The 144,179-nt window shown below is 37.4% G+C and overlaps 5 protein-coding genes and 2 long non-coding RNA genes across 23 annotated transcripts in view; 3 read left to right on the plus strand and 4 right to left on the minus strand.

Moving 5' to 3' along the window:
- Window positions 1-5,144: 5,144 nt before the first annotated feature.
- vstm4a (V-set and transmembrane domain containing 4a) lies at window positions 5,145-16,910 on the plus strand. Of its 2 annotated transcripts, XM_048205232.1 has the most exons (8): window positions 5,150-5,425; window positions 6,236-6,631; window positions 13,916-13,969; window positions 14,503-14,610; window positions 14,796-14,829; window positions 14,933-15,057; window positions 15,499-15,557; window positions 16,404-16,910. In XM_048205232.1, exons 1-8 carry the CDS (start codon window positions 5,374-5,376, stop codon window positions 16,563-16,565), a joined length of 990 nt encoding a protein of 329 aa, XP_048061189.1. In that variant the 5' UTR covers window positions 5,150-5,373; the 3' UTR covers window positions 16,566-16,910. The 2 variants fall into 2 exon arrangements, with proteins under 2 accessions (XP_048061191.1, XP_048061189.1); XM_048205234.1 differs by lacking the exon at window positions 13,916-13,969 and having other exon boundaries at window positions 5,145-5,425.
- A 7,110-nt stretch (window positions 16,911-24,020) lies between these two features.
- wdfy4 (WDFY family member 4) lies at window positions 24,021-79,570 on the minus strand. 5 transcript variants are annotated; one of them, XM_048205236.1, is made up of 63 exons: window positions 79,264-79,570; window positions 78,166-78,402; window positions 75,992-76,103; window positions 75,553-75,659; window positions 74,758-74,910; window positions 74,293-74,482; window positions 73,178-73,367; window positions 71,520-71,680; window positions 70,166-70,627; window positions 69,976-70,077; window positions 69,587-69,777; window positions 66,954-67,561; window positions 66,607-66,697; window positions 65,954-66,168; window positions 65,752-65,834; window positions 65,392-65,611; window positions 64,992-65,068; window positions 63,496-63,708; window positions 63,227-63,405; window positions 61,082-61,313; window positions 60,846-60,997; window positions 60,649-60,760; window positions 60,340-60,530; window positions 60,106-60,258; window positions 57,937-58,007; window positions 57,600-57,761; window positions 57,332-57,423; window positions 57,118-57,208; window positions 56,798-57,000; window positions 56,505-56,671; window positions 56,216-56,335; window positions 55,719-55,880; window positions 55,413-55,592; window positions 54,702-54,828; window positions 54,399-54,550; window positions 54,069-54,307; window positions 53,239-53,360; window positions 52,972-53,154; window positions 52,668-52,780; window positions 49,749-49,826; window positions 49,467-49,658; window positions 49,117-49,201; window positions 48,089-48,261; window positions 45,655-45,803; window positions 44,897-45,017; window positions 44,600-44,685; window positions 44,432-44,488; window positions 43,380-43,412; window positions 40,258-40,300; window positions 39,945-40,064; window positions 39,729-39,846; window positions 39,351-39,460; window positions 38,300-38,453; window positions 37,202-37,293; window positions 36,006-36,218; window positions 35,159-35,291; window positions 34,103-34,260; window positions 33,787-33,945; window positions 33,491-33,670; window positions 26,224-26,406; window positions 25,658-25,754; window positions 24,864-24,984; window positions 24,021-24,709 (listed from the first exon to the last, which is right to left on the minus strand). In XM_048205236.1, the coding sequence occupies exons 1-63, from the start codon at window positions 79,282-79,284 to the stop codon at window positions 24,643-24,645; spliced, it is 9,558 nt and encodes a 3,185-aa protein (XP_048061193.1). In that variant the 5' UTR covers window positions 79,285-79,570; the 3' UTR covers window positions 24,021-24,642. The 5 variants fall into 5 exon arrangements, with proteins under 5 accessions (XP_048061193.1, XP_048061195.1, XP_048061192.1 ...); XM_048205238.1 differs by having other exon boundaries at window positions 52,972-53,163; window positions 74,908-75,027; XM_048205235.1 differs by having other exon boundaries at window positions 52,972-53,163; window positions 79,264-79,569.
- A 2,262-nt stretch (window positions 79,571-81,832) lies between these two features.
- On the plus strand, window positions 81,833-89,171 carry si:ch211-223a10.1 (palmitoyltransferase AKR1). 2 transcript variants are annotated; one of them, XM_048205241.1, is made up of 11 exons: window positions 81,833-82,175; window positions 83,109-83,244; window positions 83,329-83,439; window positions 83,551-83,683; window positions 85,135-85,313; window positions 87,246-87,319; window positions 87,406-87,568; window positions 87,671-87,753; window positions 87,844-88,034; window positions 88,312-88,399; window positions 88,511-89,171. In XM_048205241.1, the coding sequence occupies exons 1-11, from the start codon at window positions 82,070-82,072 to the stop codon at window positions 88,768-88,770; spliced, it is 1,524 nt and encodes a 507-aa protein (XP_048061198.1). In that variant the 5' UTR covers window positions 81,833-82,069; the 3' UTR covers window positions 88,771-89,171. The 2 variants fall into 2 exon arrangements, with proteins under 2 accessions (XP_048061198.1, XP_048061197.1); XM_048205240.1 differs by having other exon boundaries at window positions 81,835-82,175; window positions 88,312-89,171.
- Window positions 89,172-92,401: 3,230 nt separating this feature from the next.
- arhgap22 (Rho GTPase activating protein 22) lies at window positions 92,402-127,830 on the plus strand. Of its 4 annotated transcripts, none has more exons than XM_048205242.1 (10): window positions 92,402-92,580; window positions 99,936-100,135; window positions 102,780-102,867; window positions 115,769-115,897; window positions 118,291-118,498; window positions 119,613-119,745; window positions 122,295-122,368; window positions 122,484-122,605; window positions 122,680-123,571; window positions 126,396-127,830. In XM_048205242.1, the coding sequence occupies exons 1-10, from the start codon at window positions 92,535-92,537 to the stop codon at window positions 126,616-126,618; spliced, it is 2,115 nt and encodes a 704-aa protein (XP_048061199.1). In that variant the 5' UTR covers window positions 92,402-92,534; the 3' UTR covers window positions 126,619-127,830. The 4 variants fall into 4 exon arrangements, with proteins under 4 accessions (XP_048061199.1, XP_048061201.1, XP_048061202.1 ...); XM_048205244.1 differs by lacking the exon at window positions 92,402-92,580 and adding an exon at window positions 95,768-95,923; XM_048205245.1 differs by lacking the exons at window positions 92,402-92,580; window positions 99,936-100,135; window positions 102,780-102,867 and adding an exon at window positions 106,342-107,797.
- On the minus strand, window positions 97,037-104,180 carry LOC125277046. Its single transcript, XR_007186798.1, has 4 exons — window positions 104,068-104,180; window positions 99,928-100,161; window positions 98,557-98,633; window positions 97,037-97,175 (listed from the first exon to the last, which is right to left on the minus strand). It is a non-coding gene; the product is annotated as an uncharacterized LOC125277046 (long non-coding RNA).
- Window positions 115,718-117,274, minus strand: LOC125277045. The gene is made up of 3 exons (XR_007186797.1): window positions 117,147-117,274; window positions 116,285-116,321; window positions 115,718-115,920 (listed from the first exon to the last, which is right to left on the minus strand). It is a non-coding gene; the product is annotated as an uncharacterized LOC125277045 (long non-coding RNA).
- A 1,374-nt stretch (window positions 127,831-129,204) lies between the features above and the next one.
- mapk8a (mitogen-activated protein kinase 8a) overlaps window positions 129,205-144,179 on the minus strand; it is an 18,132-nt gene continuing 3,157 nt past the window's right edge. For 2 of the 8 annotated variants that reach the window (XM_048205249.1, XM_048205247.1), the window contains exons 6-12: window positions 140,967-141,132; window positions 139,048-139,119; window positions 138,633-138,815; window positions 138,167-138,291; window positions 134,425-134,488; window positions 133,577-133,654; window positions 131,660-133,060 (exon numbers count right to left, since the gene is read on the minus strand). In XM_048205249.1, the coding sequence (XP_048061206.1) occupies window positions 132,915-133,060; window positions 133,577-133,654; window positions 134,425-134,488; window positions 138,167-138,291; window positions 138,633-138,815; window positions 139,048-139,119; window positions 140,967-141,132 (834 nt within the window). In that variant the 3' untranslated portion in view covers window positions 131,660-132,914. Of the gene's footprint in view, window positions 130,375-131,659; window positions 133,066-133,576; window positions 133,655-134,424; window positions 134,489-138,166; window positions 138,292-138,632; window positions 138,816-139,047; window positions 139,120-140,512; window positions 140,585-140,966; window positions 141,133-144,179 lie in introns of those variants that run through there. The other 6 variants (XR_007186799.1, XM_048205253.1, XM_048205250.1 and 3 more) reach the window with 6 other exon arrangements.

Genomic DNA, 144,179 nt, shown 5'->3' on the forward strand with positions numbered 1-144,179 from the left:
CTGTTTAATTTGCATAGAAACCTACAAATAAGACATTTGTAGGTAGAATTTCATAGTATAAGCACATAAATTGTTTGAGTAGCCCAAAACAGCAACATTGGCTCAACCAGTGGCATGAGTTTGGGGGCGGGACTATCTGTTTTACTAACCAATGACAGAGAGATAATTGATTTTTTTTTTTAAATCTAAACAAAATTCAATGTGGTTTATGCTTAAAGGAGCACGTTTATGATGATGGATGCACTTTTTTGTGCTTCAAACAGGTGGTTTCCGTTCACTGCCATAATAAAGCTTGGGAGCATCAGGGTGATTATTAATATATGTCTGAAAGAAGAAAGTCATATACACCTAGGATGGCTTGAGGGTGATTAAATCATGAGGTAATTTTCATTTGAAAGTTAACTAATTTTTTAATATAAGCAAATGTAAAAATCTGAACAGTTCTTAATATCTACCCATCTTATCTACAGAATTTTGTTTATCAAATAAGCATGCTTTTACTAGAAAACAAGACAAAATGATGCTGTTATATGTGTGTGTATATATATATATATATATATATATATATATATATATATATATATATATATATATATATATATATATATATATATATATATATATATATATATATATATACATACAGTGGGTACGGAAAGTATTCTGACCCCCTTAAATTTTTCCTCATTTTTTTGAACCTTTGAACCTTAAGTGGAGCAGAATTTTTTTTGTAACCTTGGCCAGATCTGTGCCTTGCCACAATTCTGTCTCTGAGCTCTTCAGGCAGTTCCTTTGACCTCATGATTCTCATTTGCTCTGACATGCACTGTGAGCTGCATGGTCTTATATAGACAGGTGTGTGGCTTTCCTAACCAAGTCCAGTCAGTATAATCAAACACAGCTGGACTCAAATGAAGGTGTAGAACCATCTCAAGGATGATCAGAAGAAATGGACAGCACCTGAGTTAAATAAATGAGTGTCACAGCAAAGGGTCTGAATACTTAGGACCATGTGATATTTCAGTTTTTCTTTTTTAATAAATCTGCAAAAATGTCAACAATTCTGTGTTTTTCTGTCAATATGGGGTGCTGAACTTAAATGATTTTAACAAATGGCTGCAATATAACAAAGAGTGAAAAATTTAAGGGGGTCTGAATACTTTCCGTACCCACTGTGTGTACATATATATATATATATATATATATATATATATATATATATATATATATATATATATATATATATATATATATATATATATATATATATATATATTTCAGTGTAAAAACCTCTACTCTATCATGGGTAGGATTTAGGGGGGCTCAGTGGGATACTGCACTCTTGTAAAAGTTCTGATTATATTACATATGTATGTCTGGCCTTGAGGGATCAGGTAGGTGCTGAACCCCATAACAGGTTGGAATGGTCTCTTCCAAGCACTCTCTCTCTCTGTGAATCACCCCACATGACATTTATGGGATTGTACTGTGATTACAGACTTTCTGCTTGTCAAATATTTCTAAATGCTTTATCAGGTAACAGATAACAGTGTTGTTTTAATACACTCTTAGTTTATATTTGCACAGCTGCAAATGCAGAGTTGTTGTTGTCTAGATATTTAGACCACTGCTTGCACACTCTCTCTCTTTATTTTAGACAAACAATAACACCTATTTCATTTTTATGTGGATTGTCAGTATAGGCACATAAACGCTGTTTGTTGGAGTAGCCCAACACAGCAACATTGGCTCAACCAATGGTGTGAGTTTGTTGGCGAGGCTATCTGTTTATAAACAAACCTATAAACATCTAACCAACGGAATCCCGGTGTTTAATCAATTTGTCATTATATGAAGTCCACGTTATACAAACAAAATGAATTGTGATAGAGTTGTTGAATCTTAATTGAAATGACAGTTGTTTTTATATAAACTCTGTAGTGTGGCTTCTGTTATTTTCCTATCAAAGGCTAATAATTAACACAGTCAATAATCACAGTCACTGAAAGTACTTAAGCCATCAAATATTAGAATAACGTCACTACTCCCAGGCTCATTTACAAAATCCCGTTGAGAGAAAATAACGCATAGCCCTTCTTATGGCGCCTGTAATGTTCTCGGATATTGATTGTATCAAGGATATTAGCTGGTCTGTGACTTAATCAGCCACCGCCCCCATCTGAATAGAGCTTGAGCTAAATGACTCCCTCCTGAGGGGCCTGCTCTGTCTCTTTTTATTAAAACCCCACAGTCATTTGAATGAAAATGTCAATTGATCTTCCCTTACATGCTTTTACAAGAGAAGGAACTAAATTGTGATGAATTCTGAGTGACAAAACACTTTTATATACAGCCCTATTTATTTGATTTAATTCATATTTTATGGGATTTTTTTTAAATGCTGATCCACTGGGCATACTACAGTATTTCAATGGTTCACAGCTAATAAGCCTTGTTCCAAACTTCCACAGATCATGATTCAAAAGTTTTATTCCCAGAAATTTTCATCACGGTTTACTGATACTGCATCTGAGAAGCTGGTGGGGAACGGCAACAGGCTATAATATGTAAATAATCTAGGACATTAAACAGTCCCATTTCCACGCTAGGTCTTTTTTAGAGTGCCACAACGCTGGTCCTCTGCATATCCAGTGGTATAATTATAAAACCAATTAACTGAGAATAATTTGCCCTAATGGCAGAGCCAATAAACAAACAAACTGAGCGAGTGATTTAATGGAAGGGTGTCTTTGTGTTGCTTTGTTGCCTTGCGAGTGGCCCAAATGAGTTTAACAAGAGCTCCCTCGAGATGCTACATATACCAGAGATATGAGAGAGCATCTCTTTTTGATTTCCCCTGATCCTCGACTACCATTAAAAACTTTAGGAGGCGTCCGTGGAGGTCGATCTAGTACCTTACTGTACACAGCACTGACCATACCAGAGATGTCCATAGTAGAGACCGGACCCGAGGCTCTCGTGTTAGCCGAGATGTTGTTGTGTGTGTTATTCCTTATCTCCCGCTGACTTGTGTATTACATTAACAAGCCACTTACTGATTGACTGAGAGCTTCTCTCCATGAGCCCTTTTAATCTACTCTGATATGAAATGCATGATTTCGCTGCAGGAGTCAGATCTGCGGGTGGGCGATGTCTTAAACTGTAATTGAATAAGTGTAAGAATTACTGTGTCTTACAAGGGTAACATGAAATGAGTGATAACCGTTCACCCCTTTTTGATTGGCGCACACACACTGGTTTATACACATTCAGTGCAATTGGGGCCTTATATGTAAAATGTCATCCAAAATATAAGGTTCCAGGCTGTTAACAAAGTGAACTATTTTGTATCTCTATGAACTATAAAAGCCATATATATATATATATATATATATATATATATATATATATATATATATATATATATATATATATATATATATATATATATATATAAAATCATAAAGTGATTCTCATATTTGCGTAACTGAGTGAAAGGATCTGGCATCTACTGTGTTGTAGCCACATGGAGTCAGTGTAGAGTCCTGATAGGAGGAATGAATGTGGTTTGTAATTATTTTACAATGAATTGAGTTTCTCTTGCATTTTGCTGGCCTGATTAACTGGTTAATTAGAATAAAAAAAACAGGTGTTTTGCAAAGAAAAACCTGATAGATGAGCTTGAAAAAATACTAATTTTAACTACAGATGCAGTGTCACTACTTGTATTGTCTAAGGCTGTTTGGAATACCATCACATCATACTGATACTTCTATACATGTATGCTTAGATTGACTACAGATTTCCAGTATGATGAAATAACCAGATGTGGTATCAGCTGTGATCAGCTATATATATATATATATATACACACACACATATACACACATACATATATATATATATATATATATATATATATATATATATATATATATGTATGTATATATATATATATATGTATGTATATGTGTGTGTGTGTGTGTGTGTGTTAAAACTACTTTTAATATATGTTCCATTTGAACATAGCCAAAGATGGGAAACGTCTGATTTATGTAGAGACCGACTGATTCCAGCATATCAAAGTTTATGAACAACTGGCATTTTCTTGCACATGCTCCTTTGGTTGAGTTCAACATGTTTCATATATTATTGTAGACCATGAAATTCTCGACAGGCTTTGTCTCCAGACAGCATCTTACAACATGCTGTATATATGCTTTAATTTTTTCCTTGATCCAGTAAGAATAATGGAACAATTTTTTTCCCCCAAACAATGCAGAATTAAAGATAAAAGCTGAAGTATTGCAGTGGCAGGACACGTGTTAAGCTGTAGCCCTATACTCTGTTTCTATATATAAGCACATTGTGTAATTCAACTCCTCTTGGCAGCAGTTCTCAGTAGGAGAAACCACTAGCTCAGCACATTACCCTACCCAATAAACCATTATGTTTCAAACCACGAGATGGGTGGACAAGAACTGTGTGCTGAAGACAGAAAACTGCATTACAACTCCAGACCGTGGACATATTTTCAATAGTCAAGGTTTAAAGGAGTTTACACAAACATCTGTCATCATTTACTCATCCTCGTGTCATTCCAAACCTGTACGGCTTTCTTTATTCCATAGAATACAAAGTATGGAATTTGAAAGGCATTTTGGTCAGTTTGTAAATTGTTACACAGATTTTATATATATTATGAATTGTGCATGATTTATATGGACTATAATTTTATGATACTTTAATGATAATTTTGCATCCTTTATAAAGCTTAAAAGCCCAGATCATTGTAACTTCATGGAAGAAATTATTAAATACAATTAAAATATCTCCTTTGTGTTTAACAGATGAAAGTAAGTCATACGAGTTTAGAATCAATTTTTGGTTATTCCCCAAAAATGAACTATTCCTTTAAATTCGTTTTCTGCTTAAATTTTTAAATATAGTATGAATAACAGTAAATGGTGGGTTTTGGACTCTCTGAACAGTGAGACAGGCCACTGTCTTCACTCATTATCTAAGCTGAGTTCGTAAACCCCACTAAAACCTGGCCGCCGCTCCTACTTTCGTATGCTGTAGGTCCAGCTGAAAATTTGTGTTGCTTCCAAAGGTTCTCTCAGGAAATGACATTTCCTACGTACTTTTCACTGGCAGGGGGAGTGATTCCAGGATCGAGAAAGAAAATGAGTGCGGGTGAAAAAAGAAAGACTGGGAAAGAGGGGTGTTTCTAACTGGGAACAGAGCACGCACTGTTTCAGATTACACACACACAGTGAGAGGGAGAAAGAGAAAGAAAAGGAGAAAAAATCCCAAGGACTCCTTTCTTTTCTTGACGTTTAGTTGAGTTTATGGAGCCTACGGGTCTGCAAAATGAAGCTCTCCGCTGTTGCGATAGTTCTCCTGACTAGGGCTTTTTTTGGAGGTAAGAATGCGTTTTTGTTGGCCTTTTAAAATGCAATGACGAAACAATGTCAGTGAGATGATTTTTCAGACAACTGCTTCACGTTTGTCACTCTTGTACAGTAACTGCAGTGTTTATCTGCATAAAACTATTTTGCATGCTTTAATATTTTTAAAAAGTTAACAAAACTTTCAAACTTTTCTTTACTGACCTAATTTTACTCTATATTTGTGTATTTTTCTCCAGTGCATATTGCAAAATATGTTAGACCGCATTGTTTTGAACAGTCTTAGCTAAACAACTAGACATCTTCAGGTCTCAGCATTATTAGTGGGGCTTTTTGTTTATGTCCAAATCTCTCTTGTGATGTGGTTTTTGGATCGAAAACAGAGCCCCGGCTGACCCCGGAGGGACTCGAGTAATTGGGACACAACATAAACACGGCAAAGGCTTTTAACAGCTGGATACAATCTTTTTGTCGTGTTCCCTGCTCTATCCTCTAGTTCAATAAGGCAGACAAATGTTTTCCACCTGTAGTTTCTGTTTGACAGAGCATATTGAGCCCAGATGCATTCAGATATTTTACACCCTTTAGGGGTCATGGATTTGGGCCAGAATAGGAGATATCACCAATGAAGCTCCAAAGAAAACTGAAGAATAAATATAATTTATATTATACAATTTGCGATCTTTTAATTTTTCTTTTTATGATTAAAATATATTTTATTTCTCTTCTGTTTGCACTTTTAAATTAGGAATGATTTTCTTGGATTCTAGTCAATATCACATTCTCTATTTAATATAATAATTTTTTTAAAATTCTTTTCCCAGAGCTGAGTGATGCATTAAATGTGTCCGTCACCCCTGGGCCAGTCAGCATGTGTATGGAAGGAGACAACATCACTTTGTCCTGCTTAGTGTCTCAGAGAAAGAGAAGCAGCAGTGTCCTGGTGCTTCGTTGGCTCTACTTCCCCACACCTGAAGACGAGAACCTCGTGGTCAGGATGGGCATGAAGAAAGCCAAGTATTACGGCAACTACACCAAGCACTTTCCCCAGACAAAGTTCCACCTGTGGGAAGAAATGGACGGACAAATCTACCGTCTGCTGATCCTGAATGTGTCCCTGAAGGACGGGGGCAACTACACCTGTAAAGTGCAGGAAATACGGAAGCACAGAAACAAGTGGAGGGCCTCGTCGAATGGAACAGGGAGCATGGAATTACGAGGTAACTTGAGGATTTTTTTAAGCTGTGTCTTAAATGATGTAAAACACATTATGTACTCAGCCATATAGTATATGAATTCTGAAGACTAATTAATTCTGGAGGCTTGGCTCAAATTAATATATATACATATATATATATATATATTCTCCTTTTACAGTTGACATATCCATGGCACATTTTCTCATTTGGTGCTGTCGTCCAAGCACCTAAAAATTACATATTGCACATATTATACAAATATTGAATCATACACTCTAAAAAATGCTGGGTTAAAAACAACCCAAGTTGGGTTGAAAATGGACAAACCCAGCAATTGGGTTGTTTTAACCCAGCGGTAGGGTTAAATGTTTGCCCAACCTGCTGGGTAGTTTTATTTAACTCAACTATTGTTTAAAAATTACTGTATTGCTTAATTAAAATTAACCCAAAGTATGGAAATGAACATTTATTAATGTTCAATTAATAATTATTAAACAATAAACATTTATTAAATTGATTATTAATACATTTATATTAATAAACTATTAAACTATTACATTTATATTAATAAAATATTAAAGCTTATTAATAAACATTCACCTTTTGTCTATTATTGTTGCCTCTAATTGCATCTGGTTTTTAATTTCCCAACTATTTTGGGTTTATTTTAAGCTAGCCATATAGCAATTTTTAAACAATAGTTGGTTTAAATAAAACAACCCAGCAGGTTGGGCAAACATTTAACCCAGCCGCTGGGTTAAAACAACCCAATCGCTGGGTTTGTCCATTTTCAACCCAACTTGGGTTGTTTTTAACCCAGCATTTTTTAGAGTGTAATTGTAGTGTGTTTTCATTGTGGCTACATTCACCATTTTGATATTTCAGTCAAGCTAACTTTGTGGCTATCTGCTTTTGTTGTATACAAAAACAGAGTACTATGTACTACTAGTACAATCCAGATGTTTGGACACTTCAACATTCCCTTCATCTGAATTGTATTCGTAAGACCCTAAAGTATACTTCAGTTATGACACGAAAACCAAATGTGTAGCCTTTCAAAGTATACTCCATTTGATAGCATGCGTGAACACAGACGGTCGACGCGTGCACACTAGAAAGTTTAATTCTTGTCCATTGTCTGTGCTTTTTCTCTCCAGAAGGTCGATACAAATGTACTTTTTTAAACAAGATTTGCTTTTTTTCTTAACCCCTTCTCACACTGTGGGCGTCAGTTGTTGTTGTGTCTTCTGTAATTTATTGTTGTTGTTAGACCACCTCCTCCATTTCTTTTGAAAAAACTAATTAGTGCAAAAAAAAAAAAAAAAAAAGCATGTGCGAAGTGCGCATACAGATTATGCGCGGTTAGAAAAACTGCACAATGTGAAAGCTTTTTATGGAAGGAAGCAATATGGAGTATTGGAGTTTAAAACTAACCATTTAATTCAGAGTCTATAGTCACTAGTGCCAGTGAACCATGTGGTTGAGTTGGATGTGGTGGAAGAGTGATGTCTTGCCACGGTCAGGGCTAACCACACAACAGCTGTTTCCTCCAGTTCACTAATCCTTCAGTTCATCCAACTCAGGGTCAATTCCAATTCCACAATTAGTGACAAAGTTCATTGTTAGCTATTTGTAAACCTCTTTAACAGAGGGGATGGTCTGTCTTTTCAGAACATCACAAAAGAGAGACTATATCAGATTCACATAGTGACATTACTCCATGTCAGCGGTTCAAAGCCCAAATCCAAATAGTTTTAGAATGGTCCATAAAATTTTCAAATAATCAACAAGAAAATGAGGCGTAAACGTTCCCATTTCTCACGTTGTAGCCTTTTCTTACATGCTATCTTCGGTGTGTTTGTAAGTCTCAGGGTTCCACCTTCCTCATATATACATCATTTCCACTATAAATGTGTTCTGGGCCAACGCAAACAGACCGTGAGGCTGTTAACGAGAGCAACCTGGACATGCTGTGGGGACAGAGCGAAGAAACTTGGCAGAGATGCAACTGAAAACATTTACTCTGGCTGCATTATGAGTTTTCCAATGGTGTTCGGACAGCAAGAGGTCCCCAATGCCTCAGCGTCCGCTGGATTAATCATCTGCCTGATAAACGGCAATTGCCTGATTCTAGCAACAATAAAGAGAACAAAGAAGTATTTCTTTGCACTCGAACGGACAGTTCACTCAAAAATAAACATTTTGTCATTACTGCCATATGACGTTCTTTCTTCCATAGAACACAAAAGGAGCTGTTCTGAAGAATCAACTAGAGCTTTAAACTTTAAAAAACATGTAAACAACACCATCAAATATCATTCATTAACATTATATAAAAGTATTTCATAAGACTTGTGTTATACTGTATATAATTATTCTGAAATCACTTTGTAATCAATAGACTAAAATAAAAATTATTGACTGATAATTTTCACCTTCAAGAGTTTTTGTCACAATTTTGTAAACTGGATCAGTCGAGTCATTTGAAAAGATCCAACTTAAAAGAATGATGCGTTCATGAATCAGACATTGCTTCTCTCATGAATGTGTCAGTGAGAACTAGGGCAGATGTAAAGATTCAATCCGTTTCTTACACAAAGCTATTATAGGTTTCAGAAGACTTGGAATATAGTGCACAAGTCATATTTCTTCTTTTATATTCCACTGAAGAAAGAAAGTCATATGGGTTTGGAACGACATGAGGGTGAGTAAATGATGACACGGATTTCATTTTTGGATCAATCATTTCTTTAAAGTATAGCTCATTGCTTTAGACTGTTAAAAAAGCAAAGTTATTTATTATGCTTCATCATTGGCTATGAATAATCATTGCATCTTTCTTTGTATAGTTTTCTTTGTAAAACTGATGTTTTAGAAGCTACACTCTAAAAAATGCTGGGTTAAAAACAACCCAAGTTGGATTGAAAATGGACAAACCCAGTGATTGGGTTGTTTTAACCCAGCGGTTGGGTTAAATGTTTGCCCAACCTGCTGGGTAGTTTTATTTAAACCAACTATTGTTTATAAATTGCTATATGGCTAGCTTAAAATGAACCCAAAATTAAAAACCAGATGCAATTAGAGGCAACAATAATAGACAAAAGGTGAATGTTTATTAATAAGCTTTAATATTTTATTAATAAAGTTTAATAGTTTATTAATATAAATGTATTAATAAGCAATTTAATAAATGTTTATTGTTTAATAATTATTCATTGAACATTAATAAATGTTCATTTCCAACATACTTTGGGTTAATTTTAATTAAGCAATACAGTAATTTTTAAACAATAGTTGAGTTAAATAAAACTACCCAGCAGGTTGGGCAAACATTTAGCCCTACCGCTGGGTTAAAACAACCCAATTGCTGGGTTTGTCCATTTTCAACCCAACTTGGGTTGTTTTTAACCCAGCATTTTTTAGAGTGTAAATCCAAAATTCTAAAAGTATTAAGTCTGTGAAATTGCTATATATTTAAGCAGTTTATTTTGAGAAGAGAGAAAACATGGTTTATTTTTTTTTAAAACCATTACATATAGCTGATGATTAATTTGAAGAAAAACACCAGCATATATGTCACTGATATAAAGATGTGGGTTTGAGGGATATAAGCAACAGAATATTACTGTAGGGTGTAGACAACCCCACTTTAACCAACTCTGAGACACAAAAATACAAGAAAAAAGCAAGTGAAAGAGTAAACAAACAAGAGGCAATAAGGAAGGAAATGAAGGTCGTAGGTTGATTTAAACTGGGGAATTTGTCTTGTACAACAAAACAATGTCAACTAGCTGAGATAGATACCTCATAAACATAGACCAAAGCAGGACCACAGAGCGGGGTTTACCACTTCAACCATCACTACAGCCACTGGGTCGGCCAGCAAATGACTTAATGCTTTTCCAAAACAAAAGCAGCACTTAAACATACACTGTTCCCCACCCGTTTGACTTCAGATGTAGTGTGCACTTTGTTCTCGAATGTTATTGCACAGTGTTTCTGTAGATCTGAAAATGTGCTGAACCCCTCAGATTAGCAGGGGTTTTATAGAATAGTTTTGACTTGAAAGAAAATGCAGATCAGATGTGTAACTGTATACCTGGTGCGGACGGAGTCACAGCCGTTCTGTTCGTCATTTGAAGCAGAGACAGTGCTAATGAAGTGCATGTGGGCGGAGAAGCACACCAGGGTCCGTTAGGGCCCAGAACATGGAGAGAAGCCGGATAAAAAGTACTTTGATTATCAAGGCTTCTGCAGGTTTTTTTGTTTGGAAGGGTTTCTCTAGTGCTCCTTTGTGCTTTTCAATGCTCTAGTAATTAAGAAAATTAATAAAGAAAATAAAAATGTGTGTAATTTTTAATGTTTAAATACTTTCTCCTTACTTAATATGCAGAGAAATCCATTTGTAGATTGATTTACCCTTCCGTTCCATTTCTTTAGCATTTTAACCTGCCCAACACAGCAACATTGACTCAAGCAATGGTGTTGGTTTGGGGGCAAAACTGTGTTTCTGGCTGACCAATGGCAGATGGAGGGAGTGTTCAGAAAATGTCATGTGGCACACAAATGACAGTTTTAAGATAGCCTATTATTGCGTTTCATCGTTCAATCATCTACATTTTATTGAGCTCATTTTTCGTTTTAAAGCAATTCTCTCCAACAGTGCCCTCAACATCTGTAAGCAATTTCCCCTGACCTGTTTAAAAAAATGCCATGCAGCAAGCATTGAAAGAAGAAAAATTAAAGCAAGAATGAGAGAAAAAAAAAATTATTTTCCAAGTATTCTCAAAAATCTGAATTTAGTTTCCCAGGTAAACAAATATCAACAGTAATTAGTAGTAGACTATGTTATTTAAATATTGATGTAATGCATGCTGTATGTATTAATAGCTGTTTATAAGCTTTCTGTGATAGATTTATTAAAGCCACATTTCTCAGGATCAAAGGTTAAGTATTTTTAGAGGCCGCTAATGCAACTTCCTTTTAAACAAAATGTCCTTGCCTGGTCATATTGAAGCCTCATCAAGCACAACCCTGCAAAAAAAAATCTCTACGGTATACAAGATGTTGGGGAGAATAACCAGGTTGAGACTTGAGCCAAATATGGAACAATATGATAGAAAATTTCATTATTGTCTGAGTTTTTCTTCTGAACTTAGATTGTAAAATTGCAATACAAATGTTAAAGGCGCCATAGAATCAAAAATTGAATTTACCTTGGCATAGTTGAATAACAAGAGTTCAGTACATATGACATACATTGAGTTTCAAACTCCATTGTTTCCTCCTTCTTATATAAATCTCATTTGTTTAAAAGACCTCCGAAGAACAGGCGAATCTCAACATAACACCGACTGTTACGTACAAGTCGGGATCATTAATATGTACGCCCCCAATATTTGCATATGCCAGCCCATGTTCAAGGCATTACACAAGGGCAGCCAGTATTAACGTCTGGATCTGTGCACAGCCGAATCATCAGACTAGGTAAGCAAGCAAGAACAATAGCGAAAAATGGCAGATGGAGCAATAATAACTGACATGATCCATGATTACATGATAATTTTAGTGATATTTGTAAATTGTCTTTTTAAATGTTTCGTTAGCATGTTTCTAATGTACTGTTAAATGTGGTTAAAGTTACCATCTTTATTACTGTATTTACGGAGACGAGCCATCGCTACAGTCTGTATAATGCATAAACACAACTTCATTCTTTATAAATCTCTCCAACAGTGTGTAATGTTAGCTTTAGCCATGGAGCACTATCAAACTCATTCAGAATCAAATTTAAACATCCAAATAAATACTATACTCACATGATCCGAAGCATGCATGAAGCATGCATGACGAACATCTTGTAAAGCAGGGAACGCGAGATTTAAAGGGGCCGCAGCCTGAATCGGTGCATAGTTAATGATGCCTCAAAATAGGCAGTTAAAAAAATTAATAAAAAAAAATCTATGGGGTATTTTGAGCTGAAACTTCACAGACACATTCAGGGGACAACTTAGACTTATATGACATCTTGTGAAAGAACGTTCTAGGGACTGGGAGAAGAATACAGTAAAATTCAGTGTTACCTTCCAATGTGTATCTGGTCAAAATTTATAATGAAAAAATGCTAATAGCTTTTGATTAATTTTGCTTATTTAAATGAAACTGGTCTTGAAAGATTTCTTGAGTCATACAGAGAACAATGATACCAATCATTGTTTAAAAAAAAAAAAAAAAAAAAAAAACTTCTTATACCTATCCTTTTACTTCCTCTAATCCCTCTCTATTGTAACTTATGATACTCTGAGCACTGCCTAAAACTTGTATTGTGAGCACTTCTTCTCTATTTGCCTCATCATGACGACTCGCTTGTTGTATTCCTCACTTGTAAGTCGCTTTGGATAAAAGCGTCTGCCAAATGAATAAATGTAAATGTAAATTATAACACATTCGGTCGAACTTACTGTCTGGAGTGTCCGCCATTTTGAATTTCTTTGAAAACCTACTTTTTCACACTCCTCCTAGACCACTGGTTCAATTTTCACCAAAATCAGCTCAGATCATCTACAGACCATGCCGGCAAAAAGATATTGTTGATTGAACCGTTCGCAAATAACTCATCAACAAATTCCATGGCGTGGTCAAGTCAAGTCACCTTTATGTATATAGCACTTTTTACAATGCAGATTGTTTCAAAGCAGCTTCACAGTGATAGGAAAATAATGCAACAAAGTTTGTTTTGGCTGTACAGCGGCTCTAGAATAAAATAGTGTCATTGCCCAGCTTAAGTAAGTTCAGTACTGATTCATAATTATGTAGAAATCATTTGTTATTATTTTAATTAATTTATCTATTCACCTAGTTCAGTTTGCATACAATGGTATCAATGCAGGCAGATCAGTAATATTTTTGAATATTAAGTGTTCCCGCAAGCCATCAGGTGACAGAATGGAGAAAAATCCTTGGGAAAATCCAGGCTTATCTTGACGTGGTGCCAAGATGATTCTGAGGCTGTAACTCTTCAACGCTTTTTCATATTGACAGTAAACTTTATATGTGTCATTGTCTTCACACTGACCACACAACATCAATTTAGTAACAATGCCATGTGACCTATGACAAAAGTGATAAGCAATTTAATCATATTAGAAGTTATTATATTATACTAAAATAATCTAAAAATGTCTTTAATTATTCATTGTTGCAGTTGCTCTGATGCTCACAGCCAACTCATTGTGCCTTTTTGTGGTTGGCTAATTGCTGCTTGCAGCTGTATTTTTACTTATGTCTCTCTCTTAATGTTTTCAGTGCATCATATACCAAGCACAGAAAAAGCTGATGTCATATGGCGCATGTTTGAAGGTATGCTGTTACCTAAATAATAAAATAGAACAACTTGTTATTTATTGCAGTCTGCAGTATGGTTTCTATCACTGATAAAGGCGCACATTTGTTTGTGCTGGCTTGGATCACAGTTTAGTGTTAGACAGCTTTTGGCTAGTGTTACATCTCCTCCCTTCTGGTGGAGAAAGACCAAACCAGATTCAACCAAGTGTAAACCAAATGCGCTCACAGTGTTTGGTTTATTTTTGTGGCCAGTTTTACCCAAGCTTTTATTGGAATAAATATTCTTCCTTGGTTTATGACACTTTCATTCACAACATTTACACTATATCATTACAAAATGCACTACATTTTAAATACAAAATAAAAAAAATTACATTATTGCAGGTGTAATTTATAGTTTTAATAACATTTGTTTAAAGTAAAAAAAAAAAAAAATGTAATACTGATGTATGATTGTTCGAGAATGTTTTCATTTGTTTTCTGCAGGGTTTTGCGCTCATTGTAATTTAGTGTTTATAGCACATTATTTTGCTCTGATCTTTTTTCAGATTTGTATTTGTGTGCTGTGCTCATCTGCTCTATCGGTCTGGTCTGTATTCTTGTCTTTGCCATGACTATCACATGTCAGCACCTGCAGCACAAACGAAGACTACGAGGTGATGAGCTTTTTACCCTAGAGTCCAAATTATTTACACAATACTTTAACAATAAAATGTCATCAGTGCAAAAAATCTATTTCAAAATTAATTTTTAAATGAAATAATTTTGTATGTCACAGAGTATTTATTTATTTATTCATTTGTTTCTAATGTTTTTTTATGCTTGTTCTGTTTTCATCTAGCCAATTATTACCTAGTGAAGTGCCCAGAAAACAGGTAAACCTCTGTAATATGATTTACCTCTGCTTTACTGTTATGTATGATTGATTGATTCTTAGATTGATTCTAAGGCTAACATTGTTCTGTTTTAAATATCCAGCTCAGGAGAGACAGTAACCAGTGTGTCCAGCTCCTCTCCTGCAATGCACAGAAAAGAGAAACGACACAAACCACAGCTCAGAGACGTCACTGAACCACTACCACCACCACAGATACCAGCTAAAGGTATTCAAACACCAATTCAAAGATGACTGTTTACATATTGTGTTATTAAAAATATTGGGTAACACTCTACAATAAGGTTCAATTCATTAACATTTGTTAATGCATTATGTATCATCAACCAACAATTAACTTTTTTTAATAGCATTTAATAATAAAGGTTAATGTTAATGTATATTATAAATACTCTATTGCATTTACATTTATGCATTTGCCAGATGCTTTTGTCCATTATTAATTCAATATACATTAATTACTGATAATTTAACACTATGTATTACTGTATGTAGAAATTAACATTAACCAAGGTTAATAAATGCTTTAAATATTTTTATGCTAGCTGTTTCATTAACTATTGTTACACTATAGAACCTTATTGTAAAGTGTTTCCATGAAAATATTGTAATTTTGTTCAAATTATGTTTTCTTTGGTTTGTTTTCTAGCACCTGTACCAAGAAAACCACGTAGAACCAAACTTTTAAAGCCACAACCTACAAAAATGGTAGGAATTTTATATAAGAGCATTATTTGCTTTCATGCTAAAATATTAAAAAGATCAAATGATGCTGATATGGTTTCATAATTGTCCTAAATATATTTATATATCTTGCTAAATTACTTTTATAATTTTTTAAAAATGTTTTATAATTAATTTTGAACGTGTAATCTTTTTATTGACAATTTTATAACAACGCATTTTCTTTAGCCCCTCAATTGAATTTTCACAGACTAGAAACATGCAAGAGGGAAATAATGTGGCTTTCTCATAGAGCTTTATGTTCGCCACAGTTATTGCTATACCTACCTCCATTTATGGGTGTTATAATTTTATTTACTATTATTGCTTTCCAAAGCGCGATTATTTATTTAACATGCTTGATTCTTATTAGATTAGTTTCCAGGGAAATCACAGAAATGCAAAAAAGCAGCAAAAAAGAGAAAATGTTTTATGATCCAGCATTGTGTTGTGAAATCCGGTTGTAATCTGGTTGGTCAGTGAGGACAAGCTTTTTGCCAAGGCTCTATAAAGAACAGTCTCGTTTATATGAGTGTAATTGATAGGGTATCAGAGGACATAAGTATGCTTCTGCTCTGTGTACTTGCGTTGTTTGCATTCCCTTTTTAGAAGTACTTGCTTTGACCATCTGAAATTTCTGCTTATCAGATGAAGTGCTTGTTCCTGCTTGAGTTACAACCGTCTACGAACAATCCTAAAATTATACATATAATTTCATGTTGTTCTGACCCCACATTCCCCAGTGAATACTAAACGCCCTCTTTCAGACCTCTGACCACATACTGTAGTCTTCACATATCTGAAACGCCCTGTTCTCTTCTCATCCTCAAGCCAAGGGTGGTAGAGGACAGTCTGACATACGCAGAGCTGGAGCTGGTGAAACCGAAGCCTGAGCTGAAAACAGATTCGACTGGATGTGCACAACTTGAGCCCAAAACAAACTGCACGGGGACTGTATACGCCCAAATACTTTTTGTGGAGAAGCAAGTGTAAATATGTATATTAAAGAGTTTCATACCAAAATTATTTATGAGATTGTTTAAAATATTTTTTACCTTACATACTGATGTTCTGGTATTTCACATATACTAGTATTACTAGTATAAATCTGTAATACAACAGCAGTTTTTATATATTTGGGCACATTTATGTACCTATAGATTTGAGACCTTCCTTTCTTTAGCAAAAAAGAAAGGATTACATTGTGAATTTAACTCCAAACATGCGTAATTTGATTATGCAATTTTGTAAAATATGTAACAAATTAAATTTTTTGCTATGTTGTATGAAATAAAGATTACTCCTCTAAAAGCAGAGGATGATACAGTATGAGCAAAAGAGCACTGATTTATTGTCTCAATTATGTCTGCTTAAACAGGCGGTCACAACATATTGTGTACTAAAGCATATCGAAGAATATTTAACCCTCTGATGTAACCATAATAACATATAAGATCTATAACCTTGTTCGTTGAAGTTTACTTTCCATAACTGAAAATACATGTGAGCTGTAGTAGACACCATGTATTAAAGATGTATTAGATATATAAATTCAACTCGACTCTATAAAAAAAATGCATTTTTACAATATTTTAATGCATAATATTTGTAAATAATAGTTGTTATTAATAAAACATTTTTATATTTATGAAAATTTGGAATTATAATGTAATTTTATATATTTTTAAAATAAATAAATGTTTATTACAAATATAAACATTTTAGATTTAGAAACAATAGGGACTTAAAGTATAGACACAATATGAATATGGATGTGAGTGTAGTGAAGGTTATCTATGCAATGGAGCCTTTGCTTCTTCAAACATTTCAGTAATAAAATCTGTAATTCAGGAGTGCTCATAATCAGAGTTGGGCAAGTTACTTCCAAAATGTAATACATTATATATTACTAGTTACTGTCATTTGAAAGTAATTAGTTACATTACAATATTACTGTCTCTGAATTGTAATGCGTTACACTACTTTTGCGTTACTTTCACCAAAATAACCACAGAAGTATGACGGCATAAAATGCTAAAATGTAGTTTATTGCTGCTCATTATACATCCAGTGGAGGGCGATGTGGTATCGCATAATGACTGTGTAGGCCAGTGATCCTCCAGGGCTCCTCCAGATAGCTTTAAATTAATTTAAATATATTAACATAATTCTTTAATTGTATTATTAATACATTAAATTAAATATTGCAAACACCACCTCTTTGCGTATTGTGCGATTGTTTCGGAGCAGTCCGCCGTTTCTCATCGCGCTGTGTAAAGGGCGTCTCAAAACACCCACGCGCATCAGTAACATAGTATACGCAATCTACGTCTCTCAGTTGGATAAAGAAAACCAGTGTCGCTATTAAAGTTTTGATGAATGACGATTGTAATGAAGGTAAAGACGACTACAGTGACATACAGGAGTTGTACATTAGGCATGCGCAAATCCGTTATTATTATTGATGCACAAACAAACCGTGTATGAGCGCTCGCGGCTCTCGTCCAGCACATTCTTTCTCTTCCGACCCTGAAGCTCTCGGTTTTAGTGTTAATGTCCCTGACAGCAACTTAGTGTGGCCCAGATCCGGCCCACATGTGGATTGCACACGGACCAGATTTCGGTGTTGGTAAAAAATAAAACTAACACCACTTAAAGGTCCCGTTTTACGTGGTTTTTTGAAGCTTTGATTGTGTTTATAGTGTGCAATATAACATGTGTTCATGTTTCGCGTGTAAAAAAACACAGTATTTTTCACATAATTTACTTATCTGTATACCGCTGTTTCCACTGTCATAAAAACGGGCTGATGACTTCCTTGTTCTATGAAGTTCCTCCTTCAGAAATACATAACGAGTTCTGATTGTGCCAGCGGTTCCTGTGTTGTGATTCGACAGCAGTTTAGCGCATCTTGCCCGGAAAGGTCACGCCTCTTACCATAACGTGGAGATGCACGCGCTCAGTGTTATTGTAAACATGTCTTTAATTTTACCCTATCAATTTGAGCCGGAATCAGACCCGGTGATTGGACTGCGGGATGAAAATACCAGCGTTTCGACGACATGGCCACAAACACACTCTACAAACGCAACTCTTGTGTATTCCTGTGGGAGGAGGTTAAGGTGCGTTCACGCGGCCTCGTAATTCCCGTAGTTACGAGATTCTAGCTTGTAAAAAGCGTTCACGTCCTCGTAGAGCTCGTAATTACAGCTTGTAAGCTGGGAGTTTTCTGAAAGCTCCCACATGTACCACGTGGCCGCTGTACCACCTGACCGCTGTAGATTCATTTAGGCGTTGATAGTGGTGCCATGGAAACGCGTAATTCCCAGTAAAAGGACGTGAACAGCTCCGAATATAACGTCACGTGTTGTCATTTCAAGATACCGGTAAATACGAGGTGACGTGAACGCAGCTTTAGTCAAATAACTGTTTTAGTGACGTCATTAAAGAAGGAAGTAGAGGGATGTAGTCCAAACTGGCCGTTCGATGTAGGCGACTTCTGTTAAATAAAATATCTCGCTTGGCATTGAACTTTGAGCTTTAAAATTGTACAGATTTTATTTATACTCTAACAACAACATTACACACTAACTAAAGTTTGAAACATGGGATCACGAAGAACGGGACCTTTAATTTCGGGTTAAAATGCATTGTTGTAACGTGCCTTACTGAGATTTTAACGAGTATAATATTACCCAAATTGTATTATGCATTATATTACTGCGTTACAGCAAAACGTAATATATTACTGTAATATAATTACTTTTGTAATGCGTTTCAACACTGCTTATAATTTATTGTTTTATAACAGCTAAATCTCTATGTACATAATTAGGTTTGGAGAGGTTGAGAGCAAGTGCACAGCAATTATGAAACCACTGATAAAATGCACATCCTGTCCTCTCCTATCATCCATTCTTGAGTTTAGTCTGTCTCTCCATTTCTCCCACACACAGCTAAGAACCAGTGACTGTGATGAACCCTTTAATGGTTACATTTATTAAAATCATACTAATTGTAATCATGCTTAATAATTAGCTTTACAGTGCATTATAATTGGGTTAGGCTACAAGATGGTTCTGCCTAGGTGCTATAATTTATTTGATTTAATTATTCAGAAGAGCCCAAATGGTTTGACATTTAATATCATAAAATCACCGACGTATTAAAATTGAGATGGCTATTGTCTTTTCAGAAGGTCATTTGCTTCTCTTCGTGAGATATACGGTGATTATTTTCCAGTCTATTAAGCGCCTCTACTTAGCACAATTAGCCGCATGCACAAAGGTTAAAGAGAGCGACTCTCCCCCTTTCCTTGTGGTCACAGCGCATATTAATGAGCAGATGCAGCGAGAGGATGGCAGAGGGCCCCTGAAAGTAGAGGGAGTGACAGAGCGAGAGAGATACAGTTTCTCCTGCGCCCTCAGCTCTGGATCACTCAGAAACATTAGCGGCAAGCGTAAACACAGCTATACTCTTCATCAAAGCCTGTCTGTTTCGTCTCATCTAAACTTACGATGACCTTCTGCTGCCCCGTTTTGTTTTTGCTCTGCAGGAGTGCCCGTGCTCCAGCAGTGGAGCGTTTTCTGACCGGGTCTTCTCAGAGAGAGGCCTCTGTGCTGTTTTGTATGGATATGTGCAGATGTTGCAAGCACAAAACCCAGAACAAAGCGAGAATGTCAACTGTTCTCAAGGGAAAGAAATCCACAAACACACAGAGATGCTTAAGTATTAAGCCATCAAAAGCTGGGCAAATTCATCTGCTCTCAATTCTGTTGTGTTTTGAACAACACCCTTGACTAAATATAAAAAGGCAGCAGAAAAAAACTCTTTTTCCAGCTCTGAGCTGCAACTTCAGCAAAAAACAAAAGTCTGTGATTATTTACTCACGCTCATGTCGTTCCAAACCCATATGCTGTTATTTTCGCGGAGAAACTCTAAAGGACAGAATCTGAAGGATTTAACATCGCTCTTTTCCTCACAGTTCATAGTGGGAAGATCTGTAATATTATTTTACATGACGGCTAGTCGTGTAAAAAAACAGTACACAACCGTTGAACGCACTGTACTCTTTCCCTCACATCCTCGTTTTCATTCCTGTCAAAGATTAAATATGGCGGCGCTAAATTAAATAGTACATGATTCTGATTGGTCAATCGCGCCACCTAAAAGTCTGACGTTTCCTAATATTCACTGTTGTCCATAGCAAAGCTTTATCAAAACGATAACTATTTTCATGTCTCTTAGTAAATGGCTGATATATTACTTACATAAAAAATTAAAGGGTTCGTTCACCCAAAAATGAAAATTCTGTCATTTATTACTCACCCTCATGCCGTTTCACACCCGTAAGACGTTTGTTCATCTTCGGAACACAAATTAAGATATTTTAGTTGAAATCCATGAGGCCTGCATAGGGAGCAAGGACATTTCCTCTCTCAAGATCCATAAAGGTACTAAAAACAATTTCAAAACACTGCTTCATGAAGCATTGGAGCATAAATGAATCAGTGTATTGAATCATGATTCAGATCGCCTGTCAAACTGCCAACGGCTGAAATCACGTGACTTTGGCGCTCCGAACTGCGGATTCGATACACTGATTCATTGTGCTCAGATGCTTCCTGAAGCAGTGTTTTGAAAACGACCATCACTAAACAAGCTGTTATTTTGTTTTTTTTGGCGCACCAAAAATATTCTTTATAATATTATTATTGAGCCACTGTACTCACATGAACCGATTTAAATATGTTTTTAGTACCTTTATGGATCTTGAGAGAGGAAATGTCATTGCTCCCTATGAAGGCCTCACTGAGCCATCGGATTTCAACTAAAATATCTTAATTTGTGTTCCGAAGATGAATGAAGGTCTTACGTGTGTGGACCGGCATGAGGGTGAGTAATAAATGACAGACTTTTCATTTTTGGGTGAACTAACCCTTTAAGTACAATGTTCATATTATGTTCATATTGTATCGCAAAACACTTTTGCCGCTGTTGAGTTGGGATATGGTTAAGGTTTGGTGGTATGGGTAGGTTTAAGGGTGGGTTAAGGTGTAGGTGAAAGGTTAACAGTGTAAATATGGATGTACAGTAATTACAGAAATTATTTACAGCTGTAATTACATGCAGGTATTTTTCAAAAATACAAGTATATGTAAAACATGTATGTACACTATAAGTGCATTGTATCAAATGATTAATTTAAATATTAGTACATAGCAGTTAAAGCCACCTAATATAAAGTGGGATACACACACACACACACACACACACACACACACACACACACACAGGCTTGTTTTTGTGAACTGTGGGGACATTCCATAGGCGTAATGGTTTTTATACTGTACAAACCGTATTTTCTATCGCCCTAAACCTAACCATCACAGGAAACTGTGCACAAAAAAAACCTCATTCTGTATGATTTATAAGCCTTTTGAAAAATGGGGACATCACATCACATCCTCACAAGTCACATTCTCCTTGTAATACCTATGTCATACCCATGTCATTATACAAATTTGTGTCCTGATATGTCACAAAAACGCACACACACACACACACACACACACACACATACATATCATCTTACTTACTGCAGTGAATACAGTGGACATTAATATTTCTTTATTTTCCACATTTTGAGAGCATGTAGCCTAGCTACATTACACCAATCTCCTTATACACACCAGAGCACAGTGGAGATATAAGCTTATGGAACGGTTGATCTCAGATTCCCATCCCTGTTTTCTTTATGGCCCGACCCCCATCGCTGGATTATTCATGCTGCTTAATGACGGCTATTAGGAGAAGACAGTCTCCAAAGGTTGGAGGGGAGCAACAATTAGCCCTCTTCCCCAGAGAGGGAAGTGGAGCGTGGCCTGGTGGGAGCTCCCAGTAATCACAGCTCTTTCCCTGCTGTCGAAAACCAGACTCAGACACATTCATGTGCCAAAGAACCCCTTAATACACAGCAAAGTTACACATCTGGACAGCTGAACAGAGGAAGACCAGAAGCTTTTTTTTTTACTGGTCTGTTCAACAGTTAGTCCTGGAAGCCTCAAATGTAGTCTAATATATGTAATATAAAAAATACATGTATAGCATATAATTAATTAATACAAATAAGTATATTAAACAATTATACTTAAAGCATTTCCAGGGTCCACATTGCAATTTTGTTGTAAAAGCATGTGTTGTTTTGCATGCAGTGACCCATATTCTTAAACTTAATGGACATCTGTGTTGATTCTATGAATTTAACTACCACAGTAGCCCTGACAACTACTAAAAACATTACATCAACTGCTGGATGCTGCCAGGGGACCACATGTACAAATGGACAATTCACAGAAAGCTTATATTCGCTAGCATTTCTGTAGAATAAACATACTCGCTCATGATTCATTAAGGATGTCAGAAAATACAGGCTATTATTAATCGGGCTGCATGCAAACAGAAGCGTCATTCAAGGTCACGACTAAATGATGCTATTCAAATCATAAGAATCATTAATATTCCTGCCATCTTTAGCAGATGATTTTACACATTTACACTTCACATGTTGATGACATCTGAGAAATTAATCAGATTAAATATGCATTAGTGGGTTAAATGGATATATTCTGCATTGTAAACCTGATGATAAAATGAACAATTGTTGCATTTGCCACAACAAGGCATAGTTTGGTAATGCTGGAATGAGGTTTGGTATGTTGAGTGTGTCATTGAGGGTGAGTAAAAACAGGAATGTACAGTACAAACATGTTTTCCAAACAACAACAAAGATTTTTCTTTTCAGTCCTTTACCACACTACAAAAACAAAATGTTCCAAAATGAAATTCTCTAAAAATCTTTAAACTGCGTAAGTTGTGGTCAGTGCATTAAAAAAAAAAAAAAAAACTCAACACTTTTGTTCAGCAAAAACATAAAATTTATCAAAAGTGACAGTAAAAAGTTCTACATTGTTACAAAAAAAATATTCAAATTATTTAAACATTTTATCAAATCAAAAAATTAAAAAAATATATCAATTTACAGAAAAATATTAGGCAGCACAACGGTTTCCAACATTGATAAGAAATATCTATCTATCTATCTATCTATCTATCTATCTATCTATCTATCTATCTATCTATCTATCTATCTATCTATCTATCTATCTATCTATCTATCTATCTATCTATCTATCTGTCATTGTTAGCTTATTAAACAGAATGCATTAATGTTAACAAATCTAAGTGTTAGCAGTAATAAAAAAGCATATCTATATTGTTTCCTATAAGCCATAATTTTGTGGTATTTATTTCGGAATTCTCCAACAAATCCGCACCCTCTATGACGGGAATCTGAGGCACATTGCCAATGGAAACTCTGACTCTAATTGGCTGAAGAGGGTTGATTCAGCCTTTTAACAGTAGCCAGACTGAGATAGCAGGACCACATAATGAGTAAAATTTTTTATTTTGATTTAATTACAGTTTGTTAAATTTAACTAATAAAATCATCTTGATTTACATTGGATATTGTATTAAAAAGTTCTCATGGTTCCAACATAAAAAACAGCTAGTAAGCAGAACCCTGCTGCTTTATAAAGCACGCATATCCATTCAGTATGTTCACCAGTGTAATTTAAAAACAAAAATCTGAAATGGCACACAAGCGAATGACTTTGAAACTCCAGCATACCAGTGTTTATAAAATAAACATTACTTTGGCTTTCTGAGAGTCCAGCGAGAGAAAGAGAGCTACTATACAATAAAACCGATCCACCAAATGGGCCCAATTTATTTTTTTAAAATGGCATCATCTTTCATTTCTTAAATAAGCAGTGTTGTGTTTCCGGCCCTGGCCAGCGAGCCTCACCCAGTCCAAGAAAGAATGCGTCACCCCTGTAATTCACCAGACCCAGAGTGGGTCTCCTGAAGTCAGCAGTCCTGCTGGAAGTGGTGAGAGCAAAGTGCATACGTAGGCAGCTCTTAAGCTGGACTCTCCACTGGCATGGGGCTGCATTCAGCTGCAGTTACTGCCGACTTTGAACGCTGACTGACGGATGATTGATTGATCCTAGCTCTCGCAGGACCAGCCGTACACCCTGCCCCAGGCATCACCTACCAGCAGTGTGCCATGCGTTCTGAAATCACATTAAAATGATATCTTCATCATTATAAGAAAAAACACTACTGAGTTTAATCCTGCATTGAATCATTTTAAAAAGGAGAGGATCCATTTGAAACCAGCTTTCAGACCATATTTTGGTCTGAGAGAGGCCGGCCTTTCGTCAATACCTGGATATGCCCAGAGCCGTAATCGCAGGGTTATTTTTGCAGCGGCGACGAGAGACGGCCTGATTGCGGTTTAACTCTCGACAGAGCACCAGGTGTCTTTCCCACTTCCACGAGCTGCTGTCTAAGAAAAGCAAAAGCAAGAGTGAGATATGAGACAGAGATTATTTATGGTCAGCACGTTGCTAAATTGAGAGAAATACATCTAATATAAAGCCTTCACTGTTACAACGAGTTCCCCCAATTTAATTTAAACGTGTTGATACTTACACGCGCTGACGCTGTGCTGTAACCAATGTGTACCAAATTGGATTTGGTTATTATTGCTTTCTAAATTGCATGCCTACATCAGCAAAATTGCTCATCAGTGTTTACAGGCTGTATGTTTAATAACTTTGCCCCATAATTCCTCGCAGCTAGCCCTAATGCGTCGCACAAAACAGTAGATCATTATGAACTTTTCTTGCGGATCGCTCAAAACCGAACCTCCGGCTGAGTGTCTGTGCTATCACACTTAAGAACAGACGTAATCCGATTTATACAGCATTTTTGAAGGATGTCTAGTATTTGGTCTGGCTATTTAATTTCAAACATTACTTGTATATTAGAAAATAACGATTCTCGTGACGTCACAAAGTACATTGTTTTCCAATATTCTGAGCGAGTTCCTCTTATTTCATGCTGGCCATTAAGGAAGCTTGTGGGTTATACCGGTCCTATGACCGGAGGCGAGAGCAAAAGCACATATTCACGCTCTAGTTCAATTCTGCACTTAAGGTGAAGTGTATTAGTGTTACCTGCTTCCTCAGGAGCTGATGACAAAACATGCCCTTGAGACACAGAGCACTCCTCATGTCCAGGTAATTGTACTCTAGTATATTCAGTCTTCCATATCTGCAACAGAACCATACGGTTAATGAAAAAAAGAGGGGAAAAAAATCGAATGCAATTGAAGCTATATTCATAAATCAAATCTGCCGGCCATTGATGTCGCAGGTCCAAGGCTCCAATTGATGCCTAATTTAAGAAGCATTTTGATTTAATAACTGCTCTTACCTCATCTAAAGTGAGCACATGTAACTATTAATGCTTCAGTGGGACTTCTCAGCCAAGCCTGTGAGCCCCATTTCAATATCCCAGTTACCATATTTTAATATTTTTCAGCTATATTACCTGACTATTAAGCAGGAAACGCTACAGGAAAGATTTATTGCTTAAACACAAAGGTGTAGTCTTCGGAGAAGACTTCTCATTTAAACGCTCTCATTATAAAGTTCACTATGCGAACGCTACGCCCCATCATCTTTCAGTCAGAGCCTTAGGAAGAGCATTGAAAAGGCCCGTTCTGAGGATCAGCCCATACCCGGACGATGCCATCGGCGCTGCCGGTTATGATCACGTTGCGAGAGTCCCACTCGTACTTCTGTGTGAAACAGCAGCACAGAATGTTTCCTTCAGACCGAAAGGACGTGTTTACGGATGCCAGCAGCTGGCCTTTCATGGTCCACAGGTACAACTGGGTCTCTGCGCACGATGCAATCTCACCCTGAGAAAGACAGAAAGGCGATTAATAATAAACATCCATCCATCTATACTACCGTTCAAAAGTTTAGGGGTTTTTAAAAGAAATTAATACTTTAATTCAGCAAGGATGCATTAAACTGATCAAAAGTGACAGTAAGGACTTTCACATCATTACAAAACAAATAATTATAATAAATACTGTTCTTTTGAACTTTCTATTAAATCAAAGTATCATGAAAAAATGTATCATGTTTTCCACAAAAATAATAAGCAGCAAAAATAATAAGCAACTGTTTTCAGTAATGTTAATAGTAATAATAAACATTTCTTGAGCACCAAATCAGCATATTAAAATGATTTCTATAAGGATCATGTGACACTGAAGACTGGAGTAATGGTGCTGAAAATTCAGCTTTGTCATCACAGGAATAAATTACATTTTAAAATGTATTTAAAAATAGAAAACAGCTTTAATTTTCACAATATTAGTTTTTACCATAGTTTTGATCAAATAAACTTTTAAACTGTAAAATAAGATTTTTTTTTTTTTTTTTTTTTTACTTTCAAACATGAAAACTTTCAAAGCTTGTCTTGATAAATGTTTTTCTAGTTAAAAATTAGTTACATTAATTTATTTAAAGCTGCAGTCCGTAAGTTTTGCCTCTTTGTCGCCATCTCTGTTTAAAACCTGCAGTTGCAGTTGTTTGCGGAATTATCATCTTTACGTGGGTTGTGCTTCAGCACGGTTCCTCAGCGCGGATGAATCTAATGTTTGCTGTCAGTCACCACATCGGTGTGGATACTAGGGGTGTGACGAGATCTCGTGGCACGAGATCTCGCGAGACTAAACTGTGACGAGATTTCTCGTCGAGGCGAAAAGTAGTCTCGTGATGTTGCCATGACAGAGTGTTAGGATGATTAGGAAAGAATATGCCACCGCTACGTTTACATTATGCCTCCACTGTCGTTTTGCTTTGTATTTAAATAAAAAAAAAACATTTAATTCAGTTGGATAACGGTCGCCGCCGCTCCATATTTACAGAGTACGCGCGACCGTTTAAAAGTGAAAGTAAACGCGCGCGCGCATTCAAACGTGATTTCAATACCCCGCATTTTGAAAGCGGCTCACTGATGAATACAGATATCTCTCAATATGAAAGCTATTTTAGGCTGGGCAGTGTAGTTGTAACCATCTCTCAGCTCTGTATCAAAGAAAAATTTGGTCTTATTTGATCTTTGAATATTGAGAGAGTGCGATTATGGTTGCACTAAAGTGTTACCATAAAAATGAATAACAGTTTTCTCTTCTTATTATTTACTAGTACAAACAATAAGGTTTCATTTGTTAACATTAGTTAATGCACTGTGAACTATCATGAACTAACAATGAATGACTATTTTTATCAACTAACAAAGATTAATAAATACTGTAGCAAATATATTGCTCATTGTTAGTTGATGTGGTTAATACATTAATGTTAATAAATGAGACCTTATTGTAAAGTGTTACCATTTTTATTTATACTGTTTTTATTTCTGTGATCAGATTGTGGAGAGGAGTTCAGTTAGGAGGTCAAAAGCTGTAGAAGCTCATAATTCATGTACAGTAAGATCTGAAGAGACTGAAATCATACAGGAGGGAAGTCAGTCAGTTGAGTTAGTGGCAAAACCTTTTACATTACTTGAGTATTGTTGTCTTTTACTGCATATGATAATTCAGTCTCAGAAAGTAGAACTGAAATGACATTCATTACAAAATGATTAGTTAAAACATTTCAAATACACCTGCAGAATATTTTTTCTAGTCATGTATTTCGCCATCTTGTCTCGTCTCGTGAACTCAATCTCGAGTCTCGTCTCGTCTCGTGAGATACTGGTCTCGTCACACCCCTAGTGGATACTGTACTTCGGAATCTATGTCATCTGAACAAGTAAGTAACATGTCTGCCACTTCTGTTCTGACCAACTGAGAAAAAAAGCATAAATCGCGCTGCCAATGGTGATTAAATCTAACGATCGCTCAGATCATGTCAAACCGTGCTAATTATTATTATTGTTATACTTCGTTCTCAAATTGTTAATATTAACAACATCAGCATTGAGTGACTGTGTACTTAGTGTGTATTAGCATTACCTGTACATTTCAATTTCTGTAGCCACTCCGCAGTCCGAAATCTTTCGCTTTTGACTACAGGTTAATCTCCAGTTGTCACTGATGATGCAATGACGCAAAGTCAAATGGCTGCATGCTCAAATTTCCCGTGGAAACCCACCAGTAACGATTTTATTATAAAACATTATTACAAGCTTATGGTTGGAAATCGTGCTAAGGTAAGGAGATAGTTTTGAACACTGGCTGGTTATGTACTTGGTCAAAAATTGATTTTGGATCATTTTTAACCAAATAAAGTTACGGACTGCAGCTTTAAATTCTGCCTATTTACATCAAATTGCAATTCTGCAACCTATGTGCTACTAGGAATTTAACTGAAATTTAAAAGGCATTTTTAATTCATTTCAGGCATACAACTCTGATATTTACAGTGGCCCAAAAACATATTTGGACATTTAAGCAAACCTTAAAATGTATGAAGAAATAATAGCATATGGTTAAATGACCTTAAATACTTTCAATTTGCTGTAATATTTGAATTATTAGAGCTTTGGAATCATACTGTCACGGCTGGTGATCCGCTGTCTCATTCTGGTGTGTGTGTGTGTGTGTTTCGTCACGTTAATTGTCTCATGTGGGCGTCGCCGCTGATTGTCAATGATCAGTGGCAGCTGTATGTCATCAACCAGCCTATTTATTGCCCTGTCTTTCGTCTCATGTTTGTCAGATCATTGTTGGAATTTCCCCTGTGCTGTTTCCTGTGTTCCTCGTGTTCTTCAGTTGGAGTCGAGTTCATCGTGGTGTTTGTTCCTGTCTCTTGTCTCTCGTTTGGAATTATCACCTGGTGTTCTTCCTTCACTTCGGGCACTCTCCACGGTCTGCACCCACCTGATCCTGACGGCCCATCGAAGTCCCTGCGTCTCCGCTCTCCTGTTGGCTGCTACGTGTTTGGACTTATTTTGTGTGTGAAGTTCAATAAAGAGAAGTTGATTTGCACTTGCATCCGCCTTTATTTCCGTGACAGAACGATCTGACCAACATGGATGCAGCAAGTTCAGCGTCACTAACGGAGTTCATCAATCACAGTATCGCTCGTATGGATCAGCAGCAGGAAAGTATTACATCTACAGGACGCGCTGTGCAAGCACTTGTGACGCAGGTGTCCGAGCTCTCCCAACAACTACAACTACTACATAATCCCACTGCGCCGCCCACGCTGCCCGTTCCCCCCACACCACTGGAACGGGGAGACCAACTGGAGCCACGATTACCTGTCCCTCAGAGTTATGCTGGTGAGCCTAATTTCTGCAGAGCTTTTCTTACAAGATGTTCCATGCATTTCTCCCTACAGCCCCGCACTTTTAAGAGGGAGGAGTCCAAGGTGGCGTTCGTGCTCACCCACAGCATTGTGGGGAACGGCGATGTGGGAGAACCAGGATCCATGCTGCACCTCGTTCCAGGCACCGTGCGGTGGCAGGCAAGGACGCAAGGATGCCAGACGTCTTACAGAACTTAAGCAAGGTGATCGTACAGTGGCTGAATACTCGATTGAGTTTTGCACGTTGGCGACTGAGTGCAGATGGAATGAGGAGGCGCAGTGGGACGTCTTCCTGCATGGGCTGGCCGACCGTGTCCAGAAGGAAATCTACATCTTGGATCTCCCCCAGAGTCTTAACGGACTTATTAACCTCGCTTTGCAAGTGGATGCTCGTCTCAACCGTTTGGAACGATATACTCATCCTAACCAAGGAGCCAGAGGCACGGAGGGTCGATCGACCAGCGGGGGAGACACAGTCGGTCCCGTCGCTGATTCTGAACCCATGCAGGTAGGGAGAGCTCGGCTTTCCCGGGAGGAGAGAGAGAGGCGGAGATCCCGAGGATTATGCCTTTACTGTGGAGGAGCGGGCCATTTTCTACATTCGTGTCCAGTAAAAGATCAAGCCCGATAGTAATAAAGAGGCTACTATCGGGTGGGATCTCCGCCGAGAAGTCCTCACCATCCACTCTCCTTCAGGTAAGACTGAGATGGGCCACCCACACGCACACCAGTCAAGACTTACTGGACTCCGGAGCTGAAGGTAATTTTATGGACATACACTTTGCATGGAAATTTCACCTTCCCATCACTCCACTCACCAGTCAGATTTCAGTCAAAGCTCTCAATGGACAGGAACTTCCTAACATCTCCCTTACCACCAGTCCCATAACCCTTATTACATCAGGCAACCACACTGAAACCATCCCATTCCTTCTCATGGACTCCCCTCTAGCACCCATAGTTCTCGGACACCCCTGGCTCAGTCAACACAACCCCAAGGTAGATTGGCGGCAGCACTCAAATCTCTGAATGGAGCACTCAGTGTCACGAGTCTTGTCTTGTGTCTGTTTGTCCGTCTGTTTGTGTTTCAGGAGAAGGCAGCGGATTTATAAAACGTGCCTGCGGAGTACCTGGATCTGAAGGAAGGAAGTCCCGCGCTGCTTCTCTCCCTCTGCATCGTCCCTATGACTGTGCTATAGATTTACTGCCCAGTAAGTCTCCGCCTAATGGCAAGCTGTACTATCTTTCTGTTCCCGAGAGGGAGGCCATGGAGAAATATATTTCTGATTCTCTAGCAGCGAAGTTCATCCGTCCTTCCTCTTCTCCAGCGGGGGCGGGGTTCTTTTTGGTAGGAAAGAAGGATGGCTCATTGCGACCTTGTATTGATTACCAAGGACTGAACAACATCACGGTAAAGAATACCTATCCTCTGCCGTTGATGTCTTCAGCCTTCGAGAGGTTGCAAGGGGCATCCATTTTCACAAAATTGGATTCATGGAACGCTTATCATTTGGTTCGCATCAGGAAGGGGGATGAATGGAAGACTGCCTTTAACACCCCCAGGGGGCACTTTGAATACTTGGTCATGCCCTTCGGGCTGTCCAACTCCCCGGCGGTCTTCCAGGCACTCGTCAATGACGTGTTGAGAGATATGGTTGATCAGTTCATATATGTCTACCTGGATGACATATAGATTTTTTCCTCTTCTCTCCAGGAACACGTTCAACACGTCAGGCGAGTGCTTCAGAGACTGCTAGAGAATGGGCTTTTTGTCAAGGCAGAGAAATGCGATTTTCATGCACAGTCTGTTTCTTTCCTAGGATACATTGTCTCGTCTGAGGGAGTATGTATGGACCCTGACAAGGTTAAGGCTGTGGTAGATTGGCCAAGTCCAGATTCCCGTAAGGCCCTACAGAGGTTTCTGGGGTTTGCCTATTTTTACCGGCAGTTTATTCGCAATTTCAGCCAACTAGCCGCACCTCTGACCGCCTTGACCTCCCCCAGAACGACGTTCAGGTGGTCCAATGCAGCTGAGGACCGCAAACTTAAGGACCGCTTCGTTTCGGCCCCCATTCTCATAGCCCCTGATCCTTCACGTCAGTTCGTGGTGGAGGTCGATGCGTCAGAGGTGGGGGTAGGCGCAGTGTTGTCTCGGCGTTCATCCGCAGACGATAAGATGCATCCTTTTTTTTGCTAGCACGTTTTTTTTCCCCATCGCTTATCATCCGCCGAACGTAATTATGACATTGGTAACAGAGTTGTTGTCTGGAATCCGAAGTCGTGGCCCCCTCCGCTCACGCCTTCGTCCAGAGGTGCCACCGCACTTGGAGTAGAGCCCGTGAGACTCTTCTTCAGGTGGGGGAGCGCACCAAGGCTAAGACTGATCGCCACCGGTAGAAGCCTCCCATATACGTCGTGGGTCAAAAAGTGTGGCTTTCTACTAAGAACATTCTGCTCCACTCCGTGTCTAATAAGTTAGCTCCTAAATTTATCGGCCCGTTCCGTCACCAAGATCATTAGTCCGGTGGCAGTCCAACTCAAACTTCCTCCGACGTACAGGAGAATTCATCCCGCCTTTCATGTATCTAAAATTAAACCCGTCTTTCATTCACACATTAATCCGACGACCCCGTTTCCCTCACCGCCGCGACTCATAGACGGGGAACCTACATATTCGGTAAATCGTATTCTGGACACGAGACGGAGGGGACACGGATTCCAGTTCTTGGAGGACTGGGAAGGTTACGGTCCGGAGGAGAGAAGTTGGGTACCTTCTAGGGACATCCTGGATCACTCCCTTTTCAATGATTACAATCGACAGGTAGGTTCTTCTGGGAACGCCAGGAGGCGTTCCTAGGAGGGAGGGTACTGTCATGGTTGGTGAGCCGCTGTCTCATTCTGGTGTGTGTGTGTGTGTGTGTGTGTGTGTGTGTGTTTCATCACGTTAATTGTTTCATGTGGGCGTCGCCGCTGATTGTCAATGATCAGCGGCAGCTGTATGTCATCAACCAGCCTGTTTATTGCCCTGTCTTTCGTCTCATGTTTGTCAGATCGTTGTTGGAGTTTCCCCTGTGCTGTTTCCTGTGTTCCTCGTGTTCTTCAGTTGGAGTCAAGTTCATTGTGGCGTTTGTTCCTGTCTCTTGTCTCTCGTTTGGAATTATCACCTGGTGTTCTTCCTTCACTTCGGGCACTCTCCACGTTCTGCACCCACCTGATTCTAACGGCCCATCGAAGTCCCTGCGTCTCCGCTCTCCTGTTGGCTGCTACGTGTTTGGACTTATTTTGTGTGTGAAGCTCAATAAAGAGAAGTTGATTTGCACTTGCATCCGCCTTTATTTCCGTGACACATAGAAGATTAGTAGATCAGTACTCGTCTCTTGTGTTTTTAGTAGCAGTTACATATTTCACCCTGTGTACCAGAGGGTTTAAGTGTTAAAGCAGGTCTGAAGGGAAGGATGTGCCCACCCTTCCTTCACAAATCTGCATGAAGGGAGTTGCAGAAACCACTCTGCGGGTGCAAATGAGCCGGTATAAATGTGTCATCCAGACGCAACACGAGCCGAATGGCCCTAACCAAATTAAATGTGCGGGAGTGAGATGGATGGAGAGAGATTTGGGAGCTGAAAAATGCAGGCTGACCTCAGAGCGTGTATGTTTTTGCTGGAGGGTACTCACGGTCAGGTCATTAATAGCCAGGGCAGACACAGCAGAGGAATGTTCTGGTAACTGTGTGATGTAGCTGAGGTCCTCCAGGTCCCACAGGATGCAGGTCTGGTCAAGAGAGCCGCTAATAATCACGCTATGTGCTTCTGATGCTACCAGACATGTCACTGTGTCTGTGTGACCGTACAAGGTCTAGGATGGAAAACAACAGAACATTTATTTAAAAAATAAATCTTACCACAACACTGCTTTGTGACATCTAAGCATGAACATGGGTCTTAATGAATGGTAACAAGTGTGAATCTGACCTGTTTGAGTCTCATGTGTTTGAGTTTGTCCTTGCTAATGGAGACGTCCCACACACACACTACAGTGCTGGTCCCGGCCGTGATGATGGTGCTGTTGTTGGGACAGGCAGCACACACAGCCTCTCCCCAGTCCGACAGGCTCTCACACACTCCAAAGCTCTGCAGCACAGGCAATAAAGCTATCAAACTTTAACAGCCAAACAGAAGTAACCTTGTTAAATCATAAACAATAATTCAGTTACACAATAGGAAAACATTACAAGCAGAGCCGTCACTTTAATTTATTTATGGATCTAGAGAAACTATAAAAGCAAACCTTTTCGGCTGTGTAGCTCCCAAAAGAGCAGGTCTGGTCATAAGATCCCCAGCAGAAGTATGTGTTCCAGTGTGGAGGGAAGAGAAGTTTGTTTTTTTCCACGACCAATACATCCTTCTCTCTACACACTATTTGACCAACAGGCCCCAGCGAGAGCTCTATGAAGAGAAACAACAGAAAATCAGCTTTATCAACACACTGCAACAATTTTTGGCTAGTTGAGATGAAACGGCAATGTCCTGCAGTGTGACATGCTCTCTCTCTCTCTATCTCTCTGGTTTTTGGGACTCATTGTATATATTTTATATTTAAACAAAAATCTTATTACCATGTTATTTGTCAGCCACCTTTTTACACTGTTATTTTATCGACCTATCTAGAATTTTTATGAATCAGGCATTTGGGACATTTTAATTGAATTAGAACAACTGTCTCAGGTTCAAGGATAAAAGTAAAAAAAAAAAAAAAAAAAAATCCTGTGTGGTCAAGAGGAAGGAGTATTCTACTTTCAAATGACCTACATATGCGAGGACACAGTCAATCTCCTTGCTCGCTGACAGCAGAACAGTAACAGAAACCATAATGAAGCCTGAGATGATTGCAAATTTCTCTCAAGATGCCCTTTGAATCTTTCCTTGTTGGATTTACTGATCAGAATGATATAGTAACGCCTGATGTGAGAACAAGATATTGAGTGAGAGACAATAGAGCGAGAGAGATGGAAACACAGTGAAAGAGAATCATCTAATTTTCTAAGAGAGATCCTTTTGGGATATTCAGATTATTAAATAAGCCTCAGTGGCTGTATCATCAAGAACGGCCTAACAAATAGCAGGAGCTGAAAGGAGCCAAGATGAGCTATGACTGAGAAAATGAGCCTGTGAAAAGTCTAGCCAGCATCTCCTGCCTTGCGGCTCCTATTGCTCCCAGTAGACATGGCCCCATCTTGTAAAAAATAATTGAGGAATGGAATAAAATAACAAGGTGACTATGAATGATTAAATGGGGGGTCTCGACCACAGAGCTGAGAATGTTCATTTTAAGCAGGCAATGTACCTTTTATAGCCTGGGTGGAGGGCTTGAGCTTGTCCAGTTTGAAGAAAAAGGGGGTTATCTGACTGGATACCGATGTCTCTTTCGCAGCAGGACCCTTGTGAGATGTGCGGCTAGGGTGTGGTTTTGTGAAGAGCTGGAAGTATAAAACTTCTTTCAGTATGGCATTTAACATACAGTACCACAAAAAAAAAAAAAAAAAAAAAAAAAAAAAAATCATCTTAGTACAGGAAAGAAACTTTTAACCTTCTGGTTGTGTTCGGGTCAATTTGACCCAGAGATGGTTTTCTTTTTCCCAAAAATGCTAGTTAATGTCATCGCATTGGACTAAAACTTACAGACAAGTTTTGTGTGACTGAAAAATGACTGGCCTACAAAAATTGCTTATAAATCTATTATGCTGCTATATTATTGCCAAATATTAGAGTCAATCTTTTTACCAACTTGTTTTCTTTCAATTAGGAAAGGTTTTGTATTTTTTTTTAGAAACTGATTGATGATAGGATCAATCACAGCATTGATCATGCTGAGGTGCATAAGTGCAGATCAATGAGGCCTGCAAATAATCAGTTGCAAAAAGAAATACAAAACCTGTTTTAACTGAAAGAAAACAAGTTAGAAGATTTAAAAAGACTGAATCCAATATTTGATGATAATGTAGGGATAATGAGGGATTTACAAGCAAATCATTCATTTCTGACTGGGAACACCAGAGTAGGGGAAAGATTTTTCAACACAGCAGAAAGGTTTTAAACATTGAAAATATTGCTATTTTAGCATACAGTATATTAGGCATGCATGACATTTTGGGGGATCTCCTATTTTTCTTTAGTTTGCTCAACTAGCGTACCTGTTTCGGCATTTGGCCAAAGTTGTTGATATAGCCAAGGACGGTACTTTTCATGACAGGATCCTTCATAGTTGCTCTTTCGTGTTTGTCAGTGTAGAAGTACGGGTGAAAGGTGTTGAGGGCCTCCACTGCGGGCGGACCCTGCTGTCTGTAGCCGAAGATCAGATCAATCCAAAGATGCAGGCGTGCACTTACGTAATCGCTCTCAAGAGCCTGCAGAGAGCGTAAACTCGGTCAGTCAGCAGATCTGGATGGGTCTAATACGCTATCAGTGATACCATAATTTTTATTTCTGTAGAAGTGCAGGTGGAAAAGCTTACACGTACCAGGTCAAAGAGATTGCACAATAATGCATTTTAAAAAGATATTATTCCATCCGGGCGACTGATTACAGTTCGAACAATCAGATCTAAAAATTATATTCCAAAAGTTTGTATTCCTATTCCATGTTAATAAGTTATTTTTCCAATATTTTTTTTAAATATAAGTATTTTAGAATTGGCTAAAGTGCCCAAACAACATAAACATATACACACAAGCAAAAAAAAACACTTAAAATAACACGTATAATCAAAGCAGCTCTAAGTCACAAGCACTAAATTGTGGAAGATCCCTATAATACCCTTCATTTGCATATGAAGGAAGGCGAGCAGACAGAATAGCTCATTTTATGCCATCTGGAAATGATACAAATATTGCTCTGTAGATTGGGAACTGATAAAGCCTGGCCCTTATATGCCTGCAGGCATAACGTAGTGAGAAAGAAAGCATTCATTCCAATAACCAGCAGGCTTCAGTAATGGAGTTATAGGAGAGTGCAGATATTGTGCTTGCGCTGAATTGGGCCTGTTATCTTCTAATTACAATGGCGTTAAACAGAGTAATGGGGCTTCCTTGATGAACTCAACAAGTGCTTATTATCTCAAGAAAGGCAAAAAATAAAGCAGCTACAAAAATTATTTAACTATTGCCAAGTTTAGCTGGATATGAATAGTGCAGCAACACTGATACTGTTTTACCCCATGCTTGTTTTCATGAAACTTGGTATGTGCTCTGATTGCACTGACACTCGTTGTCTCATGTATAGTCTAAGAGTAAGTATAGTAGCATTTAAACTAGAATTAAACTATGGTGCTGGTGGTCCACAAAAAAGCCTATTTTGAGTTTGATGGACAGCCTTGACCAGAGAAACTGACCTCTCTGTGTACTCTGATGAACTCCTGTGGGTCTCCCTTGGCCCATGGTGGCAAAACCACATCATCTAATGACGTCCCGTCCTGCATGCACCCTATATTATCAATACACACATTTACAGACTTATGAAATGGCTAATTTACAAATAAGATATCCAAATAGAGCTTCTTTGACCCAAATCATGAAAAAAAACAACATACATTTCCATTCGATTGTTTAGCTAACCTTGGCGAGGGATTACACATATTGCGCAACATTTTACTCATTCCTGCAGATTTTGTGGTCACACCCAAAGTGCATACATAAAGCCTCCTCTCAGTACTAAATTGATTTCTTTTTACTGCTTATTGTGCTTAAACAGTCAAATACACACAAAATAATGTCCAAAAACCAGACTTGGTGATTATTCACGTAAACACAGTCAGTTATGTTTTAAGTGAACGTAAACCATTGAGAAAGAACAGTATAATGTATCCATGCATCAGGTCTTAAAATCCCCTTTCACACAGAGCGCTGATCCCAAAATCAGCGAAAAAGCTGGAAAATTGCCAAAGAATTGCTAGAGTGTCTTCTGTGTGAACGCAAACACATCCCGGGATTGATCCTGAGATCGTTCGCTAGCTTAGTGAAATGACACGAGATGTGCTAGTTTATGATCGAATCAGAAAAATAAAATGGACGAGCGTGGTTCCTCTTGAGAGAAACTGCAGATCATAAGCAAACTTAAGACGCTGCAGTGACCTGATGGCATCTTGATGTCACATGTCTTTACAGGATCTTTATGGGATGTGTGTGAATGCAGAAAATCACTGGCAATGTGAATGAACCAAAATTAAATGATCCGGGGACACATTATCAGTGTATTTTCTGGAATCTCTGTGTGAAAGGGGCTAAAGTGACAGCAGCATAATATACCTGCTGCCAAATTATGAGATAAAATTTAAAATATCTTTATGGCAGTTTTTCCCCATAGTATCAATGTCAAAATTGGGGCCAGTGAAAATCCTGAGTGGCTAGAAACTTTGTAAATCCACTAGCCACAGTGGATGGTGAGCAAAAAAAGTTAATGTCAAGCCCTGGAGAAAACACTGATATATTACCAAAGTCAAACTGGTTGAAGTTGACAAGAAAGTCCGGGAGGTAGAAAAATTCTGGAATGAGCTCTCTGACATCACTCATATTGTCCTTAGATGCAGATTCCCACTCGTTCTGAATGCTGTGGAACATCCGCTCTGGAACGTCAAACGCTCCGCCCTAAAAAAATAAATAAAAATAAAATAAAAACAAATTAAAAAATTTTAAAACTCTAGGAAGGGTGCATTTTTCTAATGTTAGTGGCACAATGAAAAGGATTCAGAGCAAGGACAATTACAAAGGATGAAAACAGACATGCCATTATATGCGTTTGTTTAATGCATAAGGCTGGGAGCTCCACCGCCAGCAAGGCTAGAACACTAAAATGGCCCCATGTGTGTATATGAATAGTCAAGGAACAACTGCTTAGATTTGAGACATTTTCAAGCAATTGATTCAGGCTTTTTATTTTTCAAGGGAGTTTATATGTCCTCATGAAAATCTCTGGAGAAGTTATGCAATTTGCAGGAAAAGCAAATGCCCTCATTGAATGAAAGTAATATACTGTTAGTGGCACAAATCTGATTATAAATATTACTGTACGGAGGAAAGCTGTTCAAGTTAAGCAAATATCATTGCAAAGTGTTATCCTAATGTTTGCATTACGTTACACCGGCTATCAAATATGTATGACATTTTATTTTAATCAATTGGTTCCATGTGTATAAATGAAATATTCTTTAAAAACGAAATGTGGTTTTGCAAGCAAGTGAAGCAAAATAATTTATTTGCATACATATTAAAATCATACCCTAATTCAGTTTTGGAAAGAAAAAATAAAAAGCGCACACAAGCCCAAACAAGGCCAAAAACAATGAAGCTTGTTTCATCAAGTAAGCTCAATTTAGAAAAATTTAATTTTATAGAAGTTCTGTCACACAGACATGTTTTGTGCTTCATTTGATAAAGAAGGGGCCAACACACTTTATTTATTTCGGTTTCTGTAGCACTGTGTGCCCTGTAACAACAGTAGTGTGATGTATTTGAGTCTGGTCACACAGGTTAGAAGAAGTTTACCTGCAGCTGGAGGAAGGTCTGGGAGAAAGGCTCCATCCTCACCAGGTATGAGGCCACTATGATGGCTGAGGAATAGTGTGTGCAGTAATGACACTGAGCCGACAGATCACCTGTAATCATGATAGTCACTAAGTACAGTAACATAAAAGCATTTATTTTATTATTTAATCCAGTCCTGCAGCCCTGCATTCTTTTTTCTAAATAACAGCCCTGCCTTTATGTTTTAAAGCTGCTATTAGTTAACAGAATCAGATTTTTTTTTTTTTTTTTCAGTTTTGTGAAAAAAACAAAAAACGCTCATGGGCCTCCATATCTGCAGGTGAAACTGACAAACTTCATGAAGCTTAAGCTAAAAGCAAAAGGTTTTTAGGTCTTTACCATCATTATTTTCCACTTCAAGGTATCTCTGAATGAACTTCTCTTTTCTCTTCTCAGTTTGAGCTCCCATTGGTTTGGAAAGATCTCTGAATGTGGCAGGACAGGACAGATCCAGAGTCTAACAAGTGATAAATGAGATCATCAAACAAACAAGAATTCAGCATCAAAAAGAGTTGAAATTCAAAAGTTTCAAGTTTGGATGCATGTTCATTTTACCTCTGATTCATAATCAGCAATGATCCATGGAAAAACAGGATATTGCATCAAGTCATTGTATGTACGTCCAGCAAGCGTGTTTAGATGCATAAGATATTCAAAGTTACTTATTTCTCCCCTCTATGAAAGAATAAGATAAATAGTGTCAAAAACAGAAGAAGAAAAAAAAAATATTTTGGGTTAATCAATCACTTTTGCTTATGTATATAAGAGCTTATGTTTCTATTACTGCATTCAATTCATTTGCAGGGTGTAGCATGTATAACACAAATGATGATGGTTAATAATGGTAAAAGTAACTGAAGGTTCCTACCTGCCATTTAATTAGGGCCGTCTTCTCAACCGCTGCTGTCCTTCTGTATGAACACAGCAAAAAAGTATTTGAAGACAAATATTATTTAAATATTTTATTGTGAAGAATATTTTATTTGACCTATTGCAATGGCACCTGACATGTAATGCAAACAGGGCTGTTTACTTCTAATTCTAACAGTTACTGAATCAATGCCTTGAATGAGAACTAGTCATCTGAACAAAGTCTACTAATGTTGCATAGCAACAGGTTAAGGAATAGAAAGAGCTTATGGATTTAAACCAAGGAGGTCCGTCTTTCATCAGACATGGGGCAAAAGAAACATGTACATTCTTGTGGAAATAAGGGTTGAAATTATTTTCAGTCATGCCATTCCCTCCTTTAAAAGGAGCAAATAGTGCCATCTATAGGTTTTTGAAAATAACTGTAAAAGGACAGTAACATATTACCATGGAAGTTTGGTTACCCCTTCACACATATTACTGAATTACAAGATTACGAAGTGTGGCTCCTCTTACAACAAGCAACCCAACAACCAAACATGCAACCAAACATGCAAAATCACCACTGATTTGACATGAACGCATGCTGATGATCGGATTTACACCACTTATCACTATTTATTCCCATATATAAATAGAAAGAAAGAAAGAAAGAAAGAAAGAAAGAAAGAAAGAAAGAAAATACAAAGTTCAATTGTGGCTAATGGGTAAAACTATTAACGTCCTGGACTTCAAAGAACATTCTGGAAATGTAATCTGAGGGAGTGTACACACACAAATGCTGCAGCACTTCTTTCTCCTCTTTCTTTTGTGTGCGCTATGGTCACAGGACAATAAAACTCTTGGCACCCCACGCAAGCGTTGCTTGGTAACAAAAGTTAAACAGGACAAAGCTTCTTTTTGGACTACAGTCTGAAGATCCTCCCCTGATTCTCAAGAAATTCAGTTGTGGACCTCATTTAAAAACTGTGAGTAAGAAAAACTTATTTAAGTCTTCCTTCACACCAGAAAGGGGATGAAATGAATCCTGGGTAACAATAGCTGGTTAAGAAAATGATGGTTTTTACACATTTTTGCATAATCCTTTTACCTTTAATCCTTTTAGTCTTTCTGAAGTTCTTGTGAAGATTGTTTAAGCACAGAAAAAATAATTAAAAGTAGCAAATGTTGTTTAATGACAAAACTACAAAAATATGCTTAAAAAAATGTGCCTAGTGACTGATTTAGTAGGATGAATACAGATACAACTAGTGGCAAAACTAGCAAAGTTAGACAGTGAAGCTTAATTCTGTTAATCACTTGTGTTTATTTTTTTTTTTCTATAACTAAAAATAGGCATTTCATATTAGCAATGTGGATCACATTTTAAAACAACAAAAATGACAAGCGAGAAAGTGTCTGACTGTATTCACTCTTATCTGTTTTAGTTAAATAAGTATTGTTGTATCATTGGCACAACATTCAAAACCACTTCATTTTTTATTGTTAATTTTGGTAGAATTTTGAATACTCTAAAAGACTAAGAGATTTCCAAAAGCATATTCGTCAATTAGAAAGTATATTTTGGTTACAAATGATTTCTGGTTTTAAATCATGTAGTTGTAGCATCTATTATATTCCATATGTCACAAAAATAGCAACACCATCCAATTTTCTCTCCGTTTGGAGGGTTCAGAATCAGCGAATCACAAAACACATGAAGATGGATCACGCCGATGGTCAGCTCTCTGTAATTGCACCTCTCGGATGCAATGGATTCAAAAACAAAAGGTCTAATAGAAACAGGATGAACCGTATTAGCCCATCTACCAATGTGATTAATGAGTCGCCAAAGGGCTTACAATGCAGCCACTCCTCCTTTTTAATGGGAAGATATGAAGGGAGCGAGTTTAAATCTCTTACCGGTGTCATTTATCAAAGTACTGATTTGACTCTCTTCACACAGTCACACGGACTGCTAGCGCCGCCCTGGATCAATCAGATGGAACACAAACAGCTTTTCCCAGAATCTGTTGGGCGCTCACCGTACCCACTGTTATCTGGTATTAGCCTTAATTAGAGAACGACATTATCCTAAAAGATCCCTTTAGGGTGAGTTGGGTGAGTGAGTCTGGGTGTAAATATTACACCCCTCTCATTCCCCAAACGGCCCAACACCTCCGCGCCCCCCGATACTGCCCGTGGGCATACACGATACCTCTTTCCTTATGCAAACAACTAAACTGTCCTGTCATTAAGTCATACATGTTTAAAGCTACGAGGTCCTGAGATAATAATTACATGACTTGAGTTAAGACTTAATCAAATTGATGCTACGGAAGCGTTTAACCATTAATCTGTGTCTGTACAGCTCCATGGCTAAAGGGAAGAGAGCAGGTGGAGCCAAAGGCACGAAGATAACATTGAAAATGGCTAAAAATGCTCTCAGAGTAACTCCAGATGGCAAACTTCGACTTGATCTGAGCAACGTAGGCATCGCCACATTTCCCAAATGCCTCCTAAAGTTACGAAACGTAGAGGAACTTGACATGAGTCGGAACAAATTGAAAACAATCCCAGAATTCATTGGCCAGCTGACCGGACTGCGTTGGTTAGACCTTCACAGCAACCAAATCGAACAACTGCCTGAAAGCATCGGACTCCTGGGATCTCTAGTCCACCTCAACCTCTGTAACAACAACCTGGACTCTGCTGGCTTGACGCCTGAAATTGGAAATCTGAGAAACCTCCAGATTCTGAACTTGGGTATGAATCGTCTAAACACCCTCCCGCCAACCTTGGCTGCCCTGACAAACCTGACAGAGCTGGGACTTTTTGATAACTTGCTCACACAGGTACCTGAATGCATCCAGGTGCTGCCCAACCTGACGAAGTTGAACACCAAACGCAATCCTATGGCCTACACGCAGCGAGACGGCAAAGACTTGGACTCTGTAAAGTCGACGGGAAGTCTGTATTTGTTGAGAGAGGGAGATTTGTGCCATCCTTGTCAAGAGAGGTGCAGAAAGAAAAAGCTGCTTGATAGGTCGCAAAGGAAGATTAATTTTTCAGGGCTGATCTCGCCAAACTCGGTAGCTCGAGGTATTCAAGAAAATTGGCGGCAAAAGACTACTACCTCACCTCCAAGTTTTCACAGAGAACGAGACAGACCTGCTGGAGACACCAATACATCGTCTTTTATTAAAACATTAATACATAATGACTGTTTTAACACTTGAATCTACTCCTGAAATTTTATTAAATAAACTGCAGGTTTTGCAGGGGGTCCAGCAATTATTTTTTTAATCTTAAACTCATTTGTGTGAAGAAGAAAAAAAAAAAAAAATGAAGATATGTTTCAAACTAAACTACAACAAAGTTAACTTCAACCAAAGCTAAAGTTTAGAAGTTAAACTTCAGCTAACTGATTCATTGTGCCTCCCAAATTAAATGGAATTAAAATGTTATGTACAAATATATGAATTTGTATATCATTAATGATTAATTAAATATGTAAATACATTAAATGTCACTAGTATAAATGTTTTTATAGGCCATGTTTAAAAATGCAACGCTAAGTTTTTCACAATATGCTCCATTTCTCTATCCAACAAAGGGTCCTTCGATCTGTAATCTGTATAGTATCATTAAAAAATTATGCATCAAATTACTGTACATTCCTTACTGTTAGAAAAAACTTTTGCTTTGAAGCCAATGGGAAACAATGTTGATATTAAGCCCATTCCCTCTTCATCATGTCAAAAAGTCAGGGGAACTAAACATGATAAAACTAAATTGAGCAGAAATTGAAATGGTGAGTTAAGGAATGGTAATTTGAAACAAAACAACATCTGAAATAACAAATAGGTAGAAAGCTTATGGCACCCTTGCAGACAATTAACAACTATAAAATTGTGACTATTGGCAGCTTATGACTTTGAAAAGTTACTGAGGCTGTTTTAATTGGTAGAAAGTGCTGAAGATGCAGTAATTGTAGTTTCAGTGTAATGCCAGGATATTGTTGAGGGGATTGAGAGTCTTCCTGTCAATATTTAACCGCATACATACGAGAATGTCTTTTCTGGCAACTTTGAAACCACAAAACTCTGTCTGTTTCAATATAAAAGCATCACAGTCTCTCCAACTGAAGTGGCAGCTGTCTGCAAGATCTGGTAGATGCTTTTGACACTCACCTCACATTAAGTACAGTCTCTCCTCTTCCTTTTAATGAGGAGACCACAGAGCACAGCCTGGAAAGAAAGACAAAGACAGAGAGAAGAAAAAAAAAATCAAGATAAATCAATTTAGTCTGTCACCTCACACACAGTTCTTCACCTGCCTAAAGCACTCTCTCGCTTTACCTCTTATATGCATTGACGTGGTCATTGTTGAAGAATACCAGGAACACCGAAGTTCCGTTCTTTAAGAATATTTCCAGAGCATTGTCCTAAAGCGTCATCAAGAAATAATAAATAAAAAAAAAACAACAACAAAAATTAAACATAAATGCTAATAACTACACTGGACAACACTATGACAAACTATGCATAAATAAAAAACATCAAAATGAAAATCAGTAGCATAAAGGTATGGGTTTTGGGCTGTAAAATAAATAATTCAAAAAGTGAAATATGAACTATGGGCTCTGTGAATCTCACCTCAAGCAGAAAGCGCATGAAATTAGCCTCTTTGATGTCATCATATGACCAGCGTTTGCAGTTCGGGCTCACTGAGTTTTTCTCTTTATTCATCATGTTGCAAATATACGAGTCTCTCACACTGTAAGCAGAACAGAAAATGTAAGATACTGTTGTATCTATACACAAAAATAAATAAAGCTGTTCTGTCTCATTAAAATTAATGTTACCTTCTTATTTATCATGTTTTTATAATAAAATAAATTATATACACAAAGATATACAATTATATATGGGGTGCAAAATTCTGATAAAATATTTTAAATACATTTTTAAATAAATATACACTTTTGAACGGTAGCGTGTGTATGCATACAGTCAAACCAAAAATTATTCAGACATTTTTGATATATTTTTACTAGTGGGTGCAGGACACTATAGTTAATTTATGTAAGTGAGAATAGCAAAATAAAGTAAACTGTGACATATTATACCCAAAAATTCTTCAAACAGTGAACTACCAGTAAAATTGATAAAAATTTGTAACCATAAAATGATTCAGACACTTTGACCTGACCATGTTCTGCTTTCGTGATATCTGACATAATTAAGATTAATCTGACACAGTTTCATTCTGAGATCTTGTCATATTACTTGTCACATAACACAACTGTAGTGAATAAACTGTATTAATGACTGAAATGTTCAAGGTGTCTGAATAAATTTTGGTTTGACTGTATATAGTGTATATATACAAATTAGAAAGACAGTAGCTTTACTTGGTCTGATGATGGATTCTACAGCACACATCTCCTGTGGAGGTCAACGTGAAGCCCTCACATATGTAGAGGTCAGCTTTACCAAACAGCAGCACTCCTTCAGTCACCAAGTGACCACTAACGACCACCACGCAGTGTTTGGCTTTGACCTGAAGCATGGACACATTACAGCAGACAGCATGTGTATCAAGTAGCTTACACATCCGAATCCGTATTGTGCATTGAACCGTTTAAAATAAAACTGTAATTTGTTTTACACGCTGCCAAAATCAATGGATGAGTAAACACAATGTCAAGCCAAGTTCTCAACAGTTGTACAAAGTGTCACTGCAGCCTGCCTTTTGAATTGTGCCCTGGGGCTAACGTGTCAAAGAAGCGCCACCCTGGCCTTGATTGATCACTGTTACCACTTCATTATCTAAACAACATGGAGAAAGGACAAAAATTAAAGGGAGAAAAAGGCAAGATGCTGAATGGATGGGGTGTTTGTGAAACAGGGCCAATCTTCCGCAGGCGGAGTTCGCACGAAACCTCTCGATTATGCACGGCTAATTGTATTGTCTCCCTTCATTTCACACCAAGCAGCTGCACCTGGCCTCAGCCCTGAGTCACCGCGACTCTGGGCTCCGGGGATCCGCGTCCCCAAAACATATGGGGTCCAGCCGTACTGCCAGCCGCTCCACAATTAATACAAATCAAATCAGAGCCTCCTCTCCATGCAAGCGCCCCCTCACAAGTGCAGAGAGAGGGCCCCACTGTTTATTACCTGAATTAATCAATGACACAGCAACAATAGCAACACGCTAATTGATTAAGGCCCTGTTTAAATATATGGTCCACCTGGTGGGGTTTTGGTTTCAGATAGAGATTTTAAAAAATCAGCCCTGACCTGAGTCAGTCCTAATTCTGTCTGGTCTTGGGGATTTACAGCAACAACTTATTACAGCCTGCTACAGAATGTTGTTAAAGAGTGCTCGGTGATAGTTCACATTAGAATTTAAACACACACACACAATATATTATATATATTATATTATATATATTTATATATATATATATATATATATATATATATATATATATATATATATATATATATATATATATATTATATATATATATATATATATATATATATATATATATACACATATATACACATATATATAAAAATAATGTCAAATATAGGTGACTCCAATTCTTATTTCACTATAGAAATGGTATCATAAAGTAAAAAAGGTGGACAAATATTGATATTTATAAAAAATGACTGCTTTCAACCCTTCCTTTAGATTTGTATTATTTCCATCCATCACCAAACCACACACAATAATATAGAATATTATTAATCTCCTCCCTATCTATTCCTATCAATAAAGTAAAGGCAAAAATGCAAAAATTAAAATAAAAAAAGTATTATTATTATACAGATAATCAGTATTTATATTAGGGCTGTTCAACGATAACCGTGGTTATCGTGTACAAAATAAGAGTCTGTGTTTACGTAATATATGTGTGTTTGTTTTGTGTATAATTATGCATATATAAATACACATACATGTATACATTTAAGAACTATAAGCGTGTATGTATAAATATATAAATATATTTATATTTTTATATATTTAAATTATATATAAATGTAAATATTTGTATAGAAATATAAGATATTTTTCTTAAATATATACATGTATGTGTGTATATTTATATACACATAATAATTATACACAAAACAAACACACATATGTTACGTAAACAGACTCTTATTTTGTACATGATAACCACGGTTATCGTTGAACAGCCCTAATTTATATAACAACTTTTTTTAATTTTGGCCTTTTGGCACCTTTATTAATAGAAATAGTAAAGAGAGAACAGGAAATGATGGTATAGGAGAAGGATTGGGAAATTAAATGAGCTAGATTCAAACTTGCATCGCCCACATGAGCACCACAGCTAAATGTGTCAGCATGTGCACTAACATCCACACCTTGGCTCCGTATAAAGCAATAATTAACAACTCGTAATATTGCATCTGTGAAGTTATTTCCTGTTTGAGTAATAATGAAAAGCTAAGCCTCTGAGGACATGCTGCCTGTAAATTACAGTCATCACATTGGCTCTGGAATTGAGGCGTAGGCCGTGTCAAGCGTTTGCATTTCTGTATTAATAAGTATGGAGAGGGCAATTCGGCTGACACGCAGCACAGCAGGACACACCACCTACTGAATGAATACAAGACAGCAGACATCACCCCCTACTGTTCCTTATTAATACTTCTGTCAGCCACTCTCTGCCCTGTTAATGCTGAAGAGTGCTGTCAGGCTCAACACACACACACACACTACAGCTGTCCGCACTGAAGCTCAGAATTTTTTTTTTTTCTTTCATACCAAAGGAATGTGGCTCCAGGTGAATATAGGATCACTCTCACCTCTTCAGTGGGTTCCAGCTCCTTCAGTATGAGTTGAGTGTCCATGCACTGATCTGAGATGTCCTCGGACAGAAGTGAGGCATCGTTCAGCACAGGGAAAAAGGTCAAATGCTCACAGTCTAAACCAGGTTCTTCCTCAACCTCCCGGCTTGCCTCACACAGGATCCTGGGTTCTGGGACACACATAAAATATGCACTAAAAGAGATGTGCAGATTCAGCTGTTGCTGTACAATAAAAAACATGTTAAAGGGTTAGTTCACCCAAAATTCATTAAGTACCAAGCTTCATGTCATTCCAAACCCGCAAGACCTTCGTTCATCTTCGGAACACAAATTAAGACTTTTTTAATAAAACCTGAGAGCTTTCTGACCCCGCATAGACTGTAATATTATTACCAATTTCAAGGCCCAGAAAGGTAGTAAAGACATTGTTAAAATAGTCCATGTGACTACAGTGATTCAACTTTAATGTTATGAAGAGACGAGAATACATTTTGTGTGCAAAAAAAAAATGAAAAGAAAGAAAACATAAGGAATTTCTTCTCTCCCCTGTCATTCTACTATGCTAGACGTAGTAAACACGATGCAAAGCTTCCGGGTTCTACGTCAGAATGCCGGCTCAGTATTGGCCGGCTCCTGCGTCATCATCACACGCATGTGTCCTGGTGCTCACATGAACAGTGTCAGAGACTCACACGGCAGAGAAGAAATTGTTGAATAAAGTTGTTATTTTTGGGGGGGGGTTTGTGCACAAAATGTACTCATCGCTTCATAATATTAAGTTTGAACCACTGTAGTCACATGGACAATTTTAATGACATCTTTACTACCTTTCTGGGCCTTGAAAGTGGTAATAATGATAAAGTCTATGGGGGGTCAGAAAGCTCTTGGATTTCATTAAAAATATCTTAATTAACGAAGGTCTTATGGGTTTGGAACAACAAGAAGGTGAGAAATTAATTTTCATTTTTGGGTGAACTAACCCTTTAAAAACATTGATCATAAAAATGACATGAAAAATATGATACCTGAATCAGCTTCAACAACTTCAGCAGCTCCTTTGCCTTCTTCAAGGAAATTCTTCTGAATAAGGCCTGAAGTCAGTGTTGGCATCTATTTAAAATAAACATTTACATAAATATTTATTTAACAGAATAGAACTGAAATTGATAGAGAAGACAAGTCATTTTCCAAGCATAATTATCCAACAGTCATAGGAAAAACACTAATAAAAAATAGTATTATTTAATTATATAAATTAAATTTATAAAAAATAATACCTGCATTTGATCTTTATTTAATTCACTGCTAAGAATGTTATATTTTAAGATTTTTCAATCAGAAATGATTATTCTTAGGCATGACGGCAATAGTTCACCTTTTTGGATCGACGTAGCTGCTTTCTGCGAATTCGGGATCGCGTGCGGTTGCGGCCTTCTGCGGTGTTCTGCACCCAGCCTCGTTTGAGGAAGACTCCTGGACCAGGGCCGAACAGACCCCTTTCTCTGAGCAGGTCTTCCTCTATTCTTAGCCACTGAACAGCCATACGATCATTCTCACTATGAGTCATCTACACAAAACATAAAAGCAAATGAATGTTTTTGTTGGATTCCTGGGGCACAGCATTATAGGCATTAGTGTTAAAAAAAAAAAAAAAAACCTGTGCGTGATTCCTCAACATGCTATCAAATATGGTCTCACAAGTTTTCCAGTGTGCTTCCATGTCCAACACGAACCCCTAATGGAAACAAACACACACATGGAGGTACATTATAACAAGCAGACAGTTATAGGCTATGTATGTAAGCGGTCCTCTGTAGCTATTAGGTTTGCACACAGTTACAATAACATTTCGCAAATTGCATTCATGTGGGAAAAACAAGCTAGTGGCTATTTAACCATACAATAAAGCTGTCTCCAATAGTCCTCAGTGTGCTCTAATTAACTTAAAGTATAATATAAGCGCAGTGTGAGGTGGCTGCTGGCCCTGCGCCATGCTCTGTGTCCTGCTGATTTATTGTACTGATAGGCATTAGCCCTTCAGGAAGCCTGTGTACTTCACCACCGACCTGCTCATATCCAGATTTACTTAAAGGCTCATTAAACCAATCATCACAGTGGTGTCCTCTTGGAGCCGCCCAACAGCCACACTGACTGCAGTTCAGAGACTAGAGGTGAACCGTAAAAGTACTGAATCCAGCACTGTTAGAGCTCAAACCGAGACAAGCATCAATTATGAAGGCACTGGATAAGACTAAAGATGAATAAAAGGTGTGATTGCATGAAAATGTTTTCTAAAAATGATCTCGGATAATTTCAGTTTTGTTGATTTACAGCTTTAAATCACAGTGGACTTAATTTGGCTTTTTGGTGTTTCTGCTAAATTCTGACTTAAAGTGTTGTGCAAACAATACATTGACTAATTTTGTCTGTTATTTTTATGTAAAATGCAGCAAATTAAATCATCTGTGGTAAAATGTTTTAAAATAATAAAACATGAAAACTTCCTAAGGGATGAATACTTTTTTTAGGCACTGAACAAAAACAATTTCTGCAAGTATACAGGAAAACAACATCTCAAAACATTTCACTGGGAATGCAATAAAATATTTATTCAATTTGTAATTTTACTTAGTAACTCGGTTCACTTGTTCCACCTACATGCATACTCATTGCTGCGTGCAAAATTTTAAAAAATCCAACAAAAATTCAGGAAAAATGCAATTTGGTGGACTTAGGAAGAAATATAGTGACAAGTTATAAAACTAGAAAAAAAAGGAAATTGTGCATTTGTGCGTGCCAAATGGATGGCGGGATTAAGAAGTGTTACAAAGGAGTTCACAGGAGTAATTACGGACCCTGTGTTGACAGATAAACACTGAATCATCGCCTAATCGTATTCTTTTATTTAGAGAATCATAAGTAATATATAGCATTAATTACTCCATTTACCCAAACAGCAAACTTATTGGCCTTGTACGAGCGGCACATTAAACAGCATCCCCTCTGCAATTAACATCACTGATTTCCATTTTAATTACTTTCCACAGAAAAAGACTACCTTTGATGATAACATAACATAATGTCAGCTTCATTTTAGGCTGTTGGTGAATGTGTAATAAACTTAACTTGATCATTAGCTATGTTAATTATCTTTCCATTATGAAGATATAATTAGTCTGTAGCATATATCTGAAATGAATCCAGAGGAAAGTTTGCCTTGTGCCGTGCTCTATGGGTAAGTTCCCTGGAGTACAGGCAACTGGATTAAACTGCGTATACCAAATAAACATTTTAAAATGCTGAAATTGATTTATCACCCATTAGACACAAAAATGATGTAATATTAAGAAATAACTAAGGTCAACATCATCAATTAACAAGACATTTTAACCTGTTAAAAACTCTTTTTTTGTTTCCAATTTGCTAGTGAAATAGGAGGGGGGTAAACTGTGCCATTTTTACTTATTGCAAGTTTTCTCCTAGGCAATGAGAAATGAGAGGTAAAACTAATATTCCTAATTATTTTTCACAGTGCTATTAACTGAAATCAGAAGCAAGTGTCTATTGCCAAAAAATATGACTCACTGAAATATGAAAATAAATGAGAGAAAAATTCCAAAGCCTTATCTTGCTGGACATTATTCACGTTTCCATAAAACATCTGGAAAAAGGTTTTTGAACGTAGCAGTGAAATAATTGTCACTGTTTTATAATATTGTTTATAACAGCATATTTAGAGCAAAAATTACTATGACTATTAGTTGAGCAACTAACACAGGTTAATCAATTATGCGAATCTTGATTTTTTTTGTTATGAGCTAAAGTTAACTTTCTATCAAAACTCAAAAGAACTAAAGTATGATCTGAAGTATGTGTGTACCACATAATGTTTTGGTACAGTTACAACGAATTTCCAGGAGAAATTCAGAATCCACAAAACTCACAGCAAATTTTAAGCAGAACGTTCCTGAGGAGGACAATTCATCAAGACAGCTGATAGGCTGTCACAAGCTGATATGATACAGAGTAACACAAAATGAATGTTTTCATCGGATCGGGACTGCCTATAATTACCGCCCCCTGTTTCTGAGGCGGAGACGGAGATAGCAGCAGTTGCAAAGAAACAGCAATTTCATGCCCTTGTGCCTGAGTAATATCTCTGTGCATCCTTTTCCAGATGGCAACGTCTTCAGTGGTGGGAACTAATGATGTGGGCTGCGTTTTCGGGGGGGAAAAACAACAATAACAGCGTCTTTAACCTTCAACAGCAAACGCAATGTTCTAGTGAGTGTTCCCATGGAAAAAATTAACAAATATCAATTACATTGCCCACTGAGGTGTACTCAGCTGTAATAATCCAAATTGATTTAGAGACAAGATTGAGACAATGCCACGGGGTAGGTGGTGGCGTCCGGTTGCGGTGACATTGGGATGGTGTGAGGGCACCATGTGAAGGAATTCTCATTGACTAAACCAATCACTCCCTGTCTGTCCAAAGTGGTTCTGGACATGCATCACGTCAAGGCACTGGAATCCAACAGAAAAATTTGTGTTTAAACAAATTGAATTGTCCTACCTCAGCACTGCCGGCTGAATCCTTCCCAAACCTCTTCTGAACAGATTGCAATGCACTGCTGAGAAGTCCTGCCCTCTTCTGGTGACCGTTATTTGCTTTTTTCTTTTGAGAATCTGAGAGAAAAAATGTCAAATGTAACTGTATGCAGGAGAATCGTTTTCTACTTATGCGACCTACTGTATATAATTCATGTGCTTTCTCCTCTCTTATGTCAGTCAAATACAACCAAAACTAAAGCAAGAGGATCAAAATAAGAAAGCTGACAGTAATCTCAAATACCGACAGACAAGTAGCAGTGACTGACCTATAAAGAGCTGCCAGGCTTTCATTGCCGTCTCCTCCCACAGAGGGCTCACATCACCCATAGATATCTGGCCCTCCTTGCCAGCCGGCTTAGCGGACAGGTCGATTTTATAGGCCTCCTCCAGTGCCTGTCTCCGCTCCTGCATGACTCTAGTCCAGGTGTTTTCCACCAGCATCATCAGCTCTGACTCGACTACAAGGATCACAACCATATTCAAAACAAAAAAGAAAGAAAGAAAGAAAGAAAGAAAGAAAGAAAGAAAGAAACCTTCTGCTGAATCAGCGACAATGGTCTGCGACATCACCCGGCTGTTCTTGTGCGGGAAAAGATGTCTCCAGATGTTTCTTGAGGGTTTTTTGTGGACTTCACATCCAAAGCCTTCAGGAAAGCTAAAAGACAGTAGTAGAATCTTTCTTAATTATTGATTACATGCAAAAAAAATATTTAAAAAGGAGAGGAAATTCTTTAAAAGAAATGTCATTTTTGTCTTATTCAGCAAATGATCAGTGAAAGGATGTTCTTGACTTGAGGAAAATGTAGATCAAACTAAATACTATTTTAGCTGTTTTATGTTATATATATTTAAAATATTTGGCAACCCTTTACAGTTTATCTAATGTCAAAACTCCTGGTTTATTCTTCTTCTTCTTCTTTTTTTTTTACAATAGCAAAAGCAATGATTATGGATTGTGATTATAAGAGATTATGGCCTCTAAATAAAGAAGATTTCTGAAGATTTCTCTTGAAGGACAAAGTTTGCAGATTTTTGTGCTTTTTTATTATGTTTTCTCTAGCAATAAACATAAATAATAATAATAACAATAAACCAATGCCAGAATGGGTCACAGAGTTGCAGATTTAGCCTAAATTAACCTGATACTCGGTTAGTTTGGCATTAAACATTAGTTCTTTATAACCTTATATTTTCCATAAAATTAAAGAAAAATAACCAAAAACAATCATTCAATAGCCAAAGAAATTTTCAAAAATTGTGAAAATAGAATGAGATGTGGAAGTTTCACCTTTTAATACTTAAAAGAACAAACAAATGAGTGTAAAATGGCGATTATTTTACTATCACTAACAATGAAACCCACCTTCCAGAGCGTATAAGGACGAGGCAGTGCATGAGACAGTTGATGAAGTGGACATTGGCATTGTATGTTGCCATAATCACATCCCACTGCTGCTGCAAAACGTGAAGTGTCTGAATAATGAGTTCCTGCTCAGCTGGAGTCTGTCTGGATCGAGACAGGAAGTAGAGCAGGGCCCGATTCAAGCTTTTGTACAGAATGCTGACCGTTATCTCCCGATGACCTGGACCTCTCTCCAGCGCCTGACGTCAGTACAAACATGCAGTGTAAATACGGGTATGTCTAGGCTTAAAACAATAATACGGTGTAGGTGAAATCAGAAGATAAACTCACCACAGATATCTGTTCAGCCATGAAGACCAAGAGGTTCTCTGGTTCCACCACAAACATGCCAGAGTAGAGCTTTTCCACTAGCTTTTTACTGAAGAACGCCACATTGTCAACCAAAACAGCAGCTTTTCCTTCCTGCTTGGACTTGGATGGATCTTAGGAGAATTTAGTGGGGCATGTTAGCTGTATAAAAGCACCCTTAAACCTTGCTTATTATATTTAATTTCATCCTAAAAGATGGAATAAATTTATGACATTCAACAAATTAATTAAAAGCATTTTTATATAGTGTCTGATATATTTTACCATCTCTGGACACATGTGTAGACTGGCCCTCTTCCTGTCCTGTCATGTGGATGATGTCCATCATAAACTCCAGGAGTTCAGTCTGAAAGCTCTGCCTCTGCTCTTGACAAACACCATCTGGGGAAAACTAAAAACAAAACCTTCAGAATGTTAAAATAATGTCTTCACTATAGACCACAAGGGCACTACTGGCTGGACTGTATGAACCGTAGTTATCGTCCTCCAGTGAGCAGTAATGTGCATCTCATCATCAAAACTGAGCAAAGAGTGGCACCTTATGGAGGAAAGATATTATAAACAGCATCAGATGATCCTTTAGCAGCTCAGATGTGATTCCTGCATTTCAAAAGTACTACCTTTAATTATATAATATATGTAACAATATAATTTAAATTATTATTATTATTATTATTATTAAATAAATACATTTCAATAAATAAATAATAATAAATAAATTCTTATTAAAATTGACAACTATTTTTTAAATAATTCTAATTAATAATAATAATCAACCTCATCTATACATCTATATATATATATATATATATATATATATATATATATATATATATATATATATATATATATATATATATATATATATATATATATATATATACACACACACACACACACACTATACATGATTTATAGATACATAATTTTGTAATATATAATATATATTAAATGTCAATATTTTATATTCTTCACCTCTAGCAGTTGTATTAAAGGATGAAGGCCGTCTTTGGCAGGGATGTTAATGAGGCTGTCCATCAAGAGGATGCGGATGAAGTCACACACCTGCTTCCTGCCTGGGTGGGACGGGCGAAGCAAGGGGGGCTCCCCCACCACCTCGCCACTTTCTTTGATACCCTGTACACCTGTAGTGCTCTGTATGAGAAGATGGAAGCAGAATATCACTTCTGTAAATTTATTGCCAATGGGGCAATAAAATGTCTCTTGGGTATATTTTTAAGTTGTACAGAAAATGTACGGTACAGTCCCCAAAAGTCTCACCTCTGGGGTTTCAAAGGGGAAAACAGCACTGGCCAGCGAAGTGAGGAAATCAGGGGAGGTCCAGAGAGGATCTTGAGGGAACAAACTGTTCACCAGGCAGAGAAACTGCATCACACTACCTGGGTAATGGACTTCCCAGCCATCTGCACTTTCTGTTACAGGCTTATTAGAGAAATACAAATATGTACACAACATGAGAAAACCTGGATTTACTGGTATTGCATCAATGACTATGCAATGGGTTAAGCAACCTGTTTGCAAAAAGGGACTGTAATCATGCAAACTGTGACTTAAAATAATATGCAAGATTACATCCAGCAGACATGCAACTGTCTATCAGTCTATTTTAATATTGCCTTTTTGAGCACTAGGTGGTGCAATACCTTATTTTGCATGTAGTACCCGCTATCCTAGGCTGTAACATCTGAAAATTTTAATTATAAATAAAAGTGTATAATATCTCATGCCAATAAATTTAGCAATTTAAACACACTTACCTTAGTAATGATAATCTTAATCAACTCTAAAAGGACACAAGCTGCATCTGCACATAGTTGAATGCCCTCAGATCCATTGCAGCTGTCAATCAAACTCTGAAGCATCATGTCAATATCAACCTGCAATCCAAAGGACAGAGCACAAGCATTAATCTTCCCAAAATTCATCACAACCTTGAAAGACCTCAAATAAGGAGATAGGTGTAGGTCATTTGAACTCCACAAATTAATATACAGGCCAATAAAACACATTTTGTCACATTAGACAATTAGGCAATGTGATCTCTACCTGCCCAGCAGGAACCTGGAAATCAGATTTTCCTATAAGCAGTGCAGCTAAAGCTCCATAAATTTGAGGCAGGTGGATATGGCTGACAAGAAGCTTCTGCAGGACTTCAAACCCAGGGCAGATACAGCTCAAACATTCAAACGACCATGAGCGAGACTTCAAATTATCTAGAGGACAATGGTAAAAATCAAAAATACAAATATGTTATAATATTATTTTAGTGCTATGTATATAGCAATCACATACAACCACATTAATGGACACTTTTGAAATTTCATCCAGAAATACAGTACCTGTAATACTGGTAGGCATCTCCATGGTCTCCACTAAAGTTCCAGGTGACACACCCTCTCTAAACTTGGTCAGAATATTTGGATACGATAGGAAGTGAGTAAGCAAGGTGAGAACCAGCAGCACTGTGTTAGTGTGGATGTGGCCCTGTAAGAAGAGGAGGAACCAATCCGACCCCAGTGCGAAGAACACCTCTTCCTGGTTACTGCAATTTGAGAAACAACGTATTGAGAATTCAAGATTAAAGCTATGTGTCAATGGGATCATGTAAACAAGGATAAAGAGAGCAAGAGTTGACGTTACATTGCTAAACTCGACTCACATGCTAGAAGTGTTTGGGATGATTAGAGTAGATAGCATAGAGAGCAACTGGTTCCTGATCCAAACTGATCTCCCAGGAGTCTGACTCCAGCCTAGAGCCACAAAGAGTTTAAAGAGCATGTAAAGAGTGAGCTTCATTCAAAAGTCAAGATTTTGGAAAAGAGCACAAATCTAAAATCATGAACAAAATGAATCTTTATCGCAAAAATTTGTACCTTGTGACTGATCATCAAAATCCAAATCAGAGAAAGTGCTTTTCTCGTTCAAAGTAGGTGGCAAAAGACTATGAACTAAGAAGAGTCCGAGCCTGATTGAACAAACAAAAAAGTCAAGAAATCAAACTGTGTGACGGTGACTTATTTTTATTAATTTGGTGTCTTAAAGCTGTGGTGATTTTCCCAAAGTTGTCTGACAATTTGTCATGAAAATTGATCTGCAACAAATTTCAATTTAAACTGAGCCTGTAATAGATAACAGACATGCCTCTTGATGTCTGTGGTGTTGAAATGCTCCTTGAAGAGGGATCTGATGATGGTACAAATGACTGACACCTTCCTGCGGGTCACACCGGGATCATGCAGCAGGATCAGGAGTTTGCTCATCATATTGATTATGTGCATGACTTCAGCATTCTTTTGACTGCCACTGGAAACAAACTCACCATCAGACACACGTATCCACAGCAAACAGCACTAGCACAGCATGTTTCCACTAACAAGGTTTATGCATGATTGAAAAACAGGAAGTGGGCCATGTGTTTCACATCACTTTATGTTGCAAACTAAACATGAACTCACGACAACTGTAGCCAACAACGTACCTTGACTTCAGGATATCAGCAAAATGATTCAAAACACAAATGTCAAGATTTTCTGGAGCATTCTGCCACACCTACAGAAAAAAGACGAAAGAAACTTCTTATCATTTAAGCAAGAAGTTGCTGTTGTTTCTTGATCGACAACACTTGTGCAATTTCAAGTTTTGCAAAATAGAGCTGCTAAGCGTGTTGTCCTAAAAACAAAGGGAATTATCATTTGAGTCATGGTTTCCCTCTGGATTCTCCTACAAGTTTTTAGAATGGCAGGAAAATAAGGTCTGTGATTATTGTTGCTTGATGAGAGATTTCCCCTTTTTGCTCTACAACATTAATTATGCAGAGTCATTTCTCAAATCTGACTTTTGCTGTGTGCTTTGAAATTTACACTACCATTCAAAATTTGGGGTGAGCAAGATTTATTTATTTTAAAGAAATTAATATTTTTATTCAGCAAGGATGCATTAAATTGACAAAAAAGACATTTATAACAGATTTATCTTTTAAATAAATACTGTAAAAATGTATAATTGTTTCTACAAAAATATTAAGTAGCACAACTGTTTTCAACATTGATAATAAAAATAAATGTTTACTACAGTCCAGAATTAGAATGATTTCTAAAGGATCATGTGACACTAAAGAATTGAGTAACTACTGCTGAAATTCAGCTTTGCCATTACAGGAATAAATTACATTTTAAAATATGTTAAAATAGAAAACAGTTATGTAAATTGTACTAAACTGTATTTTTGACCAAATAAATGCAGCCTTGGTGAGTGTAAGAGACTTCTTTCAAAAAGATTTTACAGGCCCAAAAAATCTTTTAAATGGTAGTGCACATTGCCAAAAAGTTGCTACACACACATGATTAATCAAGCATGTACACTTGCATCCTTGTTTTGCATGCAGAAAACAGTGTTAGTGCTACTGCTATTTTCACCCTAACCGAAAAACCACATGAATTTCACCTGTGCAAAAACACGTGGTCACATGTGAATCACATACTTTGTACATAGGAAACATGTGGTTTCGGATGTAAAATCCATGTGATCACATGTGGAAAACATGCTATCCCTATGCATTCAATAACTAAAAGAAAAAAAAAAAGAAACTGAACATAACTTTTCAGCTCAGTCGTCCTGCAGCTTAGCTACTTGCTAGCTAGCTCTATAGATGTGCTTTATCTCTTTAGATTTGCTGTGGTTTACACTCTTGTTTAAAGAACGTTTTTGCTACGTCATGACCAGCTTTGTAGAGACCGCAAGTCAGCCTTCTGGGTTAGTTGACTGAACAGCTCTATTAAGGGGTTAGTTCACTCAAAAATGAAAATTCTGTCATTAATTACTCACCCTCATGTAGTTCCACACCTGTAAGACCTTCATTTATCTTCAGAACACAAATTAAGGTATTTTTGATAAAATCCGATGGCTCAGTGAGGCCTCCATTACCAGCAAGATAATTAACACTTTCAGATGCCCAGAAAGCCACTAAAGACATATTTAAAACAGTTCATGTGACTACAGTGGTTCAACCTTTTTGTGTACCAAAAAAATGAAATAAAGACTTTATTCAACAATATCTATGAAGCTTCAAAGCGTTTCGAAATTTCAGTGGTGTATCAGAGGTTGTATCAAACTGCCAAAGTCACGCCCCCCAGTGGTGAACCACTGAAATTTCGAAACACTTATGATGTAACAAATCCTTGTTTACTGAAATCATGTGACTCTAGCAGTTTGATACACGCTCCGAACCGCTGATTCGAAACAAAAGATTCGTAAAGCTTTGAAGCTTCATAGATATTGTTGAATAAAGTCGTTATTTTGTTTTTTTGGTGCACAAAAAGGTTGAACCACTGTAGTCACATGAACTGTTTTAAATATGTCTTTAGTGGCTTTCTGGGCATCTGAAAGTGTTAATTATCTTGCTGGTAATGGAGGCCTCACTGAGCCATTGGATTTTATCAAAAATATCTTAATTTGTGTTCTGAAGATGAACAAAGGTCTTATGGGTGTAGAACGACATGAGGGTGAGTAATTAATGACAGAATTTTCATTTTTGGGTGAACTAACCCTTTAAAATTCATTTAAAGTCATTCAGAATGCTATTGCTTCCACCAAAGCAGATAATATTGTAGCTATGAAGAAACTTATAGCGCACCAATCTAAAACTTACCTCAAAGTCACAGAGGACGTCCTGGAAAGCACTGATGTTTGGGATATGAGTAGAAACAATGCCCAGCTCCATTGTGCCCACTATGGCCAGAATGAGCTGAAAAATCCTGTAGGTGATCAGCTGAGACTTCATCTTCAGCAGGAAGGACAAGAGCTGACAATACAAAACAAATCAAATCTGCAGCTTCGATTTGTTAAACTGTAAGTCTTAACTGACTTTAATTGACAGCACTACCTTAAAGCCATTAGTACGCTTCATCTCCTGCTCCATCACAGGATTTGTCTCTAAAACCGAGAGCAGAACTTTGACAGCAGCATACAAGGATCCATCATCTGAGGCCATCGCCACCAAACTCAGAATGGCAGCAGGGCCACCAATATACTGGAAGCTACTAGATGCACTGAATGACTTGAACGTCCTTACACCTGGAAATAAAAGTGTAAAATCTGCCTTAAATCAAAAGTTCACTTCAAAAACAAATGCTGCAGTCTTGTCTTACAGTATGCACTTTAGAGCAGTAGCTAGTGGGCTTGTGCTTTTTACCAAAACAACCAACCAGGGCTGCCCCAATCGTCCGGGCAGTTCCACTGAGGTGCTGGCTGATATTATGAGCCAGGAAGAGAGGAGTACAGTTATCACGTGACGTAATCCCCATCTGTGATCAAAATAATAGAAGAATCAGTCATGATATAATAATCAAAATAATTCAATCCATGAATTAAAAAGGAATATAAAAGCACCTCTTTGGCTATAAGGCGACAGTCCACCTCATTGTACTGGTCCCTAATATTCACAACTGTAGTGATGGTGGAAACTGCTGGGTTTATGGCAAAGGAAATTCTTTCTGGGGAGACCATCCTAATTTGGGACATTGCACCATCTGTCTCGCCTCCTATTAAACACGCGTACTTGCGTTAATACAGATTCCCATTAAATTCAGAACTATTTTCAGACAGAGAGAAGCAAACTTTCTCACCTTGAACATTGAGAGCAAGGTAGTTGCCAATGTATTTGGTGCCTTGCCCATAAATAGTCTCCACCTGATCAGAACTCAAAACTTCTTCGAACAAGTACGCAGGACCGACACGCCAGACCAGAGCTGCATGCTGTTTCCATAGAGATGGAGTGCCAATAATCCCACACACGTCAATGACTGCAGAGGGATCCATTGAGATGGACTGACCGGGAAAAGGCTGAATGTACTTTATCTGAAAAAAGAGCATTTTTAACAACATGTTAGCTTTGGGACTACTTACATGGTAAACACAAGGTAAACAATAATTATGGCAGAAGCTTTTATCCAAAGTGAGTTAAACTGCATTCAAGCTATACATTTTTCAGGTTATGCATTGCATGAGAATTGAATCCATGACCTCGGCATTGTTAGATCCATTCTCTACTGTTTGAGCTACAGGAATCGGTTGGGGAATAGGTCACCCAAAAAACAATGCAATTCTGTCATCATTTACTCATACTTACAATAACATTCAAAAGGTTTGGATCAGTAAGTTTTTTTTCTTAAGAAATTAATATTTTAATTCAGCAAGGATGCATTAAACTTATCAAAAGTGACAGTAAATAAATGTATAATGTTACTAATGATTTAATCTGCACAACTGTTTTCAACATTGATAATAAGAAATGTTTTTTGAGCACCAAATCAAGGTATTAGAATAATTTCTGAAGGATCATGTGACACAAATACTGGAGTAATGATGCTGAAAATTCAACTTTCCAGTAGGGCTGGGCGATAAAACGATAACGATATATATCGCGATAGACACGTGATCGATATCAATAAAAAATATGTTGGAGAGAAGACAATTCTAGATTCACGGCTGCACATGCAGGAGGACAAAAGTTTGAGCGCGCTATGTGATATCTGAGCGAGAGCGCGCGCGCGTCCAGTTTTGGGCAAGGGAATCCGCCTGTGAGTAGAGAGATTGCTCGCGCATTTGATGCGCTCTCGACTTTTTTAATATAATAACGCCATAGAACCCGCATTAAATGAAATATTAACTTGAGAAGAAAGTTGTGTCTGAATTTCGCAATTTTGTATTGGTTAAAACAAATGGAGAATATCTCGTTTTTCTGTAGGTGCTCGACCATTTCCGTGTGTGGCGCTTGATCGCCGCCGTTCGTTGGAAATATTTAACATCAGGATGGATGATTACATGCTTTAAATCATCGATTTGGGCAGCTTTGAGCAGCACTTGAGGTTCTTATCCAGTATGGTAGATGAAATCCTTGCTGGTGTAGTTGTGTTTACTGACTTTGATGAGGCCTGCTCTTTGCGCTGTCCTCTCAGTTGTCATCAGCGGGAAAACCTCTCTCTATTGATTGCGCTGGTTGGTTATTTTCACAGCTAGAATATGACAGCTGCACAAATTTATTTTTAATGCTCACAGTTTTTATTATATTTCTCAATGTGGTATTGTAATTTCAGGGATGAAAAAAATTACAGACATAAAAAATGCGGGACACTACTTAAGTCTTGCGGGACAAAGCTCCTAATTTCGGGACTGTCCCGCAAACAGTAGGGTGGTCACCCTACTTTAGACTTATGTTTACATTTTAATTATTTGAGTTTTCCATGGTTGTTTACATTTCTGTCTTAATAACTGAGGGGATTATGATCAGAGGAAGGTTAAGTTTAAAATAAAATTGTTTAAATGTAATATATTTTTCTCCTGGTCCTTATTTTAAATGGGTCATAAAAAATATCAATAATTATCGATATCGACCGATATGAAACACTGATATCGTGATACAGTTTTCAGCCATATCGCCCAGCCCTACTTTCCAGTCACAGGAATATATTACAAGTTAAAATAATATTTATAAAATAATATTTCACAAGATTAATATTTTTAGTGTATTTATCACCAAATTAAACATAAGACACTTCTTTAAAAAAAAAAATTTTTTCTTTTTTCTTTTTTAAATCTAACCGACCCAAACTTTTGAACGTTCATACCAAACACACTACAATTTCTAAAAATTCATCATTTGTGTTCAACAGAAGAAAGTCAGTCATATATAGTATGCTTGACACAAAAGGACAGTGAGTAAATTTTTGGGTAAACTATCCTTTTAAGAAAAACAAACTCCCTACACAAACCTTTGCTGTTCCGATTGCTATTGCATTCAGATAAACAGTGAGTAAACAGCTCTTCTTAATTCCTTTGGCCATAACCACACAAAGTTGGTGCCACTGGCCTGGTATCAGCTGTTTGGAACAATTAAACTTCACTGAGGCCGGCAGCGTGCTGGGAGTTGGCACCTCAGGCTCCATCATGTCTGTAGAGTAAAATAAATACTGTAAATAAGACATGTCTAAACTAGTTTAAAAAATGCAATTTAAAAGTAATCTCAAGTGAAAATGTTCACCTAAGAACTGATATGTTTCCTCCTCAGTGGAGATCACCAAACAGCCTTCAGAGATACTGACAGACAGGCAGCTGAACTGCTGCTCAGCACGAGACATGTGGCGAACTACCGTGAGCAGACGCACAGGGTGGGATTCAAATGCCGAGCTGAACTTACAGATCATAAACCAACAGGAGAAAGACAGGCCGGCTGAAGGAGGAAAGCCTCTGCAGTCTGTGGAGATAAACAAAAGTATATATATATATATATATATATATATATATATATATATATATATATATATATATCAGGGCTCCAGACTGCGACCAAATGGTCGCATTTTGCGACCAAAATTCAGTCACACACTCTCAAATTTTACATCCAGTCGCACATGTGCGACCAGTAAATTTGCCTCCCCCACCCTCCGTATTTCTTTTATACATTAAATGTGGAAGGGGCACATCAATGATCAATGAAATGAGCAATGAAATAATCAATGAGACGCGAGCGCACGCAAGCACACACACACACACACACTCGCACACATACTCATGAGACGCGAGCACACACTCGCGTCTCATTGAGTGATGCCTGTCTGTGAGGCGGCCAATGCATGTGAGAAGAATAGGGAAAGGCCACTGTAAGTGGCTAAAATGTGTGGAGGGGGAGGGGCCTAGAGATAATCGAGCGCGCGTAAACATCTGTGGGAAGGAAACGGAGACAAATATCATCACAACCTGATATGTACGTGCGTCTGAGCTATGAGCAAGCGAACTATTGATTCGTTCTTCCGACCTGCGGCTAGTGTACCAGTGCCAGAGTCTACAGTGTCACCGTCGGATGATGATGCAGAGTCAGAGGTTGGTGTGGCGAAAAAAGCCCGCACTCACCATTTTCGAGAAGACTGGCTGAAAGAATTCAGCTGGCTGAGGCACTATAAGCAGACGAGCTTTATGAACTGCGAATACTGCAGCAGCTACCCCAGAACTGCGGGGAACACAAAGTTTGCCGATAGTACAGGCACTTCGCAGTTTAAACACAATACACTGATTAAACACAATCTCAGCCTAAAGCATCGAGTATGCCGTGACATGTTTATAAATCAAAAAGCAACGCCACTGCCGATTGCTTTTATATGCACGGGTTACTTCCTGGTTGTCGTTAAGCCAGCTTTGGTTAGCATGCTGATTTACGGTGTGCGCCCCTAAATTTTCTGGTTGTGCCCCTAAAATTTTCAGTTGGGGGCCACTGTGCTCCTAGTGAAAAAAGTTAGTCTGGAGCCCTGTATATATAAAAAAAACAGGACCTGCATTGTGCTTTTATGTATTTTATAAAAGCATTTGGTAAATGGGATCTTTCTGAAGCAGATAAATCCATTTGGATCCAAACTTTTATTAGTTTATTAGTATATTAGATTTCCATACCAACAGAATTTTAGTTGTCATGTTATTTTAGGGTATTTATTTGAATCTTAAAATTATTTTTATGCAACAATGTAATTCTATAGTATTTCTTACCAGTGCCCAAGCCTCCAGTGGAGATAAAGTCTGCACTGACACCTTTCACTGTGGCAAGAGATGGCAGAAACAAACACCTGTGGAGACAAATAGTTATTTGTAATTTAGCAAAATAAATAATGCTAGATTAATATATCAGTCAGTAGTTTTACTTCTGACATCTTACGTTTAGCAATGACATGGTGAACTTAATGTCTGGTGCAAAGCGTGTGCCTTTCAACTTTTCTTTTTTTATTTATTTATTTAATCACTCATCATTTTATTTTTATATAAAGCCCCTAAAGCAGTGGTTTTCAACCATTTTGATTTGAAGGTTCCTGACTGTCCAACACAATATTCAAAGGAACCGTTTATGAACAGAAACTTGGAGTGTCAATATAAAGTGTATACAAACACTTACCCATAGCCACTGTCTGTCATGTCAAACTCCACAAAAGAAGGGGAAATGGAGATTTTGTGTGGCTGAAAGGACCGTGGCGATGTGATGGAGACAAGGCTTATGATTCTATGAAGAGGAACTGTCATCCCACTGTCTGAAGAGGTTTTCAGTAAACTGAAACTTCTTTTCATTGCCTTTTTTAAGGGTTTCCTGTTATCCTCTTCAGAGTCTTTTGTCTGGTCTGTGCAATAGATAACAGAAAATTGTGAAGATCTATGCAGGCTCTTCAAACAACAGATAAGATCAAATGTTTTTTCTTTCTTTCCATGAAACAGGAAGTAATCCAAAAAGGAAGTCTGTAAGGACTAGGAGGAACTGTACTTGAGCAGTTGGCCTCTTCACAGGACACAGGAAGCAGGTTTTCTCCACTACACATCAGAGGATCCCCAAGACACAGGAACTGCCTAAGATAAAGTACACTAATGTAATGACATACAAAATATGTAAACATTTTTATCATATTGTATATTTAACATTTTTCATGAGGAATGCGTGAGCATGTTAACTGCAAACATATGCCGACCTCAGGCACTTGTGATCCATGGACTGAGAGGCGAGTTTCTCAAGGATCCGAACTATGGGCAGGTGTAGTGAATGGGAATTGTCGATGAGGATATGTTTGCAGTGAGTCAGCAGTGTGGACACCAGACCAAACTCACACATGATCTGCCTGTTTCTCTCTGACTTCACCAGAGTCTGCACATGATAAGCCACAGCCAGCTGCAGCTCTTCAGACAACTATAGGACAGAATGTAGGCCATATATAGTAAGAATACATTAAATTGACCAAAAGTAACAGTATACATTAATAATAATCGTACAAAAGATTTCTGTTTCAAATAAATGCTGTTCTTTTGAACTTTCTATTCATCAAAGAATCCTGAAAAATAAAAAAAAATATCACAATTATTTCTTCAAAAATATTAAGCAACACAACTTTTTTCAGCTGTGATAATAACAAGAAATGTTTCTAGAGCACCAAATAAACATCAGGATTATTTCTGAAGGATCATGTGAGTGAAGACTGGAGTAACATTTAGCTGGACTGACACATAAATTATAATTTGAAGTGGACCCAACCTTGCTATTTGTTTGTTCACTTAATCTAAGCTTTTTAGTCAATACACCAAATACAAATTATGTCCGAGGTATGACTGTGGTTGTGGTTTTACTTACACAAGGGTCACTGGGACAGTAAATACTAGGCAAGAGAGTCATGATGAGCTTAACAGCTCCTGGATGAAGAATGGTGAGGTCGGCGTAAACCCTGAATAAACAATGATATGTGTAACAATCATAGACAGGCAGACAAAGCAAAGAAGAAATTGTCCCAATATTGATTTACTGTCTTTTCTGGACAATAGCAAATCTATAGCATTTTAAACCTGTACAGCCATTTTATGTTGTTGTTTTTTTTTTTTATCTATATGTGACTGTCCATAAAAATAAATAAATAAAAACAGCTATCTAATATTTATAACATAATATCTATACCTAGATAAAAGTTATTTAAGAGTACCTACCTCCCAGAATCTGTTGATACTAAAGACACACTTGCAGCCCGAGTGTGATTCAACAACTCATCCTCATTGGATGGCTCCCCTATCCTCTGACCTGAGACTGTGATCTGACTCTCACCAGCATCATTATTCTCTTGCAAGCCTGCGCATGGATCTGCAGCCAAGCTCACACCGGTAGCAAACTGCTCCAGGAATCCCAGCAGCTTAACACAGTCTCCTAAAGGTGGTGGCAACCGGGGTTCTGGCCTTTCCACCGCTTCCACAAACTGCTGGAAACTTCTGCAGTCTGAGCTGTCTTTGTCTGTTTCCACAGGGACTCCTTTCTGGAAACAACCTAGCTGCAGCAGAGCCTCACCCAGCTTCTCGCAGACTCCGGTTGTGTAAAAATAGTGTCCGTTGACTGGGTGCACGTGCACGGCAAGAGCGATGGTGTGCAGGGTAAGGAGCAGCAGCTCAACGAGGCTCTGGCGGCTCAGTGAGGCCCACATTCCCGTTGGGGCTTCCAGCAGCGATCCTTCCATGTCCACGACAATGGAGAGCAGGCCGTTAAAGCCTCCAGCAGTGCGAAAGGCATTCCAACTGTTTGGGTTCTCCAGAACTTTCATAATAGACTGTGAAAAGGCAAGATGCAAGTGATTATTACAAGTATATTACAAGTCATTGTAATACTGTCTTCAGTGTTTCAATCGTCTATGCTGATTTGAATGCTCAAGTAACATTTCTTATTATTATCAATGGTGAAAACAGTTGTGCTGCTTAATATTTTTGAGGAAAAGATTATACATTTCTTCAGGATTCTTTGATGAATAGAGAGTTCAAAAGAAGAGCATTTATTTAAAACATAAATATTTTGTAGCATTATAAATGTCCTTAATATCATGCTGAATAAACTTATCTTTAATTTATTGACCCCAAACTTTTCAAGTTTCAACAGTAGAGTAGTTTTTACGGAGCCCCTAAAGGGACATGGTGATGGAAAAAAAAAATATGAGAAGGGAGGAAAATTATATGTCAATAGCTGCTTTTCCACTAAATTACCTAGAACAATTTGTTCCAGGAACTTTTTTCCCCCAGACCTGTTGCTGTCTGCATTTCCATCGCGATCTAAAGTACCGTGAAGATTAAGTCAGGTGGCGTAGGACTGCTCGTGACTTTCCGGTTCCAGCGGGATTTTGTCCTCGGCATATAGGCTTAATAAAGCCTGAACCTTGTCGTCGGTCCATCGTTCATATTTTTTAAACTCCATTGTTGATTCAAATAACAAGCAACTCTTACTGCATGTACCACAAGAGACTTTTAAAAATGGTGTTTGAAAAAAGAAAAAAAAAAAAAAAAAAATGTGTGGAGTCAACCAATCAAAATGCTGCGTGAACTCAACCAAAAAGCATGTTCAGAACCCAAGTCCCATCCCCAAAAGTTCCAGAACTTTGAAAAAGTACTACCCTGTGAGCAGGTACTTTCTGAGGGGAAAATTGTTACCCAGAACTTCCTTTAGACTTTGGTTCCTGCGGTCGAAACAACCGAGTACCACCCCAAAGTCCATAGTTCCTGGGGAAAGTTCCTGTGGTGGAAACGCGGCTTATGTTTTTGAGTTCTCTCACAAATATTTTGCGTTCCCCCAAAAGAAAGCAAAAAACATTTTGTTTTCCAATCTTGTATTTTTTCCACCACCATGTCCCTTTAGGGCTCCATATAGTTCAGACATTAATCTTTATCAAATTTCATAATTAATTATCAATAAAATTGGAATAAGTTACAAGGTTTTACTACAACTGCCTAGAATTGTTCAAAATATCTGTTTGAAAATAATGCATCACTACAAAAAGGGAGATGGGAGGGGTCTCATATTTCAAAGAGCCTTGCACAAAATGGATTAGCCCTTATTCAATATACCATGCTAATACATCAAAGAGCTAATGTGTCATAAAATGAAGCCCAAACCTAATTACCACCAATAGAAGTAATCAGAATGGCTTTGACACATTTCACAGAGTGGTCGGGGTGAATCCAATTGTCAGCAGCCTTAACCCACTTACACTTTAATGGTCTGCAGGTTAGTATTCCTGCGCTTGAATCTAAAAAATGGACATGTACAGTAACTGAATAATATAGTTATGCATAATTGGATTTCTCTCACATTCTCTGATCTGATATTGCTCATAATTTTGTGTGTGTCGCACCACAAGGCTGCAAGCTTAATCGAATGAAGCCTGATTTAACAGCTAACTGTATATTAGCAAATCAATCTGAATTTGGCTATAATGGAATCAGGCTCCCAAAAGCTGATATAATAAATTCACCGGCTCATTATACTTTAAACATGTTATAATTTGTTACAATTAAGAACGGAAGCTGAATTTACAGACAGTTACAGGTTACCTGAACTCACAGTTTAGTTTTAGTAGAAGCCCTCTCCATTATAATCCCATCATGCTTTGGAATAATCAGTTCTGACTTGTATTTCAAAATTTGTAAGTGCATAATAAATAATACTAAAAAAACAAACAAAAAAACAAAACAAAAAACAGCCTAAACCAGGAAGACAGAAATAAACATGGAAATGCATAATGGTCTTTACAGTTCATGACTGAGGAAGTGAGAGAGCCAAAAATAAAAAGCAGCAATGGAGTAAATACCTGTAAAAGATCCTGTTTGAGTCTGAGCTCACTCTCAGTGGAGGAGCAGATGGCTCCGATGGCGGTGCTCATGTATTCCTCTGGATTCACCTCGGAAAGCTGCTCCAGGATGCACAGAGCGGGACTGCGGAACTGTTCAACATCCAGAAAGATCTTCACATAAGGAATCATCCCCAAGTCCCTGATGAACACTATTAAAACCAAGAGACTGATCAGACACCATGAATTCGAATGTAGTGTCCTTTGGATAAACTCCTTAAGAGAATGAGAGATTTTTTTTCCTCCATAGAAGATCTTTTTTTATTTTTTTTTTTTATTTATTATAAAATATTGTAATTATTTCCTAGCTGCATAGTGGATTCGTTATAAAGAAAATTACATCAACCAACCAGTGTTCCTGACTGACCGCAAGGCCAGGGCTGCAACCACATTCAAAATACTGGAGGTCAACTTCCTCTCATAGTTGTCAGCCTTCTCTTCATCCTCACTTGCTGTCGATAAATAAGACCTCAGATCAGGATCAGATCAAACTGTCTTCATAATTCATAGTACAGACAGAGTAAACCCCAAAGGACTCACCAGCAACACCAGCTTTTCTGATTATCTTCGCTCTTCTTTTAAGCTCAAACAACAGTTGCTCCATCAGTCCTCCATCACTCAGGACATCAGACAGCAATCCGCTGTGCATGATGAGTCTGTAGAAGCAGTCCAGAGCTGCGACGTTGAAGGCCTCCGAACAGCCCTGCTTCAGCACAGCTTGTACCTTCCTGAGGGTCTCGTGTGGGATGTAGGAGAGTTGGAAAATGACGTTCTCAAACAGTTCGAAGAAAATGTGATGGACAGGTGGCGATTTCTGCCACACACACTCAGCCATCTGAGCCAGAGACTGTAGAGTCCACTCCAGCAGGAAGAAGTTAGCCTTTTCCCAAGACCAGATCATCTGGATGGTGCGCAGGATTTGGCTACAGATCACTGTGTTGCTTGAGCGCAGGAAGGAGGATTGGATTATTTTGAAGGCTGTGAGGTTCTTCACTGGCGTACCTGAAAATATAAAGACAGTCAGGCGCTTAGAAAGTGAGGAGGAAAAGGATCAACTCGTCAAGTATTTAATTAAACACTTTCTAGCAAAAGAAAAAGTTGAATGAAATAGGAAAACCATAAAATACACCCAAATAAAATAAAAATACAAATGAAAAGCTCAGAAAATTTTCTGTACAGAAAACTTATGAATAAAGTAAAATAAATAAAATAAAATAAAATAAAACTGATTTGAGATGCAATTACCTTGATTGGACAAAAAAGAACTTTGCATCATATTTGATTAGAATAGCCTTGTATTCATTGACTTTATGCAGACTACACATTACATGCACAATTTGTAATGCTATTCCTAAAAGTACATTGTGAGAGAGCAACATTACTGATGACATTATGAACAACTAAGAGCTCATGCAAATGAGAAACTCTGCATCAGTATTGAGTTATTTACAGTTATGCTGGCTGAAACTGTGTTATATGGCACGTATTAAATAGATTAAACCACGTTTAGAACTATATCAGCGTTCAAATGCGTCAACATATGAAAAAAGACTGATTGGCTCTTTGGACAAAGGTGCTCTGATGTTTATGGCAAATAAATATAGCTGCAGAGGGTAATAAGATTGAGTTTCACCCATAATTAAAATCACATCAAAGCCAAATGAAATAAAGCTTAAAAAAGGTGCTGTTTTTCTCTCTCTCAGGAGTGAGGTGCTCTGGTGGTGATGAATGGAGAATTGCTATATGGATGAGGAGAATGGATGCAGGGTGGCTTAACCGGGTTAGTGAGGAGAGCTACACTTCATCATCCTAGACATAATTGCCTTTTCTGTGGCGTTACTATGAGGTGGCGCAGCAGAGATGCAGAGTGGCACTCACTGTCATGGCGGCTTACCGTTAGTCAGGGTGGGGTCAAACCTGAAGCCTGGTGGTTGGGGGTTGTTCACACATATGGCCACCTTCAGCTCAGCCTTGCCAAAAAGCGTGAATGATGCGATGAGGCCTAGAAGGTCTTGAACAGCTAGAAAGTGCTCATCTGTAACTTCTTCCTCACAGCTGCAAAGGGCAAAAATTTGTCATTCTCTAGTCCAGTATGACGTTTATACTTGTATGTACATGTTTGCAACAGCTCAAAGAAAAAACATATTTAAATTCGAGTAAAACACAGTATGAATAGGATTTTGTATCATTTACTCTTTACAACTCTCTATAGTTTGGTCAAAGCTACACTACCATTCAAAAGTTTTGTCAGTATGATTTTTTTTTTTAAATAAATGAATACTTTTATTCAGCAAGGAAGCATTATACTGATTTTATTCATCAAAGAATCGTAAAACAATATTAAGCAGCACAACTGTTTTCAACATTGCTAATAAGAAATGTTACGTGAGCAGGAAATCAGCATTGATCAGCATGATTTTAGAATGATATTACAATGATTTATTGGCCGGCTCCAGTGACAGCATCACACGTATGCGTTGTGGTGCTCACGTGTACAACGTCAGCCAATACTGAGCGGCATTCGGACGTAAACACAGAAGCCTGCACTGTGTTCACTACGTCAACTGTGTATAACAACAGTTCAACTTATTAAATAAAGTCATTATTTTTGTTTTGTTTTTGCGCACAAAATGTATTCTCGTCACTTCATAACACTGAGGTTGAACCACTGTATTCACATGGACTATTTAATCGATGTCTTTAATACCTTTCTGGACCTCAAATGTGACATTGCTGCCTATGTGTGGTTCAGAAACCCTTGAATTTCATCAAAAATATCTTAATTTGTGTTCCGAAGATGAACAAAGGTCTTTGGTTTGGTACGACACGAGCACTTAATGACAGAAATTTCATTTTTGGGTGAACTAACCCTTTAAAATATATTAAAATAGAAAACAATTAATTTAAATTGAAATATTTAACAATATTACAGTTTTACTGTATTTTTGATCAAATAAATGCTGTCTTGGTGAGCATAACAGACTTCTTAACAAAACATTAAATAATCTTACAGACCCCAACAACAGGCAACTAGGTAACAGTGGTCTCATTTACTAAGCGTACTTACTTACAGTATTTGCACAGGAAAGTAACATAAACATTTCTGTCGGATTAAATGTAGATGCTTGCACACAGGTTTTATGTACAAATACATGCATAAGCAAGCTTGGTGAATGAGACCCATTGTTCATTAAGGGCGGTCTTGTCCTGCAGTGACCCTTGCTGTGAGGAAGCGCAGACACACAGTGAGTTAGAGAGAGCTGGCATGATCAGTAATGTGATTGAGCTCAATTTACTGCTGATCTCATTACGAGCTCTTTAATTATTGAATTCTGCGGCATTCGAAAAGAAACTTGCAAGAGGAAGGAGCTGAGAATGAGAGGAAGAAAAAGAGCAGCAGAAAGGAATGGAAACTACCTAAGTAAATGCATTTTCTCAAAGTAGTGGTCTACCTAATTTTTTAAAGCTTCATTGTGCCTTTCATATGTGCACTATTTAGCGACAATCTCCATTTATATTGATGATTTTTCCCAACAAAACTCGTGAATTTACCGTAACAAGATGGCCTGAAAGATGCCATAGCCGTCGTTGTTCTCAAACTCCTCAAAAAGAGCAGGGCTGACTGGATAAGAGTCCTTCACAAAGCTGAAAACACTCACAGCAACCTCAGCTAGAACATGACCAGGAACGTCCTCGCTGATCTTATGCATGTTCTGGATGCAGATCTTCATGCAGTTACTAGCTAAAGGAAACAAAACACTATAAATAAGTGTAATAGAATTAAATAAGTACCTGAGGTATATACTAACAATTCAGAAACTAAGTTTCCCTTAAGTCAGTCTGTAAATTTGTTCTAATTGTCACTGGCTCCAAGATAAGATGTCCCCAGTCAAACTTTCTGAACTGGATTATGTCCAATATAATATCCTAGACCCAGGACCGCCAAAAAGGGGGTCAACTGGAAGCTTTTTGTATCATGCCTAAGATTTTCTAACTGTGATCTACCGATAAAAAACGAATGTTACGTAAATATAAGTTTGGGACAACTAAGTAATTCAATTTAGCATCATCTGAAGGGAAAATCAATATCATAGTCATCTGACGATGTGCTTACAGTCCCTTTCCATATTTAGCCAAAATACAGTTATTTTGTTGATAAAAGTAGATATTACCTACAGTATATATTAAAGGTCCTCTAAGCAATATCACGCGTTTTTAGGCCAAAACATTTTTTTGTCACATACAGCAAACATCTCCTCACTATCCGCTAGCTGCCTGTCCCCTGAACACACTGTAAAAAAACGCGGTCTCTGTAGTCACCACAAGCTCCGAAAACGGCAACAAAAACAAACTGGTGCAGCCTGGACCACGAATCATAATAAACATGCTCCAGCAAATAACTGACAAGAATGATTTTAAATGCGCGTTCATGACTGTTTCAGGAAGCACGGAGGGGAGTGGGAGGACGAGGAGGAGGAGGGAGGGTCTAGCTAGCCTCTGTTTTGTTTGAGAACACTTTGAACGTCAACAGGAAGTTACTCCACCCAGGATCGCTTAGAGAACTTGTTCACTTGTTCAATAAACTAAATGTGAATCATTTATTATGAAAAATGCAATCTAATTAGATGCATTCAGTTGGGCAGGAGCTTGTGTGTGCGGTTGTTGACCTTGCAGTGCAGGTACAGTTTTGTGAGCTTGTGCAGCAGACACTGCTCGGAGCACACGGGACGCCTGCCGTCTCCATGAGGGGCTGCACTGATCCCACAGCAGGGTGAGAGAGATCATCACACTTGAAAGCTCCTGGGTTTCCAGCAGAACCTCCACAAAACCCACATGCCTGCACAGCTGCAAGATCACCTGAGCAGAGGTTTAAAGAGACATATTTCTCTTAGTTTGACACAAATGCCTTAGATATGTATGAAAACTTTGTATACATGGTCATTCACTGTAAGATTAAAAGGACTAAATCAGTTTTTGCAACTTTTCAAACAATAATAATACTAAACAAAGATGTAGCTTTCTAAATCTGGATGTGCTAATGGATAAACAGTATCCCATTTTGAAACACAAGATGAGCATCTGTGGAGTAATTGCTTTACAACATAAAATGAAGCATGTCAAAATGTAAAAACCTGAATAAAAGTGTCCTGAAAAGAGCATTTGACTTCCTCTTTGTCATTCTTCTGAGGGTCAGAGCTCTCTTTTCGGGGAGGCAAAGCTACAAACAGGTATAGACACTTGACTAATGCAGCAGGTAGACCTGTCTTGATCATAACACCAACCTCCTGTCGAAGAACACAACAGCTTCTTGTCAAAACATGACTAGACAGGATCGAGTCAGACAGAAGAATGCTTTCAATGATAGATCTAGGCATCTGAACACTCAATTGTGTAATAAAACCCTAACAAAGAAAAAAAGAAAATGATGACGTGCTGAATTGAATACATTTTTGTCTCAGCAATCAAAAGTCATAGTAGCACTTTACTATAAGGTTTCATTTGTTAACATCAGTTAATGTATTAACTAACATGAACTAACAATGAGCAATACATTTGTTACATTATTTAAATCTTTGCTAATGTTAGTTAATAAAAATAGCCGTTCATTGTTCGTTAAATCCAAGCGCATTAATGTTAACAAATACAACTTTTGATTTTAATAATGTACTAGTACATGACGAAATTAATATTTACTAAGAATAATAAATGTTTTACAAGTACTGTTCATTCTTAGATCATGTTAACTAAAGTAGTTAAGAAATGTTAACTAATGAAACCTTATCGTAAAGTGTTACATACATGAAATGTATCAGAATTGCTTTTTAACTATATTTTTGAAATGTGTTGTTATTGATAAAACACTAGCAAAGTAATTACTAAACTGATTGCATAAACAAATATATCATAATTTTTATAGTACAACTTACAGCGTCTCTGTTAGACAAAAGAGATATTGATTTGAGCAGAAGCCATCCTTGGTTGCTTTTGACCTCTGACCTCTGAAACAACTGCTCCAATTCATGTCGGGCTTCCTCTATTTTAACCGAAGCCATAAAAGCAACAGAGAGCACAATTAAAGCCATTTGATCTTACTGTATATTAGCACACAACAGATAAAAATCCATTCCAAATCCATTTTGAATAATGCAATTTAAACTAAACATAATAAAGATAAAACCAAAAATAAATGCATCACATTGAGCCAAAATGGTCAACATTTACTTTGTTGCATGTTTGTGAAATAAAGAAGTGGGCTACTTCCCCTTTAAACACCAACAGAGTCGGTTTTTGGCCTATAGTGATTCACTGCCACTGTTACAACTTTGCTACTTTATATATACTGTGTTGAATGTTATCTTTGGGTACCTGCAGGCTTTTCTGCCACTCTCTGCTGTATATGACAGACAAGAGCTTCTCCAACCTGCAGAGCCAAGCCCTGGAGGTCCAGATCATCAAGGACGCTGCTGCTCTCTGAGACCTTATAAAGAGTTAGTGGAAAGATTATTTCTGCAAATATTTAAAAGAACACAATAAATATACATTTGAGATGTTCATGACATGTTTCTCACAAAGGTAATCATGATAATAGTAAACAGAAAGCATAATCTGCAGTTATCACAAGGCAGAAACAAAAATATCTGACCAGAAGTTTACTTCCAAAAATGAGTGTTTTCATAACAACACAAGTTTCATTTCCCTAAACTGAGTGAATATTTCACCCAACATTCCCAACTTCAATCCCTACTTCTGTGTGACTTTTCAAGCAGATGTAATGCCTCACTCCTTACTCTATGGTTGGTTTAATCCTAGTTATATAGAATGCAGTAGTTGTAAGTCAATGAGTCACACGTGTGTAAACCTCCACACATGCACCCACACTAAGCCTGTGAGTGTGATTACATCTCAGAAGGTCATGAGTGTTTGTCAGTGCAGCCACAAACCAGATAAGTTGTCTCCTAGCGACAGATAATTGCTGGAATTTAAACAGGAAATGCAAGGTTTTAGTTTAATTGGTGTCAGTGTGAGGAAAAGTGCTTCTGTCAAAGGGATATATCACTGACAAGCAGCTAATGTTATAAAAGTTGTATAATATTTAGTTTCTTTGGATTTAATCTCTATATGATTAATATACATTATCAGTCAAATCAACAGACTTTCAATTTGCTTGCTTTTATGATGAACTATATGAATTATGAGTTTGGGGTTAGTTTTTTTAAGTATATACAAAGTTCTGTCATGAAACTCTAAATGGGCAGGCTAATAGGTCCTTAACTCAACTGCTCGTAATCACATCATTGTCTATAAGACACAGATGATTGGTTCCTGCTGTATCAGTAGCCAATGAGCTCACATGTTCAATCTTCAAATACATGTGTAGCATTTGCCTTAGCAGTGCAGCGCGCTTTCAGAAACCCTCCACCTTCCCCAGCTCCACCTGTATCTAGATCTGCTACAGGTAATTTATGTACGCTATATTGTACAGCAGCAGCACGTCTTATTTGCTCACAGCAGCGTGTCGTGGATGTATCGGCAGTAGCAAATGCCGTACTTGCTCTGCAGCAGCAGTAATAAAATCAGCAGCAGCGTAGCAGATGTATTCTGCCAAGACCAAACATATCAACATTGTCATACCCATTACCATTTCAAACACTAAGAGAGTTGTCATGACAGAAATACATTTTGCTTGTAGTGGTCGCTTATTCAAAAAAAAAAAAAAAAAAAAAAGTAACTTTTACTACTCATGATATAGGTCACTTTATTTGATTAATTAAAATTGGGGGTAACACAGCGGTGTTTTACTTTGTCAAAACAATCATGTTGTAACGTTACTCTGTGCGTTTGCTCTGTGGCTGTTACGACACACTTGTTGCACAGTGCAGTAAGCTAAATCGATATTAAAATATCATATTAATAAAAGCTGGATGACTTGTGTTGCTAAATGGCATGCAATTAATTTTAAAATATACTGTATGATGGAGAAAATACTGTATTGCTGTAATTACAAATAAAGCTCTTCTGATTATGCTATGTTAACCACTTGAAACATAGCATTGTGTTGTCTCTGAGACATGGTACAAATATGTTACTCGCGGTAACATCAACTAAAGATATTTAAATTATATTTCTGAAGAATTTTAAAGGGATATTTCACCCAAAAATGAAAATTTTGTCATCATTTATTCCCCTCAAGTTGTTCCAAACCAAAATAAAATTTCTTTGTTCTGCTGTATATGATACTTGGAAGCATATTTGTAACCAAGCAGATCTCGCCCCCAACTGACTACCATAGTATTTTTTCCCCCTACTATGGTAGTCAATGCTGGGGGTGGGGTGGCGAGATCTGCTCGGTTACAAATATTCTAGCAAATATCTTCCTTTGCGTACAGAAGAACAAAGAAATTTATACAGGTTTGGAACGACTTGAGGGGGAGTAAATGATGACACGGTTTTCATTTTTGGGTGAACCATCCCTTTTATAGGCATAGCGGCCAGTTTATAATAATCAGTTCTCCTTCACTCCTCTCACTGTTTTTCTGTACCTGGATGAACAGAAGCAGTAGTTGGCTTAGCTCCTGGTCTTTTTGTTCTGGTGACCGCTGGCCCAGCTGAGTTAGCTGATCTCTCAGAAACATCACTAGATCCTCATCTGCTTTCAGGTCCCCATTTGTCTCATTGTTAATTTGGGTGGTTTTCAGTTCTATGCTCTCTGCACTCTCCCCCGACGCACTAAGTTCCCCGTTCTCCTTACTGATTATGTCCATTTCTCCACCAGGCTCCTATAAAAAAAATTGAAGAAGTATTACAATGAAACACTTACACACTGATACCAGATCTGCTGTGCTCTTAAAATATTTACTGAATCTGCTTTCTCAATTAAGTGACTGTAACAAGGAAGTTATTGCACAAAAAACTACTTCTCTGATTTTTAGCCATCACATTCCTTCAAAAACGAATGATCTGGGATATGTTATTACTTTAATTTTACAGCTCTAGGGAATTTTAGGTTAAACATCTGAGACATTTTTTTCAAAGGTATCACAAAATATTTTATTAAAAAAAAAAATAGTACTGAAGCTGAAGCATCTGACAATGAACATTCATTTAAAGGAAAATCTGCAGTAAGTTGGAGGGTTTTCCTGCAACTTACAATCAGCTGTTCGCACATTAATGTGATCTTGTGATGTCAAGCCATGAGCTTGTTTTGCTACAGGCAGGATAATACACATTCCAGGAGAATTTACATGTTTGCACTGCACATTCCCACCAGTTTATTCACTCAGTGGCTAAATACAGCACTTGAATGTCATCTCGTTATTTTATTCAAAGCCTTGGCTGCAGTAAATAATCTGTACAGTAGCTGGCTTGTCTCTTGCTGAATTGTTTAAACCTGATACAATAAAATCTGATAAATTAGGCTTGGAAAGTACTTGACTAAAGTCAGTCAAGCTTCCTTGTTTAACTTAATCGTCCTGTGGTCCAACAAGTTCCGCCAGGCGACAAAACTAGTTTGAATACACTTAAACGAGACAACAACATGTCAACCACAGCTGTCAACAGTCTGTGAGATATGTGAATTAACCTCTCAAACTAACCCCAGGTGAAACTTCAGTTCAGTCAGACTGTAATCCGACACATACCTGTTGTTTGGTAGGTGGCATCTCAAGTCTTTGATAAGGCTTGTGTACGTAGATTTATGGCAGGACAGAAGGCTTTCCTCTGGGTTCCCATGTCACAACACTCATTGAGTGGCCAGCTGATACATACCTCCTAATCTGGTTGCCTGAACTTTGCACAATGTGAAACTCTGACATCAGCTGCGCCTGGTCATGTGCCTCACTTCCTAGTGAAAAAAAGCAGAAGAACGACTTTTTTGCGCATCTGTGTGTGTTTTCCACATTTAATAGGCTCAAGTAGGATCATGTGAAGAAGACTATAGTAAAAGCAATCGGGCAATTTTCCTTATATTATTCCAATAGGGAGATTTAAAATCGACCAATCAAAAGTGATTTTGAGGGCACGTAAAGAGTATCTATGCCCTCTGGTGTTTAAAGTTATTCCAATTTCTTTTTCTTTTTTTTTTTTTCCAAAGTAAGATGGGCCAGAAGTTGATCAATAGTGACATCGTGTGGTGATTTAAGATAGCACTAAATATTACACTGACTAGGCATTAGGCAACAAGGAAACTCTTTTACCTATTCACTATATAAATTATATTTCTAATATAAGAACAATTAAAATCGTACATTTGATCATTATCTGGTAGATTCATCTCATATAGACAAATGTCACATTTAACAAACTGATGGAGCAGTATGTTTTTCTATGGTTTTGATGTTGCGTTTATATCGTAAAGTCAAATAAATTCTCAAATTGTTAAAGTGTCGTGGGCACGTTAAGCATTTTAAGTTTGAGTTCTTTTAGACACATACCCACATACACACGTACTGTCTTGCACATGTACTGTAAAGTTACTGTCCGACAAAAATATATCTCGAGACCCTTATTTTGAGCGCATTGGATCTTCTCGTTTTACTTGTTTTGTACTTTAAATTGACGGTTGACAGTTGCGGTTGTTGGTGGTGGTCAGTATTGTTGTAAATGTACCTTTTTGACCAACGTTTTCACTTCTACTGTCATTTCTAGCGAGAAATTAGCTACTACTGTTTACTACAAATTGTAGTAATTTAATATTTGCTTAGTTTTCACCAAAGCTCGCTCTATTTTGCAGTAGATCATTACGCCGCCTCAGAAGTCTGTCCGAAATCAAGGTTCTTTCATGCGCAAACAAACATTGCCTGACAGAACAGCGAGGCAACAAATCAGCTGACAGCTACCTAAGTTTTCGGACGATACTCCCTGGTTTTCGGACGAACTTTTCAGTGCATTGGAAGGATTTTGCGATTGAGAAAGCCCTAAAATGACAGACCCCCTAATCAAAGAGCTTGGAACCCAAGAGGCGACACTTTGACACTTTTTGGATAACAGCCACTAGATGGCGCTCCGGTAGCGCGGCCGCCATTATGGGGTGAAAATACTAACTGGACCATAGAATCCTTCACGCACCCAAAATCAGCGAAATTTCACTGCCAAATCAGAAGCGCAAAGAACAGTTTTTTAAATTAAGTCACCAGTAGGGTAAATTGTATGGCTCCTACAGTAAATGTATTGTCTTTATATATGTTTTATTTGACCAGTTTTGGAATCCAACCATTCATGCATCTGAGGTAACATAGTTAGCCTACTTTATTGAGTATTTCCATTTTATGCAACTTTACACATTTAAAGTAAATTAATAATTAATAAATTTAAGATCATCATGTTTGCAGCGAACAATATATTTCACATTTCAGACCTAGTGGAGTAATAGTAATAATATCTAGTTCTGAATTGAAATATATATATATATTACGTTTTAATGGATCGCGCTACAAACATAACAATAATACATGATGCATTGCTGTGTCTGTTATCGCATAATTCACACTTTAGGACACTTATATTTATTGTCCATATATTTATTGTCCATATATTTATTGTCCAACATTCCCAATTTTTCTGATGCATGTCCTCAATTTAATTTGTTGGTAATAATTCAGTGTTTATCAGCCTTTTAAAGAATTTTAACCCAAACTGACTGGGTTTCTAGAGAGCAAAGGTTTTGTGAAAAAAGTGGAAGACTTAAACACAAAGTGTGTAAAATAAAGTGTTAAAAGGATTTGATGATCACTAGTGATAGTATTTTATTCTGTGTTGTCATCATTCAGGTTGTATTTCAGCTTTAATGTACGTTTTTTTTTTTTTTTTTTTTTAAACAAAGCAGCTGATATTGCCATAGAAACTAGTGGACTGCGACTCGCTTTCACCCCAAAATGGCGGAAACGCAGGACCGCTGCAATGGAACGTTCTTGCTAGTGTATATTCTTTGCCCTAATCAGTGCCCTGACTAGTGTGCGTCTGCAGCAGTGACTTTATCATGTGGTACCTGTGACGTTTCCCCGCGCTGTCAAGCTGGACCAATCACAGTCTTTTGCAGTTACTTAATATTTTTTGAGATTGCTGATCTCAATCCTTGCGTTTAAATATATTACAAACAATTATACTTCATTGTCTTCTTCTGTCCGGCAAAAAACGACGTTTAAATGCTGTTCCATTTATTATGTTCAGGGTTTCGGGCCGCCGAGCGCCCTCTAGAGGAAACATTACACATTTCTCTCCCTTCACCTCCAGAGGGCGGGGTTTCCCTTAAATCAGTAGTACCGCATATTTACATATTATCAGATTCGCTCTCTTATCGGACTAATAATCTAACGGGGCGAATATTGTGTGGACGTAGATTTTCCGCTGCAAATAGAACAATTAAAATATCCTTTTATAATGAGTTTCTTACAGTTGGCCGAGAATTTCTTCAGCCTGCAGAAGGCGTAAATATATGGTGGCAACGCAATGTTGCAGGCTTCAGGAAGTTGTATATTTGAATCGATTCAACGGGGTGAGATCGATCGAGTTTCCCATTTATTGCAGCAGGATCGGGGCGTCCTAAAACAAAAAGGTGAGTCTTTGTTTTAAAGGGGAAATTGATACACCGAGAGGTGATGGCAGAGATTGCACTGATCCTCTGTTAACATTTCACCGTCATCTTCCTGATCCGGTTTCAGGTCAAGCAGGGTTTTTTCATTCTTTCACCCACCTATCGTTTGCTTTATTATCTATTTATGGCCACTAATGATTAAGGAAAAGCCCTAAACGTGCGATATTTTTTAATGCATTTGTCGTTTCAATTGCCATGGTTCTTCCTGTCTGTTTTCGTCTGAAACCTGTTACGCTTTGTGAGATGTCCTACATTTGTACTGTGGTAACTAGTATATTTATCTCCAAAAATACTACAATAAAACTGTCAGGGAAATTAAACTGACTAATATTCAGAAAGCTTACTGCGGGAGATTTCATACTCGATTTTACAGTTAGGCTGCTATAGTAACTTATATTTTGACCGAAATTATGATGAATAAATCTTTTGTAAGGAAACGAAGCCAGTGAAGAAGAATATGATTTCCATCTTTAAAAATTGTGAGAATAGGTCTGTATAAAATATATTAAGACATAGCCGTGGTCCATTAAATAATATTAACAGACACAATTTTGTTTTTATTAATGAATTAGTATGAAAAAAAAGTTTGAATACACAGTAACTAAGATTAATAAAATATTTTTTTGTTAGTTCATGTTAACTAATGGAACCTTGTGTTACCCTGCTAGGCATTAACATCATCAAACTCAGTAAAGCTGCTTTAAAACGGTGTGTATTGTGAAAAGCGCTATACAAATAAATTGACTTGACTATAAACTTTTATAACTGATGAGCAATACAGATACATAGACATCATTAGAGATTATTGCATGTTTGTATTTCAATTGTCACCTCATGTTTTTGGATAGTCACAAAAAAACTTTTCCCAGCACCATGATTTTCTCATTTTCTCAGGTTGGGGAGGTTTCACAGCCCTCCACTTTGCTGCTCTCCATGGAAACCGGCCAGTGGCTGAGCTTCTGCTGAACAGTGGTGCTGATCCAAACATCCCTTGTGATGCAGGACAAACTCCTTTTCACTTTGCTTGCAGGTACGAGAGACCTCATCCATCTTATGTTTGTGATTTTAATTAAAACATCCATCATAAACTCACTGTTCTGTGTTATTCTAACAGAAATGGCAACATTTATATCATGCACAAAATGATGCAGCACGGTGCAGACTTACACATAGTAGATGAGCAGGGGAAATCATCTCTTCATCATGCAGTCGGTGGTGGAAGTGTGTAAGTAACTAGACAAACTCTAACACAAAAACACTCAGGATTGATAAAAGAATTCTTCAATATATTGTTCCTCTATGTTCTTCTCACTTTCTCCATCATTTTCTTTCTCAGTATTGCCATGCAGTACCTGTGGGAGACTGGAATGTTCCGTTTCTCAGATGCGGATAACTATCAGGTCACTCCGCTGCATTTGGCAGCTTCCATGGGCAATACTGATGTAGTCCGGTATCTCCTTAGAGCGAATGTAAGCACTTTTACTTTACAGCACTGTTGTAGTTCTCTTACAGGGTACAACTAGGCTAAATAGCCACCAAAACATTGATGGGCAAATTCAGAATGGCTGAAAACTGCTATAAATTGCTCATATCACAACGGAATTTCATTGTATTGGAATGTTTTTTTTTTTTTTTTTTTCTTCATTTTTTCAAGGTTACTTTGTTGGGGTTAGTTGTTCTTTTCCTAAGGTTTCAATTTTACTTAATTGTAAACTAGAACATACTGTGATTAAAGAGACTTACAATAATAGGCTTAGTACCATCTTAAACTTTCATATGCTTTAAAGTCATCATGAAATGGAAGTTGCGATAGTCTTTTGTTCTCTATGACGTTACGTATATCCAAGTGAAACGTAGCCTGCTCCTGAAATGCAAATGAAATTCAGAAAACACAATAGGCAAATCAGGGGTGGTACTTCTAAACTCTAAATGTTGATTGGACAGATACAGTGTCAACTTGTGGAAACTGACTTCTTCTGTAAACCCTATTCAGTTGCTTCTTTGGATAAGATGAGTGCACTGTATGGCTGCCATTTTCTCCTTTCATGTAATTTTGGGTGATCACCAGTGGGTTATTATTTTGGGTCCACACACAAATCAAAGAATTTGTGTAGAAAAAAGCTATCGACAAAGCATGTCCAAATGGTTTTAACTTGTCATATGCTTCAATGTGCGAGATATAGTTTGGAGCCATAGAGTAGTACAAATCTATGCCGAGTCCTCCATTCGGTTCCTTGCAGGTTTAGTTTACGTAACAAATGCATCAGTTAAAGGGTTAGTTCACCCAAAAATGAAAATAATGTCATTTATTACTCACCCTCATGCCGTTCCACACCCGTAAGACCTTCGTTAATCTTTGGAACACAAATTAAGATATTTTTGTTGAAATCCGAAGGCTCAGTGAGGCCTCCATAGGGAGCAATGACATTTCCTCTCTCAAGATCCATAAATGTACTAAAAACATATTTAAATCCATATATATATACATATTTAGCCATCGGATTTCAACAAAAATATCTTAATTTGCGTTCAGAAGATTAACTAAGATCTTACAGGTGTGTAACAGCATGAGGGCGAGTAACAAATGACAGAATTTTCATTTTTGGGTGAACTAACCCTTTAAATGTTTCACCTGTAGTCTGTGCTGCTGACCTGATTTTCTCCATCAGGAATTGCTTTGGTTGTCCCGCCTTTGCGACAGTAAACACATCATCAGAAGAGAGAAGAGATTTTGTTGCAAGAGAGAGGGGAAGTTATTTTGTTTAAAGATTATGAGGGCACATGAATTAAAAAAAAAAAAAAAATGATATGCACGGATTAATCATTTATTGTTTCAAGTATGTATTTAATCAATTTATTGTTTATATAGTGCTTGCATTTAGGTCTTTTCTTTTTGTGTCGTATGATTATATCAAACCAGAGATGCACGCCAGAGGCAGTTGACCACCAGGGGGCGACAGCGCTTCACGTGGCTGCAGAGAAAGGCATGATTGAGGTGTGCTGGCTGCTGTTGAAGAGTGCCGGGCTCCACATTTTACACATGAAAAACCACACTGGCCTCACACCTCTAGACCTCTGTAATCAAGGGAATACTTTTAGGTCTGTTGAGAACCAATGAAATTTTAAAGGCTCTAATTCACATTATTTATTTATCTTTCTAAGCGTTGTTAGAAAAATTGTGGAAATTCATAAAAATTGCATGGTCAAACCAGGAAAACACAAAGAATATTTAAATTGACCTGCACTGCAATTAACATATAGCTTCAAATGAGTCACATTTAAAGGAAGTCATATACAAACCCGATTCTAAAAAAGTCAGGACACTGTACAAATTGTGAATAAAAACAGAATGTAATGATGTGGAAGTTTCAAATTTCAATATTTTATTCAGAATACAACGTAGATGACATATCAAATGTTTAAACTGAGAAAATGTATCATTTTAAGGGAAAAATAAGTTGATTTTAAATTTCATGGCAACACATCTCAAAAAAGTTGGGACAAGGCCTTGTTTACCACTGTGTGGCATCCCCTCTTCTTTTTATAACAGTCTGCAAACGTCTGGGGACTGAGGAGACAAATTGCTCAAGTCTAGGAATAGGAATGTTGTCCCATTCTTGTCTAATACAGGCTTCTAGTTGCTCAACTGTCTTGGGTCTTCTTTGTCGCATCTTCCTCTTTATGATGCGCTAAATGTTTTCTATGGGTGAAAGATCTGGACTGCAGGCTGGCCATTTCAGTACCCAGATCCTTCTTCTACGCAGCCATGATATTGTAATTGATGCAGTATGTGGTCTGGCATTGTCATGTTGGAAAATGCAAGGTCTTCCCTGAAAGAGACGACGTCTGGATGGGAGCATATGTTGTTCTAGAACTTACTTACTATTACTTACTTACTTCTAGAACTTGGATATACCTTTCAGCATTGATGGTGCCTTTCCAGATGTGTAAGCTGCCCATGCCACACGCACTCATGCAACCCCATACCATCAGAGATGCAGGCTTGTGAACTGAGCGCTGATAACAACTTGGGTTGTCCTTGTCCTCTTTAGTCCGGATGACATGGTGTCCCAATTTTCCAAAAAGAACTTCAAATTTTGATTTGTCTGACCACAGAACAATTTTCCACTTTGCCACAGTCCATTTTAAATGAGCCTTGGCCCAGAGAAAATGCCTGCGCTTCTGGATCATGTTTAGATATGGCTTCTTTTTTGACCTATAGAGTTTTAGCCAGCAACGGCGAATGGCACAGTGGATTGTGTTCACCGACAATGTTTTCTGGAAGTATTCCTGAGCCCATGTTGTGATTTCCATTACAGTAGCATTCCTGTATGTGAAGCAGTGCCGTCTAAGGGCCCGAAGATCACGGGCATCCAGTATGGTTTTCCGGCCTTGACCCTTACGCACAGAGATTTTCCAGATTCTCTGAATCTTTGGATGATATTATGCACTGTAGATGATGATAACTTCAAACTCTTTGCAATTTTTCTCTGAGAAACTCCTTTCTGATATTGCTCCACTATTTTTCGCTGCAGCATTGGGGGAATTGGTGATCCTCTGCCCATCTTGACTTCTGAGAGACACTGCCACTCTGAGAGGCTCTTTTTATACCCAATCATGTTGTCAATTGACCTAATAAGTTGCGAATTGGTGCTCCAGCTGTTCCTTATATGTACATTCAACTTTTCCGGCCTCTTATTGCTACCTGTCCCAACTTTTTTGGAATGTGTAGCTCTCATGAAAATCAAAATGAGCCAATATTTGGCATGACATTTCAAAATGTCTCACTTTCAACATTTGATATGTTATCTATATTCTATTGTGAATAAAATATAAGTTTATGAGATTTGTAAATTATTGCATTCCTTTTTTATTCACAATTTGTACAGTGTCCCGACTTTTTTGGAATCGGGTTTGTATGCTGTAAATTATTTTCTATTTGTTGTGATTATTTGTATTTTGCCAGTAATGAAATTTTATATTGTTAACAGATTAAGATATCTACTTTTTTTCTTCCACATTTTTGTTTAGACATCAGCAGCTCTCCAGGATTCTGATGCATTTCAGTCAACGGCCAAAAGATCTGATTCCTAAGGACTCATATGGTATCATTTTGTTTCCTGTAGGTTTATTGTATTGTAATGATATTCATCGGCAGTAATGCTTATTCATGGAATGATCTGTTCCCCAGTGATGTACTTCTGGGTGCTGTTGTTACCATCTCTCAGCGGGGCGGCAGTTCTCATTATAGCTGCGGCTCTTGGTGAATATGGGGGTATCTTCTCTGCAGTGCTTTTCCCCTGCATGGCAAAAGTCATTCTTTCTCAGTTTCACAGACTAAGCAGCTTTCAAAGGTTAGAGGGTTGTGATTGCAAAATTGCAAATTGCATTATCACTGATAATATAAGTGATGTTGATGGTGTTATAACCATTTTACTGTTTGATTTGGATTGTAGGTTACCAAACCCTGTTTACCTGGGAACACTGACTGCAGGCCTAATTCATTCCACAGCTTGTTTTCTCTATAAAATTGTACCTAATATCCTTTGCAGATAGCTTATGTCATCTACCACTTTTACAAGTTGAATAATTTTTAATACTTTGTATCAGTGTTTCCTTAACTGCTCACGTTTTTGGCCAGCTTATACCCTCTTACACATTTCACTTGTCCATGTTTGTGTGCTTGCTGTACTTTTTTGGAAGGTTCTAAATCAGAACCCAGGACAACTCAAAGAAGCTGACACTGATTCTCGGTTTTCCAGCATAGGAGACTTAATGGAAGCCAGCCAGACCCCAGACAGATTCTGTATTTACTGTGAGGTGAGCACTTCTTTAACCAGCACTGTTTGCTGACTAACATACTTTGATTAAAGTTAATTTATTTATTGCATTAAAATGGTTTTCTCTGGAGGATCATCAACCATTTTTGGATCGTTAAAGAAATCCTTCAATTACAAAAATTCAAAAAAAAAATTATATAGATATAGATAGAGAGAGAGAGAGTATTAAATTGAATCAAATGTTTGTTAATAATTATTATTAAACAATATTAGAATAAAATACAAATTTCAAAACTGCACAAGCTATTCTTTTTCAGCTAATTAAAATGGACAATTGCAAACACTGCCGTTTGTGTGACATGTGCATCCAAGACTACGACCACCACTGCCTCTTCCTCAATCAATGTGTGGGACGGGACAATCACCGCATCTTCATCCTCTTCATCATGTCCATGGTAATGGCTCATGTCATCTTCATCCTCAGTGCAGTTTACTACCTCTACCTGAAACTCTCAGGCTTGCAGCTGTCTGACTGGAGCTCAGTGGCAGGAAGAGAGGCCTGGGTCATCCTGCTGGCTCTGCTCAACATCCTCTCTCTGATCTGGGTGGGATGGTTGCTAGTTGAGCAGCTTGATGCCATTTCCTTGGGAACCACCACCTACTTTAGACGGCACGACCACAAGAGGCCTTCTAAAATACAACGTTTGGGAACAGTCCTCTCTTTTCTTCTTGAAGGAAAAAGAAGACAGAAGCACAGTCAGTCTTTTAACATATAGAGACTTTAGAGACTTTTTGAAATTATAAAGCAACATCACAGTTTAGTCTTTATCTTATTGTTGTTCATAAAATCTAGAATATTCTACACAACTGTCTGGAGGACTCAAAGCCAGTCTGCAGATTTCATCCAGCCGCGTAGTGTATGATGGGCGCCGATTCCGTTTAATAATGTTAAATGCCATTTTAAATAAAAGAAAATCATTTTGACTCCCATAGTTTGTAAGAACAAATGTAAAAAAAAAAAATGTAAAAAAAAATATTACCTAGATTATAAATCTTGGTGTTAGTGCTTGAATTAAACAGAGGTCACTGCTGGTTTTCCACTACCATAATTGTAACTGTACTATGAATTTTTTTTTATATATGTGAAATGTTTTAAATAAACATCTTTCAGTGTAAATGTATACATTTAAATGTCTCATTTTTATCATTCATTTTTAAGTAAAAAAAATGGATGAATGAGTCTAAATAAACAAGCAAAAAGATCAAACAACACACTGAAAACAGATGCCCAGTAATTTATTGGCATATTATTTTGGGATAAAATGTTTTTATCATTCTACAAAACAAAGATTTAAAGGTGCCCTAGAACCAGTTTTAACAAGATGTAATATGAGTCTAAGGTGTCCCCTGAACGTGTCTGTTTAGTTTCAGCTCAAAATACCCCATAGATTTTTTTTTTTATAAATTTTTTTTTAACTGCCTATTTTGAGCCATAATTATATATGCACCGATTCAGTGCGCGGCCCCTTTAAATCTCATGCTCCCCCTGCCTTAACCAGCATAAACACAGTTCACACAGCTAATATAACCCTCAAAATGGATCTTAACCCTCAAAGTGTTCGTCATTCATGTTGCATGCATGCATCGATTCCTGTGAGTATGGTATTTATTTGGATGTTTACATTTGATTCTGAATGAGTTTGATAGTATGCTCCGTGGCTAAAGCTAACATTACACACTGTTGGAGAGATTTATAAAGAATGAAGTTGTGTTTATGAATTATACAGTCTGCAAGTGTTTAATAATGAAAATAGATATGGCTCTCTCGTCTCCATGAATACGGTAAGAAACGTATGATAGCAACATGCTAACAAAACATTTAGAAAGACAATTTAAAAATACCATGATACCATGGATCATGTCAGTTATTATCGCTCCATCTGCCATTTTTCGCTATTGTCTTTGCTTGCTTACCTAGTCAAAGTCCCTTTAAGACAAGTCATTTCACTCGGCAGCCATCTTTGAAACGCCTCTTGGGCATCCTGGGCATCATGCAATCTCTTTGAATGGGGAAACATCAAATTCTCCAAAACTGTTCGCCAACCTTACGATTAAATTTCATATTTGAAATCATCAATGAAATCTAACAACAACCGGCTTATAAATTTAGATTCTAAAGGCTCGAATCATGACAAAAAAAAATGTATTTTTCAGGCTGGATCAAGCTAATGCACATGCGCAGACCTAAATGCGCGTCTCTTTGGAGGCGCACGTCTGACTGTTTCTATAGAAACCGGTGATTCTAACGGTCGCTGAAGTGACGCAATGACTTTACCAGTCGGCGATTGGCTCTTATTTAGAAGGCGGGACTTATTCCGCCATATTGCGCGTTACACTTTCTCCCATTCAAAACAATACGAGTGACACGTCTTGTGTTATTCAATAGTCTTTGACCTAGTCTGATGATTCAGCTGTGCACATCCAGACGTTCTGCCCTTGTGTAATGCCTCGATCATGGGCTGGCATATGCAAATATTTGGGGCGTACATATTAATGATCCCGACTGTTACCTAACAGTCAGTGTTATGTTGAGATTCGCCTGTTTTTCGGAGGTCTTTTAAACAAATGAGATTTACATAAGAATGAGGAAACAATGGTGTTTGAGACTCACTGTCATTTCCATGTACTGAACTCTTGTTATTCATCTATTCAATTTTTCATTCGATGGCACCTTTAAATAATTGTTTTGTAACATCCATTTTATCTGGTTTAACACTAAATGTATCTATTCATTTAAAAGCATAATTCTTGATCAGAGCGTGACGACAACTTCAATCCTGGCTGCTCTGACTGCATTAGGGTTGTGAAGCACTCGCGCTGCGTTGCGTTCCCAGCCCTGCTTTTAAGACGGGTGTCCATCATTAATCATCTGCGAGGCCTGTGTAGTCTGCTGCTAATTTTCCATTGATTTCACTGCAGTAATACCAGCAGTGGGGGAATCTGCAGACCTATATCATTGGTCTAAGTGACATGGCATTGAATAAATGCATTTTGTTACTACTGTGGCAGAGTCCTGCTAATGCAGGAGAGCATATTCAACATCTTATTCATGGGACATCCAAGTCTAGGGTTTGATTCAGGACAGGTCATTTATTGTATTTTATCAGTTGCCTACTTTGTCTGTATAAGGCATTTGTTTTCCTATCAATCGAAAACTCTTCAGTCTTTTGCAGTGAATCACTGCATCATGTGCTTCTCTTCAGTCCCTCTCTATTACTGGATTAAATGATAATTCAGTCTAATTGCCAGTTTATTTGGTCCCACGCTAGGCTTGTATTTTAAAGGTTGTTGCAGGCTTATACTTTGAGTCTGAAATAAATTTGAAAGTGCCTTTTTAGAAAGAATTTTCTTCCTGTATCAGTCTTTACACTTAAAGGGATAGTTCACCCAAAAATGAAAATTCTGTCATCATTTACTCACCCTCAAGTAGTTCCAAACCTGTATGAATTTCTTTGTTCTGCTGAACACAAAAGAAGATACTCGAAAGAATGTCAGTAACCAAACCGATCTCGCCCCCGATTTACTACCATAGTATTTATTTTTCCTACTATGGTAGTAAATCGGGGGTGAGATCTGAAATTCATACTGGTTTGGAACTACTTAAGGGTGAGTAAATGATGACAGAATTTTCATTTTTGGGTGAACCATCCCTTTAATATTAAGTGACATGACATGTAGCCAAATATGGTGTCCCATACTCGGAAATTGTGCTCTGCATTTCACCCATCCAAGTGCACACACACAATTAGGCCACAACTGCCCATATTACATAATTTTAGGGCAATCGCACAGCTTACAATGCCCTATGCTAACTCGACTCTATAAAGTAATATGGTTATACATATTACTTTGCAGAAGAGCAACAATAATCCTTGACTTGATAATGGATTATTGTTGCTCTTCATTTATTGTATTTTTTCAATCAGTACCAATAAGTATTGCACAAAATGTGTAAAACCGTAATAGGACACCATCCTACATAAAAGGCCATAATAAGAAGCACTTGTACACTGCACTGCTGTTTTCACTTCTGCATTAGCAGTTGTCATTTCCTTAGATGTCTCTGTCAGTCTACCAACTTTCTTGTGATTTTACACTTCTCAGCTTTTGGAAATTTCCCCTTTATAATGTAGTTAAGCACATATATTTTTCAGACTACTCTAGAGTATGTGAATTCATTGGATAGCAAATGTGAAAATGCTGACCTCATAGTATTTGTGTTAGAGAGACATATTCCGGAGTAATTTTCTCCTGAGAACCACTCTTGTTTTTTTTAATGATGTGGACACATTTTGTGAATTTATTAGATCTGCATTTAGTTCTCCTCCTCAGTTCCCTAAAGGATTGAGTGGGAGTCTCTTGGTAGATGTCACATTGGTGAACTTTAAACTTAAAACTGTAGTTCTCCTTTTACTTACACGGATGTTTGAAGCGGTTAGTTTCAAATGCCATACATGAAGATGCTAAATTGTAAGCCCTAATGTACAACTCTGAGTATTCACCAAAGAGACGATGGAGATTTTTAGGTAATTTTTTTTTTAATATGCTTGTTTGACTGAAAGTGATCTGTATAGTACTTTTAATTTGATTTCAACATCTCTTATAACTTATGACTAACGGTATGAATGGAAAATTATTTGTAACATTTGTCACACACTGAAGACGGCCTGAGAGCTGAAACATTTCTATAAAGTAAAATAACAAAAGATTTTGAATTTTGAGTGCGAATCACAGCTGAATTCTTAATGTAGTTAAATTTATGTAAGACAATATATGAGATGAGTGAGAGCGCAGTGTAAACTATCTTGTTGAACCAAATTATTTTTAACAGTCATAACATTTATATGACCTAGGAATATGTATGTAGTATATTGTGCTTAAAAGGTTAGTTCACCCAAAAGTGAAATTTCTGTCATTAAGTACTACATTAAGTTTGTCTTTGTAACACAAATTGAGATATTTTTGATGAAATCCGAGGGTATCTGATCCACACATAGGCAGCAATGACATTGCACCTTTTGAGGTGCTAAAGATATCGATAAAACCATCGACTTGCCTACAGTGGTTCAAACTTAATATTATGAAGCAACGAGAATACTTTTTGTGCAAAAAAACAAAACAAAAATAATGACTTTATTCAACTATTTCGTCTGTCCCCCCTGCTACGCTATTTTCGTTGCAGAGCTTTAGTGTTTACGTCCGAACGGCAGCTCAGTATTGGCCGGCTCATGTCACGTGAGCAGCACGACGCATGCGTGAGCCCGCGTTCAGACATAAACACTGAAGCTCTGCAGCGAAAATAGCGTAGCAGTATAACAGGGGACAGACTAATTTGTTGAATAAAGTCGTTATTAGGGCCCGAGCACCGATGGTGTGAGGACCCTATTGTAATTGATCAGTCAATTATTCTTCTTCCCCGAAATGAATCGCATTTTTGAGGGCCTAAACATGCTCAAAACTGCCTTGAAAGCACCACCTACAACATTTCAATTTAGCACCCTTCGTGCTATGTTTCGCGTACAGGTATGAAATTCGGTAGACGCATCTAACAGCCCAATACCTACAAAAAAGCCCCTGGGTGCAAAATCTGTAAACCCAACAGGAAGTGAGATATTTTGAATTTTCTCTGCAAAATTTGTGCAGTTTTTGCTATTTCCAGACGGAGTATTTAACAAACTTCTCCTAGAGCTTTAATCAGACCAAGGTCATATTTGGTCAGTCTAATCTAAAGGCCTTTGCGATGTTAAATTGTGAAGATCTTGAGTTTTCGCTGAAGGGTGTGTCCGTGGCGGCCTGACAAATTTTGGTTTCACCATGAAACAGGAAGTTGTTGTAACTCGGGCATACATTGTCGGATCTGCCCCAAACTTCACATGTTTTATTAGAGTCCTGGCCTGAAGACATCTACAATGCAATACTCAGTTACAGTCATAGCACCACCTGCAGGCAACATGAAATGACTTGTTTTACTCTGTGATTAACTCCTCGTAGAGATTTAATCAGATCAACATCATATTTGGTCAGTCTAATCTTAAGGCCTTAGCGATGTTAAATATCACTGTGTCTGTGGTGGCCTGACAAAGTCTGATGTTTCTCAAGCTGTTGTAACTCAGGCATACAATGTCCGATCTGCCCCAAACTTCACATGTGTGATGAGTCCTGACCTAAAGCTATCTATATGCCAATTTTAATCAGTTAGTCATAGCACCACCTGCTGGCAACAGGAAATGCCATGCTTCACACTGTAATTCAATCCCAGAAACACATTTCAATATGCCACGAAGTACCAAACATGCTACAAACACCTTAAATCATGCAACACTTGGCTAAGTGATTATGTATGATTAACGGCACGAAACGGTAAGCTGTTGTAACTCAGGCATACAATGTCTGATCTGCTCCAAACTTGATAATAGTTCTGGCCTGAGGACATCTACATGGCAATATTCAGTTACAGTCAAAGCGCCACCTGTTGTCAGCAGGAAGTGTGACACTTTGAAATGACTTTGCCATAATGCTCCTGTATTTACTTGCTTACATGCATGTCGCCCACTGTTTACTGATTTCCTAAGGCGGGTCGCGATGAGCCCAGGTGTGAGGGCCCTTTCATCGCTGCTTGCAGCTTTAATTTTGTTGTTTTTGCACACAAAAAGTATTCTCGTCGCTTCATAGTATTAAGGTTGAACCACTGCAGTCACGTCAACAGTCTCTACTGTTACTGACAATTTATTTATAAAAAATTTTGTTTTATATATTCATCAATGCAACTATTAGATGTTCATAATACTATTAAAGCACATGAAGACTGAATAACAATTTAAGTTTAAGAAAAATTATTTACTCACCCAAACCTATAAGCTATTATTTTCTATTCTATTTGTAATGAACACACAGGAGAAATTTTAAAGAATATTTATATGCAGCTCTAATGCCAGTTCACAATGACCATGTCCAAAAATGACAAAAGTGCCATAAAAATAACTCATATTAATTCTGCAGTATATTCCAATTCTTCTGAAATCATATTTTATTTTAGTTCTGTTTTCTTTTGTACCATAATTCCATTCTGTCCCTCACAATAACCTACTATATGACTTGGAATATAGCACACAAGTCATAAACCGGTATTTTTATTGTATACTTTTAATTCGTTTTTGTCCTTTTTGGTGCTTGAAACTTCAACATATGGGCTGTACCCCATGTGAGTGAGTAAATAATGACAGAATTTCTGGCAGAACTATCACTTTTACTACTTTTTGTTGTTGTTTGGAAGTGATTTGAAGTGAGGAAAAGCTAGACAATGAAAAGGCGAATGTATAGTGAGGGAGAGAAATAGAGAAGTACATATAGTAGTACTCACAAGCACATGCACATATATTCACCAGACTAAAGAGCCAATTAGGAGGGAGGGAGAATGGGGGGGAAATGGCAGAAGCCCGTCTGTTTCTGCTTCACTGAATTATTGAGTGTAATCATCCAGGCCTTTAATGGCTGGTCCGGAGTGGAATTAATTTGGGTGGTGTGGGATAAATAATGCATTATGGGTAAGGGTGGCTCTGAGCGTGTGCAAGAGGTCTCTCTCCTCCAGCTGCCTCTGCATGATAAGGGTGGGAGGGGCCGGGAAGCGTGCCGCTCAGTGCAGTGGGCCAGTGGGACATGAGGGAGGAGAGGGAGGGAGAGGAGGGAGGGAGGGAGGGAGGGAGGGAGGGAGGGAGGAAGACAGATGCTGTCCAGAGCAGGCGGAAGAGGTGCAACAGGGCGAGGCTCAGGAGGAGAGAGTAGAGTGCGGATCCCAACATGTGGATGGAGGACAGTGTTGCTCAGCTATGAACACCATGCTAAGCCCCAAGATTAGACAGTCCAGGAGAGGTAAGCATGATATGATCTGCCTTTAATTCTCAGCATCACTGTCATGCATTCCCATCCGTAGCTGCTTTAGCTGCGCTCACTACCGGCTCGTAGTCTCAGCTCAGTGATGGGCTGTTGAGGAGAGTATTTCTCTGAGGCTCCATGGCAGTGATCCAACACACTGGGCGGTTGCTTGGTAACATCTTTCAGCTTGATTAGTGGTTAATGAGTGTAAGTGGTCTCTGGCTTTGTGTCACACTCCTTAACCAGGAAGTCATGATTCGGATCTTGACACATGCTGATCGTGCCTCATAACGCTGATGTTTTATATTGTGATTTTGTTTCACTTTTTCATACATGATGATGCAGAAAAGTCAAGAAGGAGCATGATTATTATATTTCCATGTCATTTTCTATACATGAACTCATGTTCTATTCTTGGTCTGATGAATTGTAGTCTCAACACACAAGGGACTTATAGGTGCAATAAATCATAACAGCTGAATGTCAAACTGTTTCACCTGCATGAGAAAAAGCTTGCTGACAATAGCCTGTAACCTGCTATTAGGGCATACAGTATACTTAAGCTAAATGTCATATAAAATGTAAACTAAATGTAATGTACATACAGTAGGTAGTAGCTTGTAGGTTTATTGATCAGATGTCAATTTACAACAAGGTTCAATTCATTAACATTGTTAGATCATTATACCTAATGCATTAACCAATAAACAGTACTTTTGGTCAATTTTAACATTTCCTGTTCTATAAATTAACATGATATTGTTATGAACATGAATTAAAACTAAATAATAGTATATTCATAAATTAACCTTGATTGTTAATTAAATTGGATTATTGTTAGTTTATGATGCTAAATTGAGTCTTAATGTATAGTTGTTACCATTGATCAATTCCATGCACAAAACAGGTGCAGCATCATTTTTTAAAGTTGAACTGATAATAATTGCATGTTTTTTCCTGATTATTTCTCCTCGTAAATGGAGAATAGGCTTATCTGCTTCAGCAGTTGTGGTAAGAGGCTATTTGTAGATTGATTTCTGCCCTGCTGTGCAACATAAAGCAAACCGGAGCATTTGAAGTGCACTGTATGTCTGCTGGGCTCTGCATTTGACATCTTGCATATGGATTGTGTCACTTTTGGTGAGGGTGTTGGGTTCGCCGTGTTTTAAGCCGCTACAGCACATATTCCAGCACAGCAGGCTCACAGACACTGCCAGGTTTCATTTGCCGACTGGTGTGTCATTCCACTCTGAGTGTCAGAACATTAAGTGGATTTACAATTGCCTTTTAGTTTTGTGTTGTACATGCTGTACTTATGTGTAATACAATGTGCATATATATATATATATATATATATATATATATATATATATATATATATATATAAACTACTTTACTATATATATATATATATATATATATAACTACTTTACTATATATATATATGTAAATATATATATATATATATATATATATATATATATATATATATATATATATATATATTATTAGTCAAACCAAAAATTATTCAGATATTTTTTGATATATTTTTACTAGTGGGTGCAGGACGCTATAGTTAATTTATGTAAGTGAACTAAAGTAAACTAATAAAGTAAACTGTGACATATCTTTATACAGTGGACTACCATTAAAATTTACAAAAATTTGGAACCAAAAATTATTCAGATACTTTGACCTGACCATGTTTTGCTTAAGTGTTATCTGGCATAATTAAGATTAATTTTTTCTGACACAGTTTAACTCTTGAGATCATATTTTATTACCATTTTTTTTAAAAACTATAAACCATATTAATGAATGAAATGTTCAAGGTGTCTGAAGTTTTGGTTTGACTGTATATATATATTATATATATATATATATACACACACACACAATATAGTAAAGCTCAGATGCTTTTAGACATTACATCTTTTTATGAACTTGTATTAGGCATAATTCGTTTTTAAGTCCTGTTATAATCCTAAAGACAATTATAATAGAGCTGGGTTCAAGTCCGCAGCAGATCTAAGGAATAATCCAAACCATAGGAGCTACACAAAATTCATTAATATTCTGTTCCTCGTGCCATACTCAAGGTGTCCTCATAAAACATGTCTTGTACGAAACTCTTTATTACGAGGCTATTTTAAGCAGCCTGATCATTTCAGGCATAGATTAATTGCTAATATTAATTCTTAAAGTCTTCATATTCAGTACCAGTGCCCTGAAAGGATATTTAAGGAACAGACACACAAAAGAAAGGCTCTTTTGTCATTCCAAAAAATGAGTCCGAATTAAATATGCATGGGCCTAGTTCAGACTTCCAGTATTTTTAGACTGTGAACATGTCACAGGAGCAAAAAAAATCAGACAAATTGAGGAAAATTCTGATGCTGAACCCTCTGCCCGGTCGGCAACCTGCATGTTATTGAGAGTTGGCCGCTACGTTTATGGGAAATAAGGAGAAACATCATTCTGTGTGTCCCTGGAGACTGCTGTTCAAAAGGCTGGATCATTTTAGGGGCTTTTCTCCCACCCTCCTTCTTTTCAATTTGTGCTCTCTCACTCTTTCTCTCTCCATGAGGCTGTAGGTGTACATTTACACTGATGAGGCTTCCATTACTTACAGTGATTGAATCAGAGGCAGCGTTTGCAGCCCTTCATTCAGATGGGGAGGCTGAGGAGCAGAATGGGTAGGACATTCCTGTTATGCAGAAAGAGACAAAAGAAAGAAAGAATATACTTGTGTTGCAATTTAAGGAAGTATGATTATATCTTGATTGTTTACACAATGGCAAAAAAAAATAAGGTGATAAAAAATAAGGGAAAAAAGCATTGTTCACTTACAGGATGCTTATATATATAATATATTTGTATATATTTTTAAAATATATTTTTAATATAAATTTTATGTATTTTAAAAATCACAGAATTCATGAAATCCATTGCCAATATTGTGATGTTTGTGTTAATGTTTGTCCAGCAAAAATGACATCACTTCCTGGATGATGTCATTGAGGAATTGGCTTGTGTTAGTTAAAGGGAGGTTACAAAGGCATGATGGAAAATTAAATTGAGAATGTAATTACCAATTATATTATAATATAATATTTCTAATACAGTAAAACATTTTTTAAAAAATCAGTTGAAGAAAGGACAAAATAAAATTTAGATTTTTTCTTAATATATTTACACCTTTTTGTATTATAATTTGCATTAAATGACATTAAATTAGCATTAAAATGAAAGTAATGACATTATTTTACAATTCACACATTAAAATATGATAAAAGGAACAAATTAATGATTTACAACTTTTTAAAACATATTTGAATTATTTTATTTTAAATACATAATTTTAATGTTTTATCCAATAAGTGAAGATAAATTCTGAGCATACTGCATAATAAGTGACCCAGCCACTGTGAATGTGATAAAGGCTAGGGAAAAAAAAAAAAAATCAATCATGACTTAGCAAATAGGAGGAATGGGATAAGGCAGAAAGAGGGAGATCCAGAGTGATCCTGAACATGGCTGTACAAAGAAAGCTTGGGAGTGCACTCTCATGTTTACTGCTATCCTGCTGCTCTCAGCACACAGGAAAGAAAGGATTGATTTTTCCCTTCCGGCCCACGAGCTGCTTGTGACACTGGGCATGCGTCTCAAAAACAGCTGCCCCATCTGATCCGCTTTGCTGTGGTTTGTGGTTGTCTCTGGTCAACATAAGAGGAATTTAAATTCATGAATAAGCCCAAAAAATGTCCCTTTGCATCATTAAGGAGCCTGTCATAAGGCATGCATGATACATCTTGTTTTCAGCTGTGGTGGAAAATTGCTGGCATTACCCAACTCATCTATTCATTTTTATGTGTGTTCTGTGCATACACTTGTCCAAACTCGTGGAGGCAAATTCACTTGGCTTAGATTGAGCAGAACTGAGATGTAAATGTGGCATATAATCTAACCTAACATGTTTGAATGTTTGTATGTGTGTTTACGTTTCCAGCTAGGTCTAAGAGCATGGTCATGGGGGAGCTCTCCCGCGGCTCCAGCAGGCCGTCGTCCCCCAGCCTCCAAGAGAGGGCGCTGAAAGCAGGCTGGCTTAAGAAACAGCGCAGCATCATGAAGAACTGGCAGCTGCGCTGGTTTGTGCTCCGAACGGATCAGCTCTACTTCTACAAGGATGAGGAGGAAACCAAACCACAGGTACAGTGGGAGGAGGACAGAACAGCCTGAGAACAGAAATAACAATAGATGATTTGTTATTGTATCTGAAATAAAAGGTTGCCTTTTTCAGCCACATTAATCAGAATAAAGTCTGACCCTGTTGTGTCTAAACAGTGTGACAGTTAATGCTGCAAAAATAGATTTAAAAAAAGAAGAGACCTTGACCTTTTATTTCATATCTCATCAATAACCCTACCTCTAAAAAATCAATATGTTATTCCTCTTTCTGATTTAAGCATTGTGAGATAACTAATGACTTCACTATTTTCAAGTTCAACCCCTCAAGCACACACCATCTACAGGATATTGGGCTAGACTTCATCAGTGGGAGGAACAACACTGTATTCTTTCAGGCAGTGCTCCTAAAAGTTTTACACTCTCAAAATGTACACATTTCAATGCATTAGATATCTGAAGTGACTACATAATTTTTGAGCCGCTGTATGTTTTAAATTTTATGAAAAATAAAAAAAAAATAAATAAATAAAAATATATATATATATATATATATATATATATATATATATATATATATATACACACACACTACTGTTCAAAAGTTTTTTTTGTATTAAAGATATTAATAATTATATTCAGCAATGATGCGTAAAAATGATCAAAAGTATTTATAATGTCACAAAAAAAAATCTATTTTAAATAAATACTGTTCTTTTGAATTTTCTATTCATCAAGGAGTCAGATTCCACAAAAATATAAAGTAGCACTTATTATACTTAAGATTATCAATTAACACTGAAGGCTGAAAATTCAGCTTTGCCATCACATAAAATACCAAAAATATATATTTTTTGAAAACATTGCCAAGTAAAACGCTGCGTTTATATAGAACCGTCTCTTTATGACCACAACAAACGGGACACTTTTCAGACGCGCATTCCAATTTTGCCTCAGCGCCAGGCGCAAGTTAAACGAGCGCGGAAAAGGTACAGGTGACGATGAGGGAGCTTCAGTTGAATAACAGTGAACTGCGGTCAGATGAGATGTTGTCAGGCTATGTGTGTAAAATTCAGAAAAATTAACATGACTGTCCAATCAGCCATTATACTGTGCTCGCGGCGCGCACTCAAGAATTGCACGCGCAAATGTGGTGGCGCACGCGCTGCATATTATTTTATTATAGCTTAAATTATGTAAATATCGAAGCTATCTAATACTTCAAATCTCAAGGTTAAATCAGAAGATTTTTTGGACAAATATTTCTGTAACAGCTGTCAAAATATAGTATATAGCTCGACTGTGGTTTTTAATTTATTTTCAAGGGAAAAAAAAAAAAAAAAAAAAAAAAAAAAAAATTACTTTTCAAAACATCCCCCCTCTGGAATTTTCACAAATCGCACCCTGCATGAATGTATACATTATAAATATTGGGGGAAAAATACTCAAGACACTATGCAAGAATTTGCACAAAATATGAGCAATATTTAGAACAGAGAAACAATATTTTTTTAAAACAATTGCTAAATAAATTTGTTTGCCATTGTCAACTGCCCTAAAATTCCCCCTTTTCCTCATTGCTGTTCATGTGTATTTTTTTTAAATATGAAAGCTAATGCAAAATAGTTGATATATTGTAACTTTTGTTTATGAGTTATATGCATGTTATGTGATTTTGTTTTTATTACGAAAGATTACAAAAAATAAGTAAAAAAGAAAAAGAAATCTGAATCTAAATATCACATATGTACTAGGGATTCATTCTCCCCTGTCAGCAAGACTTTGGAAACAAAGCTATGTCCTCCACTGTCTCCATTACAGCAAGATGACATCAGCATGCTGTTAGCCTGACAAACTCATTTGGAAACAGCATGCCCTCCTGCTTGGCTGTAGTGTAAGTCAAAGCATTTAGCGGATACAGAGCAGCTGACCTATGACCCCTAATGCAGCATGACTACTCAGCGTATACGGCCGACTCTGGCTCATCTATCCTTCAATTCGTATTATTCTCCTCCGGAGCCCGTAAACTCCCTGTTAATGCTCTTGCTCTCTTTCTCTACACCCCCCTCCCCCCGACCCCACCCCATCTCCATCACAGCTCAATTCAATCTCGGCTGCAGAAATGTGCCCAGCTTGCATTTGAGTGGGTAACCCTATAAGCATTTACCCTTATCAATGCATACCCTCTGAAATTTCATTTAACTGCAGCTAAATGGCAGAGAGGAATTTCAGAGCGATGAGAACTTGCATTGCTGTGTTAATGCAGCGAAGGATGGAGGATGAACTAAAGGAGGCTGCTGCATAATTTATGATTTGACTGTCGTCGAGTCTAATTATGCATGACTCAGCATTGCTGATTACAGTGTAAAATTGGGCCATGCACACAACAGAGAACTCGAATACCACAATGCCTCATCTGCCCTGAAGTTAAGCCCCCATAGGTGCTTATTAGCACCACAAATCAATTATCAAATTACAATAGCATAATGGAACACTGATCTCCAGTTATCTCTGCAGAGAAATAATTCATTCTCCTAATGCTTTAAAAGATAGAACAGCTTAAAATGTTAAAAAGTTGTGGACACTGGACATAAACTGCTAAAAATGTGCCCTTCAGCTCTTTTTTTTTTTTACTGTTAAGTCATCTTTTCTTTCTTGTTCCCTCCAGGGATGTATCCCGTTGCAGGGTAGTCAAGTCAACGAGCTGACAGCCAATCCTGATGAACCTGGGCGGCATCTTTTTGAAATAGTTCCAGGTAGGAGATAATTAAATTTACCTAAATCATTTGTGGTCTGATTTAAAAACAATTTAAATGGTTTGTGCCATCAGGGCATAATCTGTGCAAGTTGTATTTTGTACTGTCTTACAGTATACTCTTAGACTTACTTGTCACTCAAGGAAGAATTTAATGGCAAAGCAAGAAAACAAACAAGGCACTGTGCTCGCAGGCTCTGAACGGGAGCTTGCATATTGTTACTGATGAAATACAGCTTCCTCATTACCAGAGTTAATCACTAGAGGGCATGAGGTGTCCTCTGAGGATACATGAAGGACATTTGTGAAGACTAAAATCCTTTCATTTGCAAAATGCTGACCACCTACTGTGAGCTTCTAAAGACTGAGACACATTGAAAATCTGTTTTGTTTTCTTTACACCCTAAAATAAAAAAGATAAACAACAAATAAAAAGTCAAATTGAATGACATTGGGGAAAAAAAAGAAGAAAAAATGAATAATAAATGAAGAGTTTATTTGCAAAAACAGATAACTCCATTTTTAGGAATTCTCACAAATCATGTTTTTTTATTGTGCATTCCAAGTAATATCAATCAAACTGCATTTGGGTTGTTTTGATTAAGTAATAATAACTTTAAAAAATACAGGTAAATTAAAAAATTAAAGTTCATTGAAAGTATGTTTTTTATATATATATTAAAAGTTTGTTTTTAGCAAAAGCAGATAACTCCAACAGTCGTTTTTTGGCAAAAGCAGATAACTCCACATTTCATGTTTCATAGTTAAACAAAAACCAAGTAATTGCATTTAAAACACACTCAAACACACGTGCACGCAAACGCGCGCGCACACACACACACACATGTTGTGTGTGTGTGTACTTGTTTATATTACATCTGAGTTCACCTACCAGCCAGCGGTCCCCACAATGTAAATGGATTAATAAACATACTAAATTATGTTTTTGTAAGAACGTAAAAGTGTGCACAGTTTCCTGTGATGGTTAGGTTTAGGGGTAGGGGTAGGGGTAGGGGTAGTGTAGGGGATAGAAAATACAGTTTGTACAGTATAAAATGCATTACGCCTATGGAAAGTCCCCACAATTCACAGAAACGCGCGCGCGCACACACGCACACACACACACACACACACACACACACAAGCAAAAGGACAACCAATTTTTCAGCATGTAAGTCGTGTATGGTGTACAAGGACTTACAGGAGTCGAAATTATAAATCCTCGATCACTTTTAGTCAGCTTTGACAAAACTTCCCTCAGCTAGCGCGTCTTTTTGAAGTGACTAGAAGCCTTGTCACCTGACCTGAATACTGTGCGCTGATTCGCTAAAAGGGACTTATCAGTTTCTGTACACAAACAACAAGGGCGCTTGTCGGCATCTGTAAAACGTGAACTTGCGATGGCTGACAGTGGACAATACTGGCTTTTCTGACAAAATGGATTTAGGGTACAGAACGTGCTATATATGGAGAATAATGCACAGCACTTAGTTATTTATTTATTTATTTATTTATTTTTTAAAAATGGCGTTTATCGGTTTTTGGAAATGAACTCTTCAAATATTTAATACTATTTCTATGCATTTATGACATTTCAGCCTGAGTGCTGCTTTCATTTGGCATAAGGGGGTCATACCAAATATTGTGAAATTCTGAAATTTATATACATTTTTCAATTCAACTTTTGACTCAAGTTGTTATGCTAATAATATAATGTAATGTATTAATACATTTTCTAGTAGATTAGAAAATAATGAAAAAAAATAAAAATGTCACCTGTTATACATCATATAAAGTGATCGAGCCTCTTCAGAAAATTTGGTCTTAACCGCTCAATTCATATGGATTAGTTTTATGATCTCTTTATGAACTGAAGCATCAAAGTGGTAGTTGTGTAGACTGTCAATGGAGGGACAGAAATCTCTCAAGTTTCATTAAAAATATCATTTGTGTTCCGATGATTAATCATTTTTTTACGAGTTTGGAACGACATGAGGGTGACCCTTCAACAACAAGGTGAGGTAATTGTTATGTCAGTTTAGTTGTCATTTAAGTTATTGGCACACATTATCCAACAGTTATTAACTTTTGTAATGTCACATATTAGCAATAATATACGATTAGCCTGAATTCCTAATTCAAAGCAAACAGTCCACCTCTGTTGTGTCACATGGGTCACGCTACAGATGCAGCAGCATGTTCCCAAGGGACAGATTCTGCTGAAGCGTCTATTGTTTACATGTACTCTGGGAACCTTCGCATATCACATCATTCTGCACAGCCTGACCCAGCATCTCATAAGCAAAGAATGTGACCTTGGTTGAACCTTGAATTCGGTATAGAGTATCATAGGTTAACATGAGCTGCTGCAGACAGTCCCCTCATATGAAGGACATTCCTTGATTTAAAATAAAGACAAATGGCAATAACTGATACATATCACTCTGTGGCCCACAGTGGTGCATTTACTGACACATGCTTGACACATGCATTTACTGACAAAGCTGCTTGTTGTCAAAACCCAGGAGAGCGATCATTGACTGTCAAATATTAGAAAATCTCACACACTATATTTTGAAGTGTGACACTGACAGCTGGACTTTTTTCTCCACTTATCTGCATTATTTATGCCCTGCTGTAACTATACATCACTAGAGACACTTCTGTTTACACAGGTGATGTTTGATTTTGATGGTAATTTTAATGATGTTTTTTATTCCGATCCTCTGCAGAATCTGTTTGCATTATGAAACTCATCTGCTAGGTTTATATGGTGATGTTATAGTGAAATGCTGTTGTCTTTTTGCCTTTTATTGAGATATTTTATTTAGCTGCCTAGCAACACTCGGACTCTCTCGTCTTTGTCGTAAAATGAGAATTCTTTCATTTACAAGAAGTAAATATCACAAGCTGTTGCTACAGCAATCAAACCTGAACGTAAATGTTCAACCTAAACCAACATGTGACTTGGCATTCAGGACCGAGGTGTCTGTATTCTAGACTCTAGCGCTTAGTCATAATTAACTTTAATACTTTAATTTCATGCTGAAGCAAAATCTAAGCATGAAAAAGTACATGGAATGAAAGCAGGTAAAAGGTAAAAAAAGAAAAAGAAGGGAAAGAATAAATCATTAATGTTATACACTTTTGTTCAAAAGTTTTGGGTCATTAAGATTTTTATTATATATAGAAATTAATACTTTAATTCAGCAAGGATGCATTAAACTGATCAAAAGTGACAGTAAAGACATTTATGTTACAAAAAGATTTTTATTTCTACTAAAATGTAATCAAATGTATCAAATATGTCTTAAAAATATGAATCAAATATTTTCTCAAAAATATTAAGCAGCACAACTTTTAAAAATTGATAATGTTTCTTGAGCAGCAAATCAGCATATTAGAATGATTTCTGAAGGATCATGTGACACAGAAGACTGAAGTAATGATGCTGAAAATTTGCCTTTGCCATTACAGGAATAAATTACTTTATTATTATTATTATTATTATTATTATTATTTGAATTATTTGAGGTATTCACTATGGATTTATGAATTCATACTCAAGTGAAACATAAATGAGAACATGCTTGAAAATCACACACTTATTGTGTAAAAAAATAAAACTGATTAGTCATTGATTATTTGGCATGAAGAGCGGACACAAAAACCTCTCTTGGTGTGTCTTGGTGGTCTTGCTTTCCAGATTATTGAAATTAAGATTCAAAGTGAATAAAGGCTAAATCCCCTGTCTCTGAGAGTCTTTGCACACTTCTTAGGAGTTAGAGAAAGAATAGCTCTTAAAAAGGCCAAACAAAAGGCAAGTCTTAGCAACTTCTGCTGAGAATGAAGCATGCATTAGTTGTTGAGATTCAACACTGGCCTCCATTTATATATTTGTTTTTAATTCGGCAGTTCATTTCTTACACCTTGACTATTATTGTCACCCCTATAATCCTTTTGCAAGGTGGACACAGTGAGCTTCTCTGTGTAATGGTGTTTTGTTGCGTACAGCAAACTAAACCCACTTTCCATAAGTCCTGGTCTTTTTATATCAGTCACTCAAACAATGGCTCTATTTACGCCTGTTCTCAACACAAAAGCACGACTGCAGACTGGAGTAGGGAGGTCTGATCCGAGCATGTCCTTACAGCTGACAGAAGCATCACGCTCTGTCTGTGAAGATTGCAGTTTGGTACATTTAAAAGCTCAGATCTAAAGCCTTCTGGCAAAGTGCAATAAAAGCATCTGTGTAACACACAAAGCCCCTTGTGGTCTCAGAAATGTCTTCAAAGAGGGGAAGTTTTAATTAATAAGCCGTTAGATTTAATAGGGGAAAAGAACCAGGCAACATGCAGAGATTTGTGCGTCAGGCTTACAGAAATGTTCAACCGCCCCCCCCGTGTGAAGTCACATCAACCCCCAACCACACACACACACACACAGATTGATTAACCAGGTCTGTTTGTGTTTGGGGGGGATGTTTGGCAAAGATGAGCACTGTGGTGGCTCTGCTCATGAGGGTTAGCGAGGGCGAGTCTGACAGACCGGGGGGCGGGGAAGAAAAAGGTTGAAAAAAAGAGAGAGAACACAACAACTTCTTTTTTTGAATGAATGAATGAAGCAGACGGAGGACTTGTTTTTCGGGTTTCTGGTGGTGATGGTACTGTGGGGTTCTTTGCGCTCTCTCTTTTACTCCTTTTTCTTTTTCTCTCCTAGTCTCTCTCAGTCCCATGCTCAGTTTTTCCCTTCTCCTCTCTCCCTCAATCGCATGCACCCAGCACACACCTATGTTGCGTATTTACCTTCCAGGAAGGCCAGAGATGTAACTAACATGGCACAGCTGTAGTGCTGCCCTCTTTGGCACCCGCGTGCCAACATGGGACTCGGTTGCCGCAAGCTGCAGGAGCACCGATCTGTTCACGCTAAGGGTAAGGACACACTTTCCTCATAAAGACGGCGACTTATATGGATCGATATGTGAGATTTACCGTGGTGAAAGTACAGTACGGCGTTTATAGGAGGATAGGAATTTATGGACGATGGGAGTTTTGTTCTTTAACCTGTAAATCATCTATGTTGGATCCAGCTGTGGCTTGTAAGGACTGTAACATCTGGAGTGTCAAATGCATGAAAAAGATCCAGGAAGCTGTGGCTTTGTGAGTTGTGTATTTTTGGAACAGGCTGTGAGGAGTGGAGCTGCTGCTGGTGAGGTAGTCTTGCATGAATGTGAGGGCCTGTAATTTTGCCTGAGCTATGCTGAAAGGTGTTCGTCTGCTCTCTGATCTGAAACTGACACTTTAACCCTTTCCTTGCTCATTTTGATTCACATTTCATATGAATTTAGCGCATGAATGATTGTGATTGTAAAACTACAGCTGTTTCTGTGTGATGTTCTGTTATACTGTTTGCAAGTGTAAGTTTTACAGATGGGTTCCCGTGGGATACTAGTTAAGACTTTAAGTTTGGCTTTGTTAAACCCGTAAAAGTGAAAATATGACTTTAAAAGGAAATATTGGGCTTTCATAAGATTTGAAAATTGATTTTTGGAATTATTTTAACATATGTTAAATGTCATTTATTCCTGTGATGTCAAAGCTGAATTTTCAGCATGATTGATTCAATCTTCAGTGTCACATGATCCTTCACAAATCATTCTTATATGCCGATTTGTTTCTCAAGAAACATTATTATCAATGTTGAAAACAGTTGTGCTATATTTTTGTGGAAACCATGAAAAATTTATTTTTTCAGGATTCTTTAATGAAAAGAACATTCAAAAGACCAGCATGTTTTTGAAATGGAAATCAAATGAATGCTGTAGAATCACATTATATATGTCTTTACTGTCACATTTGATCAATTTAATCAATGCATCCCTGCTGAATATTAGTACGTATTCAATTCTTTAAAAAAAAAAATCTTGTAAGTACTTCCTCTGTACTTGTTTCACACTTATCACAATATTATTTCAGTTACTGTTATTGTCCCATTTAATATCACACTGCTTCAATTTCAAACTAAGCTACTTGTGTTTCACCTACAGTATCGGTTGTTTTTAGTTTAAAAGTGTAATGGCCGTTTTAATAATGATAATGTTAAATGATATCCAGTATAAATAAGTTAAAAGAACACCTTTCTTTTTTGACGTCAGTGAAGGGGTACATAAGTTAAAATATCTATAATGTCCCTGGTTGTATGTTTAAATAAACGTCTGTCATGTAGACATAACCATGGATATCAAAGTTCAGAATAATCCTTGTATTTCTCTACAAAGTAAAAACACACAGGAAGAGCTAATGGCTCTCAGAATGTAAGGAAACCATTGTGGGTCAACTGATTTTATGACAGTGGGAGTCATGGGGGCTGCCATCTGCACTAATCAGAACCAGAGACAGCAGCCCCAGAGAGAGCTAAACCAACAGCACTGATAAGAGTTTCCAAATGGCAGATATTTGGAGCAAATTGGAAACAGTTTGAAGGTCAGTCTGGAGTCTGAAGTTAAATATTGTGTAGTTTGAACTTGGGATGTTTGAAAAAGGGATTTTAAAGGGATGTAACCTTGTTAGGTGATTGCAAAGATGTTTTGAACGGTTGCTAGTGTGTTCTGACAGGTTGCTGTGTGACTAGGCGTTTGCTGTGGTGTTCTAGGTTGGTTTCCAAGGCATTTCTAAGTGGTTGCTATGGTGTTTTGGCTGATTGGTAAGGGCATGGCTAGGTGGTTCCTATGGTGTTTTGGTTAGTTGCTCAAGCATTTCTAGGTGATATATTAGAGACAGAGAGACTGATTGACTGATGGATTGATTATTTGGTTGGTTGGTTGGTTGATTGATTGGTTGATCGATTGATTGATATACTTTTTACCGGATTTACCAGCCATGAAACTGTTTGCAAAAACAGGCAGTTATGACACCAAAATTTTATTACCAGGGAAAATTCACAATCCTCTTTTCCAATTTTGATACCACAGCTAAAACTAGCTTGCGATAGTCGGTGTTGGTGGTGTTCAGCCCAGTTACATCACTTGCCCACCGTCCCCCACTGTTGTTTTGATTTTTTTTTTTATAGTATAAAAATCATTTAGTTCAGTTGGAAAACAGACACTACAATTAAAACTTAATGCATATGCTTAATGCAGCATGAGCCGAACGAGAGTCACAGCACAGACCAGCAGCAGGAGTCAGATTTAATTTATTACGAGAGACAAGATGATGGCAGAAGATTTGGTTTCAAAGCGAAATATAAAAGCGCCTATTTGGCAGTATTTTGGATTTAAACCCTGTGCTAACAGGGAACCTGCAAAGGATTAGTTGTGTTTTTCTAGTTTTTGTGTTTTTCATTAAAGGTGCTAAAGAGGATCTTTTCGTCGACTGTGAAACCAAAGACTGTTAGTGAGTTTTTGAAATGAGCGCATGCGTAAGAACAACCCCCCTCCTTCACAGCTCATTTCGAGGGAACGCCTCCCAAAACTCGTGCACGAGTATTGGAACACGAATGTTTACCACCGGCATTCGCTGTGTCGTGTTAGTGGATTCATTCTGTCAGACTCACCGCAGGTAACTCATAATCTGCAGTTGTTACTCCTGTCTCCTGATTAAAACATTGCATGTGGCGCCTGTGGAGTGTGGAAAGTTACTGGAGCGCGCAGCCGTGCACGTCTCGCACAAGGAACGTCATGGCAGTGATTGACAAGCCGGGCCAATCATTTACGCGATGATTGCGTAAACGATTGGCTGATGTTTTTAAGGCCCTACCTCATACACAGATGATGTATATTAATATTATTCCTTTCAGTGCACCTAATAAATAGTCTTTTATCAGTTATTAAAGACAATTTCAAGTAATATTGCAAAAATGTATAAAACAAAACATCCTCTTTAGCACCTTTAAAAATTATAATGAACCCACCATTCAAGCAATTGCCGCTATTTTGAAAGCGAAAGTAAAATGCCCATGACCATTCATAATGGTGCATATCTACTGGCGCAGAGTGTTTTCAGTTCATTCATATGGAAGCTCATCTTCCATAGAAATTAACTGAAAATGCTTGCTCTGCTCCGCACGGTCAGGAATGCCCGTGCAGCCGCGCGCATTTTACTTTCACTTTCAAATTAGTGATTTAAAAGCGAGGTGCGCACCCCCCTCCCTCTCGATGATACCGGTATTTCCGAAGTTGTCACATGTCAATTAACTGTGGGAAAATTTCCTCACCACCACAACCCTATAGCCTAATAGGCTATAAATGTAAATATAGTCTGCATAGTCTTTACTGTATAAACTAAACATAGATTAATCCTTATTAAAGTTACAATAGTTATTCAGTCAAGATCAGTGAGTGATTTTTTTTTTTTTTTTTTTACTTTGTCCTTTGTTGTTTGATAAACATTAAAAACAGACAGCAGCAGGACTATTAGGCTGCTGTCACTTTAAGACCTATAGCACGGATCCAATATACTGATACTGTTACATGTGCATTTTATTTCTCAACTGTTTATGTTCACTTAAGACATAACCAACTAGGATCCTTACCAAGACAGGCTTTGTGTGTGTGTGTGTGTGTGTGTGTGTGTGTGTGTGTGAATTTGTCTGTTCAAGCATAAGAAGATGTGAAAGAGAGCTCAATTTAGTATTCACGTGCTGTCTGAGATGCGGATTTCTGAGCGTGCTCTATCGATGTTTAAACTTACCAAACAGTGCGCCAGTAATGAATTGAGTTCTCTTTTCGCGTCTTTTTGCAGTTGAATATTTAAATAGGCAAGACTTACTTTCGTGATGATGCAGCACTGGCTGTCAACTGAGTGCCATTCACGTTTTTTCACGTTCATGTTCTTACAACATTGCATTGTTAGAATTTTAAAAAAATGTTACTGGCCAACTGGTGATTGACACCATTTTTTATATACTCACCAATGCAAATTTTTACTCGCATTTGGCGCTTGGCGATTGTTAATTTTAGCCTCTAGATAGATAGATCGTGTATATTATATACAGTATATGAAAATATATTATTCAAAGTTTCAAAATTATTTGAATGAATGTTAAATAATTATCTCTTTAGTAAATAAATGAATGATGTTTGTTATTATAAAGTTTTGCTGAACATTATAGTGGTGTCAGATTTCTCATTAAGTTAAGACGCTGACTTTCACATCTCAAGGCAAGTGTGTCTGCAAAGTGCTGGATTCAAAATAAAGATATTCATCTGAAAGCCTCAGGCCCGTTGTGCTGGATGTCCTCCCAGTCTGCTGGCCAAACCGCACACTGTGCCTCTGGCTTCACTCTGCCTCCCATCTCTCTGATACATGAGAGAGGAAGACACACTGCAGACACCTGAAAGCTGCTGACTGAGCTCTTACAGCGTGATTTCATAGTGTGTTTAAGATGATACTCCAAAGCATTTGTTACGAGAATTTCTCAAAATGATGCATTTTAGTGCTCAAAGACAAGATATTATATTAAGCATTCACCTAATTGAGGCTAAAGGACATTAAGATTTTTTTTCCTTTTTTTCAAGAAATATTGTTTTATTATTATACTTTGATATGTGTGATAGTGCTAATGGGACATTCATGAAGAAAATGTGGCTCACTCCAGTGCAAAAATTCTCCAAGAGATGAAATTCCCAAGTACATGTTTTATCTTGAACAATGCATCATGTAAAATAGGCATGGCATTTTTTTGGTTCTTACCACCAGTGGAATGCACATCACTGTTCAGTCCTTCATTTTATAAATAATCCATATCCATGACCTTACCATGGAAATATGTTGAAAGTCATAGTAAAATCATTGTTTGGGAAATGCACGCTAGGATGGGAGTAGTTTAGCCCAGCTTTGGGTAGCAGATAAGGGACGGCAAGGCCATCTAATATCCTGGGAATTCAAAATTATGTTGTGAATGCAGAGTGATTATTTCTGACCTTGACTTTGGCCTAGCAAAATGAGTATGAATGAGCATTATGCAATTCACTTATAAGTCACTCAAATTCATTCAATCAATTTAATTATATATATATATATATATATATATATATATATATATATATATATATATATATATATATATATATATATATGATACTGATTACAAGTTTTATAATTTACAAGAAATGAAAGGAAATTATGATGCAAATGTGTCAATATTAGACAAATCACCAAGTCAAAAGACCCATTTCTAAACAAAAATAAAGGCTTGTGTTCTCTGAAAAGGTCACATTCACCTCTCAACAAAGTCAGGCTTTTGATTATTGCCATTACATGCGAGATACTGGCAGTGGAAGTGCATCTGCCAAAGGCACAAGCACAGAAGCAATGCATCATCCACTCCCACTGCCGTTCAGACATGTAGATCAGAGACAGTCAGGCACTCCTCAGGGAGTCCTACAGTATGTGTGCTGTCTGACACAGCCACTAGCTACCTGACAATACTCTGCAGTCTGCAGCCAGGCTCAACAGATAATGGAACCATCCATCCACAAAAACTAGGTTGAACGGAATTTATGCTGTGGATATTTTTGGGAGGTGGAGAGGGAGGGCTGTTTGAGGAAGGAAATGAAAAGTAGCCACAGTTCCATAATGCTATGAATTTAACAATGCATGATGTGCTTTTGACAACCATTGAAAAGTAAGTCAACCTAATATGAACTCTTCATCTCTATAGTTCATTTGAATAGAACACTAACATAATGATTTTTTAAATCAGTTCAAATTTAAGTTCAAATGATAGCTTCTCCAAATGTCATGACACATTTAATTTCATCAGATGTCCTCCCTTTAAGAACAAAACACCACTTTTCTCCTGTGCTGCTATGGCTAATGTCTGGCATGAAGGATGATGTCATAAAGAGAAATCACAATTTTGGCCATGTGAGATTTCCCCATGACTTTGGTGCCATCTAGTGGTTAGTTAACTACAAAATATTGTAAAGAGAATAATATATACATATTCCTGTGATGGCAAGGCTGAATTTTCAGCATCATTACTCTAGTCTTTAGTGTCACATGATCCTTCAGAAATCATTGTAATATGCTGATTTGATGCTCAAGAAACAATTCTTATTATCAAAGTTGAAAACAGTTGCGCTGCTTAATATAATTTGTGGAAACCATGATGCTTTTTTGACAATCAGAGGAATGGCATTTATTTGAAATGGAAATCTTTTGTAACATTATAAATGTCTTTACTGTCACTTTTGCATCCTTCCTACTGCCAAGGTAATGCACCCTTGCTGAATAAAAGTATATTTATACAAGTTGGGACGTTTTTTTTAAATTTGAATAAAATGAAAACTAAAAGACTTTTAAATCACATGAGCCAATATAATTATTTAGATAGCATAACAAATGTTTAAATGGAGAAATTCCAATCTGTGAAAGAGCGTAAAAAGATTGTGGAAAGCAATGTTCCTCAATGTCAAATTGCAAATGCTTTGTAACTCTCATCATCTACAGTGCATAACATAATCAAAAGATTCAGAGAACATGGAGAAATCTCTGTGCATAAGGGACAAGGCCGAAGACCTTTGTTGGATGCCTATGGTCTTCGGGTCCTCAGACGACACTGCATCACTTATCGGCATGATTGTGTCAATGACATTACTAAATGGGCCTAGGAATACTTCCAGAAATCACTGTCGGTAAACACGATCCGCCGTGCCATCTGCAGATGCCAACTAAAGCTCTATCATGCAAAAAGGAAGCCATATGTGAACATGGTCCAGAAGCACCATCGTGTCCTGTGGGCCAAGGCTCATTTAAAATGGACTGTTTCAAAGTGGAAAAGTGTTCTATGGTCAAACGAGTCCAAATTTGACATTCTTGTTGGAAATAACGGTCGCCGTGTCCTCCGGGCTAAAGAGGAGGGAGACCTTCCAGCGTGTTATCAGTGTTCAGTTCAAAAGCCAGCATCTCTGATGGTATGGGGGTGCATAATGGCATACGGTATGGGCAGCTTGCATGTTTTGGAAGGCACTATGAATGCTGAAAGGTATATAAAGATTTCCAGACAACGTCTATTTCAAGGAAGGCCTTGTGTATTTCAGCAGGACAATGCAAAACCACATGCTGCAGCTATTACAACAGCATGGCTTCGTCGTAGAAGAGTCCAGGTGCTGAATTGGCCTGCCTGCAGTCCAGATCTTTCACCTATAGAGAACATTTGGCGCATCATTAAACGAAAAATACGTCAAAGACGACCACAAACTCTTCAGCAGCTGGAAACCTATATTAGGCAAGAATGGGAACAAATTCCAACACTAAAACTCCAGAAATTCATTAACTCGATGCCCAGACATCTTCAAACTGTTTTGAAAAGAAGAGGAGATGCTACACCATGGTAAACATGCCCCCGTCCAAACTATTTTCAGACCTGTAGCAGGCATCAAATTTGAAAAGAGCTCATTTTGTGCATAAAATTGTAAAATTTATCTGTTTAAACATTTGTTATCGATGTTCTATTGGGAATAAAATATTGCCTCATGTGATTTGAAAGTATTTTAGTTTTCATTTTATTCAAATTTAAAAAACATCCCAACTTTTCCAGAATTTGGGTTGTATATATATTAAATATAAATGATTTTCTACACCATCATTCATCCTAGAACGCTGTTTGAGTTTACAATTTTTAACATAATAGCTGTTCAGTCACAAAGACTAGCATGAAGTATATTATACAACAGTATTAGCATTTTGTGGTTTTTAATGATTGCTCACAAATAACACTTGAAAACACATTTCATAATTATTATAAGCCTACAAATAGTAGAAGCATTTGCAATGACGTAAATGAATAGAATTATTCATGTTTTGGTATTTATCTGTCATTTGAACTGTCAAGGGAAAGACTGAATGCTATTAGTGTCAATCAAATGATTTATTCATTTTTCACACTCTCTATCTCCATAGGCTGTACAGGAGAGAAGGACAGATCGGCTCTCAGCCATGAGGCTTTCCTGCTCATGGCAAACTCCCAGAATGACATGGAGGATTGGGTCAAAGCCATCAGACGTGTCATCTGGGCTCCCTTTGGAGGAGGTAACTTATATACCTGGACGGACCTCATACACAAATAAGACCAATCACTAAGCATATGTTTTTCTCTTATGAGGCAACATACTCAATAAAACTAAACTAGCAAGCATTTGTCTGTTTCTCTATTCTCACCTTGTTCGGGTAGAGTTATCTATATCTGGCGCACAGCTTATATCATGCTGCATGGCTGATAGACAAGCTAACTAAAATAACAACAGCACTAGCAGAGTCTGAATGACAGTGTCTGAATCTTTAGGCATTGTATTACAGGCCTTTAATAACATGGATTATTTAGGGGTGTCTGAAAAATGGCAAACATTTTAATATTATTTTAATGGTATTAAAGGGTTAGTTCACCCAAAAATGAAAATTCTGTCATTAATTACTCACCCTCGTGCCGTTCCACACCCGTAAGACCTTCGTTAATCTTCGGAACACAAATTAAGATATTTTTGTTGAAATCTGATGGCTCAGTGAGGCCAGCAATGACATTTCCTCTCTCAAGATCCATTAATGTACTAAAAACATATTTAAATCAGTTCATGTGAGTACAGTGGTTCAATATTAATATTATAAAGTGATGAGAATATTTTTGGTGCACCAAAAAAAAAAAAAAAAATAACGACTTATTCAGTGATGGCCGATTTCAAAACACTGCTTCAGGAAGATTCAGAGCACAATGAATCAGCATATCGAATCATGATTCGGATCGCGTGTCAAACCGCCTGTCACACATGTGGAATGCCTGAGAGCTGAAATGTTTGTTTTCCTCCATGTGTTAAATAAAAGATTTTGAGTTTTGAAATTTGACTGCGAATCACAACTGAATTCTTGATGTAATTAAAAAGACTGATGCACCAAAATGAGATGAGAGAGCAGTGTTTGTTTTTAAAATAAATAAAAGCTTCAAAATTTGCATTTTCGATATGGGTGTGTAACGTACCAACATATAGTCAAGTTATGTTTACCACAGACCTTATTTTACTCATAAATTGAAAAACCCCATTATAAAAATCCCATAGGGAAATTCTGAGGGAACCACTGGCGCATTAGCCCTGGGTATGCTTCGTTTTTTTACGCGTACGTTAGGGTACGCGCACAGCCTTGGAAAGTATACTTCATTGACTCATAAGCATATCCGGCGTTCGACGCAAGCGCCGTTTTGAGCAATCTCTTGCCATGAGTTACAACCCATGTAAACATCTTTGTATTCTTTAATGCTTGAGTTGTACACATGAGGGTACTTTCTTACCTCTTCGCACAATCTCGCGTCTACGTAGGCCTCCATTTGTCGTTGTTGCTTTCATGCGTTCCGGTCTGTTGATTATGCACTTTTTCTTTGACTATCTTGTGAATCGACGCCCCCCGGGCATGGTTGCCACCTTGTGGATAAAATAATTACTGTAAAAATAATTAAATGCGCATTTGCGACCTGTACCCGCGGTTTACAAAAGTGCATACTTTTTGGTTTACAAAAGCGCATACTCGTCTGATGACGAAATTCGCGTCACGCGCACTGTACTCCCGCGCGTACGCGAAAAAAGTGAACTTCTGGGTTTTGACGTCACGCCTGCAGCACTAAAAATCATTTTCATTAATGAAAATAGGACTAATTAAATAAAATATAAATATTAGATCAAAAATTTGCCTCGCAACTGAAAAAATATGTTTGAATTGAAGTACTACAATAACTAAAACTGAAATAAAAATAAATTATATGGCTAAATTAGAAATATAAAAAAACTAATACAAATGACAAAAGCATTATAAAACTAATAATATAAAAAACCTATTAATATTGCAACATAAGGTGGATTGATACCAACAATGAAAAGTCCCAGTGCTGTGAACTGTGGAAGCACTTGTGAAACTTTGTGATCACTAAAATTGTATATATAAACCACCCTAAACAGTATGTTTATAAAAAAGCATTGTGTAAATCTGGACATAAATGGGTTAACCAATATGACACCTCTCTGTGTAATCACTTGCGCTCACCCCACATTCTCTCCATGCTCTGTGAGGCTGGATTACCATTACAATGAAAGAGGACAAAAACAGGTGTGACTGCTGATCAGCTGCACACACTCACTCACATTCACATGCATCACTGCTCACTTGTGCCTGAAGTGGACTGCTGCCTGTGCCAGGAGGGATCTGTCATGTGTCTCATGCCTGAAGTTAAAACCTTGTCATGTCTATTCTCTCATCGTGGCTTGTGTGTGCATGCAGAAGATTGTTATATACAAGGCAGAACTGTACTGCAAGGTAGGATAGGATATTGTATAGTCTGACAGTCAATTTTAGAGATTTACGGGGATTTTGTTAAATGTAAAGTCATGGTAGGTCTACAAATGTGTTTCATGCAATACAAGCTGGTGCTTGTATCACTGTAGGTATCTTTGGTCAGCGACTGGAGGACACAGTACAATATGAGAGGAAGTTTGGACCACGGCTAGCCCCTCTCCTGGTGGAGCAGTGTGTGGATTTCATACGGGAACAGGGTCTGAAAGAGGAGGGGCTCTTTAGGATGCCAGGACAAGCCAACCTGGTCAAAGAACTCCAGGATGCTTTTGACTGTGGTGATAAGCCTCTGTTTGACAGGTAAGACTAGATCAAAACATCTCTACAACATAAACACTTACATTTTACATTTAGCAGAGACTCAAGATGTTGTAGACGTTGTTGTAGCTTTCTTTGGAAGGTCCAATAAACTGCTTTTTAGAAACCATTTAGACTGATATGGATATCATAAACATGCCATAAAGTCAGCACGAAAAAGTTTTTCATTTTTAAAGTTCATGGTGATGTTAAAGGGATAGTTCACCCAAAAATGAAAATTTGATGTTTATCTGCTTACCCCCAGAGCATCCAAGGGTGACTTTGTTTCTTCAGTAGAACACAAATAATGTTTTTTAACTCCAACCGCTGCCGTCTGTCATTCAAATAATGCCAGTGGATGGGAACTTCATCTATAAGAGTAAATAAAACTTGCTTAGACAAACCCAAATTAAACCCTGCTGTTCGTGACGACACATTGATGTCCTAAGACACGAAACGATCGGTTTTTGCGAGAAAACGAACAGTATTTATATCATTTTTTACCTCTAATACACCACTATGTCCAACTGTGCTCAGCATTCGTGCTCTGACAACGGCAGTGATGTCTCGCGCATATACTTCAATGAGAGCTAGACATCACTGCCGCTGTCAGAGCGCGATCAGACCTCACTAAGCGAATGCTGAGCACAGTTGGACATAGTGGTGTATTAGAGGTAAAAAAATGATATAAATACTGTTCGTTTTCTCGTACAAACCGATCGTTTTGTGTCTTAGGACATCAATGTGTCGTCATGAGCAGCAGGGTTTAATTTGGATTTGTCTAAGCAAGTTTTATTTACTCTTATAGTAGAAGTTCCCATCATTATTTGAATGCCAGACGGCAGCGGTTGGAGTTAAAAATCATCATTTGTGTTCTACTGAAGAAACAAAGTCACCTACATCTTGGATGCCCTGGGGGTAAGCAGATAAACATAAAATTTTCATTTTTGGGTGAACTATCCCTTTAAAGATCATGCTTCCCTCCACCAGTTTAAACCAGCATGAGTGTCAACAGTATATAGGCTGACTTATGCTGCTTTTCAGGGTACTGGACCAGTTTAAGCATACTTGTCTAGTTAAGAAAACTAAACTGATGTATTTGTGTGACCTCTTGCAGTAACACTGACGTTCACACAGTGGCGTCCCTCCTGAAGCTCTACCTCAGGGAGCTGCCCGAGCCTGTGATCCCCTTTAACAAATATGAGGACTTTCTAACCTGTGCACAGCTTCTGCTAAAAGATGAAGAAGTGGTGAGTCTGCTAAACATCAGTATTTCAGTGGGATGAAGTTGAATTAAATAATGATTGCCCTAAAATGAGTACTTGTTATGGAAATAATATAATTTAGTATGAACTGAATATAATGTTTTCAGGCACTTAATTGCATGGTATTTACAATTAAATGAAAATGTTTCATACTTTAAATTTATGTTAAATCAATGAGTTGAACTTGAGTCCTTTTTTTTTTTTTTTGACCCACTCAAGTAGGACGTAAGTACATCTTTAGTCCCAGACTAAAATGCATGTTTGAGCTGTTATAACTGAAAGCAACTTGCACTGACATATCTTAAAATATGCTACTGCCATTGTTTTGTCTCAAGATGCACACCAGTAATGTTTTTTCTAAGGCACATTTATAAAAGCTACTATTAAACTAAGGCCTAATCCTGGCTTAATATAAGCCCTGTCTGTGAAACCAGGCCTATATTTTTAATTTCATTATTACTTCTGTTGTCTTTGAAAATAGGGTTAAAGTGCACTGCCGAATGTTCTGTCAAGCATTTACGGTAAACTAAAATATACTTTAATGTAATTTCTATTAAAAATTGTATGTCATGTATTTAAATATATTTGCAATTACACATTTGTAATGATGAAGATGCATTTTAGTATGTTTAAAATAAATACTTTTTCAATGTAATATTAACACACTACAGTTAAAATTCTAATTCTAATCTAAGTACTTTACATGAGCTTTAGTCAGCGCATCAAAATATGTTTACTTCGTTAAAGTATGACAAAAGATTATCAAACAATGATTTAAAATGTACTTTAAAGTAGAACTTTTAATAAATAAAGGAGAAATATTAAAAAATATCCTTGCTCTTCCAAGCTTTATAATGATAGTGACTGTCCGTCCAAGTCCAAAAAAGTGCATCCATCCATCATAAAAGTAATCCATATGACTCCAGGGGGTTAATAAAGGCCTTCTGAAGTGAAGTAATGGGTTTTTTTAAGAAAAATATCCATATCCAAGACTTTATAAACTAAAATAACTAGCTTCCGGCAGACGGCAACAAACTCAAGCTCCTCTTCTCTTATATCGAAATCCTCCGATATTTCTCTTTAAAAATTCTCATTTTAGACTTCTAATTCGTGAACAGTGTTTTGTTTTGCTCTATACTCTGCACTTCCACGTTCATCATTGCGTCATGCGTCAGCCGTCAGGTCAGAGATTACTCTTTTGGCGTAAATTGATTTCTGTAGGCTGTCTGCCAGAAGCTAGTTATTTTAGTTTATAAAGATTTAAATATGGATACAATTCTTACAAAAAAACATTGCTTTACTTCAAAAGGCCTTTATTAACCCCCTGGAGCCGTGTGGATTATTATTTTTATGATAGATGGATGCACTTTTTTGGACTGCAAAATCAGGAGCACCATTCACTACCATTATAAATCTTGGAAGAGCAAGGATATTTTATAATATAACTTGTGTTTGTCTGAAAGAAGATAGTCATATACACCTAGGATGGCTTGAGAATGAGTAAATCATGGGATAATTTTCATTTTAGGGTGAAATATACCTTTTAGTGGCCTTTTATGTAATTAAAGGTGGACTTTTTCAAATTCCAAAACACTGTTTGGAAGATAGTCAGGCCGACACCAACAACAAACGTCTAACCAATTAGCATTAGGGGGTGTATGACGGTCAAGAAGAACGAGCAAGAGGGAGATTTGAAAATAAGAAGAAAAAAAACTGCAGAATGAGAGAATGGACACAATACAAAAGCGCTCAAAAGAATATCACTGGAATAAAGGTTTATGACTGGGCAAGCGCTTTAGAATCCGCGATAATATTAGAAAAGCTTTCCAGCGCTGGAAAGAGCTAAGAGGGAAGGCCTGAAAACAGATGTGGAGGCTGCTTTGATCCCGCTTCTCATGTGAGTAACACTGGGTTTTGATTGTCTGGAGCTGCTGTGCTGTTTGTGACTAACAACGAACACTTTGTATTTACTCTCGTGTACTGTATGTTCAATTTTTGTGCTTCCTTGTCGTTCGTTCATCATCTGCGCTTTATTTTTCGTGAAGCATTTTGTTGCGCGTCAGCTGTGATAAACAGTCATCCACTCGCATTGCGTGTGTAACAGAGGCCAGATAGTGAGAGTTCTGCAGTTAATCCACTGCGCACCGACGGCCGCTACAGAATAAGGTGTTTACCGTCATTGTTAGTGCACTCGCCTCGCCTGCCATCAGCGATCAGGCCGGGGTTCGAGACTGACTCGGAGCGGGGTGGTTAGGATTGGAGTGTGAGTTTTGGAGGTGGAGCAATGAAGAGGGGGTGGGTTTGTTTGGATTGATTTGATATCAACAATGTCCAACAGCGTTGTTCAAAATCTACTTACCGCACCTTTAATATTATATTATCTTTAAAATATACTTTTAAGATTTGAAGTGCGCATTCAAAACAATTAATTTCACTTCTTTTTCAAATGGGTGATTTCATAGAAAAGCTCACTGCATTTTTTCCTTGTTTCCTGGATTTCTTAAGTATCATGTTCCCATGTGTGTCTCCTAAAGGGACTCGGTGAGCTTGTGAAGCAGGTGAACAATCTTCCTCAGGCTAATTATAATTTGTTAAAGTACATTTGCAAGTAAGTGAATATATAGCATTCCATCAGTTTTCTTGTACATGCCAATGTTTTTGAAATGATTCCTGAATAAATGATGAATGAATATCTATTATATTTACTGTATGTCTTCATGTAGATTCTTAGATGAGGTGCAGTCACACGCAAATGAGAACAAGATGAGCGTTCAGAACCTTGCAACAGTTTTTGGACCAAATATCCTTCGGCCTAAAATAGAGGACCCTGTTTCAATGATGGAAGGTAAGTATTTACAGACATTGTAATATTTACAGCTAGAAACTCACATCTGAGTCATTTTAAATCATTTTTTTTAGGAACCTCCCAGGTTCAGCACCTGATGACGGTGTTGATCAGTGAACATGAGCGTCTTTATGTGGGTGGTGAGGGAGAACTGTCTTCTGAGCAGACCGAAAGTTGTCTTCGGGGTCAGCGCAGCATGGCGGAGTGGATCTCCGATGAGGAGATGCTGAACTGCTCATCACTGAGCCAAACGTCAAAAGTGGCAGAGAGTGTGTGCGACAGTGCCACGTCTTTAGATATCAGTACAGGTGCCCCTATCACTGCCAAAATGACACCTCAGGGAAAAGCTGGGGTGACGGTCAGCCCCAGCAAGCAGATGAAATCCCTCCCCTCCTGGAAATACTCCTTCAAGAGCGGAGGGGTACGTGCTCAGCCCGCGAAAATAGGGGGTTCGTCTGTGGATGTGTCCACCTTGCCCAGTACGGGCAACTGGTTGATGAACGGGCTTTCTTCTCTACGCAGCCACCGGCGTACTTCGTCAGGAGAGCGCATGGGAAAGGATTCAGCCCTGTCGAACCGTCTGTCCACTTACGACAATGTGACTTCATCCAGTCTTAGCGTACCCAGTGTCGCAAGCACGCCCTGGTCCACGTCCTCCTGTGAGATCTTAGTGGCTGACTCCGTGGGCAGTGACCCTTCTGGACTGAACTCTGTGAAGGTGGAGTGGTCAGTTGGAGGGCCTGTCCAAGGGCAAAGTGAGGACAGGAGTTCAGAGGTCACGGAGAGCAGCGAAGCACTGGAAATGTGTGTGAGCAGTGCAGGCTGCAGCGAGAATGGAAATGTTGAAGATATGGTGAACGCCACAGGAGATACTAACACTAGCACAACAGCACTTAACAGCCTGATAACAGAGCTGAAAGATGAGTTGAAGAAACAGAAGGCCAACTATGAATCACGAATACGAAGGTATGTTTCATGGCACGCTGATGATTTGTATTTGTCTTTACAGGTAAAGTTTACTTGAAGGTAAAGGTAAAGTTTACTTGAACTTATTAAATTAAGCTCAATAAGTGAGCAGTATAAACTTCTCATCATTCATTTAATGTTAGAATCTTTTTCAAAGCTGAAGTGTGTAATTTGTTCAGTGTTAAAGTCGGCATGAAATAGAAGTTGTGATAGTCTTTTCTTCCCTATTGTGACATATATGGGTGTTTCTGCAACTACAGGCACTTTTGACTCTCCCAATTAAAAAAAAAAAAATCAACCTCTATAAATTTCAATTTTAACCATCACAGTCTGTAATACATATAAAAATGTACACAAAATTGAATGTAGACGTTAAGATTTTAATCTGGAACATGTTTATTTTTTTATGGTTTACATCTTCTTCTTCTTACAAAATGTCCTTAATGCAACATTACAATAACGGTAATTTTATACACTTTTCTTTTTTAGTTTCTATAAAAATGTAATAAATTTACATAGTTACTTTCAAGATTTGTCCATTTTTGTAAATACAGATATTTAAAAAAATAAATAAATAAAATTAGGGGATTTTATGATATCCTTTATGCCATGGAAAATGTTGATGCTAACCTTAGATATCAATTGTTTTAATACACGCCAAAGATACAATATTTGACTTTTTATGACAAATATTGTCATTTTAATGTGTAAATCATCTCTACTGAAGGGTTAAAATATTTTTTGCAAACAACAGTCTGATTAATAATTAAAATAAATCATTGCTGCGTTAATGACAGTTTGTGTCGGTAAGGACACATTGTTAATGACGCATGTTAATAATGTAACCTTAACACAATAGGTTACTGTAGAGAAAAACAGTAACAGACAAAAACAGAAGGTATTTTGTCAAAGAGGTATTTCAGGAAAGACTGGGTTAAACACTAATACTTTTATGAACATATATTATAACAACAAACTAATTTGAGGCCTTCAGTATTTTGTTTTGTCCTCTTGTTTCTTTTGTTTATCCTCCACTTTTCTGATTTGTCAGTTTATCTGCACTTTTTTTTTTTAATGCTCTTTTTCCATAACTATTCATATCTGTCTTTTCTGTCATCTTAGATGAATTTGGTATCATCTAGGGTTGAAAAATGGCATGTTTATATTTAGATTACAGTATAATACTTGAATTTGTGTCTACCGTAACGCAAGGACATGTTGCGGAAATTACATTTTACAAATGACATCTGTCAGACATGTGCTCACATGCTAATTTCTGTTTCCATAGAAACTAGATTTGTTTGGCTTCAAACAAATGTCATATTAAGAGTCTTTTTTCAGCGTTGCGGTAAGGACTCAAAAGTGTGGCACAGGTGTATTTAGATGAAAAAAGATCATATAAATGATGAGTAAACAAAACAAGAACGTTAAAGGGATAGTTCACCCAAAAATGAAAATTTGATGTTTATCTGGTTACCCCAAGGGCATCCAAGATGTAACGTTAAGTGACTTTGTTTCTTCAGTAGAACACAAATGATGATTTTTAACTCCAACCGCTGCTGTCTGTCAGTCGTATAATGCGTGTCAATGGGAACTCCATCTATAAGAGTAAAAGAAAACATGCACAGACAAATCCAAATTAAACTCTGCGGCTCGTGACGACACATTGATGTCCTAAGACACGAAACGAACGGTTTGTGTGAGAAACCGAACAGTATTTATATCATTTTTTACCTCTGATTCATCACTATGTACAACTGCGTTCAGCATCCGGTTAGTGAGGTCAAAAAACGTGCTCTGATGACGGAAGTGATGTCTCGCGCTTTGCTTCAATGAGTGCGAGACATCACTTCCCTTGTAAAAGTGTGCGATCAGACCTCACTAACCGGATGTGGAGGGCAGTTGGACATAGTGGTGTTTTAGAGGTAAAAAATTATATAAATACTGTTCGGTTTCTCGCACAAACCGATCGTTTCGTGTCTTAGGACATCACTGTGTCGTCACGAGCCGCAGGGTTTAATTTGGACTTGTCTATGCAAGTTTTTTTTTCACTCTTATAGACGAAGTTCCCATTGACACGCATTATACAACTGACAGACCGCAATGGTTGGAGTTAAAAATCATCATTTGTGTTCTACTGAAGAAACAAACTCACTTACATCTTGGATGCCCTGGGGATAAGCAGATAAACATCAAATTTTCATTTTTGGGTGAACTATCCCTTTAAGATGGTGTAAAGTAAAATTTATATGAAATTAATTTATTTGAAATAATGTCATATTGTAAAAGAGTTAATGTTTTTGATTATGAGGGCACATGAATTTTTAAAAAATATTGGTGTCATTGAATTGTCATAAAGAATTGTGAATTTTGATTTCATGGTGGCTTTAAAATACTTTCTCTTAGCCCAGTATTAATATGCAGACATGAGGAAGCCATTTTGTTTGTTAATTTCCCCCCAAAAAAGTAATACTTTGGATTTTTTTTTGTCTAATCAAAATTTCTATTTTTTGGAGAAATTTAACCAGCCGAACACAGCAACAATTGCTCAACCAATGGTGTGAGATGGGGCGGGGCTATCTGTCTCTGCCAATAGCAGAGAGTGTTTGAGAAACCCCCTTGACAACAATTATTTTTGCATTTTCATTTGGTACTGCTAGCAGCACAGAAATTACACACTTCTCCTTTGTTTATCTTTTACAATAAATAGTAATTTATCAAATCAATTATAATAATAATAATAATTTGTTTTAATTTTTAATTTCCTACAATATCACATTGACATTACTTTAAAATGCAGTTGATGTAATTCATTCTTCTTAAGGTTAGAGGAATCAAGCATCACTCTGCGTAGCCAAATGGAGAGACTAGAGGAGGAGTTGGACCAGGAGAAGAAAAAGTATCGCATGTTGGAAATTAAACTCCGCAACTCTGAGCGGGCCCGTGAGGACGCAGAGATCCGCAACCGCTTGCTCCAGAACGAAATGGAGGAGTTCTTCTCCACCTTGGGAGATCTTACATTGGGAACAAGGACAAGCAAAATTTGACTGGAGCTCTGACAGTCCTCTTGATTTAACACTGAGAGACTGTGTGTTGTAGATAGCATTTTGAAATCTCTCTGCTCATGCATCATGAGTATTCAGAGGTAATTTTGTGCTGTTTTGTAACGGCGTCTTGATCGTGTAGCAATTTCACTTTTCTCTCTGAACTTCAGTCTTACATTTTAAAGGGATAGTTCACACAAAAATTCAAATTCTGTGATTTACTCACCCTCACGTCGTTCCAAACACATATGCTGTTTTTTTGCAGAGAACAAAAGAAGAACTTTTGAGAAATCTTTAAAATATTCAAAAAGTAGTGCACTATTTTGTGTGAAGAACAAACCAAAATGTGAATCTTGGTCTTAACGTCAAACTTGCCACCTGCTATTTGTAAATAAGTTTCATTTTCGGGTGAACTATTCCTTTAAGCTGAAGTTCAGTTGTTAGCAGTCATCACTTGCATAACCTAACATGCACAGATTATACCAAAGCATGACTTTTCTGACCAGACTGTTTGCAGTATTGGCCCCTTACAAAGGCAGGTCATTTAATGGCATTTCCTGTTAATGCATGGTATGAAAGAAGTCCTGCTGAACCGTCTCTTGATGTTTTGATCAAATTATCACACAATTTTCATCCAAAGTCTACTTTATTTAAAACCATATACAAGCTGCATCCTATCACACTGTGCCTCACACTACCAGACATGAACAAGTCATTTAGATCAACCGTTACACCATCAGACTTCACAAACTCTTTTCAGCAAATCCCTTTATTGTAAGTAAAATGCACTATAGAATAAAAGATTAGAAGAGGTGACACCATTCAAACTGTACAACTGTTGAATTGTACAACTTAAAAGTTATTAAAATCTTTGAAATCAACTATATCAAAGGATTACTTCAGCTGCAAGATTGCCAAGGCTAGTATTTATTTAAGCTTATTAATGTACCTAGAACTATTTCTCAGGTGTTGTTTTTCAAAACACTCAAAGAATGAGTGTCTTTATATAAAATAGATGATGGAACTAAGGCTGACATATACTTGAATGTGTTAGTTTTTTTAAGTATGCACATGTGTTCTTGTGGTTGTTGTTTTTTTTTTTTCTGTCTATTCTTGAATGCAGAAAGTGCCAAAGTAGAGGTCTTTAAAAAATGGGTATTTCATTTCAAATGAAGACTGGCTAGTCTTCGTAATAAATTGCCGTTGTCATTAAAACTGTGCAATGTTGTGACTTTATAATACATCAAGGAAAATCTGAAGTTGGACAATGAGTAATATAAAAACTCATTATCCATTATCAAATCATCTACTGATAACAGTGCTGTGCAAAAAAAAAAAAAAAAAAAAGCTTGTTTCTATCAAGCATTTTCAAGAATTCAAACCATCAAGGGCAACTTAAAGACATAAGTTCATTCAAACATTGTCATCAATTACCCTCATGTCTTTGCAAACCCATAAGACATTCATCTTATGATCACAAATGAAGATTTATTTTGATGAAATCAGAGAGATTTCTGTCCCTCCATTGAAAGTATATTCCACCAAAATTTAATTTTGCCACTTCCTGGGTTTTTTTTTATACCAGGAGTATAAAACACAAAGGCCAAATTCCCTTAGTCATCCATCACAATGAGTAAAACCAAAGAATATAGTTCTGATGTGCAGCAAAAGATTGTTGAGCTTCACAAAATAGAAAGTGGTTGTAAAAAAAAAATAGCTAAAGCATTGAAAATCCCATTTCCATCATCAGGGCAATAATTAAGTTCCAATCAACATTAAATGTTACAAATCTGCCTGGAAGAGGACGTGTGTCTATATCGTCCTAATGCGCGATACACCTACATCACCACAATTTGTTTGGGAGGGTTTCAAGACAAATCATCTGCTCTCATCCAAAAACAAACTCCATCATTTTCAGTTGTCAGACATGACTGGAACTTCAAACGGGACCGGCTTCTGTGGTCAGATGAAACTAAAAAATTAGCTTTTTGGCAGCAAACCCACCAGATGGGTTTGGTGCACACAGGAATATAAAAGTACCCCATTGTGTATGATTAAATATACTGCTGGATCTTTAATGTCGTGGGCCTATTTTTTGCTGGAGATCCTGGACATTTTATCAAATACCAACAAATAATAAATTAAAACTTGACAGCATCTGCTAGAAATCACATAAATGATGTTTTATTAACAAAATTTTAATAACTTTTGTTAATGCTTTAAAAAGCGTACGTTTACCATATTCAATATGCTATATGTGTAAACAAAGCCTAAACAAATCTGTTCGTCAAAGCGATCACAATCGCAATCTCTTCAGAAGACAAATGGATTTCCACTAATTTCTTTTGAAATGGTGGAAGAAACTTTCAGAAATCTCTCAGGATTCTTTTAAAAGTAAGTCTTACTGGGTTGGAACAACATGAAGGTAAGTATATGATGAGCAAATTTAAATTTTTTGGGTGAACTAACACTTTAAAGTGTTTGGTATGAAAGCAGCAATGGTTTTCATAGTCCATAGTTCACTGTGAAAAAAGATAAGGTTTAGTATAACGTCAATGAGGACAAAAACAAAAAACACACACAAGCAAAACCGTTTTCCAACTGTTTATTTCCATTTTTCCAGTTATGATGTTAACAGTTGAAGTTCAGTGCATTCTAATGAGGTGGTAATCTGCTAACCCTAATATAAAACAACTGCATCAGTTTGTGAAGTCTAATAAACCCAGCACCATGATCTTATGGTTCTTGTACAGTGTTTTGGACTTAAAAATCAAACGCTAAGCAGGTCATGCAAGATACCGCCCACTGTTGAAACTGGGGAAGAAAACTTTTCCTCTCCATTTTTATCATTCTCTTTTCTTTTTCTCAAAACAGCAAAACATGGACAAAATTCCTTCCAAACATTTGCTGAAATAAATAGAGTCTGAAATAAGATGGTTCATTGTTCAGCTTTGAGAGTTACTGCACACAAGCTGAAGAAAACAAAAAACAGTCTAGATGAAACGAGGACACGCACTCGTTGAATTGTATACACATACATACATACAGTACATTCTCACAGGTTCACACTTACAAACTATATAGACACTTGTTCACTCCTATTCTTCTAAATAAATAAATAAAATGAAATAAAGTTTACAGTAATACTTGTAAAATGTGAGCTGTATGGTGTCAGTGTGAGGTAGTTCAGACTCGACCTTCAAACGGCTCTTGTGTTTCATGCCTAAAACATCACATGTTGAGAAGCTTTTGCTTTTTGCAGTTACAGTAGGTTCAGGTTTCCCATGCAAGTATGCAGGGCTTAATATCATTGCCACTGTTAAGAGCACTTAAAAAAAAATTACAATAATCATAATATAAAGTAATAGCAAAATATTTAGTTTTTTTTTCTACCCTGTGCACAGGTAAATAAATCCAATGGGCTAAACCCCAGGTCAACAACATTCAGATTCCCACTTTTTACTCTACAACTTCAACGTTATCTCTCATGTTCACATTCAAAGGCAAATGTAAAAGAAACCCACTTCCCTGATATATCTTAATCTTATCAAATAATTCATGGCGCTCCACAGTATTCAATGTCACGAGTTACAGTTCACATAGGGTGAATTGAGGTTGATTGGGAAACCTTTTCCAAGTAATCTCAATGGCAAAAAGTTTCCCAATCACCCTGAATTCACCCTACTGTACATACAGTAGGTCAATTCAGTAGGTCCCGTTCATTTACAGCACATCACATGCCATTAAAGACCTTCCAACCTGATGGGGGAAACAAAAAACAATAAGCATAAAAACAATCTAGAGATAAATTATTTCCAAATTTGGTTCATTTCACTGTTATACAAAAATAAGTAGCTTAATAACTCTAATGGAATATGCTAGAAATGAACCAGTGCAGACATTTTTGTTGGTGTTCCAAATAATAATAATAATAGTAATAATAATAATAAAATAATTGGAAACCATTTGTTCTACCAGCTCAGAACAAACCTTGTTATGGGCTGTAAAAATATTAGATAAAAACTGCAAAATCTAATATTGATACAATCCCAGCTACATTTGTGGTCAGAAATATTGGCATCCTTGGTAAATATGATCAAAGGCAGCTGTGAAAATAAATCTCCATTGTTTGAAATGCATTAAAAAAAATCTAACCTTTTATTGAAGTAAAACTAATGAATGTGGCCACACTGATACTTGTTGGCCACAAAAATTGGTACCCCTAGAAAAATATATCTGAAATGGTATATTCCCCTTCATATTTACAATTTTTAGCACACCAGGGTGATTTGGAACATGAAATTATCCAGCCATGACTTCCTGTTTTTTTTTTTATACCAGGAGTATAAAACACAAAGGCCAAATTCCCTTAGTCATCCATCACAATGAGTAAAACCAAAGAATATAGTTCTGATGTGCAGCAAAAGATTGTTGAGCTTCACAAAATAGAAAGTGGTTGTAAAAAAATAGCTAAAGCATTGAAAATTCCCATTTCCATCATCAGGGCAATAATTAAGTTCCAATCAACATTAAATGTTACTAATCTGCCTGGAAGAGGACGCGTGTCTGTATTAACGTGCTAATGTCCTAATGCGCGATGAGGAGGAAAATTTGAGTGGCCAAAGACTCTCCAAGGATCACAGCTGGAGAAATGCAAAAAATAGTTGAGTCTTGGGGTCACAGAGCCAAAATCAAACAGGACCTACATCAGTTGTTTGGGAGGGTTTCAAGACAAATCATCTGCTCTCATTCAAAAACAAACTCCAGCATTTTCAGTTGTCAGACACGACTGGAACTTCAAACGGGACCGGCTTCTGTGGTCAGATGAAACTAAAAAATTAGCTGTTTGGAAGCAAACCCACCAGATGGGTTTGGTGCACACAGGAATATAAAAGTACCCCATTGTGTATGATTAAATATACTGCTTGATCTTTAATGTCGTGGGCCTATTTTTTTCTGGAGATCCTGGACATTTTATCAAATACCAACAAATAATAAATTAAAACTTGACAGCCTCTGCTAGAAATCATATAATGGGCTGTGGTTGGATCTTTCATCAATGATCCAAAACAAAAATGGGTCACTGAACACAAAATGAAGCTTCTGCAATGGCCATTTCAGTCCCCTGACCTGAACCCTATAGAAAACTGAAAAGGAGAGTGTATCAACATGGACTTTGGAATCTGAAGGATCTGTAGAGATTCTCTATGAAGGAATGGTCTCTGATCTCCTGTCAGGTGTTCTCCAAAATCATCAGGCATTATAGGAGACAACTCAGAGCTGTTATCTTGGCAAAAGGATGTTGCAAAAAGTATGGAATAAAAGGCTGCCATTAATTGTCACCAATGTGTATTAGAGAAAAAGATTTATTTCATAATGAGATTTTCCCCCATTTTCAATTGTTTTACTTCAATGAAAGGTTAGGGCTCACCGGCTTCGTTATTCTTATTTACCAAGGGTGCCAATAATTCTGAACAGGACAGTAATTAAGTGCAATGCTTGTTCTATATGCAGATTTTGAAGGGGTAAAATGAATTTAAATAATTAAACAATAAAAAGGTGCTGAAATTCTAGGTAACTAAGACTAGAACAAGAACTAGAACACCAGAGACATATGCGCAAGCACGTCATATATCACAGTCTACCAGGAAATTAACCAGCAGCAAAGTATTCATGAAAAACAGAACAGCCTGTTAAAATAAATCAATGTACATATAAAAATATTTTTTCGATGTTGTGAGTTATTATATCTAAATGAAACTGTACAAAATTTAAATAAAATGTGCTGTGCACAAAGATGGAAAACATGACCCAGAAAAAGCCACCTCAGGCAAGTTGTCAAAATGTACTTAAATAACTATGTTGATATCAATTTGTGCAACATCGTTATGTCCATTTTAAAATACTAAAATTGAAAATCTAAAGATTTTCATATCCCAGGTGACCAAGAAAATTATACATTGACCAGGGAAAAAAATAAAATAAAAATAAAGATCAAAATAAATTAATTTGAGAAAATATATTCACAATTCAATCTTTACAGATTACCTTCCAAAATCACTCTACGACAACATGACAAAATACTCTAAATGTAGCTTATAAAAGAAGAGTCTTGTTAAGGAGTTCACTATCATTGGCTAAGCCTGTTAGGGCTGTTGCTAAAAAGATAAAATTGTATAGTCATTTACAGCATCTAGAGCAGAACTCAAAAAAGCCATACCCGACCCGAAATAATGTATTAGACTGGCCTAAATCTGATACCATGCCACACACAGAGAAACTCCAGGGGAAGGTGATAGTCATCTGCAGCAGCTCAGGGGTCCCGCAGAGGCCTCCAGGCTGCTGTCCGTGTCCGAGGCCACGGTGGGCTCTGTGGACATGGAGGAGACGTCGTTAATAGAGGAGGAGGAGGAGGGCTGGGGTGAACCGTTGATCACTGCTGCACCTGTGCTATGTGAAATACAACAGTCAGTTAGATTACCCGCACGTGATGTGTGATTATATGCAGATGGGGGCAGATGCGGGGCTCGACAATAAGGGCTGCCTGATGGCCCAAGGCAAGCGTGAAAGATGCTTGGGACAGGTGACAAAATTGTCTGCGTCATCATGGAAGTTTATCATTTGCACAAGTCTTGCCAATTTAAACATCCAAGTGATTGTCTCAAATCTATATTGGTTAGGCTAGAAATTGGAATCGAGAAATGCAATGTTTTACTGGTATCTAATATTTTGGTGTCATGTCAACAATTTTATTTATCAATTTTTTGAGGTGGGGCCACTGAAAATGTTGGCTGGGCAAGAACAATTTATATCACTGGCTTGACTGGGCCATTAGAATGAATCCTTAGCATTGAGCCCTGAGATGGTTTATAAAAAAAAAAAAAAAAAAAAAAAAAACTAAATCAACATAAGCAAATTGTTCTTAGACTTAATTAGACTCAGAGAAACTCATCTAACTAACCTAGCGGGGAGGGCTGACCTCGAATGACACCATTCTTCACCCGTTCTTCCCAATCCAGCACTTCTTTATAGATCAGCTCTGATGAGAAAAAACAAAGAAAGAACAATTAGAAATAATAGACAAAAGAGTGAGGCTACTGATTGCCAACTACAGTGAAGCCATTTAATGGAATGAAACTTTATAAATATATTTATAAACCATAAGGATTTCAGTTTGGTTAAATTTAATTAAACAGATAAGTAAATAAAACAAGAAAATAATACAAAATAATCAACTTGGAAACATGGTGATGAACAGTGACATTAAATTACATACTTGGAAGGAAAAAAGCAGAATTTAAATAAAAGTGAATTGTTTGTTTGACTGAATCGTTTATTGTATCGTATAACCCTCCAAATGAACAGATTCACTAAAATCAGACTTCACAACACTTTTAGGAACTTGTGAGGGTTAGAAAAATTAACTTCTCTTTGAAAATTTGGAATAGGTATGCTGAGCGACTGTCATACAGCTAAAAAATTCCAGATGAGTTTTATTGTTACTTTTAGTTAGTTACTCCCCAACACTGGATAGATGAACGAAGTCATGGAAACTGGCAAGGTTTATATTCAACAGCACATGCTCCTCTCCATGAGTTGAAAGAAATATCAATCTTTCTAATTTAAGCAACTGCCGTCAGACATTTAAACACGCTGAGGAGCTTATTAACACTATTCAATCAGGTGACCGTTGCAGACAAGATTTCGACCGCGTGTGCAGCAGGCAAATGATGTACGTTCTCAATCTCTGGCACTTTCCTTTGCATCGAATTTCACTCAGTGAACTTTAAAGTTAGAAAAACAAACCACCTTTCCACTCCTCCACTGTGTGTTCCCTCTCATCAAGCTGTTTGTCTGTGATCAGAGGAGGTGGCTGAAGAAAGAAAGATAAGCATACATAATTATACTGGTGAGAAAAACAATCAATGTGATAAATTCAGGGTCAGTTAGTTTGAAAGAAAATTCATATTTTTACACTGCAAGAATGTATTAAATTGATCAATAGTGACAGTAAAGACATTTATAATGTTACAAAATATATATATTTCAAACAAATTCTGCTCTTTTGAACTTTAAATTCATCAGAGAATCCTGAAAAAATGTATCACGTTTTCCACAACAATATTAAGCAGCACGACTGTTTTCAACACTTATAATAATAAGAAATGTTTCTTGAGTAGCAAACCACCATATTAGAGTGATTTCTGAAGGATCATGTGACACTGAAGACTGCAGTAATGACGCTGAAAATTCAGCTTAGCCATTACAGGAATAATAACAGATAGGATTTTTTTTTTTTTTTTTGCCGATTGTTAAACAACCATTGGCCAATGCCGATATAGATATAACTTTTAGCATTAATTAAAAAAGTTTAAAAACGCATGCATTAAGGTAATTAATCAAAATAATGATTAAATTATTCATCCTAAATCCGATATGCTAATGGTTTTAAATTGATCAAAAATCGGCTAAACCACATCCAATATTTTGATCAAATAAATGCAGCCTTGTTGAGCATTATAAACCTTTTAAAATGGCAGTGTATATTAAATAAACTTAGCAATTAAAAAAAAACAACAACAACACATCAAGTATAAAATTTTCAAACAAATACTTATTTATATTTATAAAATTTATAAAAGCTTATCAATAAAAATAAACCTATATTTGGTCCCAAATTAGCAATCCATTTATTCTGGCACAGTTGTATAATATATATATATTTATTTATTTACTTTTATTTTTTAAAATAAGTTTTTCAAATTTATTGCTAGGAAAAAAAAAATGAAATGTTAAATGGAACACTTTTTAATCAGAGAATAGCATCAAGTCAGTTAAACTCCTGGGATACTGATCTGGGGTGCGTTTCCCGAAAGCATCGTTGGTGAACCATGGTCGTAAGTCCCATTGAACTCTATTGGTAACGACGGAACTTGCGACCATAGTTCACTTTGGGAAACGCACCCCTGGTCAGTTAAGTAGCAGATGTGGTTGTTAATCAGTTTCAGCTGCTATGGTGTCAATGAAATTAACAACAGGTGCACTAGATAGGGAACAATGAGACGACCCCCAAAACAGGAATGGTTTTACAGGTGGAAGCCATTGACATTTTTTTCCCTACTCATCTTTTCTGACTGATTTTCACTAGTTTTGCATTTGGCTAGGGTCAGTGTTACTACTGGTAGCATGAGGTGATACCTGGACACTACAGAGGTTGCAAAGGCAGTCCAACTCTTCCAGGATGGCACATCAATATGTGCCATTGCCAGAAGGTTTGCTGCATCTCCCAGCACAGTCTCAAGAGCATGGAGGAGATTCCAGGAGACAGGCAGTTACTCTAGGAGAGCAGGACCGGTATCTGCTCCATTGTGCAAGGAGGAACAGGATGAGCACTGCCAGAACCCTATAAAATGACCTCCAACAGGACACTGGTGTGAATGTCTCTGACCAAACAATCAGAAACAGACTTCATGAGGGTGGCCTGAGGGCCCGACATCCTCTAGTGTGCAGTGGAGCTCAATTGGCATTTGCCATTGAACACCAGAATTGGTAGGCCCGCCACTGGCGCCCTGTGCTTTTCACAGATGATAGCAGGTTCACCCTGAGCACGTGACAGACGTGAAAGGGTCTGGAGAAGCCGTGGAGAACATTATGCTGCCTGTAACATCGTTCAGCATGACCGGTTTTGGTGGTGGGTCAGTGATGGTCTGGGGAGGCATATTCATGGAGGGACGCACAGACCTCTACAGGCTAGACAATGGCACCCTGACTGCCATTAGGTATCGGGATGAAATCCTTGGACCCATTGTCAGACCCTACGCTGGTGCAGTGGGTCCTGGGTTCCTCCTGGTGCACGACAATGTCTGGCCTCATGTGGTGAGAGTTTGCAGGCAGCTCCTGGAAGATATAGGAATTGATACCATTGAATGGCCCCCACGCTCGCCTGACCTAAATCCAATAGAACACCTCTGGGTCATCATGTTTCGGTCCATCCGACGATGCCAGGTTGCACCTCATACTGTCCAGGAGCTCAGTGATGCCCTGGTCCAGATCTGGGAGGAAACACTCCAGGACACTATCCGTTGTCTCATTAGGAGCGTGCCCTGACGTTGTCAGGCAGGCATACAAGCAAGTGGGGGCCATACAAACTACTGAGTATCATTTAAAGGTGCCCTAGATTCAAAAATTGAATTTACCTCAGCATAGTTAAATAACAAGAGTTCAGTACATGGAAAAGACATACATTGAGTCTCAAACTCCATTGTTTCCTCCTTCTTATATAAATCTCATTTGTTTAAACGACCTCTGAAGAACAGGCAAATCTCAACATAACACAGACTGTTACGTAACAGTCGGGGTGTACGCCCCAATATTTGCATAATGCCAGCCCATGTTCCCAACATTATGAAAGGCATTAGACAAGGGCAGCCAGTTAACGTCTGGATGTGCACAGCTGAATCAACAGACTAGGTAAGCAAGCAAGAACAATAGCAAAAAATGGCAGATGGAGCAATAATAACTGACATGATCCATGATAACATGATATTTTTAGTGATATTTGTAAATCGTCTTTCTAAATGTTTCGTTAGCATGTTGCTAATGTACTGTTAAATGTGGTTAAAGTTACCATCGTTTCTTACTGTATTCACGGAGACAAGAGCTGTCGCCATTTTCATTTTTAAACACTTGCAGTCTGTATAATTCATAAACACAACTTCATTCTTTATAAATCTCTCCAACAGTGTAGCATTAGCCGTTAGCCACGGAGGACAGCCTCAAATTCACTCAGAATAAAACGTTAACATCCAAATAAATACTTTACTCACATAATTCGAAGCATGCATACAGCATGCATGACGAACATCTTGTAAAGATCCATTTGAGGGTTATATTAGCTGTGTTAACTTTGTAAATGCGCTGTAATATAGTCGACAGCTCGTGTGGCAGGGAGCACGCGAATTAAAGGGGCGGCGCTGCCTAAATCGGTGCATTGTTAATGATGCCCCAAAATAGGCAGTTAAACAAATTAATTTAAAAAAATCTATGGGGTATTTTGAGCTGAAACTTCACAGACACATTCAGGAGACACCTTAGACTTATATTACATCTTGTGAAAAAGCATTCTTGGGCACCTTTAAGTTGCTGCAATGAAATTTCAGCAAAATGGACTAGCCTGCTGCATAATTTTTTCACTTTGATTTTTGGGGTGTCTTTGAATTCAGTCCTCTGTAGGTTGATAATTTCCATTTCCATCAAACGATGTGACATCCTTTCATTCCTAACACATTAACCAGTCCATATCAGTATAGATATCCAGCATGATATTTTCCCCATTGAGATCTGATGGGTTTTCCAAGAGCATTTAGACAAATAGTTTTGGTTAAAGGGTTTCAAAATTACAACCCTTAGTTTGACTATTTGGGAAGAAAAAAATCCACACTAATTATGTAGACTATTCAAAAGTGCAAGGACTTGAAATCACAATGAGCTTGCATGTGTACTTAACAGCAATAGATTGGTACTTGGTGTGTGTGAATGCGCATAAGCTCACCGCTTCCACTTCAGCTGGGTCGTACCACACATTAATGTAGGGGTGCTGAAGAGCTTCATCCACAGAGATTCGTTTAGATGCATCTATCACCAGCATTTTAGACAGCAGGTCCCGCGCCTGGCTCGCTGCATAACAAATTACATCCAGTACAAAGAGTTAATGGTGTTTCTGAGGTTCTCAAGTGGCTTGACATGTCACCTCGACCACACAGCAGATTATTCAGGCCACTTCACTGTGAATGCACTGGAAATTAGAATTGCAAAATAGGTTGTTTTTGTTCTGCAAATATGTGTGTCAGTTGAGTGATGGATGAAATATTTAATTTTCTGAGGCATTTAAATACTACACTGACACAATAAGAACATTTTAACATTCCCATTTACAAGCGGCAAATGCACTGCTGCCCAATTAAGTACAAAAATGCTAGAGAAAAATGGCACACATTTAAACCTTTAGGTAGACGTACCTTTCAGTTTGTTGTGTTCTGAATCAGCAGGGAACAGGACGTCAGGAAACAGCTTCTCAAAGCTGTATCCGGTGTACCGTGGCCTGTTCTCCACGTAGGTCCGCACAGACTGGTTGAGTTTCATCAGGAACTCCTGGGATGGTGTTCCCAGCTGCTCTATGACTTTGTTCCACTGATCAATATCTTCAGACATTAGAAGGTTAAGAAAAGTATTAACAGGCCTACAATATCTAAAATGATCTTCTTGCAGGCTTTCCACAGATCTTTTACTTTGCACCAATTCATTTTGAAGGCCTATGCTAAATCTATTTAATCCTAAAAACCATAGTGTACTATGGAAAAACAATGTATTGTGTGTAACAGAGAGAAGGGATGACCATGGAATGGATGACACACGATAGACATGTAAGGATACGATCTGAACCTGGAAACAACACACTACCTCTGACCATTTCAGCCATGATACAGCCAACAGACCACACATCCACTGAAAAATGAAATGAAAGTGAAATTAGCATGCAACACAGAGCTAAAAAAAGGAGGCAAAATGACGAAATGAAGATGAATCAAATCAGATGGCAAGAAAATCGATGTGCGTCATGCAGGAGCTGTCATGTCTAGCAGGGAAAGTCAGTGAAGATGGAGCACAGACGTAACAGAATGATCATCGCAAAACTATAAATAAACCGGAAACAAGCTTTATAAAGCATCACGGGCCCAACCATTTACACTCATGTTTTGACTCACAATGGTGATTCATCAGCTGATTATGATGGAGGAAAAGCATTGGCAATATTACAGATTTAGATTTAATATTACCATACACATTACAGAATATTATTTTCACAGAGAATACATCAAAATCCTGACGTAAGCCTTTTGGGACGACACTATAATGTGTTCTCAAACAGTTTGGGAGTCTAAAATTTTTTTTTTTTTTTGAAGACTTTTATGATCACCAAGGCTGCATTAAAATACAGTAAAATGAGTAATTTTGTTAAATATTATTAGAAAGTTAAAATAACTGTTTTCTATTTTAATTTTCAGCATTATTACTCTGGTCTTCAGTGTTACATGAGCCTTTAGAAATCATTCTAATATGCTGATTTAGTGATGAAAAAAAAAAATCTTATTGACCCCAAGCTTGTGAACAGTAATGAACACCACAGAGAGTACAAAACCTTAAAATCTAATAAGCTCATAAATGCAATGCAATGACTTAGTATGAAACTAAAACAATGTCAGACCTTTATCACAAGAGCAGAGAATAAAACACAACAGCTAGAATGCCTGAATTAATGTCAAAACGACTAGTTCCAATTAATGTGCAAGTGTGTTTAGTGCCACATGAAAATAAAAAAAAAGAATAATGTTGAGAATAAATCTCATAATACGCATAATGTTATGATTTTATTCTCTTTTATTCTTTGTTTCTTTACCATGACACTGAAACACATACCAATGAGAAACGACCAGTAAATGAAAAATTAGTTGCGAATCTAAAAATCCAAACTAACCCTTAAACATATGATGTTTAATATGTATAACCGTATTAATACGGTTGAATATGATACAGAAAGTCAACTGGAGAGTCAAAACTGCCCTTCGTAGAAGTAAATATGAGTGAAATGCAAAAGAAAGAGCGATAACCAAAACACAACCAACCAATGTTTGATGAACACACAGCATGCATAACAAAGAACACAATATATAAGAACCTTCATACATATTTATGCCAAATTAGCGAGGGACTATACGTACATCTCATTCAATATATGCCGCATGACTCTTCTTTGTGAGAATAATACAGTTTCTCAAAAGGACAACAGACAATCTGAGAGTCAGTGATGCATTTTTGTACTTTTGCGGCTCAAGGATACAGTCCCTCCCTGGAAAAAGGATTTTGTGACGGACCATTTCTGCCAAAATGCAGCCCACAGACCAAATGTCCACTAAGCATGTGCAGCGGAGGGAAAGAGAGAAAACGGTTAAGCAGGAAGTCAGGGGGTGTTAGTATTTTTGTTCTGTTGCATAAGAGCTTGTTTTATTCATTACGGTTTGGGTAAGAAATGAATGAGCACACCAAGCCATTGTCTACTCATCACACACAAAACAGGCTTCACATTATATCAAAGACAGAACAAAAAAGAATTAATTCCCAGCAAATTGTATGTCTTGTAACACGTTTTGGTGCTGAAACCACAAAGCTATTAGTGCAAGGAAAGCATTAGAGAGACATATAAATTGAAACCTGCAACACGAGGATGATATTGGCAGTTAAGCATGCATAGGATGTGCCAACTAGGCATTCTGTAGCTTGTCAGCAGCACTGACCATTGGCTTGATATCCCATTCCCAGGATGACTTCAGGGGCTCTGTAGTAACGTGTCACCACATATGGTGTCATCAGCAGACCCGTAGCTGCTGTCCTAGCCAGACCGAAATCCAGGATCTTCAGGGTACAGTCTGACTTTACCACGATGTTGCTGGGTTTTAGATCCTAAAGAATAATAGGACAGAATATTAGCCAATGGTGCAGTTTTTTGCATTCTCACTTATAGCCTTTGCTTGCTTTAATATGCATTAAAAGTGTATTATGGTCCAAAAGTCTGAGATGACAATTTTTTTTTCAGGATTTTGAAAAATGAAAATAAAAGTTGTGACACACTACCATTGTACCAATGGTTTGGGATTGGTAAGAGTTTTTGAAAGAAATCTATTCACACCAATGCTGCATTTTTTGATAAAAGTAAAATTGTAAAATATTTTGACAATTTATAATAACCGTTTTCTATTTTAATATATTTTAAAATGTAATTTATTCTTGTGATTGTAAAGCTGTATTTTCAGCATCGTTACTCCAGTCATCAGTCACATGATCCTTCAGAAATCATTCTAATATGCTGATTTGGTGCTCAAGTAATATTTATTATTATTATCCATGTTGTGCTGCTTAATATTTTTGTAGAAATCGTGACATTCGTTCAGGATTTTTTGCTGAATAGAAAGTTTAAAAGTACAAACCCGATTCCAAAAAAGTTGGGACACTGTACAAATTGTGAATAAAAACAGAATGCAATGATGTGGAAGTTTCAAATTTCAATATTTTATTCAGAATACAACATAGATGACATATCAAATGTTTAAACTGAGAAAATGTATCATTTTAAGGGAAAAATAAGTTGATTTTAAATTTCATGGCATCAACACATCTCAAAAAAGTTGGGACAAGGCCATGTTTACCACTGTGTGGCATCCCTTCTTTTTATAACAGTCTGCAAACGTCTGGGGACTGAGGAAATAAGTTGCTCAAGTTTAGGAATAGGAATGTTGTCCCATTCTTGTCTAATACAGGCTTCTAGTTACTCAACTGTCTTAGGTCTTCTTTGTCGCATCTTCCTCTTTATGATGCTCCAAATGTTTTCTATGGGTGAAAGATCTGGACTGCAGGCTGGCCATTTCAATACCCGGATCCTTCTACGCAGCCATGATGTTGTAATTGATGCAGTATGTGGTCTGGCATTGTCATGTTGGAAAATGCAAGGTCTTCCCTGAAAGAGACGACATCTGGATGGGAGCATATGTTGTTCTAGATCTTGGATATACCTTTCAGCATTGACGGTGCCTTTCCAGATGTGTAAGCTGCCCATGCCACACACACTCATGCAACCCCATACCATCAGAGATGCAGGCTTCTGAACTGAGCGCTGATAACAACTTGGGTTGTCCTTGGGACAACTTGGGTTGTCCTTGTCCTCTTTAGTCCGGATGACATGGCATCCCAGTTTTCCAAAAAGAACTTCAAATTTTGATTTGTCTGACCACAGAACAGTTTTCCATTTTAAATGAGCCTTGGCCCAGAGAAAATTCCTGCGCTTCTGGATCATGTTTAGATATGGCTTCTTTTTTGACCTATAGAGTTTTAGCCGGCAACGGCGAATGGCACGGTGGATTGTGTTCACCGACAATGTTTTCTGGAAGTATTCCTGAGCCCATTAGGGCTGGGCGATACATCGCATGTGATTGTCACGCGCATTTCGTCAGTAAAGCCGGTTCCCTGATTACCGCTAAATCACCATCACCTGCTTTCAAATGGAGCGGCATTTAATAAACAGAACCGTAGATCACTGATAAGCTACGCAATATCGCGTTCATTATCGCAGATGAATCGCCTTCGATAATGAACGCGATATTGCGTAGCTTATCAGTGAACTACGGCTCTGTCTATTAAATGCCGCTACATTTGAAAGCAGGTGATGGTGATTTAGCGGTAATCAGGGAACCGGCTTTACTGACGAAATGCGCGTGACAATTGCATGCGATATATCGCCCAGCCCTAGAACCCATGTTGTGATTTCGATTACAATAGCATTCCTGTATGTGAAGCAGTGCCGTCTAAGGGCCCGAAAATCACGGGCATCCAGTATGGTTTTCCGGCCTTGACCCTTACGCACAGAGATTGTTCCAGATTCTCTGAATCTTTGGATGATATTATGCACTGTAGATGATGATAACTTCACACTCTTTGCAATTTTTTCTCTGAGAAACTCCTTTCTGATATTGCTCCACTATTTTTCGCCGCAGCATTGGGGGAATTGGTGATCCTCTGCCCATCTTGACTTCTGAGAGACACTGCCACTCTGAGAGGCTCTTTTTATACCCAATCATGTTGCCAATTGACCTAATAAGTTGCAAACTGGAGCTCCAGCTGTTCCTTATATGTACATTTAACTTTTCCGGCCTCTTATTGCTACCTGTCCCAACTTTTTTGGAATGTGTAGCTCTCATGAAATCCACAATAAGCCAATATTTGGCATGACATTTCAAAATGTCTCACTTTCAACATTTGATGTGTTATCTATATTCTATTGTGAATAAAATATAAGTTTATGACATTTGTAAATTATTGCATTCCTTTTTCATTCACAATTTGTACACTGTCCCAACTTTTTTGGAATCGGGTTTGTACCATTTATTTGAAATAGAAATTCAAGTCAATATTTTTCAAATCTATTTTTCACTCAAAACGTTATGCTGATAATATATTGTAAATACAAATATGTTATTAAATTAGAAAAATGGAAAACAGAAGCAGATTTTTTTGGACCAGTGGCAGCAGCATTTAACATTAACATTCATTGGTGAATGTAAATGTAAAAAAATGTGATGCTTTTTCCAAAAATCAAAGAATAATTGTAAATAAACTGCCGTATAGCGGTTATAAGCTGTGTACGCTTTAGAAAGGCTTTTATATGTCAGCTACAGTATTGATTATTTTAGGTTTCACTTATAGTCCTGTCTAACTGAAAATTAACCAGCAAAACAGATATATTTCCAGAGGCTAAAGTGAATGAAACTAATGTTCTGTACTCCATTTTCAACAAACAAATCTTTCCACATCATTAACCTTGAAAAAGATTTTCCTTCAATGTTTCTCCGGTTTCTCATCACCTATCAGTTGATCTGTCAGAGTGAAACCATTTTTATTCATTTAATGCTTGATTATTCATAGTTGCGAATGTAATTTGCATATTTAATGTTTAAAGG

The sequence above is a fragment of the Megalobrama amblycephala genome, linkage group LG10, assembly GCF_018812025.1.
Source record: "Megalobrama amblycephala isolate DHTTF-2021 linkage group LG10, ASM1881202v1, whole genome shotgun sequence".
Taxonomy (NCBI): domain Eukaryota; kingdom Metazoa; phylum Chordata; class Actinopteri; order Cypriniformes; family Xenocyprididae; genus Megalobrama; species Megalobrama amblycephala.

Bases quoted from the DNA above. Each gene is read 5' to 3' on its own strand.
- vstm4a (XM_048205232.1), top strand. From the start codon at position 5,374: ATGAAGCTCTCCGCTGTTGCGATAGTTCTCCTGACTAGGGCTTTTTTT. The intron at 6,632-13,915 runs GTAACTTGAGGA...TAATGTTTTCAG, and splicing joins AGGGAGCATGGAATTACGAG to TGCATCATATACCAAGCACA. The intron at 15,558-16,403 runs GTAGGAATTTTA...CTCATCCTCAAG, and splicing joins AGCCACAACCTACAAAAATG to CCAAGGGTGGTAGAGGACAG.
- wdfy4 (XM_048205235.1), bottom strand. From the start codon at position 79,284: ATGCCACCTACCAAACAACAG. The intron at 63,406-63,495 runs GTGAACATTTTC...TTTACTCTACAG, and splicing joins GGAAACATATCAGTTCTTAG to ACATGATGGAGCCTGAGGTG. The intron at 39,461-39,728 runs GTAAAGACCTAA...TCATGATTACAG, and splicing joins TGAAGTGGAAAATAATGATG to GTGATCTGTCGGCTCAGTGT.
- si:ch211-223a10.1 (XM_048205240.1), top strand. From the start codon at position 82,070: ATGTTGCAGGCTTCAGGAAGTTGTATATTTGAATCGATTCAACGGGGT. The intron at 85,314-87,245 runs GTCTGTTGAGAA...ATTTTTGTTTAG, and splicing joins AATCAAGGGAATACTTTTAG to ACATCAGCAGCTCTCCAGGA. The intron at 87,320-87,405 runs GTATCATTTTGT...TCTGTTCCCCAG, and splicing joins GATTCCTAAGGACTCATATG to TGATGTACTTCTGGGTGCTG.
- arhgap22 (XM_048205242.1), top strand. From the start codon at position 92,535: ATGTACAACTCTGAGTATTCACCAAAGAGACGATGGAGATTTTTAG. The intron at 118,499-119,612 runs GTAAGACTAGAT...GACCTCTTGCAG, and splicing joins GATAAGCCTCTGTTTGACAG to TAACACTGACGTTCACACAG. The intron at 119,746-122,294 runs GTGAGTCTGCTA...TGTCTCCTAAAG, and splicing joins TGCTAAAAGATGAAGAAGTG to GGACTCGGTGAGCTTGTGAA.